The 128,651-nt window shown below is 52.3% G+C and overlaps 6 protein-coding genes across 13 annotated transcripts; 3 read left to right on the top strand and 3 right to left on the bottom strand.

Annotated features, from left to right (window-relative positions):
* Positions 1 to 19,141: 19,141 nt before the first annotated feature.
* Positions 19,142 to 35,733, top strand: CCDC27 (coiled-coil domain containing 27). The gene is made up of 13 exons (XM_055583789.1): positions 19,142 to 19,358; positions 19,903 to 20,035; positions 21,189 to 21,299; positions 21,827 to 21,984; positions 27,086 to 27,238; positions 27,921 to 28,013; positions 28,284 to 28,439; positions 28,512 to 28,713; positions 28,929 to 29,059; positions 30,969 to 31,046; positions 31,280 to 31,492; positions 33,076 to 33,180; positions 34,735 to 35,733. Exons 1-13 carry the CDS (start codon positions 19,164 to 19,166, stop codon positions 34,876 to 34,878), a joined length of 1,872 nt encoding a protein of 623 aa, XP_055439764.1. The 5' UTR covers positions 19,142 to 19,163; the 3' UTR covers positions 34,879 to 35,733.
* Positions 35,734 to 36,058: 325 nt separating this feature from the next.
* Positions 36,059 to 39,857, top strand: SMIM1 (small integral membrane protein 1 (Vel blood group)). Its single transcript, XM_055582468.1, has 4 exons — positions 36,059 to 36,138; positions 36,433 to 36,557; positions 38,565 to 38,691; positions 38,947 to 39,857. Exons 3-4 carry the CDS (start codon positions 38,579 to 38,581, stop codon positions 39,071 to 39,073), a joined length of 240 nt encoding a protein of 79 aa, XP_055438443.1. The 5' UTR covers positions 36,059 to 36,138; positions 36,433 to 36,557; positions 38,565 to 38,578; the 3' UTR covers positions 39,074 to 39,857.
* A 1,666-nt stretch (positions 39,858 to 41,523) lies between these two features.
* On the bottom strand, positions 41,524 to 52,789 carry LRRC47 (leucine rich repeat containing 47). Its single transcript, XM_055582466.1, has 7 exons — positions 52,076 to 52,789; positions 45,756 to 46,208; positions 44,943 to 45,059; positions 44,269 to 44,384; positions 43,852 to 43,954; positions 43,524 to 43,613; positions 41,524 to 43,373 (listed from the first exon to the last, which is right to left on the bottom strand). Exons 1-7 carry the CDS (start codon positions 52,772 to 52,774, stop codon positions 43,125 to 43,127), a joined length of 1,827 nt encoding a protein of 608 aa, XP_055438441.1. The 5' UTR covers positions 52,775 to 52,789; the 3' UTR covers positions 41,524 to 43,124.
* A 5,167-nt stretch (positions 52,790 to 57,956) lies between these two features.
* Positions 57,957 to 98,325, bottom strand: CEP104 (centrosomal protein 104). Of its 8 annotated transcripts, none has more exons than XM_055582456.1 (23): positions 98,095 to 98,325; positions 94,194 to 94,319; positions 82,849 to 83,022; positions 82,318 to 82,456; positions 81,151 to 81,213; positions 80,790 to 80,866; positions 77,989 to 78,157; positions 77,444 to 77,599; positions 76,389 to 76,616; positions 75,091 to 75,288; positions 74,254 to 74,421; positions 73,459 to 73,632; positions 71,682 to 71,858; positions 69,898 to 70,104; positions 69,349 to 69,456; positions 66,479 to 66,515; positions 66,200 to 66,266; positions 65,048 to 65,156; positions 63,552 to 63,690; positions 63,327 to 63,394; positions 61,177 to 61,267; positions 60,460 to 60,527; positions 57,957 to 60,327 (listed from the first exon to the last, which is right to left on the bottom strand). In XM_055582456.1, exons 2-23 carry the CDS (start codon positions 94,304 to 94,306, stop codon positions 60,247 to 60,249), a joined length of 2,811 nt encoding a protein of 936 aa, XP_055438431.1. In that variant the 5' UTR covers positions 94,307 to 94,319; positions 98,095 to 98,325; the 3' UTR covers positions 57,957 to 60,246. The 8 variants fall into 8 exon arrangements, with proteins under 8 accessions (XP_055438431.1, XP_055438436.1, XP_055438434.1 ...); XM_055582461.1 differs by having other exon boundaries at positions 75,091 to 75,237; XM_055582459.1 differs by having other exon boundaries at positions 76,389 to 76,586.
* A 128-nt stretch (positions 98,326 to 98,453) lies between these two features.
* On the top strand, positions 98,454 to 112,990 carry DFFB (DNA fragmentation factor subunit beta). The gene is made up of 7 exons (XM_055582465.1): positions 98,454 to 98,702; positions 100,574 to 100,700; positions 103,540 to 103,728; positions 104,500 to 104,579; positions 105,739 to 105,909; positions 107,200 to 107,300; positions 111,741 to 112,990. Exons 1-7 carry the CDS (start codon positions 98,580 to 98,582, stop codon positions 111,973 to 111,975), a joined length of 1,026 nt encoding a protein of 341 aa, XP_055438440.1. The 5' UTR covers positions 98,454 to 98,579; the 3' UTR covers positions 111,976 to 112,990.
* Positions 112,991 to 115,221: 2,231 nt separating this feature from the next.
* On the bottom strand, positions 115,222 to 121,205 carry C5H1orf174 (chromosome 5 C1orf174 homolog). The gene is made up of 4 exons (XM_055583611.1): positions 121,056 to 121,205; positions 117,481 to 117,591; positions 116,251 to 116,724; positions 115,222 to 115,828 (listed from the first exon to the last, which is right to left on the bottom strand). The coding sequence occupies exons 1-4, from the start codon at positions 121,068 to 121,070 to the stop codon at positions 115,715 to 115,717; spliced, it is 714 nt and encodes a 237-aa protein (XP_055439586.1). The 5' UTR covers positions 121,071 to 121,205; the 3' UTR covers positions 115,222 to 115,714.
* Positions 121,206 to 128,651: the final 7,446 nt, after the last annotated feature.

Raw genomic sequence — 128,651 nt, 5'->3', positions numbered from 1 at the left:
CCATGATGCAGATTAAGCTCTGTGTGTAATGACCAAAAGACCACGGGGATCTTTGATACAACAACCCATGTAAATAAAGGATAAGCACCTTCAGGAAGACAATTTTTTTAAACATCATTAGGACCAAAGAGTGAATCTCAATCATCAAAGCGTGAGAAACTTTTAAACAGAAGAGTTTAAAAGTACTTTAAAACAAAGTACAATAGGGACTTCCCTAGTGGTTCAGAGGCTAATATTCCATGCTCCCAATGCAGAGGGCATGGGTTCGAGTCCTGGTCAGGGAACTAAGATCTGGCATGCCGCACACAACTAAGACCTGGTGCAACCAAATAAATAAACAAAAGCTTTTTTTTCCCTAAAGTAAAGTATTTATTGAGCACCTACTGCATACAAGGTGCTGCCCTAGTACTGCCCCTCCTGCGTGCACTCTGAACAGAGCACGGCTGGATCAGAAGAGATCTTCCCTTTGACCCATCAGAATGAAATACTTTATGTTTCACAGTTACAACTGGTTGGGGGGTGGAGAGGAGATAGGGAGTCACCTCCAGTCTCTGGTCACAGATCCCTGTGTGGAGCTGGCTGATGTTCAAAGTGACCAGAGACCCACCAGGGAATTTCATGGTGATCACCGCAGTGTCTGTGCTGTTTATTTGCCTGTGACGGGTCTCAGTTGTGGCACATGGGATCTTCGTGACATCATGTGGGACCTTTCATTGCATCACATAGACTCTCTAGTTGTGGCCTGTGGGCTCAGTAGTTGTGGTGCCTGGGCTTAGCTGACCAGTTACACATGGGATCCGAGTTCCCCAACTAGGGGTGGGATTGAACCTGCATCCTCTGCATTGCAAGGTGGATTCTTAACCACTGAACCACCAGGGAAGACCTATCTACATCTTTTAAGGAGGTCATATCTATTAATGGATAGAAGAACATTTTAGATGTTATAGGAGTTAATCTGGGCGAAGTATAGATCTTCTGATATCCAAAGGGCAAGTAAGTTTTCTACACAGGGTACAGCTTTACAGCAAACAGGAAACTGAGAGAAAAGGGGGGTTATGGCTGGTGAACCAGTCAATCTAAAAGTGTCTCCTAAGCACAGATGTGTGGCCGCCCCAGGCTCAGTGCGGACAGTGCTGCATGAAGACTGAGTCACCATCCTGCCCTGGGGAGGGAGCCGCCTGGCCCAGAACAGCACAAAGTCCCCACCACATGCAGTAAATATGCAAACAACTGAAGATCGAATGCCACACCTGAAGATCCTGCGTGAAGATCACTGCAGCTCAGTGCAGCCAAATAAATTGTTGTTCAGTCGCTCAGTCTTGTCCGACTCTTTGCGACTCCATTGACTGCAGCACCCCAGGCTTCCCGGTCCATCACCAACTCCCGGAGCTTGCTCAAACTCACGTCCATTGAGTTGGTGATACCATACAACCATCTCGTCCTCTGTCGTCCCCTTCTCCTCCTGCCTTCAATCTTTCCCAGCATCAGGGTCTTTTCTAATGAGTTGGCTTTTTGCATCAGGTGGCCAAAGGATTGGAGCTTCAGCTCCAGCATCAGTCCCTTCCAATGAATATTCAGGGTTGATTTCCTTTGGATAGACTGGTTTGATTTCCTTGCAGTTCAAGGGACTCTCAAGAGTCTTCTTCGACACCACAGTTCGAAAACATCAATTCTTCAGCGCTCAGCTTTCTTTATTGTCCAACTCTCACATCCATACATGACTATTGGAAAAACCATTTGACCACATGGACCTTTGTCGTCAAAGTAATGTCTCTGCTTTTTAATACACTGTCTGGGTTTGTCATAGCTTTTCTTCCAAGGAATGTCTTTTAATTGAGGAGCCAAATAAATAAATAAGCAAATACTTTTTTAAAAGACCAAGAATGATTGGGAGCCTGGAAGTGATGCTTTTGTCAACTACAAATTGGTACTTGCCATCTGCCTCTGCAGAGATTGAATCCTGCGCTGCTGCAGCTGCTGACCTTCAACATGCCCTGAAGACAGTTCAGGGTGGAGGGTTGGGCACTCCATGATCCAGGGAACCTGGTGGAAAGGTCTTTAGATGGTTAGATATTTTCAGGAACTGATTTCATGATCAATCTTTGCATCTCTTCATATCTAAAAAAAGAACTAAACCCCTTCATGGTGACATCTACCCCTCATGACTAGCAGAAAACCTTTTGTAAAGTAAGTACTGATTGCACTGAAATCCCTCCCAAAATCTTATTTATTTACCTTCCCCCACTACCTCTTTGGAACAGTCTCTCAGGGCTACCTGAGGTGTGGTGTCCCAGGCTGCAGTCATCATTTTGCCCCAAATAAAACTGATCTCTCAACTCTCACATTGTGGATCTTTTTAGTCAACAGCTGAAAACTCATGTTCCTGGTTTCATGGCAGATTTATTCACAAGAACCAAAATATGGAAGCAACCCAAGTGTCCATCTATGGATGACCACTGGGATAAAAAAATGTGGTCTATTTATACAATGGAATATTATCCAGCCCTAAAAAGGAAGGGAAGTCTGATCACAACTCGAACATTAGCAGACCCTCTCTATTTAAAGAGCTCTCTGGAAAGCAAATAACTACTTTTGCATGGCTGGGAAATGTCTTAGCAGGGTTAATCCCTGCCAGGCCTAAAACTCAGGGATCTGTTTACAGAAAGAAAGGAATATTGTATAAGCAGCTGCCCCATTGGTGATCAGCTCCTATTTCTAGATTCTGAATTAAAGATACATTCATGGGTCACACTTGAGTAAAATAAAGGTGAAGACAAAATATCTCAGGCCAGGAGCTAATCTCCAAGGGAACAGATGTCTCATTTTCACCTCACTATCCCTGGCACCGGAACAAGCCTGCTGTTTTCTACTGGTTGGCCTTAAGTATTTACTGACTTAAAGTTTGAAAACAAGCTGGAATGTCCTTAGCTTTTTACTGCATTTTTCACCAGAAATTCTCTTAAGACAAAAATGATCATTCATGCATTCGACCAAATACTGCTACGTGCCAGGCATGTTTCAGGTGGCCCGAGGCCAGGGAATCTGGACTGGAGAGCACTCTGCACTTAATATTACTGATGGGGGAAGTCGTTATGGGTTGAATTTTGTCTCCTAAAAAATTCACGTGTTGAGGTCCTAACCCCCAGGACCTGTTAATGTGACCTTATTAGGTAACAGGGTCATTGCAGACAGTAAATGTTTGGGTTAAAGTGAAGTCACCCTGGAGTCAGGCCCTTAGTCCAATAGGACTGGTGTCCTTATAAACAGGGGACATGCGGACACAGGCACATCACACGGGGAGGTGTCATGTCAAGATGAAGCGGAAGGCAGGGTGATGCTTCTCACAAGCTGTCAACGACACCCTGGCACTTGCCATCAGCCTCTGCAAGGACTGAGCCATGTGCTGCTGCAGCTGCTGACCTTCAACACGCCCTGAAGGGATTTCAGGGTGGAGAGCAGGAATGAGGCCCTCTGGGCTCTGGGAAAAACTGGCAGAACAGGTCTTCGGATAGTTAGGTATTTTGTGAGTCCTATCCTCAGAACTAGCAAAGCACTACATCCCTTTGTGGTGACATCAGCTCCTTGTGACTCGCAGAAAACTTTTTTGCAAAGATAAGTGCTTGATAACATGAACTCCCCCTTCACCAAAACCGCATATATATTGACCTTCCCCTCCTTCAACCTCTTTGGAGCAGTTTCTCAGAGCTCTCTGAGGTGCCGGCTCTTAGGCTGTAGTCCTCATCTCACCCCAAATATAACTTCACTCACAGCTCTCACATTGTGCAATTTTTTCTAAATCGACAAAGCCAAGGAGTCCCAGGGGACTGAAGGCTCAGTGAGAGGCCTGGAGGCACCTCCTCCACAGCCTGAGAAGGAACCAGCCCTGCCGACATCTTGGTCTTGGACTCCTGGCTTTCAGAACTGGAGAAGTGACTCTGCCACGTGAGGCCAGCACCTGGGAGACCAGGGCAGTAGTAGCTGCCACTGGGGGTTCTGGCTCTGTTAGGGGAAACACTGACTGGAACCGGCCACCCTGGCCAGGCACCATGTAGTAGTAACCATCTACCTGAGTTATGTTAAGATAGGAGGTCCTGGTAAGGAACACAGAACTAACAGGCCACCACCAACTGGAAGAGTTCAGGAAAGGTTAAAAGGAGACACCATGTGTCCGACCACCTCCCAGAATTCTCCTCACCGGCACCCATTTTGGCTGAGCAATGCAGGCAGGACTCTGAATCAGAGTGATTGGCCAAAGAAAGACAACCTAGAAACTAATCCCATCATCATAAAAACTGGAGACTGTGAGCCCCGTGGCAGAGCAGTTCTCCTGTGTTCCCTTACCCTACTGCTCTCCACCCAGGTGCCCCTTCCCAATAAAGTCTCGTGCTTTGTCAGCTTGTGTGCCTCTTAGACAATTCATTTCCAAGTGTTAGGCAAGAGCCCGCTCTCAGTCCCTTAAAGGGGTCTCCCTTCCTGCAACAGCTCCAGCCCAGATCTCTGACACTGTCCTAATGGTCATTCCCCATCACGAAGAGCACAGGCCCCAAGGATCTGGCTTCTACTGCTCTTGAATAAGCCACCCTGGCTTCCACTCCTGATGCCAAGCAGGGCCCTGTGTGGCTCCCAGGCCTTTCTGTCCCCCATTTCTTGTAGGCAAGACTCCAGCCTCCATGACCTTCCCTGACTTTCAAAGGGCAGATTCAAACTGTTAGGAACAGCTAGGAAATCACCTGAGGCAAGATGAAAGGGACCAGAGGAGCTCATCAAGATTAGGAGACTCTCAATTCAGTTCTGACTCTATGACTTCCTAGACTGTACAGTCCATTGAATTCTCCAGGCCAGAATACTGGAGTGGGTAGCCTTTCCCTTCTTCAGGGGATTTTCCCAACCCAGGGATCAAATCCAGGTCTCCTGCATTGCAGTTGGATTCTTTACCAGCTGAGCCCCAGTTCAGTTCATTTCAGTCGCTCAGTTGTGTCGCACTTTTTTCGATCTCATGGACTGCAGCATGCCAGGCTTCCCGGTCCATCAACAACTCCTGGAGCTTCCTCAAACTCATGTCCATTGAGTCAGTGATGCCATCCAAACATCTTATCCTGTCTTCCCCTTCTCTTCCTGACTTCAATCTTTCCCAGCATCAGGGTCTTTTCCAGTGAGTCAGTTCTTCGCATCAGGTAGCCAAATCATTGGAGTTTCAGCTTCAGCAACAGTCCTTTCAATGAATATTCAGGACTGATTTCCTTTAGGATTGACTGGTTTGATCTCCTTGCAGTCCAAGGGACTCTCACAACACCACAATTCAAACCTTGTGGTGTGCTCAACCTTCTTTATAGTCCAACTTTCACATCCATACATGACTACTGGGAAAACCATTGCTTTGACTAGACAGACTTTTGTCAGCAAAGTACGGTCTCTGCTTTTTAATATGCTGTGTAGATTTGTCATAGCTTTTCTTCCAAGGAACAAGCATCTTTTAATTTCATGGTTGCAGTCACCATCTGCAGTGATTTTGGAGCCCAAGAAAATAAAGTCTGTCACGGTTTCCATCATTTCCCCATCTATTTGCCATGAAGTGATGGGACCGGATGTTATGATCTTAGCTTTTTGAATGTTGAGTTTTAAGCCAATTTTTTCAATCTCCTCTTTAACTTTCATCAAGAGGCTCTTTAGTTCCTCTTCATTTTCTGCCATAAGGGTGGTGTCATCTGCACTTCTGAGGTTATTGATATTTCTCCCAGCAATCTTGATTCCAGCTTGTGCTTCATCCAGTCTGGCATTTTGCATGATGTACTCTTCTTATAAGTTAAATAAGCAGGGTGATAAGATATAGCCTTGACGTACTCCTTTCCCAATTTGGTACCAGTCTGTTGTTCCATGTTCAGTTGTAACTGTTGTTTCTTGATCTGCATACAGACTTCTCAGGAGGCAGGTCAGGTGGTCTAGTATTCCCATCTCTTGAAGAATTTTCCACAATTTGTTGTGATCCACATAGTCAAAGGCTTTGGCATAGTCAATAAAGCAAAAGTAGATGTTTTTCTGGAACTCTTTTACTAACCACATGCTATTTATGAGAGATACACTTTAAATATAAGATACAAATAGATTGAAAATGAATGGATGGGGGTGGGAATGCCATGAAATAGAAGCATAAGAAGGTAAGAGTGACTATCAGATATCAGATAAAATAGACTTTAAGGCCAAAAAGATAAAAGAGAGAGATCTTTCACTAAGATAAATAGTTGATTCATGAGAAAGAGACGACCATCTTAAATGCATATGTGTCCAGTAATAGATCTCCTAAACACATAAAGCAAAACTTACAGAACTGAGGGGGAATAGTTCTGCACCACAGTTGGGAGATTTTGATAATCTTTTCTCAGCAGATGAGAGGGGTAAAAATCAGCAAGCCAAAGAGGATCTGAGGAGCTCCTTGGTGTTAGGACTCAGCACTTCCACTGTTGTAGCCCACATTCGGCCCATGGTTAGAGAAATAAGATCTCACAAGCTGCACAGTGCAGCCAAAAAAATAAAAATAAAAAAGAGAGAGAGAGAAAGATGATCTGAATAAGACCATGGGTTTCCTTTACCAAATTGCTCTACATAAAACACTACACCCAACAGCAACAAAGGAAGCAGGGTGGAACTGGAGGTTGCCCCTACCCCAGAGCTGAACCACTCAACAGACAGACTTAAGACACTAGTACTAGAGAGATACCGAAGCAGAAGAAGAAGAAGTTAGGAAAGAATTTAATAGATCCCAAAGAAAGCATTAGCTCAGCGGGTGAAGAATCTGCCTGCACTGCTACCAAAAAGTCTACAAACAATAAACACTGGAGAGTATGTGGAGAAAAGGGAGCCCTCTTACACTGTTGGTAGAAATGCAAACTAGTACAGCCACTATGGCGAACAGTGTGGAGAGTCCTTAAAAAACTGGAAATAGAACTTCTATAAAACTCAGCAATCCCACTGCTGGGCATACACACAAAGAAAACCAGAATTGAAAAAGACACGTGTACCCCTATGTTCATCACAGCACTGTTTACAAAAGCTAGGACATGGAAGCAACCTAGATGTCCATCGGCAGACAAATGGATTAGAAAGTTGTGGTACATATACACAATGGAATATTACTTATATATTAAAAAGAATGCATTTGAATCAGTTCTAATGAGGTGGATGAAACTGGACCCTATTAAACAGAGGGAAGTAAGTCAGAAAGAAAAACACCAATACAGTATATTAACACATATATATGAAATTTAGAAAGACAGTAACGATGACCCTATACGCGAGACAGAAAAGAGACACAGATATAAAGACTTTTGGACTCTGTGGGAGAAGGCAAGGGTGGGATGATTTGACAACAGCATTGAAACATGTATATTACCATATGTATAATAGATGACCAGTCCAAGTTCAATGCATGAAACAGGGCACTCAAAGTCGGTTCACTGGGACAACCCAGAGGGGTGGGATGGGAAGGGAGGTGGGAGGGGGATTTGGGATGGGGGACACATGTACACCCGTGGCTAATCCATGTCAATATATGGCAAAAACCACTTGCAGTTGTTAGGGGAAGCACACTGATTGAAACCGCCCACCCTGGCCAGGCACCATAGTAACCATTTGCATGAGTTGTTTTATGACAGGAGATCCTGATAAGGAATATGGAACTAATAAGCCACCACCAACCAGAAGAGTTCGGGAAATGTCGAAAGGAGACACCGCGTGTCCGTCCACTTCCCAGAATCCCTCTCTCTAGCATCCATCTTAGCTGAGCGATGAGTGCGCCACCAGTTTGAAAGACTCTGAATTAGAATGATTGGCCAAAGACCACCCAGAAACGAATCCCATCACAATAAAACCTGAGACTGCAAGCCACGCGGCAGAGCAGTTCTCCTGGGTTCCCTTACCCTACTGTGCTCCACCCAGGTGCCCTTTCCAATAAAATCTCTTGCTTTGTCAGCACATGTGTCTCCTCAGACAATTCATTTCTGAGTGTTAGACAAGAGCCCAGTTTCGGGCCCTGGAAGGGGTCCACCTTCCTGCAACAAATGGCGACTCTGGCAGGACTCTTCTTCACTGAGACTGACAACCTGACCACTCCGGGTACTCAGGGGCCAGCTTGCCTGGCAATGGACCAGACCCAGTGGCCGCAACTGGGACCCTTTTGTCCCTGGTCTCCTCCTGACGCAGACAACTGGCCAGAGTGCCCCGACCGGTAAGGAACAAGAGATTTTATTGATCTCTCTCCCCTTCCCTCTCTCTTTCCTCTCCTTAACCCTTCCTATCCTTCCCCATTTTTCTAGTCCCCTGGTCCTGGATGCAGGAATCTGGTCAAAGGGCCCTCAGCCTGAGCTGAGGATTGGAGACTGATCACCTCTTCTTGGCAGAGAACTCGAATTCTGGTTCTGGTCTGGTCTGATTTCTGGTAGGGCTGAGTTCCAGTCCTCCCTTCGCTGGAGGTCCAGGGTAAAGTCCCGTAATGCCTGGGTATCTGTGGGTGGCAGGAGACATTTGTAAGGCCACCACTTTTGCCCCCCTCTTCCGCCTCCTCCCCCTTCTTCTTTCAACCTGGCTTCCTTTCCTCCCTTTGAAATCTTTGAAGCTGTTTGTACTTGGATCTGAAGTTCTGTGTCTCTATAGGAGGTTTTCTGAGAGACTGTATTCTTGTATTTAAGAGAGTGTCTGATGAGGACTGCCAGGTTTATATGTGTGTGCTTTAACTCTGTGTTCTGTGTTGTGATTTTCTGATGGCCATTTTGCTTTGTCTGGCCACCATTTGGTTTAGACCTGCCACCATTTTGTTAGAACTTGATTTTCTTTCCATATGCCTTGAGACCAGGACTCTCAGGAACACTTATCTAGACCATCTCTAACTCCTGATACTGAGGGAAAAGTGGAAAAAGACTTTAAAATTTTTATTTATTTCAACTGTTTTTTTTATAAACTAGTAAATTCTATATTGTAATATCTAATTCATGACTAAACTTAGAAAATGAAGCTAGATCTTACACTGTGTCTGACTAAATATGTCTTGGTATGTCTTTGTCTCTGGGTAATATTTTTGAGGTTAATTTGTAAATAAGCTCTATTTATTTGGCTTAAAAAAAGGTAAGTGCTTACAAATCAAACAATTCTAAATTAAACAATAAATTCCAGGTTCATTGAACTGGGAAATATTCAGATTAAATACCTGATATTAATGTTTGTTTGTTGATCTACCTAATATAGACATGTCTTAGAGTAATTAACATTAAGTAGAATATTTTCATTGTACCTAGGTTTAATATAAGTTAAATATTATATGTGTTACAAGTTTATCAATAAGGAAATTACCTTGAGTGAAGAAACGTCTAAAAAATGTAAATGAGATATGAACTTTTATATAAACTCTATTAAGAATAATTATTCTTTAGAAATATCTGTCTAAAATAGTCTCTCCAGATTGGCGTAACTTAAATTTCTAAGGGTTGTGCCAAGTGTGCTAAGTGTGGGAAGTCTATTGAATAGTTAGGTCATTTCCAAATAAAATAAGATTTTGAAACATTTACTACTAAACACTAATTTCCTTTTACAGAGAAACTAAAGAGATTTGGGACTATAAATGAATACTGTTTGGTGCCATCCTAAAATGTTCTAAGAAAGCAAGGGTTTTAGAAATTATCACTGGTATTTATGCTCACCAATCTATAAAATGCTAATATAAAAGTAAGTTCTTGATTGCTAAAGGAAAGTAGGAAGTGTGTTTTCAGTAAAAAAAAAAAAAAAGGTATGAAAAATTACTAAAAAGAGTTATGCATGATCAGGATTTTCTAAAATTGGATTACAATTAGTCAGATAAATGGATTTTGTTAGAAATGACACAGCCATAAGAAAACTGGGGTCCAAGATGGCGGAGCTGACTTTCACTAGACCTTGAGCCTTGGTATTTAGGCCTATTGTGACATATCAGCAAGCTAAATGATGCACCCATCAACACTGATGAAATCTGACCAAATGTTCTAAACTCTTTTAATTGATCTTTTCGATAAAACTTCCTAAATAGAATTCTTTTGAACTTCTTTTGACCTCTAGCTAACTTTGGAGTACTTCAGAGGGCCCCTGAAACATCCCAAAGAGAGATATTAAACTGTGTTTATTTGGTTGGTTAAATTACACGAACAAGATTATCAAATGAGTAATAAATCTGCTCATGTTATAATGTATGGTAAAATTACTAATACAGATATCCTAGAAATTATATGAAGTTCTTAACATTCTGATATGTCCTGGTATTCTAATGGAAAACCTGATGACTTCACAAAAGTTAACAAAAGGACTGAATGAACCAGCGAATATGCTTATAACTTTTATGGTTTCTATCTGAAAAATTACTGGTTTGAATCTTAGGTTTTCATGGAGTAGGGAAAACCTTCCTCTCAAACTAATTATGACAATACTTTGGTAAAATTAAACATTATAAACAAAACAATTATATTTTCTATCTGACTCCTCCAAAAATTGGAAATTCTTAGGTTTCCAGTAAGTTTATCAAATGAGTTAGGAAGTTTATCTCATGGGTACAAAAATCTCAAGAAATTTTTGAGACCTTAAAAAAGGGAAGAATTCACCTAGATTTGTTAGGCAAAATCTGTGATAAGCCTTTGGTGTGAGTTTCCCAGCCCTGTTTTATTTTAAAAGTTCAGTCTGAGACTCTATAAATGTTTCAGCAAAATAAAAAGTCTATAATCAATTATGGTTATATAAATCATCAGACCCAAATTAGTGAGAACAGACCTATTTTGCAAACAAACTATCCTTAATTTGGTTATATTTGATAAAAATGAGGTTAACTTTAGGGAGAAAAAGATATTTTTCAAAAAATGTTAAATCCCAGTTTGTTAATGGAGGTCTGCATCTAGCAAGACTCATCTCTTAGATACTTCTTTGCAGTTATGTGATATTAATGTAAAATTTAATTGAATTCTTAAAGAACACCCTAAGTTTGTTTCTGAAGCTTATCTCAGTAATCTATCTTTGGATGAAGATCAGATGCCTCATGACCTGCAACCAGGACTGGAAAAAGACATAATTTAAGGGACTGTCTCCAACCTGGATGGAAGGACTTTTTAATCAGGTACTCTTAACTAGCTCATGCACAATGAAACTGAAGGGAAATTAACTCTTAGATTAATTCCCACTTCCAAAGACCCCTACACAGCTCTATAGAGAAGACAGCTGACCTGATCTCACCTTAAAATGATGCTCAAGCAGGAGAAACTACACTACACAGGGTGAGACGACAACGACATCAGAGGTAGACAGCTTGCCCAAGATGCTGGACCTGATTCGTATGATCATTTATGTTTTCTTGACTTCTTAGACCTTTGCATATAAATCAAAGGCCTTTTCTATCATAGGCCTGATTCTATGCTAGTTTTAGAAATCAATTCAATTGTTGGGTTTGTGGCCGATTACCTATGTCTAGTTCTGGGTTACCTTGGTAAATTTCTCTACTACAAGACTCTAACTGGTTGGCCCTGAGAAATTTTACTTAAAAAAAAAATTATAGTCATATTCAGGTCACTGTGATATTACTAGATGGGATCCCCTCACTAGGCCAATTAATAATGCCTGCTCTGACTCTGGCCATAAATTTGAGCTTTTTTCTATTACTCAAGCTCAATCAGAGAAACAAGAAAAGTTTCAGCAAAGGAGGAAAAAATCTCCCACAATTATGGGATGGATTTATATAGATAACACCAGGCTATGATAATTTAGGTTTAAAGTCTCCTCTGTGTTGGAAACAATTAAATCATACTAAGGACAATTAGTCTAGTAACACTAGAAAACTGGGCTATGTGCCTTATAGATGGTGCCAATATATAATTTCCCTGGAAGATAAAGATTCTACAGAACAGACTAAGTCAGATGACCTGAGATATACGGCTACATCTAATGGAAGCTCTTCACTTAAGTCTTACTTGTGACTTTAATAATACTGCTGGCTATGTTATTTGTATTTCACCTGTTTTACAAAATTGCTGTTTCTTACACTGTCAAATGTGTGTCTGAGGCCTCTAATAGAAAAATGCTATGCTATGCTATGCTATGCTAAGTCACTTCAGTCGTGTCCGACTCTGTGTGACCCCATAGACAGCACCCTACCAGGCTCCCCCGTCCCTGGGATTCTCCAGGCAAGAACACTGGAATGGGTTGCCATTTCCTTCTCCACTACATGAAAGTGAAAAGTGAAAGTGAAGTCGCTCAGTCATGTCTGACTCTCATCGACCCCATGGACTGCAGCCTACCAGGCTCCTCTGTCCATGGGATTTTCCGGGCAAGAGTACTGGAGTGGGGTGCCATTGCCTTATGAGACAGATGATGGTAACAGTGTAACTCTAGATATGAGAAGAAGCAACAAGAGGGAATATTTTCCTGGACCAAGAGGCTAGTAAGACAGGTGGTCCAGAGAATTTTGGATACTGTTTTACAGCCTAGTCCAGTAACAGCACATTGAGTGGCCTGTCAACAAAATCTTTGCCAAACCTGAGAATGGACATTCTCAGCACCATGGGATAAAATAGTCATGAAATGCCCCCCTCAAAATCATGGTCAAGTTTATGAGCAAAAAGGGGCTCTGCCAACTGAAGACTGACACTTGCCATCTACATCTACAAAGATTAAATCGTGGCTGCTGCAACTGCTGGCTTTCAACGCCCCTGAAAGGAGTTCAGGGTGAAAACCAGGAATGAGGCACTCTGTGCTCTGGGAAAAACTGGCAGAACAGGCTTTCAGATAGTTAAATCTTTTCAGGAGAAGATTTTATGAATCCCAATTCTTGCATCTTCTTATACCTAGAGAAACACTGACGTCATTAATGGTGAAATCTGCTTTGGCTATTAAGGAAAAGTTTACAATTAAAAGTCAAAATAGAGTAGCTATGATTCAGATATCCTGAGAAATAACTAGGTGATGCTATGGGTGTACTTTCAGATTAGACTTTGTATTGATAAACACTTGAGTTTTCTGAGTCATGTCAGGCTCGGATGCCACCATTCTCAAAACAATGTCTGCTGGAAGCTAGTAACTGCAACCTTCAGTTCAGTTCAGTTCAGTCGCTCAGTCATGTCCGACTCTTTGCAACCCCATGAATCACAGCACACCAGGCCTCCCTGTCCATCACCAACTCCTGGAGTTCACTCAGACCGACGTCCATCGAGTCAGTGATGCCATCCAGCCATCTCATCCTCTGTCGTCCCCTTCTCCTCCTGCCCCCAATCCCTCCCAGCATCAGAGTCTTTTCCAATGAGTCAACTTTTCGCATAAGGTAGCCAAAGTACTGGAGTTTCAGCTTTAGCGTCATTCCTTCCAAAGAAATCCCAGGACAGATCCCCTTCAGAATGGATTGGTTGGATCTCCTTGCAGTCCAAGGGACTCTCAAGAGTCTTCTCCAACACCACAGTTCAAAATCATCTATTCTTCGGCGCTCAGCCTTCTTCACAGTCCAACTCTCACATCCATACATGACCACAGGAAAAACCATAGCCTTGACTAGACAGACCTTTGTTGGCAAAGTAATGTCTCTGCTTTTGAATATGCTATCTAGGTTGGTCATAACTTTCTTTCCAAGGAGCAAGCGTCTTTTAATTTCATGGCTGCAGTCACCATCTGCAGTGATTTTGGAGCCCAGAAAAATAAAGTCTGACACTGTTTCCACTGTTTCCCCATCTATTTCCCATGAAATGATGGGACCGGATGCCATGATCTTTGTTTTCTGAATGTTGAGTTTTAAACTAACTTTTTCACTCTCCTCTTTCACCTTCATCAAGAGGCTTTTTAGTTCCTCTTCACTTTCTGCCATAAGGGTGGTGTCATCGGCATATCTGAGGTTATGGATATTTCTCCCGGCAATCTTGATTCCAGCTTGTGTTTCTTCCAGTCCAGCATTTCTCATGATGTACTCTGCATATAAGTTAAAGAAGCAGGGTGACAATATACAGCCTTGACGTACTCCTTTTCCTATTTGGAACCAGTCTGTTGTTCCATGTCCAGTTCTAACTGTTGCTTTCTGACCTGCATACAGATTTCTCAAGAGGCTGGTCAGGTGGTCTGGTATTCCCATCTCTTTCAGAATTTTCCACAGTTTATTGTGATCCACACAGTCAAAGGCTTTGGCATAGTCAATAAAGCAGAAATAGATATTTTTCTGGAACTCTCTTGCTTTTTCCATGATCCAGCGGATGTTGGCAATTTGATCTCTGGTTCCTCTGCCTTTCCTAAAACCAGCTTGAATATATGGAAGTTCACAGTTCACGTATTGCTGAAGCCTGGCTTGGAGAATTTTGAGCATTACTTTACTAGCGTGTGAGATGAGTGCAATTGTGCCGTAGTTTGAACATTCTTTGGCATTGCCTTTCTTTGGGATTGGAATGAAAACTGACCTTTTCCAGTCCTGTGGCCACTGCTGAGTTTTCCACATTTGCTGGCATATTGAGTGCAGCACTTTCACAGCATCATCTTTCAGGATTTGGAATAGCTCAACTGGAATTCCATCACCTCCACTAGCTTTGTTCGTAGTGATGCTTTCTAAGGCCTACTTGACTTACATTCCAGGATGTCTGACTCTAGGTGAGTGAGCACACCATCGTGATTATCTGGGTCATGAAGATCTTTTTTGTACAGTTCTTCTGTGTATTCTTGCCATCTCTTCTTAATATCTTCTGCTTCTGTTAGGTCCATACCATTTCTGTCCTTTATCGAGACCATCTTTACATGAAATGTACCCTTGGTATCTCTAATTTTCTTGAAGAGATCTCTAGTCTTTGCCATTCTGTTGTTTTCCTCTATTTCTTTGCATTGATCGCTGAGGAAGGCTTTCTTATCTCTTCTTGCTATTCTTTGGAACTCTGCATTCAGATGCTTATATCTTTCCTTTTCTCCTTTGCTTTTCACTTCTCTTCTTTTCACAGCTACTTGTAAGGCCTCCCCAGACAGCCATTTTACTTTTTTGCATTTCTTTTCCATGGGGATGGTCTTGATCCCTGTCTCCTGTACAATGTCACGAACCTCAGTCCATAGTTCATCAGGCACTCTATCTATCAGATCTAGGCCCTTAAATCTATTTCTCACTTCCACTGTATAATCATAAGGGATTTGATTTAGGTCATACCTGGATGGTCTAGTGGTTTTCCCTACTTTCTTCAATTTAAGTCTGAATTTGGCAATAAGGAGTTCATGATCTGAGCCACAGTCAGCTCCCAGTCTTGTTTTTGCTGACTGTATAGAGCTTCTCCATCTTTGGCTGCAAAGAATATAATCAATCTGATTTCGGTGTTGACCATCTGGTGATGTCCATGTGTAGAGTCTTCTCTTGCGTTGTTGGAAGAGGGTGTTTGCTATGACCAGTGCATTTTCTTGGCAAAACTCTATTAGTCTTTGCCCTGCTTCATTCCGTATTCCAAGGCCAAATTTGCCTGTTACTCCAGGTGTTTCTTGACTTCCTACTTTTGCATTCCAGTCCCCTATAATGAAAAGGACATCTTTTTTGGGTGTTAGTTCTAAAAGGTCTTGTAGGTCTTCATAGAACCGTTCAACTTCAGCTTCTTCAGCGTTACTGGTTGGGGCATAGACTTGGATTACTGTGATATTGAATGGTTTGCCTTGGAAACGAACAGAGATCATTCTGTCATTTTTGAGATTGCATCCAAGTACTGCATTTCGGACTCTTTTGTTGACCATGATGGCTACTCCATTTCTTCTGAGGGATTCCTGCCCGCAGTAGTAGATATAATGATCATCTGAGTTAAATTCACGCAACCTTACTTTTTATAAAACTAGGCAACTGACTACCTGGCTAAAAGTCTCCCTGAAGTGCCAGGTCCAGACTGGGTTTCAGGCCTATTCTTCTAAAAAGAAATGAGATTTATTTTGTCTACTAAATTCCAGTTATCAGTCCTCCAACTACTTCTAATTGGGTCTGTTACAGCCAAATGGCAGACCAAGGGATTGAGATTTTAATCATACAAGACTCAGATCTAGAACTTGGAACTCAGACATACTTCCAATTCAGTGTTTATACTCCAAGCTGAGGCAGTCCTATGCTCCATTTTGACAAGAAGTTATCACAGTCATAGCTGCCTAGTTCCCTAAATTAAAACTGAGTAGAACTCTGTGGGACTCTGGAGTAGAGATCTGTTCTGTGTTCTCCATTTCTTGTCTGTAGGATATAGGCTTCATTCAGCCTCCTTGACCTTCCCTGAGTTCCAAAGGGTGGATTCAAACAATTGCTAATCAGGGAAGGGAGGGGATACAGAAACAGGAGAAACAATCAAAGGTTGGTACAGCCTCCAGACAGAGTCCTGGTTCTTACTCAAAGAAATATGCATAACAATGTCTTTGAGCCCCCACCCAGCTGGAGGGTGGTAACTTCAGACTGAACACAAGATTCCTGGAGCACAGCTCTGTTGCCTCACCACCAACCAATCAAAAAGGGTCACAAACCCTGTAACCCTCACCCCAAATGTTGCCTTTTGTTTCTGGGGACTAGAGATGACCATCCTGTTAGGTCTCCTGTTTGGCCCCTGCCTGTTTCATCTCTGAGAGGGGCCAACAGTTTCAAACTAAATTGCTGTTATTACAAGGGTGAATGCTGGTTCCAAGCAAAAAATACCTTGACTTAGATCTGGTAGAGAGAGACTTCTGCTCTGCTAGGCAGGCCTATGCCCATGCATAGCAGGAAGAAGTTACAGAAGGAAGAGACCTCTGCCCCAGTTCCCAAGAAGTATCTTGAGTACAAAGTCTCTCAGGGGAAAATTGTTAGGGGAAGCACACTGATTGAAACTGCCCACCCTGGCCAGGCACCATAGTAACCATTTGCATGAGTTGTTTTATGACAGGAGATCCTGATAAGGAATATGGAACTAATAAGCCACCATCAACCGGAAGAGTTCAGGAAAGGTTGAAAGGAGACACCGCGTGTCCGTCCACTTCCCAGAATCCCTCTCGCTAGCATCCATCTTGGCTGAGTGATGTGTGCGCCACCAGGAAAGACAGAATTAGAATGATTGGCCAAAGACTACCCAGAAACTAATCCCATCACAATAAAACCTGAGACTGTGAGCCACTCGGCAGAGCAGTTCTCCTGGGTTCCCTTACCTTACTGCTCTCCACCTGGGTGCCCTTTCCCAATAAAATCTCTTGCTTTGTCAGCACGTGTCTCCTCGGACAATTCATTTCTGAGTGTTAGACAAGAGCCCAGTTTCAGGCTCTGGAAGGGGTCCGCCTTTTACAATATTACAACACAATATTGTAAAATAATTGGCCTCCAATTAAAATAAATTAAGTTTTAAAAAAAGGAAAAAGAGAGGTAAAAAATCTGGCAAAAACAAATAAAGTCTGGATTTTAGATTAAAAAAAAAAATAGAATCTGCTTGCAATGCAAGAGACACTGGAGACCTGGGTTCAATCCCTGAGTCAGGAAGATCTCTTGGAGAAAGAAATAGCAACCCACCCCAGGATTCTTGAGAAAATCCCATGTACAGAGGAGTCTGGCGGGCTACAGTCCATGAGGTCACAAAGAGTCGGACAGGACTGAGCACACACACACATAAAGAAAGCATTAACATAACCATCTGGGAATGACCGATATTTGATTTTCTTACATTTGTTTCATGATTCAGGATTACCCTTGTACTGTCTGTATCTCTAGTGACATGGGACAGGCACCAAAGCCTTTGCAGTGTTGCCCCTCATGCTCTCATTGACACATTTGTTTCCATAGGTGCCTCCAGGATGGCACACGGGCCCCTGATGGTTCTCAGAGCCTCTGATTCCAAGAGGGACCCTCTCCTTTCAGACTCAAGATAACAGTCAGGAGTGGGAACCAAGATGGCAGATTCAACCATCTGTGAAATGCAGAACCCAGAGCTTCATGTCTAGACATGTCCCTCGCGTGGACTGGAGAAAGAGCAGCAACACGTGGCACTGAAACAGGCAGGAGACTTCAACTCAAAACAGTGTTCTAGTTTCCTTCGAAACTCTGAGCTGGGCCAGACCAGTGGATGGTGTGGGAGTGAAGACCATGCTGAGCTGTAGGACACATGGGGTGACCTAGAGGGGACTGGGCTCTGGGACGACACCTTGGTTCCCTTGAAAGAGAGTGAGGCTGCTTAAAAACAGCTCTGCCTGCTGCTCCCTGAAGGATGGGCTGAAAAAATGTAGCCTCAAACTATTGGTGATTTTTAATCTTAATTTTTAAAAAAACTGTAATTTGAGCCTGCTGCTGCTGAGTCACTTCAGTCATGTCCGACTCTGTGAGACCCCATAGATGGCAGCCCACCAGGCTCCCCCGTCCCTGGGATTCTCCAGGCAAGAACACTGGAGTGGGTTGCCATTTCCTTCTCCAATGCATGAAAGTGAAAAGTGAAAGTGAAGTCTCTTAGTCATGTCCAACTCTTCATGACCTCATGGACTGCAGCCTACCAGGCTCCTCCGTCCATGGGATTTTCCAGGCAAGAGTACTGGAGTGGGGTGCCATTGCCTTCTCTGTAGTTTGAGCCTACATTCTTTCAATCCATCCTTCAGGGAGTTGGAATATGCCAGCCCCTGCTGGCAGCAGGCAGAGGTGTGGGTTTGATCCCAGGTCTGGGAACTAAGGTCCTACATGCCAAGCAGTATGGCCAATATATGTATGTATGTATGTGTATATATATATATATATATATATATATGAAATAATATGTCTAAAGTATGGATTTTAACCGAAAAAGTTAAATTTTCACATCAGAGCCACTGATGCAGTGTCAGATTTTTAAATAAGGGCAAATACTAAGGATGGTGAAAAAAGGGAAACAGGAGAATGGGTGGCTAGTGTGTCAGGGCATTTTCCTGTGCTTGAAACATCCTGATATTATAGTGGAAGCAGCCTCTTCTTCCCCTTCCCAGTAGAAAATTAAGACAGATGACAGGCCCCGTCTCTATGGAGACATCTGTGATGCCATACACTGCTCCCAGGACCCCTTAGGACATGGAGCTTGAGAAGCTGGGCTTCTGCCCACCTGTGCTTGGACCTGCATGTCCACGCTTGGGGCTGTGACCCCCTCAGCACCCAGCTCCAGACCCAAATCCCACAGGATTGATCTGAGTCATCCTTCAGGTGACCAACCTTGGTCCTTCGCTCCATGCTCACGATGTTACCCATCAGAGCCAGCGGGCCCAAGAAGAAAAGTCTCGTGCCCAACTTGATAGAAAAGGGCCTGATTGTCCTCCGGAAGGTGGCCAGCCGGGACGAACAGCCCCCGGAATGGAAACTCCGCCAACAAAAGCGCTCCCTCAGCAAGTCGGCTCAGGCCATCTGCCGCTACTACAAGACGCTGGTACGGGGTCTCGGGAGCAGGGATGGCCCTGCCACACATGGTTATCTGAAGATGACATGCTTCTCCGCTGGATCAAAGGCCTTGAGGGTGGAGGGCCGATGGGGCATCCTGAATCAGCTTGGGTGGTGGGTTGTGATGGGGAGATTCTTGGGGTGGATGGGGCCTGGGAGAGAAGATGATGTGTTTGCCTTGAGCCTTCCTTAGGGGCCTTTTTAAGAAGGAGGGAAAGGGGGAAGAGAAAATAAGGAAGAGAAAGTGCAGGCAGCAAGTTTCATGCGGGTACTTCATGTGGTGGGGGGCGGGGTGAGACTGGGGAGCCAGCCCACTCCCCAGGGGCCCGCTAAGTGGACAGCAGCTCTAGGCTCAGCTGACTGCAACTTCCAAAGCAGGGCTCCCACGGCCCTCATGAGCGGCCAGCTTTCGGGGAGGAGACAGCCTGCGTGGTTGGCACACAGAGCCAGGCTCTGGAGCTCCACTGGTGGAAGGGGTGGAGGGCTTCCTGGGTCCCTCCTTTCCTGCTGGTCTCATTCTCCCCACTCCCCAGAGAGACTTCAACCAGAACGCCAGCCCCCAGGACAGCAGTTTCATGTCCGAAATGGAGGAGCTTCGGCGCAAGTTCCTCACACGTCCTGGCTGCCCCCAGTTCAGCACCAGGTCGACGTCCATGACCCACTATGGTGAGTGCGTCTGATGGGGCCCTGTGTGCACACCCAGCCCCACTCCAGCTAACCCACCTGCTGGAGTCCAGGACAGCCTGCGGGTGTGGCCAGAGGAGGGGGCGTGTGCGGCGGCCCCAGCTGCTGCTTCTGAAACTGGCTTTCGGCTAAGGCTGGGGTTGGGCCTCAGGGAAGGGAAGGAGAGAAGGTCCTTCTTCCTTCCACTGGGCACATTTGTATCATTGGTCTCCCAGCCCACTTACCTTCTCTGGCTGTCAATCACCAAGATTCAGTAGGGTTGGGACACGGGAGGAGAAGGTGAAGACTCTGGAAGCTTCAGTGATGAGGTCCATAGGTCCAAAGGTGGGTCATTAGGCACTGAGCACTGTAAGGAGCCTCAGCAGCCTCTTGTCTAACCCCACAGTGCTCTGATTCAGTCAAGAGGCTCTGAGAGGGCAACTAAGGTGCTCAGCCGTCACCCGGTAGTGCTGATCAGGCCAGGCGCCATCCCATCCCAGATTCCCGCTCCGGGGCCTGGGCTGCTTTTGTTCTCTGACAGACAACATTATCTTCATGGTGGTGACATTAAGGCTGAGTGCCTGCAGCCAGCAGCTGGGGTCCTTTCTATGGATCTCAGGTGGCAGTCAGGCAAAAGTGGGGTCTCACCCTACTTGTCAGGCTCTAAGCCTTCCTTTCTCAATGCCAGGGCCTCGGAGAGCAGCCAGCACTCCAAGACCAGGAGGGTGGGGGTGTCTAAGGAGGGTGGGGGGAACACAGAGCATCCTGGGTGCAAGGCTGAGCCCACATACTGCTCCTAGTGCACTCGCCATCATCTGATTCGTGCCAGCTTAGAGGACGTGGGTCTGACCCTTGGGGGGAAGGGCATTCTGCAAGATTTTGAGGAGACAGTTTTACAGGAGGAACAGGCGCCGTCCCCTGGGGAAGAGGCGCACTGATTTACAGAGACTAAGTTGCACCTGACCCGTTCTGGGGGGACATGCCAGGCGGGCAGGGGGCAGAACCACATTTCCATTCGGTCTCGTAGTCCAGTCCTGTGCTTCCACTGAGAAAAGGCACCTTGAACCCCACCCACTGTTTCTAAGGAAATACAAGTCCCCACCCAGAGGTCTTGGGGAGACTTGGCCTCAACTGTTCTCCATTTGCCATCCTGCAGGTTCAGCCACAACCCTCTCTCTGCCTGAAGACACAGGCATTGGCTCTGAGACCTGGAAGGAGGCTGAGAACCCACTCTCCAGCCAGCAAGGCTTGGATGTGAAGGTGGACGGTGAGGGCAGGCCGTGCGGGGCACTGGGGGTGTGCATGGCCCATGGGGTTCTCTCCTTGGCACCCCAGCCCAGAGGGCCCCTGTTCCCTCCATTCCTATGGTGCCCCATGGAATTGACTTCCCAGGACCACCTGCCTGGCTTGGTGTTCCTCACATGGGCCCTGGGACGTGTCTATCCTTGAGTACAGGGACACCCAGGTGCCATTCCTACAGATACATACTTCTGTTTATCCAGAGATGAACTCCACCCCCAGAAGTATGCTTCACTTCAGAAGTGCCCCCTGTGCACAGGCAGCATCTTGCCCTGACTCCAGCTCTGGGACCCTGAAGGGGGCTCGGATGCTGCTTATTCAGGCTGGGCTGGGGGTGGTGGGGACGAGTGTGGGAGAACGGGGAGCTGGAGAGGAGCCCAGCTGGACAGGGAAGGGCTCCTGGGGGAGTCTCAAAAGAGGGATGTTACAGAAGATCCAGGGCTGCTCAGCATGGGAAGGGTCTGACCACCCCCCCACCACCTCCCCTCTTGACAGGCTGCCTCCTTCCCCTTAGCAAGAGTGCCTGTGAGTTCAACTACCTGCGGAAGAAGAGCGAGTCCCAGGTGCTGAGCCCGACCCCCAGCAGTCCTGACCTGGGACAGAGCTACCCAAGGAAGCGGGTACCCTGGTACATCTCCGTCATCCATGAGAAGGTATGGCCAGGCATGGAGCCTGGGCACAGATCCTGGTCCTCCTGTCCCGGCTGTGCGTCCTGCTGGAGGTGATGTTCTAGTCTCTGGTCCCAGATGCAGTCTGAACTGACCTTCTGACCTGTCTCGTGGCTTCTACAGGGCAGGTTCCTATCTGTCTTCTTCCCCATGGAGAGCAGTTTAGGCTGGCCTGGATGTTGCCCCCTCCTACACAGCTTCGCCCCATGTGTCAAGACCCTCAGCATCCATAGGCTTTTAACCCAGTCATTCCACTTGGGAGACGGTATTCCTTAACACAGTAATAACAATCAGCTTGATGGGCAAAGATCTGCCTATGGGTTGATTCATCATGCTATCATCTTTCTCATCCTTGTTTGTGAGAGAGGCTGGCCTGTAATTTACCAGCCTTGTCATCCCCTTGTTTGCTTTTGGGGTCAGAGTCTTCTGGCCAAGTAACAACAACGAAAGTTGAGAAGTGTTCCTTCTTTCTCGATTCTCTGGAAGAATTCACCTAATGTTGTTGTTTCTTTATTAAATTCTGAAGATTTCATTATCGAAGTCATCTGTGCCTGGTGATTCCTTACAGGGTTTGTGTTTTTTTTTTTTTTTTTTTAATTAATTCCTTTTAAAAATATTCAGATTTCCTTTTCCTGTTCCAGTTTTGGAAAGCTACATTTTTCTAAGACAGTGTCCAAGCCATGTCAGTTTTCAAATCTAGGAGCCTCACTCTGTGCACAAGACTCCCTTAGTATCCTTCCCGTGTCTGGAGAAGATTCTGAAGAAGATTGTCTGTTTTTTTGTTTCTGACATCGCTAATCTCTGTCTTCTCTCTTTTTCCCTCCACCAGTCTTATCAACGTAAAAAGTCTCTTAGAGCCAGTTTCAGGTTTCTACAAAAAAATTTTTTTTTAAGCTCATGAAGCACTAACAACAGCTGTGGAAATAAGTCACATAAGATGCTGGGTGGTTTGTCATGAGCACACAGTGGGGACTCGTGAGCCCTCATAATATGGGTCCATGAGTATTCATTTTATCTTTATTCCCGAAACTGTACCTTTAATTTTATGATAGATTTCACAATTTGTTTTTAAAAATTTTTTAGATTTTACAATTTAAAAAGCATTGATACCATCAACAATCCCACCTTTGGAAAATAGCCTGAGGATATAATTAGAGTTACACAAACATACTATTCATGGGGTTCTCAAGGCAAGAATACTGACGTGGTTTGCCATTCCCTTCTCCAACAAACTGGAAAATTCTTCAAGAGATGGGAATACCAGACCACCTTACCTGCCTCTTGAGAATCTGTATGCAGCTCAGGAAGCAACAATTAGAACTGGACATGGAACGGACTGGTTCCAAATAGGGAAAGGAGTATGTCAAGGCTTTATATTGTCACCCTGCTTATTTAACTTATATGCAGAGTACATCACGAGAAACGCTGGACTGGAAGAAGCACAAGCTGGAATCAAGGTTGCCAGGAAAAATATCAATAATGTCAGATATGCAGATGACATCACCCTTATGGCAGAAAGCAGAGAACTGAAGAGCCTCTTGATGAAAGTGAAAGAGGAGAGTGAAAAAGTTGGCTTAAAGCTCAACATTCAGAAAACCAAGATCATGGCATCTGGTCCTATCATTTTCATGGCAAATAAATGGGGAAACAATGAAAACACTGAGAGACTTTATTTTTGGGGGCTCCAAAATCACTGCAGGTGGTGACTGAAGCCATGGAATTAAAAGACACTTGCTCCTTGGAAGAAAAGTTATGACCAACCTAGACAGCTTACTAAAAATCAGAGGCATTACTTTGCCAATAAATGTCCATCTAGTCAAAGCTATGGTTTTTCCAGTGATCATGTATGGATGTGAGAGTTGGACTATAAAGAAAGCTGAGTGCTGAAGAATTGATGCTTTTGAACTGTGGTGTTGGAGAAGACTCTTGAGAGTCCCTTGGACTGCAAGGAGATCCAACCAGTCCATCCTAAAAGAAATCAGTCCTGAATATTCATTGGAAGGACTGATGCTGAAGCTGCAATACTTTGGCCACCTGATACAAAGAACTGACTCATTTGAAAAGGCCCTAATGCTGGGATAGATTGAAGACAGGAGGGGAAGGGGATGACAGAGGATGAGATGGTTGGATGGCATCACCGACTCAATGGATGTGAGTTTGAGTAAACTCCGGGAGTTGGTGATGGACAGGGAGGCCTGGCGTGCTGTAGTCTATGGGATTGTGAAGAGTCAGGTGTGACTGAGTAAGTGAACTGAACCGAACACAGACATACGTAAAAGAATGCTATTTGCAGGCCTGTCAGGGAAGGGAATTCCAGGGGAAGGACTGCAGGCTGGGCTGTCTCCAGGGGCTCACACTGTGTCCTCAGGGTCTTCTTTCTTTCACCTCTGTCTTCCTCGGCCCTGTCGTAGGCAGCATCACTTGCAGCAGCAAGTATGTGCTGTTGCTAAGTTAGCATCCCCACTGGAAACCAGCAATGCCTTCCAGGACTTCCTTTTGTTCTGGACACATTTGTTGTTATTTTTCAGTCACTAAATCATGTCCGACTCTTTGTGATCCTGTGGACTGCAGCACACCAGTCTCCTCTGTCCTTCACTATTTCCCAGAGTTTTCTCAAGTTCATGTCCATTGAGTTTGTGATGCTATCTAACCATCTCATTCTTTGTCACCCCCTTCTCCTGCTGCCCTCAATGATTCCCAGCATCAGGGTCTTTTCTAATGAGTTAGCTCTTTACATTAGGTGGCCAAAGTATTGGGGTTTCAGCATCAATCCTTCCAATGAATATTCAGGGTCAATTTAGGATTGACTGGTTTGACCTCCATGCTGCCCAAGAGAAGACTCTCAAGAGTCTTCTCCAGTATCACATTTCGAAAATATCAATTCTTTGGTGCTCAGCCTTCTTTATGGTCCAGCTCTCACATCCATACATGACTATTGGAAAAATCATAGCTTTGACTATACAGACCTTTGTTGGCAAAGTGATGTCTTTGCTTTCTTAATACGCTGTCTAGGTTTCTCATAGCTTTGCTTCTAAGGACCAATTGTCTTTAAATTTCTTGGCTGCAGTCACTGTCTGCAGTGATTTGGGAGCCCAAGAAAATAAAATCTGTCACCCCTTCCACTTTTACCCCTTCTGTTTGTAAAGTGATGGGACCAGATGCCGTGATCTTAGCTTTTTAAATGTTAAGTTTTAAGCCAGCTTGGTTCCCCAACCAGGGATTGAACCGATGTCCTCTGCATTGCAAGGCAGATTCTTAACCACTGGACCACCAGGGCAGTCCCTCTATGACTATTTTAACTTAATAGTGTAAACAATTCCCATATACCCTCCAGATTCTCCAAATGTTAAAATGTTGCCGATTTGCTCCATCCTCCTCTCCTCCCTTCTTTCTCTGTTTCCCTATGTCATTCATTCATTAAAAAAATTTTTTTTAATTTATTTGGCTGCACCTGGTCTTAGTTGTGGCACAGGGGATCTAGCTTCCTAACCAGGGATGGAACCTGGGCCCCCTGTATTGGGAGCATGGAGTCTTAGCCACTGGACCACCAGGGAAGTCCCTATATCATGCATTCTTGCCCTGATTTTTAAAAATTCCCTTATTAGGAGAAGGCAATGGCACCCCACTCCAATACTCTTGCCTGGAAAATCCCATGAATGGAGGAGCCTGGTGGGCTGCAGTCCATGGGGTCGCTAAGAGTCAGACACGACTGGGCGACTTCACTTTCACTTTTCACTTTCATGCACCTGAGAAGGAAATGGCAACCCACTCCAGTGTTCTTGCCTGGAGAATCCCAGGGACGGGGGAGCCTGGTGGGCTGCCGTCTATAGGGTTGCACAGAGTCGGACACGACTGAAGTGACTTAGCAACATAACTGTATATAAAATAGATAACTAATAAGGACCTACTGTGAAGTACAGGGAACTCTACTCAATACTCTATAATGACCTACATGAGAAAAGAACCTGAAAAGAGTGGATATTATATGTGCATGTATAATGATTCACTTTGCTATATACCTGAAACCAACACAACATTGTAAAGTAATTATATTCCAAATAAAAATTTAAAAATATGTAAAAAAAATAAAAATAAAAATAAAAATTCCCTTATTACTATGTACTTCAAGTGAAGTTTTCAGTTCTTTTTTCTGAATGCTTGAGAAGGATACTTAGATCATTGATATTCCATTGCTTCCCCTAATTGTTGCATTCGAAGCTTATAAATTTGCCCTTAATCACAGTTTTTGCTTCACCACATGTCATGCCACGTCCAAGTATTTGTTATTATTCTGTCTAAAATATCTCATAATTTCCTGTGAGCTTCTTCTTTGACTCATGGGCTCCATGGGAGCCTATCTCTTAATTCTTAGACATCTGGACGACCTCCTAGTTATCTTTTCTTCAGACTCCATCTGGGACCATCTCCCTCTTGCTTGAAGAATCCCCTTTGTATTTCTGTCAGTCGTTCAGCTCTGATTATGACAAATTCTCTCAGTGACTGTCCAAAACCACCTTTATTTGGTCTTCAAGCTGGAATGATTGAGGGTTTTGAGATTCTGAGAGGCAGTAGACCCAGCCCCGAAAAGCTTGGAAGTCTTTGGCAGGTAGTGCTGGTTAGTAGGTGTGGCTCAGATGGTAAAGCATCTGCCTACAATCTGGGAGACCTAGGTTCAAACCCTGGATCAGGAAGATCTCCTTGAGAAGGAAATGGTAACACACTCCAGTATACTTGCCTGGAAAATCCCATGGACGGAGGAGCCTGGTAGGCTGCAGTCCATGGGGTCGCAAAGGGTCGGACATGACTGAGTGACTTCATTTTCAATCACACCTGGGCGCTGACTGGGACCAGGGCCTGGAGGGGAGGCTGCCAGGATATCCTGGGCAAGGGTGGCCCTTAAGCAGGAGGGGGCTGCAGGTAAGAAGCCGCTCACCTTGGGCTAGGGTCACGGGGTCCTCCTGGCCCCGGAGCTGCTGCTCTGGGTGGGAGGGCAAGGGAGGGTGCGGCAGGGGTGTTTGAGTGGCTAAGTGGCCCCCCGGGCTGCCCTGTTTCTCCTCAGGACCAGTGCCTGTTGGCGCTAGGGGAGGAAGTCCAATGCCTCTCGGAGCTGGAAGCACAGGTTCAGAAGAGAGAGGAAGAGATCCTGGCTCTCCAGGAGGAGAGGGAGGCCCTGAGGAAGCAGCTGAAATGCCTCCTGAAGAGCAAGAGCCAGGAGGCCGCGCCCAGCCATGTCTTGCGGGTGAGCAGCGGCAGGCGCTCCTCGGACTAGCCTGGCCTGGTCTGGCTCTGGGACGGGGCCTTGCCTGTAACGTAAGGATGGCATGCTGTCCCCCTCGACCACAGGTGTGGGGTGGGCACTGGAGGAGGCAGGGTGGGGTGGGGATCTGGGGGCCATCGCCTGGTCTGAGACCTGGTTTCTTTCTCATCTGAGGATACAGCCTGCGTTTACGCTGGGTGCACATATGAAGTGGGGGTGGGGGGCTTCAGACCCCTGCTGGATCATCTGGACACCTCCAGAAAAAGCTACCCGGACACTGATGGTGGGGTCTGGTGGGCAGGGAGGCAGCAGGAGTCTGGAGAGCCTGGGAGCATGGTCCTGTGTCTCCCCCATTCCCCAGCCTCCCAGGGGCTGTCAGCAAGTGGGCAGTGAGGGGCAGTGACCTGCGGGCATGTTTGAGGTTGGCCCCCCCCCCAGACTCTTCCCAAACAGTGTGCTTGTTACTGCTGGGCCTCTCACCAGGGGTACCCCCAGGGCCGTCACCTACACAGCACGGCCGCCTGCCCATCGACAGGGCAACCCCGGGGGGGGGGGGGAGGGGAACGGTGGGCCCTCTTCTGAGGGGACAGGTCTCAGTGACATGGGCCCTGGGGGAGTTGAAGGCCCAGGTTGAAACCCTGAGGCTGCCGTGGGCATTTCATAGGAGCGGCCGTTGGAGTCCGTGCTAAAGCTGCAGGGGAGACAGAGCACCCTCAGAACCTTCCAAGACGAGGAGGACGTGGAGCCCTGGCGGCAGGTGTGGGCTGGCTGGGGCCCGGTCCCCCAGGCTGCCCCGGAGAGGCACAGGCCACAGTGTCCCACGTGCTGTCCTAACCTGGTGGCCCTCACCCAGGCTGAGCCCTCAGCCACAGCAGGGGAGGGGTGGTGGGGCTGCTTCTGGAGATGTAACCCGAGGGGAGCTGGCCAATAGCCCCACAGCACCGTCCTCCCAATGCCCCCATGAAGGTTCGAGCCTCCCTCCCGGGGGTGCCCGTAGCCCTGTCTAGCATCCCCTCCCTTCCCCCAGCTGCAGGAAGAGTGCGACAGAGGCAAGGAGCTGGAAGGAGGTGACTACGAGGAGGAAGAGTACCTGGAAGGGCAGGCCAAGAGGGCAGAGGACAAGGGGTCGAGGGCTAGAGCCAGCAGGAGGGAAACTCTGCAGGAGAACAGAAGCGAGGAGGAGGCGGTGGCCATGGTAACTGTGCAGGAAGACGAGGACGAGGACAGGGATGCGTACGGGGCTGGGGAGGTGGAGGAAGAGGAGGACGAAGAGGTGATGGAGCTGGATGAGGAGAAGGAGCTGCAGGAGGAGGAGGCCGCGGCCAGGAGGCGGGCCGGCTTCGTGGACGACACCTTTGAGGAGGAGCTGATAGCCCAGCTGGAGGAGTATGAGCAGCTGATCCAGGAGTTCCAGTTCCAGCTTGAGATCACCAGGACCAGATACTCCCTGGCAACAGGTGGAATGCCAGAGGAGGCCAAGGCGGGACCCGCAGCGAGGATGCCCAGGACTGCCCACTTTGCCCTGGGTCCCTCTTGGCTGGGACCATGGTGGGGCAGCACTAGACCCCTGGGATGGGAGCAGGCAGCCAGCCCTCAGCTTGGAGCTCCGCGGAGCCCTAGGGATGGTGCAGTGACTGGCCCCCTCCTCCCTGTTTTCTCTCATCTCATGCAGGAGCCATCAAGTCTTTACAGCGACAGGTGGAATTCCAAGAGTCGCAATTGCTGAAAATCAACACGGAGAATGAGATGCTGCAGAAGGAGCTGCGGGAGCGGAAAAAACAGCTGCAGGCCATGTCTGACAAGGTGGCGGTATCCTCTGCTATGCTGGGACACGTGCCATCCATCCCCGCCCCCACCCCCTGACAGAGACACTGGACTCAGGAGCTGATAGTCACTCAGTTATGTCTGACTCTTTATGACCCCATGGACTGTAGCCCGCCAGCCTTCTCTGTCCATAGAATTCTTCTCCAGGCCAAAGTACTAGAGTGGGTTGCCATTCCCTTCATCCAGGGAATCTTCCTGACCCAGGGATGAAATTTGGGTCTCCTGCATTGCAGGCAGATTCTTTACCATCTGAACCACCAGGGAAGCTGCCATAGCTAGACCTTATTAAGGGTTTGTTCTCATTTGTCCTGGGCACTCAGTAGCCGGCTAGAAACTTATATCATTCAGTTCTGAAATTGTTCTCTGTTTACATGGATTTTAGTCCCTGTCTCTGTTTTCTCCAAACTCTCCTGGCAACCCCATCAATCAGCCAGCAGACCTCTTCTTTGGATCTCTTTCTCTTTCCTGTCTGTTCCTTTCACCATCTTGTCTTTTTGTTCTACTTTTAGATTTCCCTAACTTTATCATCAGCCCTCTTCCTGAGGTTTTTTAAAAATAATTTTATTTGATTATTTAATTTTCGGCTGCACTGGGTCTTCATTGCTGCACAGGCTTTCTCTAGTTGCAGCAAGCAGGAGCTACTCGCTAATTGCAGTGAGCAGGCTTCTCATTGCGGTGGCTTCTCTTGTTGTGGAGCACGGGCTCTAGGGCACATGAGATTCGGTAGTTGCAGCTCCCAAGCTCCAGAGCACAGGTTCAATAGTTGTGGCGCACAGGTTTAATTATTCCCCAGCATGTGGGATCTTCCTAGAGCAGGGATCGAACCCATCTCTCCGGCATGTAGGCAGATTCTTTGCCACTGAGCCAGCAGGGAAACCCTCCTCTTGAGTTTTAACTTTGTTTCATTTAGTTTCTAAGACGTTGCTTTTGCTCTCTGAATGTTCCTTCCCCACTCCCTTTTATTTAGAAGCACACTCATGTTTTATTTCTTAATGGCGGTATGTCTCTGACCTCCTTAACAGCTGAAGTGAGAGTTATGGGAGATACTTAAGGGATTTGACTGCTTGTGCTGTTTCTATTTCCTATAAGCTCCTTTTGTAAGTCTGTTTTCAGTTTCTGTTACTCCTTCGAGAATTTTGCTCAAAGGTCAGACGTGCCTGGAGTCTCTCAAACTGTGGGTGACCATTTTGTGTTTCATGGCAGAGAACTGTGCTTGGGTACATCAATGGAAAGTTAGTTCAATGATCCTGTCGTTGGCTCCTTCCCCTTGGCTTGCTCAGATTCTCCTGGAATCTGGGAAACTGGAAGAATTCCTTGCCCAAGTGTAATGGTCCAGCTGCTGGTGTTTCAGGACAAAGTGGGGCAGAGGCTGCAGTCTCCACGTTCAGCCCCACATCCTGCATCTGTCACCAGGGGTCTCCACTGCGTGGCCTGGCATCTCCCAGGCCAGAGATCCTCTTCTCCCCCGCTCCCCCTGCCAACCCCGGGGCCTCCAGTCTCCTGACAGATGGAAAAGGGGGAAGGTGCCCGGCATCTCCTGGTCAGCGCTGAGTCTGAGGCTCCTGATTTCTGATATGATGTTCCTCCTTGTGTCAGCCTCCACGTCCAGAAAAGCCCAGCACCATCCCCCACTTCTGAGATTTTCAGGGACCTGTGGACTGGGCTTGTTTGCAGCTCTCCCCGCTGCTGGTTTTGGAGTCTGGTTCCTTGGGTCTGCCTCCCGGCTTCCAAAGTGTGTTTGATACCTTCATCACAAATTCCCCCTTCCCCCGTCATCAGAAATTTTGATGCTTCCCTTCATCTTACTGAGGTTCATGGAGGAAGGTTCAAGGAGGCAGCCATCTATCTCCTCCCACCAGCCCCTGAGCGAACCCCCATTGCCTTGCAGTTCTCTAACCTCCGGGAAGACAAGAAGTACCAGGAAACGATGGGCCTCATTGAGAAAGACAACCTCCTCCTCAGACAGGTGCCCGTGGGGTGGCTGGGGGGCAGCCACAGGTCCTGATGGCGGCAAGGAGAGTCAGCTGAGTGGGGATCCCTCATTTCAGATAGTACCCTGTTTAGTAAATCCGGGGCCCTGGACACCCACTGGGGAACTGGCCACAGCCGGAGCCAGGCTGGCTGGAGGAACTCAGGGAGAGGTGGCTGCCTCTGGGAAGGAGGGGTGGGCAAGTGGACCTACTGCTCCCCACCCCCCAGCAAGTGTCGGAGCTGGAGAGTGAATTGTCCAAGCGGGAACAGACCATCTCGGAGCTAGAGGCCAAGGTCAACCAGCTCCAGGCCCAGGTGAATCAGAGCCAGAACCACCTGCAGAGGCGGAAGCAGCTCCAGGAGGAGATGCAGAAAAAGAATGAGATGATTCAGCAGGCGGAGCAGCAGGCCCACGAGGCCCTGGAATACACCCAGGCCAGGGTACGCCCGGCTCCCCATCCCAGCCCTGGAGAGTGCTCAGGCCTGAGTACACTCGACTCCTGCCTCCTGAAAGCCTGGGGCCCTTGCCCACCACTGCCGTCCCTGGGAACGGCCACCCTGGGGACCGTGCACCAAGTGCTCTGGGCTCCCCTCTTCCTGTGTCCAGAAACATTGGTGGATGAGGGGGCGAGGGTGTGGTGTGGCCATCTTGGTCAGCTGTATTGGCCGGAAAGAGCTGAGTGCAGGGGCTTTGTTTATGGAGGAGCCCCTTGAGTTGTGCTGTGAAAGAGACCCAGGGATGTGGTGGCCAGCCAGGGAGGGTCTGAGGTGGGAGAGAAGTAGTAGTAATGATGCCGTCTATTTATAACTTAGAGAGCATTTGCTGTGGGTCAGGTGCTGTTCTCAATGGCACCCCACTCCAGTACTCTTGCCTGGAAAATCCCATGGACAGAGGAGCCTGGTGGGCTGCAGTCCATGGGGTCGCAAAGAGTTGGACACGACTGAGCAACTTCCCTTTCACTCTTCACTTTCATGCATTGGAGAAGGAAATGGCAACCCACTCCAGTGTTCTTGCCTGGAGAATCCCAGGGACAGGGGAGCCTGGTGAGCTGCTGTCTATAGGGTTGCACAGAATCGGACACGACTGAAGTGACTTAGCAGCAGGTGCTGTTCTCAGCATTTATTAAAGTCATTCGACCCTGTTAACAAAGCCATGATGTGGGTACCGCTGGTGTCCTGGCACCTGCAGCACAGAGAACGAACAGCCCATCTGAGTTTCCAGAGCTGCGTGGAGGCGGTGCTGGGGTGTGAGGTCCTGGGTCCTCACTCTGAGCCCCTGATAGATGTGAGCAAAGGCATAGGAGGAAACCATCAGTCAAGAGCTGACTTGCTTTAGAATCTAAAACTAGCAAAGGTAGAGGCCCTGAGCGCAAAGGCTTTTGAAATGACATTTTCCCCACTGGCCAACCAAGAGTGCCCACTGTAACCAGCTGTGTTCTCCCTCCCGCTGGGGCCCGTCTCCTGCTGTGCACGAGGCTGCCAATGGCTGCCAAAGACTAGACAGGCTCAGTGGTTCAAGCTGCTTAACTCCTGGCTAATGCCTGGTTAGTGTAGATGTCCACAGTATGGAGCGCTTCTAGGTCACTTAGAGAAGGAGGATGGGCTGGGAGTATAATGCCCATCGCAGGGCTGGCCAAGTCTGCAGGTTGTCTGCTGTGGGTCAGCGGGAGACTGTGGCTAAATTGACTCTGGGGGATGGAGGACAGCCTGGGGGGGTCATTCAGAGTTTTGTTTTGACCATGTGCAGGTTTTGCTTTTTCAATTAAGAAACAAGCAAACAAATGTGGTGTGGTAGAGAGACTTTGGGTTTTGGTGTTAGGCCTCCTGGGTCTGGATTTTGATCAGGTCCCTTCCAGCTAGCTCACAGGAGACCACGCTGACCACTCACACGCTATTTCCAGCTCCTGAAGCAGGAGAGCTGAAGACAGGTCCACCTCCCCTGGAGCCTCAGAGAGGCAGCGGGTGTGGAGAACACTGTCTCTCCACTCAAGGTGAGCTTGGCTGTTTCTCCTCTGTGCTCACAGCTCGAAAGACTGAGAAACAAGATCATCCAGGCCACCTTCAACACCATAGGGATCAAGTCCTTGGCCACTGAGATCTCTGACAATGACATTCTGGAAGGCTTGCAGGTATAAATGGTGCTCAGAGGCCTCCTTGTCCCCGGGGCCCCATCTCTAGGCCAGAGCTCCTGCCTCTGCAGCTGGGAGCAGAGGGGAGAAGCCTGGATGGGAGGTTAGGAGCCCCCATTCTTGTCCTGGTGGTGTCATGCTTTCACCGTGACCCCAGCATGGTCCTTTCTCTCTGCTCAGGCAGAGGGGACTAGATTTCCCTAAGGGGTTAGGGAACAACATCCTGGAGCTGCTGCCAGTGTTCAGCAACCATCAGCAGCTGCCGAAAACCCACCTGGTATGGTAGGGAGGGAGCCAAACAGCTGGGTCCTGGTTCTCCTGCAGCAGGAGCCCAGCCCTAGGCTCTGCCCAGCCCAGCTCCCCCAGGGATGCTTCTTTGCATCTCAGCATGGCCTCAGCTGGAATCGTTGCTGAACTCAGAGCCTGACATGGGTCCCCTCCCTGGCCTCAGCCCACACCAGCTCCCCACCAACAAGCAGAGGTTTCAGAGGGGCAGGGAGGTTTAGGATAAATAATGTGGCTTTGGGGCTGGCAGGAGTGTCACTACCCCGGGACCTTGGCTTCGCAGCTGTAGGCTGGTCACTTGACTTGCTGAGCCCTAGAGCACCCCCTCTGTACTGGGGAGAGGGTGCCTGCCTTCCAAGCTTCCTCCAACAGCATGGCCCTTGACCCCAGCAGCTACCTGTGACCTGCCACTGGCCCATTTGTCTCCGGGGCCTGGTTCCTTTCTTCTGTGAGGCTGGGTGGGCCCCTGGTTAATAGAACTCTTGTAGGGTGGCCAGTCCTCAGGGCAGAGGGGGACCCCTGCATGGAGACCTGGGGAGAGGTCTCTGACTACTAGTGTTTGGGGCAAGGGAAGAAGGAGGTGCAGGGTGAGGGGTGGGAAGGAGAGAGAGGAAGGGGAGGGATGGGGATAGGGAGGAGGAGAGAGGTTTTGAGAGGGAGGGAGGGACAGGGGATGATGGGGGTGGTAGGAAGAGAGTGAGGGAGAGGATACAAGGAAGGCAGGGAGGGAGGGGGATAGGAGGAGTCATCACCACCCACCAGTAGTCAGGGAAGAACCCCTTCCCTTGCCAACATCTGCCCTTCCCCACCCTGCACAAACCAGCAAAAGGCCAGAGAGAAGGAAGGAGGCTAAGGAGGAGGCAGGGCAGTCTTCCTGCACAGAAGGTAGAAGAGACTTTGCCCTGAGGGTCAGACTTGACAGCCTCTGATGTCTCTGGGAGTCTGGGAGTCGGCTCCTGGCAATTCCCAGAGGACGAAGAAGTAGATCTGGCCCAGGCTCCAGGAGTGAGCTGGCCTGGATGGTGGGCATCTCTACCCATCTCTGAGTTCTCTGCTTCACCCTGTTGGCTGGATCAGCCCTGATGGGAGTGGTTTCAGCACAGAAATTGGCAAATGCTACAAACCAGAGCTTTTTTATCCCTCCTGGAAAGGTTGTAAATATTCACCAGCACAGACAGCACTGCAGCAGCAGGCCCTTCTCGGGGAGAACAGGGTGGTGTCCCAGGACCCGGCAAGGCCTGTGCGGACACTGCCGGGTGTCTTTTATAGAGGATCATCTCAGACAGAATGGAATACTACAACCAGCTGAAACAGAAGGGAGTCAAGGTGCCCCCCCTGCAGCAGATGGAGATCTTATCCTCACCCAGCAAGTCCAAGAAGACAAGCTCCAAGGAGGCCCAGCTCAGACCCTAGGTGCAGCCAGCACAGCAGAGGCCAGGGCCCAGCCTGGGTGTACCCTGGGTGCCCCTTTCCCCTCCGTCACCCCTCCCTCACCTGTGGCCCCACCCTGGCCTTCTGATTCAGAATTACACTTGCTGCTGGCCGTGGTCTCACCTTCTCCTTCACTAGGACACAGAGGGGAGCTTGGGTTACATGAACGCCCCTTCCCACTCCACAGCTCACTGGGTGTCCCCACAGCAGCTTGCACCCATGGCTCCTTCCTGGGGACACCCCACACTGAATATGGTGCCCTCTGGTGGTCCCAGGTGTAGGAGGCCTGAACTGGGCTCCTGTCCACCGCATTTGGTTCACACCCCGACAGGGGTCCTTTTCTGAGGCCAGCTGCACACACCTGCACGGCTCTCCCGCTGGGGTGCCCCACCGGGGCACTGCTCTGCTGTTGCGACCCTGCGGAAGGAGGAGGGTCGGCCTGCGCACTTTTCTGACCGTCCGTCGCTCTGGTGAAGACAGCTCTGCAGAGCACAGGCTCGCCTGTCTGTGCTGTACACAGAGGTCTGTGCCCCGCACACACACACGTGCTCAGTGGACTGGGTCCTCTGCCTCTTCTCTTTGCTTTCCACCCCTACCTGTCCACTCATCCTTTCGTTACTGCAGCGCCCGCCCGCTGAGGGCGTCAGGGGCATGGCCGCCGGGCCCAGGCCTCTAGCCTCTCCGAGAGAGCAGAAGGCCCCCGAAGACCGGCGCCTAACTGCACACGCCCCGGGAGCTTTCTCGAATCGCCTAGTGCCTCGGTTCTAGCTCGGCAGGCGCACCCGGGTCCCGCTTTTGCGCTCGAGCCGGGCTCCCGGCGGGGAAACTGCGACAGTGGGGAGAGGGTCCGGAGATCCCGGCCGCGTCTGGGCACCGCGGAGCGGCGCGGTCTGTGGTCCCTGCGGCCCCTGAGGAACTCGACTCCTGGAAGGCCTGGGGCTCTGGCTTGCTCCGCCCCAGCCACGCCCCCGGGATGCGCCCCGCTCCTCCACCCGGCCCACCCCTGCGTTAGGAGTCCTGCGGCCACCCACCCACCCACGGCCCCAGGTACCTCCCCGTTTAGGCCCCACCCAACGAACCAACGCCCCGCCCCTTGTCCAGATCCCACCATCCACCGCCTCGCCTCCGGCCCCGCCCCCGCTCAGGCCCCACCACCCACCCGACCACGCCCCCTCTAAGCCCCGCCCGACTCCGGCCCGGGACACGTCTGCGGCGCGGAGCGGCTGGGGGCTGTCGAGCCAGGTGAGACGCGGGGTCGGAGTGCAGCTTCCTCGAGTAGCCAGTGGGAGGAGGTGGTGGGCTTGGTTTCTACAGCCCCCCGCCCACGGGGCCGCGGTCTCCCTGACCTGCGAGCGCCAGGCCCGGATAAGTGGAGTTGCTGGGGTGGGGGCGGGGTTGAATGGTCCCTCGGCCCACAGACCCCCGAGGCCAACTGCCGGGCCAGCTCCTGCTGGCCGCTTGGGACGCCCCAGAGCCCCTTTCCCTTGCCTACTCTTGCTCCTCTTCACTTTTTCCTTTATTTTCTCTTTCTTTAAGGTTGGAGAATTCTGAGACTCCCCAGACCCCAAACTGCGAGCTGGGAGGTGAGATTCACTGGCCGAGCTCTGACCATCTTCCTGGATCACAGAGGCTTCAATCCCTGACGTCAGGACTCTCCCCTTGTAAGTTGTGGGCTCCTTGGAAGTGCATTGGGGTGAGGAGGTCTTAATGTATGTACAGTCCCTGTGTGCCCAGAACTCTGTCCCCACACACTCCCAAGAGGCAGTTGTACCCCTGGGAGTGAGGCTTCCAGGGTTCAGCAGGTGTCCCTGCCAGGCAGCACAGCCCCAGGGTCCTGTGACACTGTGGTCATCACGTGTGGGTTGGTCAGGCTGCTACAGATGAGTGAGCGAAGCCTTCAGACCTTGGCTCCAGCACATCAGCAGCTTCTGGTGGCTTTGTCCATCCAGATTGACTTGAGGGCCACAGTCCACATCAGTCAGGAACCCGTTCTATCACAAACACCAGGACCCCACTATGCCAGGCTGGAGCAGATTGGGCTGGCCATCCTCACACCAAGAAACCCACGGGTGGGCAGTGGGTGTGCATTTGAAGACTCAGCACCACCGGGTAGTGTTGTAGGATATCCAGACTGCAAAGTGGCTGCTCAGCTCCGGCCATCACATCAAGGAAGAGAGAAGGAGGTGCCTATTCTCGTTCACAAAAGCAAAAGCCTCCTGCTCCTGCTGCTGTCCAGCACCTTGCTCATATGTAGGTGTCATGGGAAGTTTAGTTAAGTTCAGTTACTTAGTCGTATCCAACTCTTTGCAACCCCGTGGACTGCAGCACGCCAGGCTTCCCTGTTCATTACCAACTTCTGGAGCTTGCTCAAACTGATGTCGGTGATGCCATACAAAGCAGCAATCAAAACTTGTCTTAGCCCATGAGCATCGCTTGGGGCTGGGACACTGCAGCCTGGAATAAGACAGGGGCTCTGGCCACAGGAGGGAGGGGTGGACATTAGGTAGCTCACAGAGCCGGCTCAAAGCCCCTTTGCTGGCCACACCGTGGGAAAGCAGAACCCACAGTCAACAAATGTTTGGCCTCCCTGGGGCCTGAGACCTGGCCTGCATGGCTGCCCCCAGAGCACAGGCTCCCACGGGAAGGATAGGCTTTGTGGCTTTGAGACAAGCTCCCTTCCTTCATCCTCTGAGTCTGGGATTTGGGAAAGGGCAACCCGGAGGAGGTTGAAGGTGGTTCAGAACCACCTGGTTTCATGAATTTCTGGGTTGGCTTCTTGCTAAGTGGCTCACTGTGCCTTTAAGCCTCTGTGTCCCAGATTACCTGGAAGACAGGTCAGGTTTTTGCAGCAAACTCTCAGGCCTCTAAAAGTGAGGGGCCTCTCAAGTCCCTTGACCACCAGCAGGGCATAGCAGTAGGTGAGGGAGGGGTTGCAACTGGGACAGGCCAGAATTCACAGCTACTACCACTGCTGCCAAGCCCTACCAGCTGCCCCCAGGCCTGCTGCTCTGCAGGCGCCAGCCCTTTGCCTCCCAGCCTCCAGGGAAGGCTCTGGGGCCTTATCTGGCAGGAATGGGAGGTCAGGCTGTTATCAGGCTTGGTGACCTGACCCCAGCCAAGGGCCCTCCAGGGTGGCAGCAGCTGTGTCTGCCTGACCCCCAGGGCGGAGCAAGCTGGTGGAAACACAGCCTCTCACATTCCTGAGGGCAGGGTTTGGCAGACTTTCAGACTCTATTGGAATTCCCTCTTTGCCTCCTCCCACGTCACCCTGGGCAAGTGGCCTAACCACTCTGCACCCCTAAAGCCAGATGAAAGGATGTGGGAAGAAATTCCCAGGTGGCACGGTGGTAAAGAATCCACCTGCCAATGCAGGAGCTGCAGGAGATGTGTGTTTGATCCCTGGGTGGGGAAGATCCCCTGGAGGAGGAAATGGCAGCCCAGTATTTTTGCCTGGAAAATCCCATGGACAGAGGAGTCTGTTCATGGGGTCGTCAAGAGTTGGACATGACTGAATGAGGACACAAAGGAGCCAGCCCACCTTGGTGCCTCTCTGCCCTGGCCCCACCGCCAGGCAGACCCTCACCCTAAAAGCAATGGCACATGAAACCTGACTGCTGGCCCCCTGGGGGTAAAACAGGCCTCAGTCCACCCTCTGTCTCTCCCACCAGAACCCTGTGCCCCCATGATGGAGCCCCAGGAGAGTAGCATCAGGTACAGCAGGTGGGAGAACAGCCACCCGGATGAAGTCCATGTGGCCAGTGGGCCCAGCACAGAGGAGGCCTCAGGCTGGCAGAGGTGAGGGGCCAGGAAGGAGGGGCCCCGCTTCGCCCTGTGCAGACCCCTCCTGTCCTTCCTGGCAGCCACCACATCCGCAGACCTGGGCCCCACACTTTCCCTGACTTGTTCCTTCACTTGCTCCCTCCTGTCTTCCAAGTTCAGAGTGCCCAGGCTGCCCTGCTACCCGGGGCCTTCTCCTCCTCCTCCCCCAGCCCCCATCCCCACTCCAGTCAGGGCTGCCTGGGGCTCACGTGCCTGCGGTTCTCACCCTAGGGTCTCTCAGAAGCTGTGCTCGGGCAAGCTGGGCATCGCCATGAAGGTGCTGGGGGGCGTGGCCCTCTTCTGGGTCGTGTTCATCCTGGGCTACGTCACTGGCTACTACGTGCACAAGTGCAAGTAAACGCTGCCCAGACACGCCCCCAGGAGCAAGGCTGGAGGGACACCCTGTGTGCGAGAACCCTTCCATGTGCATGGACCCACCTGCCTACACAGACCATGGTGTACCCAGAGTCCTGTATAACAGCCCTGCTGTCTGTACACAGCCCCTCCCCCCCGTGTATACACAGCCCCTCACCGTGTATACAGGCATTCCTTGCACCAATGCACAGATTCCAGGGACTCGCATGGACACCAGTGTGCACAGCTGTCACAGGCACCCACACACATACAGCCAAACAGGGCCACAGGTACATGGGAGCACACACACGCATGCCTGGCACATACCCACCCAGGGACCCATGTGACTGGAAGGCCAGTCCCAACCTGACTGCAGGACACACCCAGGCTAGGCCTGCAGCCCAGGGCCCCCAAACCTCCCTTCTCTCCCTACTGGGGTCCTCCCTGGGTGGGCTTCTGGTGGGGCTGTGTCCTGCCTTGCAGGCTCCTCCCCTTTCTAGCCCTTCTGACTCCCGCTGTGGAAGGATGCCTCTAAGGGCAGGGGTATGTATGTCTCTCCATCCACCCTCTCCAGGGGCTGAGTCTTTTCCTGGGCAGAGGGGGGAGGGGGCCTTGGCCCTTGTCCAAGACCCACTGCTGTGTCGTCTCTCCAGGAACGTGGGTGTGTTCCCTGGGGCTGTCCACCCTGCTGGGTGGGCTCTGCAGGAGCCTGGCCCTTCTGCCTGCACCCTGTGGGAGGCCCAGACCCTGCACTCAGAGGTGGTCATTAAATGTCTGTTGAACAAAAACATGGATGATGGTGTCTCCTGTGGGCCTCCCCAGTGAGGCGTGACTGATGTGGAACTGGCTGGAGGGCATCTGGACAGCGGCTGGGAGGCCTCTCGCTGAGCTCTGGCCTTGGGATGCACCCAGTCCTGGCCAGGCCCTCTAGCGGGAGGTGAGAACATGGGGCAGGGCTGAGTTTCCATATGTGGCCAGGCCTACTCTGTGTTTCCTGACCACGGATAGCGTCTCCCTGCCTTCGGGCCCTCCTGTTCCGGGCACCCTTATGAGAAACACCGTCTTATAGGACAGTGTCCTCACCCTAGAGTTGAGGGCAGGAGATGAGGACAGTCAGGACCCTCGTGGGCTCAGCAGACCTGGGTATTGGAGGCTGAGCTGCCAGGGAGGGCGGAGACCCCATGGGACTGGCTGCGGGCCTGGGTCAGGTGAGCATGAGGTGGGGCTGCACCACCCAGGTGACCCTTTGGCTTTGAGTTCCCTGCTGGGCTGGGGTTCCCCCAGCAGTGATGCTTCAGCAAGGCCTGCTGTGGGGGGTAGGAAAGCAGGGTAAGGGGCTGTGGTGGAGGGTCTGTTCAGCACCCTGGCCTCTGGGGCCCCAGCATCCATCTCCAGAAAGACCCCCCCCCACCCCCACCCCCAACTCGGGGAGTGGGCACCAGCTGACTCACACCTGTCTGGCCTCTCTCTGATGCCCCAGTTGGGAGTCTCCTCCGGCCATCTCAGGACTAGCACTGGGGCGGGTACTGTGGGGAGGTGGGCAGGGTCCACCAGCCTGGCAGATTTAGGCTGGGTGACCTCCCTGGGCTCTAACTGGTCAGCAGTCCAGTCCAGGGGTACAGGAGCTGGGCCTCCCCAAGGCCTGGTGTAGCCTTGGACAGGAGCGGGGCGACGGTGCAGGACAGAAGGGAGGAGTCACCCTGGCTGTCCCCTGCCCCCTACTCCCTCCTCTACCATAGAAGCAAGTCTGTTGATGCACAGGAGTGTCTTGCCCGGGGCAAGGCAGGGAGGTGGGTAGGGGCTGCCAGCAGGCAGCTGTACACAGTACTGGGGTCTGGCCTGGATCTCACCAGCCCTACCCCATGTGCCCCCATGACCCAGCGGGTCTCAGAATGGAGAGCTGGGGGCACCAGCTCACACCCTGATGGATGCTCTGTATCCTTGGCCCCTGGGCTCTGCTGGCACTGGGTGCCTGGCTCATGGTGGGGGTTGCAGGCAGGGGCACACAGGGCACACCCCCCCCCCCATACACATACACACGAGCCACCTGAGACCCTTCCCCCAACCCCACCCCTCCGCCCAGGGCCCCAGCTGGACCCCGTAGCCAGGGTGGAGGCCGTGTCCCGGCAGCCCTGGGGGAGTAGGGAGAAGAGGGGAAGGGCTTGGCCCCTCCCTCAGCAGGTTAGGATTGGGGTGGTCTGCTGGGGTCCCAGCAACTTGAGTCCTTCGTGTTTGTCCCTGGGTGGGGGTCTTCTGGGCACTGCCATAGGAGCTGGTTCCCAGGACTGGGGTGGGGTTCAGGGCAGCAGCCTCTCTGGGTCAGGCCCCTGTGACAGGAGGTAACTGTGTCTTGCTTTGTGGTCAGGGGGCCCCTGGTCCTCAGTTCTCCCACCGACACTCCCACACCCTCCTCCAGAAACCCTGGGAAGGATTCACCAGGAAGGAGCCCACATGTTCTTATCGAACGTTTATTAGAGGGCTGGACTGACAAAAACATCAATTTTCCTGCTGTACATTAAATATGTTTCCAAACTTCACACGCAATCAAGCTGCCCCAGAAAAGAGCAGAGGGCTGGCAGCCTCCCCACCATCAGGGAGGCCCAGATCTGGTGACACGTGGCCGCTGAAGCCAGCCGGGAGCCAAGGGAGCAGCTTGGCTGTGGCCCTGGCCTAGAGCTCCCTGCAGGGCTTTGCTGTGATGTCCGCGCCCATCCAAGCCACGGCATCAGCAGCCTTGACAGCCAGAGGGTCACAGAGTGACAACGTGGAGGCACGAGGCGGACGTCCGGTAGGTTTGGGGAACACTGTCACAGGCGCCCTCTTCTGCCTGGCTAAGTGTGGCCGCCCCAGGGCCAACGACCGGCAGCCATGCTGGTCGTGATTGCAGAGCTGGGCCGGGTGTCAAGGTGCCACATCGTTCCAGGTGGGCTGGCCGGGCCCTGGGAAACCCACGTGGCTGTGCGGCAGGCCGTGTGCGCGGGGTGTGGGCCTCTCTGCTGCTGACGGCTGCACCCTGGGTCTGGTGGGGCTCTCGCTAATGTCTCCCCAAACTGTCCTTCTGATAAAATACACTAACTGTCCTTCGCAGGTCAAACAGCAGAGAAGTCACGGTGTCACTCCACGATGGGGAAGCTGGCGGGTCCCACTGTCTCGTCCTGGCTGTTCCTGGAGAAGTGAAGTCTGAGAACTGCCGGCCTGGAGCTGGCATCACCTGGAAGGCCGGAAGCTGCTGAGCCTCTCCGGGCACGTGCCCCATGGTTCCAGGTGTCCGACTCCTCACGTGTCCCCCAGGCACCACCAGCTCGTCCTGGTTCGAGCTGAGCGTGGCTGACCGCCCTGTCCACGCCGGGAGTCCTGTTTTGTGGTGGGAGACCTGCACACTGTCCTCCAGTCTCGGGCGTGACACCTGGTGGTGCTGGTTTACAAAAGGGTGACCCCCACCCCGCCCCAGGTCTGGCCAGTGCAGTGGGAGGGCCCGGCTGTCACCCACCGGCAGGCTCTGCAGCCCACCCCCAAAGCATCCAGCAGCACTAGTAAGAAAGATGATTTGACCAATTCTAAGGTCACATTAAAAAAAGTTTTTATAAAAAGATGATGGTTTACGGCACCTGGAGACCCTGGCGTCGCCCCTCATCTCTAAGCTGCAGTGCCGGCGCCAGAGGACTTAAAACGACCCCGAATCACAGAAAAGTAACTGCAGCTCGGCCACACACACGGTTCAGCTTCTCAACCTAGAGCTGAATATTCACACCAATTATGCTGTCCTTTGCCCCCCGAATACAGTGATTAGCTATGTGTCTATGTGATTGCAGAACCCTGGGAGCAGTTAATTCCAACATTTGAGTGACTTCATAAAGAGCACTGGCAGTCACTTCGGCTGTGAAGGTGGACACTGTGGCCTCCCCCCATGGCAGGCCGGGTGGAGAACTGAACAGAGGGTGCATATATCCTAAAAACACCGAGGTGAAGAATTGTTTAATACCACCCCACGGAAGCCCCGAGGAGCTGGTGCGGTGGATGGCACAACCCGGGAGCCTTGGGTGGCAGCCTGGCCGTCAGCGCAGCACGGTCACATGGGCAGCGGCGAAGTCCAAGTCCGTCTTGGATGGGTACACCACCTTCAGGTGCCCCTCCTCGTCCACCACCCGGACCTGCTCCACCACCAGCGGGGTGCTCCCTGTCGCTCTGGCACCTGGAGTCGCCTTGGGGTCCGAGCCGTGTCCACAGACGGCGTCAGACTCGGGGTCCGAGAGGGAACCTTCCTCTCTGTTTTCCAGAGTGTACTTGTTGATTTCTGCCATTTTCTGCAAATGAAAAATATCTTCTTAATCCAGAGAGAAAAGCCAACCCAGGGAAGTCACGGTAAAGGGCCGTGGCTGGGCCATCAGTCCTGCGGGGCCAGTGACTTGGTGGGTGGCATGCGCGCGGGGGGGGGGGGGGCAGGGCTGGCTCACCAGGATGAGTGCGTCCATGATATCTTTGCAAATCTGCAGGCTGGCGGCGCTCGTCACTTCCAGAAACAGATCACTTGTGGTTTTCTTAATCTTAAAAAGAAAATGGGAAGATTTCAGGAAAGAACCAAGTTATCACAAGCAGACGCCATCAGCTCTGATGTCTCCTCTGCAGAAAACCCCTTGTGGCACATGGACCCAGACGTGGCCCCTCCGAGGGGCACAGCGCACACGGTGAGTCGTGGGCGGCCCAGGACGCCAGCAGCGACGTAGGTGAACGAGACACGTGACATGGCCCCAGAAACACTCAGATGCTGACAGCAGCCCCCACCTTGGTCTTCTCGCTGTTCGTGATTGGTGGGAAGGAGATCACGTCACCGTCTGCATCCACGAGGCAGGGGTAGTGCTCCTTCCCGTCCAGCAAGTGCAGGTACCTGGTGGGAGAACACACAGGTGGGAGCACACACAGTCTCAGGCTCGGCAGTAAACGCAGGCTGGAGGGGCGCTCTCTGTCAGGGCAAGGGCACGTTCCCTGGGCCTCCAAGGGGCCCAATCCCAGCTGGTGGGCCCAGCTGCCCCCTGCCTTGGCCTCTGTCCCAGGCACTTAGTGGATGTGCCAATGGCCACCCTTCCCCAGACAACACGCTTGCCAGGCACTAATTCTCTGAAGCCAGGAGATGCAGTGCTAACAGTGTGAGCGCCCCGAGGACTCTGAATCCCCGGGAGGAGTGAGAGTCCCCTTGCCAACCTGTGCAGGCCCGACACGTTCTGCCGCTTCTTCTGCTTCCTGTGCTCCTCGGCCTCCAGCTGCAGCTGTCGCACCAGGTCCTTGGCCTTGACCTCTCGGCGCCCCAGGGGGATGATCTACAAGGGGGAGAACTTCACACTGGCCTGGTGCTGTGTGTCCCAGTGAGAGGGCCAGCTGGCTGAGGAGAGCCACGTCACATGCGGACATGGGCCTTCAGAGGTCACCCCAGGGGCTGAACCTGAAACCCCTTAAGCACAACTGCGTCCCCACGCTTGTGGCTCTGAGGCGGCCATGGGAGGAGACGGGGCCGGCACCCATCCCTGGGGAACCCTCCTCTGCCGGGGCCCGCAGTGCCTCGTGTAGGAACAGAGACTAGGAGCAGGACCTTGACAGGACAATGCACACTGCAGTCAGCCCCAGATCAGGGGGTTTGCAACTGGGATGTAAATAGCAGTTTTTGGTTAAGTTAATGAGCAGGTGAAGGAATCACTTTCAAATCACACCTCCTTTGATGAGTTTACTTTTGAAAGTAACTGTCGACACAGCCTGCCTTATCCTCTTGCAGCAGAGCATGGTCACATTCTAACCAGGATGCTCTGACAATCGTCCACACGTATACTTTTCTAAAGCCACAGACGGAACACTGGGACTGCACACCGGGCTGTGAGCCTCACCTTGAAGTCCTGTGGGGGGCGGGCAGCGTAGAGCAGGGGCCCCCGGACAGCTCCGAGGTCGTGGGTTGCGATGGTGGCCACCGTCCTCTTCTCACAGAGGTCCTCGTGCAGCTTCGTCTGCAGCAGGGGATCCAGGGCGGCGGCGCTAAGCATGTGAGGCCCATCACCCTGGCCTCCAGAGCAGCCCCACCTGCTGCCTCCTTTCTCTGCCTCCCCAGCCACCTGTTTCTCTTGTGGAGCCTTCCTTAGAGAACTGTTATCTGCTTATTAGCAGGATTTTCTCTTTCCCCAACTCTTACTACAAGATGCTCAACACTTCCAAGGATCCATCCTGAGCTCAATTTGAGTGAATAAGCACAAGTGTGACTTCACAAGGAAAACAAGCCCAGATCTCAGGTCCTGGCTCGGCTCCCTCCCTGAACGCATGGCCTTCCACAGGTGGCCTCAGCCACGCAACCATGCTTGGGGTTTCCCACGGGCAAGGCTGTGCTGTTTATTTTAAAACCTGGGCAGATGTCACATAAAGACAACAAATTCCTCTTGTCTAGGTAAAGCTTCACAGAAACTCAACAACTCACCCAAGAACATGCTGGCGAGAGCCAACAATCCTAATCGTATCTCATGTGAGACCAAGTGCGTCACTTCCTGCACAAGTGCACTAGTGACACTTCAGAGACTCAGGATGGAGGCCCCTCCCCACCTGCCCAGGCCAGGTCAGGGGGGAAACCCAGGCGCTCTGCAGGAGTGACGCCCAAGGTCGCCAGGCCCACAGCCCATCCTCCCCGCCCCACGCACACAGCCGTGGGCACCCACCTGGCAGGACAGGAACCGCTTCAGTGCGTTCCCGGGCCGCAGATCCATGCCCCGCACGACAGCGCCCACAAAGAACGGCCGCACATCCCTGACCTCGGGGCTTGCCCGGACGGTCAGCACGGCGGGGTTCTCTGACACGTGCAGGACCCGGAGCAGCAGTCGGCTGGCCTCGTCCACTACCGCGTCTGCGCCCTCGCCACTCTCCCTCTTCTTCCGCTCCCGCCTCTTCCGCCGGCCCTCCTCCTTGTCAGGGCCCTCGGCCTTGCCCCGGCACCTGCCGCGGCCCCCAGCACGCAGGTACTCCAGGATGGACCTGGTCTGGCAGCCGCTGACCATCTTCTCCAGGCGTTTGTCTCGCAGCCTGTTTCCTCGGAAGTTGATGTCCTTGAGCTTTGGGCAGTCAGCCAGCTCCGCCGGGATCTCACTCAGCTGGTTGTTGGACAGGTCCAGTGTCTGCGAGGGAGACCGGACACATCAGATCCCCAGCTCTGGTCTGTTGCTGGGCCATGAGAGGCCCCCAAGGCCCACCCTCATTGACCGTCTGCCCTGTATCAGCAACACAATACACGCCATGCTTGCCCCCGCCCCGGTGCCCAGTATGGACACATGGACTGTCCACTGAGGGGAGATGTGGCTGGCCTGCCAGTCACCTCTCTAAAATGCTGCGTGACCACTGTGTGCTCATGGTTGCCAACTACAGCAAAATTTCAGGTTGATGGTCAGGCTGAGGAAAAAAAGATGGCAAGGAAGGAGGGCAATGTTTGGTTAAGAACAAGCAGGAACTTCACGTGAAAAACAAATTTCCCACAAAATAGTGATAGTGTTTTTATCGTTTTCAATATTTATTTGGTGGCCTTAGTTGCCCCATGGCATGTGTGATCTTAATTTCCAGACCAAGGATCAAACCCACATCCCCTGCACTGCAAGGCAGATTCTTAACCACAGCCCACCAGGGAAGCCCCAAGATGTTTGTAAGAAATGAGCAGAAGAGAAAGAACAGAGCACGAGTAACAGCGTCACGCTCCACACTGAGATGCAGCGTTTCCAGCACACAGGGTATCCTCCTGTACCCTGCATGTGTGATGGTGAGTTTGCGTCAATGCTGAGAGGACTCTGGGCCCTTTGCTGTGATGTGGGAGGAGGGAGTGGGGGGCCACTGCTGTCTGTGCATCAGGAAGCCCGTAAGAAGGGACAGGAAGATGAGGGAAGCAGTCCTGAGTGCCGCTGACCCCCTGGGGTAAGAGATGGTGGGTGGACGGCAGGGTCCTGTGCCCTGGGGGTGAGGGCGGGGGCGGGGGCGGGGGAGGTGGGGAACAATTCAGCTGGTGGTAAAGAGGACAGCCCCTCGCAGGAGACTGGCCACACCACTGTCTCAGGGGCCATCCAGCCCTGCAAGTAAATGGCTTCTTGTGGGGAGCTCTGGTGAGACCTTGCACAGCTTTGCTTACACCTGACCTGGGCTTAGGGACTTGACAGGGTGGCCTGGGGAGAAGCCTGCTGGCCTGGTTTAGTTGGAGCGAGCACAGGGGTCTGGTCTTTGAAAAGTAAGACAGTGATGGGTGGCAGGGGCCTCCTGAGGACTGAGGATCAGGGAGTGCTTGGGTGAGACCACTGCAGAGCCCCAGCGACAAACCAGTGGGCAGGCTCCTCTGGACACTCAGGAAGCAGCATTCACACCAGCATGGCCTGCGAGGAGTCCTGGTCCTGACCGGGACACAATGGTCCCAAAAGACACACAGCCGGTGGCAGGGTTGTCACCAGCTGGGAAGGTGGGCAGGGGCTCTGAGGATGCTGTCTACTGTGATTACACAGAAGGCAACCCCAAGTTACAAAGGGACCCTTCTTTATCACTCCTGTCTGGGGCCCTCTGGCTCGGCAGTCAGGCTGCAGCGAAGCTGGGACAGCAGTGTGGAGGCGCACGGCAGGTGGGAGTGCGACAGAAGAGCCTCCACCTGGCAGGACCAGAGGCCTGGGGAGAAGGGAGCAACTGCCAAGCAGGCTCTGATCCTGCATTCAACTTGGAAACAGAAAGAAAAGGTGAGCCCAATGCAGTCTCCAAGTGTCACCAGGGACTGAATACTCAGTGGTCTCCAGGCTGCAGGTTAACTCAGCAGTCAGTGCTGCCTCTCTTGGCCTGTCCGTCCCTGTGGGCAAGACTGGACAGGTGGGCAGATGGGCTGAAACGTGGCCCTTCCAGGCCACCCTGTGACACCTTGCCCCCCCCCCACCCAATAGGACATGGTGGTGCCCCTGTCCTGCAGTTGGGCAGTGCTGAGCCCACGTGTCCTGTATCAGAAGACGCCTGCTCTGGAGGACTGGCCAGGGCCACCTAGACTGATGTCTGCATGTGCACACCCAGCCAGGCTGGGGCCAGATGAGCTGGGTCCCGTGCCCGCAGGGAGGCTGTGAGCAGGAACCAAGGGCTGCTGTGCCACAGTCAGGTTTGACCTGCACATCCAGCCCTGGGGTCTCCTGCACCATCCGGACGGGCTTTGGCCGAACAGCCTGGACTCCACTGGCACCTCTGTGAAGGCACAGCCGCTGGCGGTGGAGTGCGTCTGCCTCCGTGGTGCGAAGACCCTGAGGCAGCAGCGGGGGGGGGGCGCCAGCAAGGAATCGGGACAGGAGGGATCCCCAGCTCTAACAGAGCCGTGCCAGGCCAGCAGCCTGGTGAAGTGGTCTCCACAGGGCAGGTGCGGTGGTACCGGGGCGGGGTCATACAGGGCAACAATCACTGACACTGACTACTTCTGAGCAGCAAGTGGTGGCAGCTCAGGACCTGCCCTGAGGCCCTGGGCAGAAGAGGGGGCTGGGCGGCTGCTGGGTCTCTGGGGGTCATGTCCAGCAGAAACAGGGAGACCACTAACAAGCAAAAACTGACCCCAGCAGCACCATGTGCCACGCCCAGCCCCACCTAAACCGCAGATTTGATGTGGAGTCCACAGGTTTCCCCAGTGGACCAGGAGTGCTGGGCAGGGGAGGGGAGCGGAGATGGGGGGGCAGTGTTGGGTCTCCAGGAGATGGGAGAAACCCGGACGTAACATCCACACAGGGAGTTCAATTGCACAGGAGGGCGGGAGATAAGAAATGCAGCATCACCAAGGGGAGAATTAAGTGCACTTGGAGGCACCTCCTTCAGGGCACCTTCCCGGGACACCCACCCATTCCCTCCCTCCTGTAGGTGACACGGCCAGTCTCCACCCTAGACTACAACTTGACCACTGCTGGGCCACACTGCAGGGGAAGGACCCTAACTTCCTTGCTGAGACCACAGACACATATCCCTGGGGGTGTGGAAGAACCCCTCTGCTCCAGCTGAGGGGACCAGGACCCACCATCTCCAGCAGCAACTAATAAAATAAAAAGATGGAAAGATACTTCTTTGTGGAAGCTGATTCTGGGAGGAGTCCCGTATGTGAGTGACACTGGGCCTGGCACTGGCAGGACTGGGACAAACCCCAGACACTGTGCTCCTTCAGCTGACAAACGTGCTGTCCCAGGACAGCTGCGGGCATGTCTGTCCTGCCCATCCCTCCAGCGGTCCCCAACGGGAGCGCCACGGGTGTGGGGAGCAGTCACTGACAGGGCAGAGAGCTGTGTGGGGGCCCATCTCTGGCTCGTCACAGTCCAGCGGCTGAGTCCATGGGTAATGGAATCCGGTGGGGAGAAGCCTGGCTGGGGGCCCTGAGGCTGGGCCAAGGAGGAAGCTGGGCTCTCCAGGTAGCATGGGCCAGGAGGGGGAGGACAGCTCTGTGCAGCCTCCTTGCAACCGTGGCTGCAGTGGAGACGAGGGTCCGGCCTTCACGACTCTCAGGTGAGCGGACACCAAGGCACTCACAGGGGCCCTCTGTGGACTGGGGTTGAGTGGGACAAGAGGGGCTGTGTGCTGTCACTCTGGCGGCCCCTCCAGGTGTCCACATCCATGTGCTACGTCTCCCATGACTCTCGACTGAGCTCTGCTTACAGAATCAGCAGGATGCAGTGGACTCAGTGGGCTGTGGGGTCCATGTCTGCTTCCCGAGAAGGCCCGGCTCTGGAGCCCTGAGGTACCACGTGAGAGCAGACCATCTGGCTGGGGCGGAAGACGTCCCGAGATGACACAGAGAGAGGAGTCAGCCATGTCAGCTGAGCCCAGCCTGAGCCCGCAGCAGCTGACTGCGGCCACACGAGCCATCAACAGCGGAGGCGCTGATCCAGCTGGGCTGGCCCAGAGTGGATGACGGGGATCAAAGAAAACTGCTGTTGTTGTGTTAAGCCACAACCTTGGCACGGCTATACAGCCACAGAGGACACGCACCAGCCCTGTCACCATGCTTTCTTCATGACACCACGGTCACCCTCACAGTTCTCACGGGGGAGGGGATGGGCAGGAGCCCAGGGCGCTGCTACAAGACGCTGAACTGAACCCCCACTTTCCCGCTCTGAGCTCAGCTGTCCCCCCACAGCGCAGGAAGGACAGAGAAAACTGGTGTCCTTGCAGCTCCAGCAGGTGGCGGGACTCTGCTTCACCCAGTTCAAGCAGCCGTTCCCCCAGGGAGGCATCACTTTAGAAAAGGCTCCCAAAGGACATCCAAGTCCAAGCAGATTCCCAGCAGCTCTGACATGATGCTCTCCAAGAAACGGCCTCTTCATGTAACAGAGATGGATGGCAGTTTAGAAATGGGAACAAGGTGGGCCAGGAAACTGGGGGCTGAAGTGAGACATTCTCTCTGACCTGAGTGAGGGCATTCTGGGCACAACAAAGACGACTTTACGGGGCAGGTATGCAGAGGTACGCAGAACATTAAAGAAACAAACCCAAACTTTCACCTTCTGTAAAATCAAGAGTAGGAGACGGGTGACGGAACAGAAAGGGCTTACACCACGTGTCACACCAGCCTCTTAGGGAAGCTACAGCCCTGGGAACCAGTGTCTGGGAGTCGTTTCAGGAGCCTCCGGAGCGGCTTCCTGGAAACACCAGCAAGTGCGTGTTACTCTGTTCTTGCGACCACACACACGCGCACACACACACACACTTCTATCCTGACACAATGATGTTGTTGTTCTTTGCAATGCCATGGACCGAAGCACGCCAGGCTCCTCTGTCCTCCACGATCTCATGTCCATCGAGTTGGTGATGCCATCCAACTATCTCATCCTCTGTCACCCCCTTCTCCTGCCCTCAATTCTGCCCCGCATCAGGATCTTTTCCAATGAGTATGACTCTTCACATCAGGTGGCCAAAGTATTGGAGCTTCAGCATCAGTCCTTCCAGTGAATAGTCAGGGTTGATTTCCTTTAGGATTAACTGGTTTGATCTCCTTGGTGTCCCAGGGACTCTCAAGAGTCGTTTCCAGCACCACAATTTGAAAGCATCAGTTCTTTGGCTTTCTTTATGATCCAACTCTCACATCCCTACATGACTACTGGGAAAACCACAGATTTGACTATACCAACCTTTGTCGGCAAACGATGTCTCTGCTTTTTAATCCTGACACAGACATTTGTAAAATGATTTGGCAACATCTTAAGAGCAATTCCCGCTGCAAAAAGGTCAGTTGCTAAACTGAATACACTGATTGTTTAAAAAAAGTCTGAACAAAAGGGATGGAAAACGAGTGAAAGAAACAGAGGCCTGCCTCTTTAAGGACAAGAGCCTCTAGACTGGACTTAGGCCCTGGTGCCGGCAACCTCTGCCCTTCTGTCTCTTCCTCAATAGATTTACTAGGCCTTAGTTATGAGCCCTGCATTGTTTGACCTGGGGTCCCCAGATAAATAAAACAAGCAAGCAGTCCCTACACAGAACAGTCTAGAGAATGCTGCAAGCTATTCGTTGTGTACTCTGGGCAATCCTTCCCGCCTCCTGTAAGAGAGGAATAAACCATCTTTGCCTTGAAAAGTCGCTGCTGGGGTCAAGTGAACTATCCTGTGAGATCACACGAGGGGCCTTATGCAAATTCCAGTCATTTCACAGTTTCCTGCCCTGTCTGGGAGGTCCCGCGTACAGAACTCATTGTCCTTTCGCAAATATTTGGAGATACAAACATTTAGCAATGAGTCCCTGCTGCTGACCTGCTTCCGACCTGAGCGGGAAGCCCACCCAGTTGGCAATCAAGAAACACAATCAAAGTGTTAAGCGTTAAAGCCCAGTTGTGAGCAGAATGTGATGCGAGCCGCTAGACCACCCGAGGATGGAGGTCAGGCGAATGGGAAGGGACCTGGGGGTGGACGGGCTTCCCAGCGGTGCCGACGCTGCGGTGGCCCTTTCCGGCCGAGGAGGAATGGCTCAACACCGGGAGAAGATGGCCCACCGCGGCTACCAGAGGGCCCGCCCCGCTCACCTTGAGCGACGCCAGGTGGGCGATGTCAGGGCTGAGCTCCCGGAGGCAGTTGTCAGCCGCCGCCAGTTCGCTGAGCAGCGGCAGCGCGCCGGGGAGGAAAAGCGCGGCGGGGAAGGCGTCCAGGCGGTTGCCGGTGAGGTTGAGGGTCTGCAAGCGCGGCGCGCACCGCGCCAGGTCGGCCGGCAGCTCGCGCAGCCGGTTGCCGCTAAGGTTGAGGCTCTGCAGCTGCGGGAGGCCCGGCGGCTCGGCGGGGCCTAGGCCCTGGCCCGGTGGCAGCGCCTCCAGCGCGTTGCCCGACAGGTCGAGCACACGCAGCGCGGGCAGCGGGCCAAGCTCTGGACTCAGGCCGGGCCCCAGCGCGTTGCGCCGCAGCACGAGGCTGTGCAGCTGCGGGAGGCCTTGCGCCAGGCCTGGGCCTGGCTCGCGCAGGCTCCCGCAGCCGCTCACCTCCAGGTAATGCAGCAGCGGTAGGGTGAAGAGCCGCGGAGGCAGCCGCCCGCCCGCCGCGCGCACCCGTTCCTCCAGTCCGGGCCCCGTCAGCAGCAGCTCCCGCCGCCGCTCCCGCTCCGCTAGGTCCAGCTCGGGCCAGGCCTCCGACACCGCAGCCGCAGCCGCCATCGCGCCTCCGCTCCCGCAGCCCCTGCCGGTGCGCTTCCGGGGCACGCGGTGCAACTTCCTGTCTGGGCCGGAAGGCGCCATCGAGAGAGGCGCGGACGCTAGAGCGCCGCCCCGAGCGTCTTAAAGGGCGTTAAGACCTTCAGCGCCTTGGACCCGGTTCTCGCTGTGGGCGTGGGACCTTGAAGCACGGGCCGCCGGTCGAGCCCTCCCACCCACGAGGCTGTCGGGAAGCAGCGGGAACGACCGAGTCCATAAGAAAGACCGGAGAGCGAATCTGCGGACGCGTCGGCCTCACGGCCCGGGGGAGATGCTCGGCAACGTCGTGACTCCCCGGGCTAAAAGCCGTATACAGGGCGAAGGGGGAGGAGATGCGTGGCTTTTGGGGGAGAGGAACGGGCCTTAGAAGACAAACGGGCGGGAGGACCGTGTGACACCGGCTATGTTGTTCCTCCTAGTCCCTCGGGGGTCTCGGACGACTGAGTTCCTTTGGGAGGCTGTTTAGGCAAGAAGGGAAGTTCAGACAAGCCTCTTCCTGCATTGACTGATTTTCAGGGGCACACAGCTCAGAATAGCCAATGTACCGAGGTACACGTTTCCGGGTGGCATAGACCTTTACCCTTCAAACTCAACCAAGTTCATCTCGGTAGTTTCCCATCTGTTGGCTCCCTCTCCCTGCCCTGTGGCCATAATCACCCCCGTGCGTGCGTACTGAGTCGTGTCTGATCCTGCGACTCCATGGACTGTAGCCGCCCAGGCTCCTCTGTCCATGGGATTCTCCAGGCAAGAACAGTGCAGTGAGTTGCCATTTCCTCTTCCAGGGGATCTTCCCGACCCAAGGATCGAACCTGCGTCTCCAACTTCTCCTGCATTGGCAGGTGGGTTCTTTACCACTGCGCCACCCGGGAAGCCCTATAAAGCCCCAGCAGTCCTGTAATCAGAGTTGAGATGACTTTCCCTTGTCGCAAGCGTCGAATAAGTGTTCTTTTCAGTTTTAAACAAGCACCTTGTGCACTTTTTTTTCTTTATAGGTTAGTGGTTTGTGTATTGGAGTCACCAGGAAATTAGAAATGAATGAGGCCCCAGCCCCCTTGTCCGGAGATGCTGGCCTAGCAGTCTGGGCTGCAGCTCGGGTGTGGGGATTTACACGCTCCACAGGCATTTCTGTTGGGCAGACAAGTTTGTGAGGCTACATGGGAGCAGACAGTTTGCCTGTGTTAGGACCCACGGGCCGGAAGTGTTTGGAGGAGGGGGTGAGAGGAATAGTGCTGAGGTCAACTGTACTATTCTCTGTTCTTGTTTTTGTTAACCCCTCACCCCAGCAGAATTGCCAGTTTTATTTTGTTTTGAAATTTCTGAACATTGTATTGAAGGGTGATGGACTTCCAGAAAAGTGTGCACACAGCGTAAGTGGATTTAGTCCAGGCACAACACATCCGTGTAGCCATCATGAAGCTCAAGAAAACAATGATCACCAGTCTCTACAACGCCCCCCTGTACCCTGACACTGTAGTTTTGCTGCTTTTTTCGCGCTTCCTGTATATGGTGCAGGGCCAGGCCTAGGTATGCGGGAGTCATCTGTGTGTGGGTGGCACTTGGGCATTGTCTGCTTTCTGGTGTTTCAGTACATTTGAATGAGTGTGTGTGTGTGTGTGTGTGTGTGCCGCTCAGTTGTGTCTGACTCTGAACCCCATGGACTGTAACCCGCCAGCCTCCTCTGTCCAAGGGGATTTTCCAGGCTAGAATACTGGAGTGGGTTGTCATTTCCTCCTCCAGGGGATCTTCAGGACACAGGGATTGGCATCTCCTTCACTGGCAGGCACATTCTTTACCATGGCGCCACCTGGGAAGTCTGTTGTGAATATACCATGTTTATTTCCAGCAGAGCCTTTGTGCTGCGCTGATTTCACCCTTGTCACTCTGTGACCCCACACAGGAAAGACACGTTTTTCTTGGTCACTATTGTGACCAGTTCCATCTGTGAAGGACAGGCAGTGACTGTCCCAAGGTCAGGAGAGGTGAGGGGAGGCCCCTAAGATCTTGTCCACCCTTGCACTTCCCTCCACGTGCACTGTAGCCACACCCAGAAGAGCTTTCGGTTTCCTCAGTGATTTCTTGGAAGATTGTACACACATACTTAGTATCAGTGGCTTTCAGTTCCTGGGACCTGCATGTCCTCTAGCCTGCTTCGTTTCCTGGAGTAGGTTTCTGGGTGGCTGTGCGACAGCTTGTGCTAACACATGCCGTCTTGATAGGCAATGTGGGTAGTAACAGTTGTGTAGAAGCTGACACTGGACACCACCACCCACCACCACCAGGAGAGAGGATAGTGCATTGTGAGACAAGCTGAAAGCAGAAGGCCATGTGGACATGCGCTGAGCTGCACACGGAGGCACGAGTGACAGATCGCAGGGCGGTTCCATGTGCACAGCGTGTGAACATGCGCTGAGCTATACATGGCTTCACGAGTGACAGATCACGGGGCGGTTCCATGTGCACAGCATGTGAACATGCGCCGAGCTGCACACAGTGGCGCGAGTGACAGATCGCAGGGCGGTTCCATGTGCACAGCTTAAACGCACAAGACTCAGGCTTCCATCATGAAGGGATCCACGCCTCTGTGGTGAGTCCATGAAGACAGCAGAGGTGGATCCTGGGTATGGTGCGAGCAGACCCCAGTGCTATGGCTGCACCTTCCCCAGCCTGGCCCAGGTGCTGGGTCGGCCTGTGGGGGCAGCCAGTCCAGCAGACCCCTCTCCATCCCCTTCCCTGCCTGAGTCCTGGTTCCATCACTGTCCATACCCTGGTCCCCGCCCATGTCCCTGCCCTGGTTGAGGCTGGGGGCTGGAGGCCCTGGGTGCCGGCCTCACTTGCCCTCCTGCCTCTGGCCCAGCCTTAGGATTCCCGAATTTGGTGAACAGCACTCCCAAGCGTTGTCTCCTTACCCTCCAGGGGAAGGAAGATCTCAATTCAGAACCCTCACAGTGGTGCCAACAGTCACCCCACAGTGTCAGACGGGATGCCGCTCCCCTGCATTTCCAGGACTGGTCTCCGGACACCAAGAGGCACTAATAGTGAAGGCACGGCCAGATGACGGGTGCGGAGGTGGCTGTGGGCCACTCCTGGGGAGCCCTCAACCTTCAGGATAAGGGCCGTGAAAGGGGGCCATGGGGATGAGCCAGACCCAAGCTGCCTGCTCGCAAGACCACCCCTTTCAGAATCTGACTCCGCTCTCCACTTGCACCTGTGGGATGCCTCTTGATGGGGAGGGGCCTGCACACTGCCCCTGCACGTGAGCGTTCACGCTTGGGTGGGGGTGGGGTGGGGGCTGTGGTGTCCCTCCTGAAGCTGGGGGGGTGGGGGGCTTGCTCCCCGCCCCGGGAAGCATCCCCAGGTACCTTGGGCCAGAAGAAAGCCTGGAGCGATTTCAAGGCCATTCGGGCAGGTGGATGGCCCCACGCCTTCCGTCTCCCCCATCCCTGCCGTGGGCTCAGCACCTTCCCCACCTGAGCTGAAGGAGTGGAGGCTGCCTGGGTGGATCTGCTATGTGCAAGGGGGTAGGTAGGGGCCTTGTTAGCACCTTCCTCTCAGCTCCATTCCAGGTGGGGACCGAGGCAGAGACAAGCAAATCTGGACTCCACTACCTGGAACCTGTGCCCACACCCCCGTTCCAGGGTGCACAGAGGTGCAGGGTTTGGGCACTGAGCCAGTCTCCCTGGCTACAGTGGAGGTGAGAACAGCTGCCCCACAGGTCTTCAGAGCGTTCCGGAACACCCACGTGGGGGCACAGGACCTCTCAATGCAGCAGCTCAGGGGGTTGCTGCCTTAAGCCCTGACCCCAGATCCAGGAGGCGCAACCCCACCCAGGGCTTCCCTGCCCCCAGTGGTGGAGGGCTGGGTGCAGGCCCCAGGGCTCCCGGGACTCCCAGGACTCGGGGCGCACGTTGTTTCGCAGGCTTTTGTTTTTAGTGCTGATCTAGTTTTTTTTAATTTATTTGTTTTCGGCTGTGCTGCGTCGTTGTTGGTGTGCAAGCTCTTCTCTAGTTGCAGTGTGTAGGCTTCTCATTGCAGTGGCTTCTCTTGTCGGGAAGAATGGGCTTTAGGGCGCGAGGGCTCCGAATGTTGCTGCATAAGGTCTCAATAGTTGCGGCTCCTGGGCTCTGGAGCACAGGCTCAATTGTGGCGCAGGGGCTTAGTTGCTCTGCAGTATGTGGGCTTTTCCCTGATCAGGGATCAAACCTGTGTCTCCCATATGGCGGGCGGATTCTCTACCACTGAGCCACCAAGGGAAACCCCTGATCTAGTTTTTAAGAGCAGATGAGCAATGGCACAGATGAACACCTAACTGAGAGCAGGTGGAACCATACTCTCCCAGAGTTCACACCAGCTTCCCCCTCCTTCCCGTGCACAGGCTCGTTCACACACTCTGCCTATGCAGGTAAGAGAACCGATTTTTACTGCTTAAACTGTAATGCCCCTAAATTTCAAGTTTATGTATATGTGCAACCATGTCCAACTCTTTGTGACCCTATGAACTGTAGCCCGCCAGGCTCCTCTGTCCACAGGGATTCTCCAGGCAAGAATACTGGAGTGGGTTGCCATGCCCTCCTCCAGGGGATATTCCTGACCCAGAAATTGAACCTAAGTCTCCTGCAATGCAGGTGGATTTTTTACCTGCTGAGCCGCTTGTGGAAGGCCTCCCCTTCTACATATAAGGGGAAGCCCTTATGTGTGTGTGTGTGTGTGTGTGTGTATGTGCGCGCCTGTGTGCGTGTGTATATATATGGAAAAAACTGTAACTTCAAAATGGAAACAGTCTTAAAATCAAAACTAGTAAAAGCTTAAAACCAGTCTACAGCAGAGAAAATACCGTTTTACTTACTTGAAAAGCAAAATAACCTTGTTGGCTGGTAAAAATCCCCTTTCAAAAGGAATAAAAAAACACAGGTAGAGATTAAGAGGTATGAACCTCTGATGGGAGCACAACTGGGGTGTATATAAAATGTTCTCTTTATCCCACAGGATAAAATTGGTCACTATTTCTAACTTATGTGCAGCTTAAACTCTTTTAGCTTCTTTACCAGTAAACCCACAAATAACTTATTTTAGGAACTAGACTCCCTCCTGGCAACTTAGTGCCCCCTGCCCCTTGCCCAGCAAACCTCAGTGACTCAGTGGCATCTCAGGGCTGCATCACGCCTGCATGTTTACAGAAGATGTAACTTAACCATAAGCTTTTCAAGTATAGTCTTCAAAGGGACAGAACATTTAGTAATCTTTTTATTATATTCACATGCTCAGGGTGAATTCAACCCTGAGCCCTGAAACAACAACAAAAATATATTACTTAGATGTTTTATAATTTTGCTGAAATAAAGACAAATAGAAAACTATGTCAAAACATTAAAAAGTTGCAAATTTTCATTAAAAGTATTTACATTTGTATTCTAATGCCAAATTTATAGATAATTCTTTTAAATTAGAATACTCTGAAATATGAAAATAATAAATATTGTTAAATAGCCACAACATATTCATGAATGAAATTTCAGTTATTAATTACTGTGCCAAGTTTAGATATTTATGAATGGCCAAGGCAGCTTACAGTTCCTTTTTACTTTTTTATCCTTTATTCTTGGTTCCTTAATAGCATATAACTCTGTAAACCTTTTAAATGGCCACTGATCACTGCCAGGAATCATTTGAACATAAACACATGATTCTTCTGTAATCAGCAAGATCGACCTGTTTTAAATGCAATTAATTTTGTCAATCACTAAAAATTAAGTATTTTTATAAACATCTTCTTTACATTACAATATACAGAAAACATTATATGTATGTTTCTTAAAAGTTTTGATTGGCGAGAAAAGGATAATTTCTTGGTTAACTTTTCTTGTTCTATTTAAAGGAGTATTTTATGTATACTTCAGCAATGGGTTAGAAGGTCGTGGCAACACCTTTTTGAATCAGGAAGAATCATTTTATAATTACCTTGGCATCCGTACTCTGCTCTATCGAGTAAAGTTTTACATTATTTCTCCCTCCATACTTTAAAATTTTTTAATAGCGTATATTTTTGAAGGTAATTCTCTTTGTCAGTCTTACTCTGGCTCAGGATTTTGAGTCAACCACATGAGAAAGTTATCAGTTCACTACAGACTGACTAGTACAGGTTCACTGTCACTAACTTGGAGTACCTTGCTCAAATAGCTAATAGTTTTTTTTTTTTTTTTTTTTAAATATTATTACGTATTTTGTTAGTTTTCATGGTTTGGAATTAAAATTTCTTACAATAACTGTGCAGTACAAATTTCATCAATTCCGTGAGTTTCTAGTGGGCATCCTGGAAGCCTACCTGTCACACACTCAGGAGGAAGGTGTACCCCTGGGCACACGGCCGGGCAGGAAGGGCAGGGCTACCTTCTTTGGGTCTCTAGTGGGCTGGGCACCTGGGGACCACAGGCCTGGACATGAAGATGGCCTTTCCAAGCACGTTTTGGACAAACTCTGGCTTTTCCCTACAGCTACCTGGCTCTGGAGCCAGGCAAGCCACTTCCACAGGCTGCAGGGGTTGGGTTGGTTGGGGGCTGGTGAGGAGAGGTTTGGTTTCATCATTTTGCTTGGCTTTTATTAAAGTACGGTATAACGTGTTGGAGAAAAGAATATACAGTTCCAGTTTCCTCAGATCCCAGTGGGTCAGTGTGATGGGCTGGGCAGAGGCTCCTCTGAAAGTTACACAGGGTGGGGGTCACTCCATCTGCCCCAGGGGCTTAAGGAAAGGCCTTTCTGACTGACACCTGCTCACACGAGTGCAGGAGCATCAGGGAATGTCTCATATATCTTCAGGGCTTCATGCATGTAAAGAACTTGAAGCCCCCTGAGGAAGGGCCTGCTGTGCAGCCATCAGTATTAACCTCCGATCCTCTTGGGCTGGGGGCCAGCATGGGGGTGGTGGTGTCAAGTGGGCTGCGCTCAGAGCACCTGCAGGTGAGAACTGAGGGGGCTGGGCAGCAACCTTACTTCACCTTGACCTTACTTGATGCTGCTGTGGACGTGCAGGCTCTGCAGGCTGATGGCTCCCTGACCTTGAGGGGAGGAGTCACAGCCAGGGAGGAGGAGCACCGGGTGGACTCGCAGGCACCAGCCCACCTTGTCCCATCCTGGCCCCGTGAGCCCTGCGAACCGTCCCCCAGGCTGAGAGAGACCCATGTGCAAGAGGTTTAGAGGGAGTGAGGACTTCATGGAAATCACTCCCAGCGTCTGTGGAGAGGTTGCTCTGCATGCGCCTGCCTGGTGCTGCTCTTTCTGCAGAACCATCTCCCTCTGTGACCCCGGGCCGGGAGGGCAGAGACCCGATAGCGGAGCCATGGGAGACAGGGCCGCACTCGGGACGGGCACGGCCAGGAGCTTGGGGCAGCAGGGGCGAAGCGGGGGTCAGCACGTCTAGGGATGCTCCGAGGAGACACAGCCATGTCATGGGAGCTGTGCGGCCCCTCTGGAGGTGGGCGCTGCATCCTGTCACCGCTTTGTGTACGTCCTGCTGGAGCCTTTACTCAGGCCCCTCTTCGGGGTGGGGATCTTGCTTCCCACCTTGGATCCTGAGGTCCCTGCCCTGGTGGCGGCTGGGCCTTTACCTGCAGTGGATATGCAGACACACAGAGCGCGGGGACACGTGTGAGCCAGGGTGCAGAGCCCAGTGACGGTGTGAGTGGCAGGTGTCACAGACACTGGGAGGAGCGGAGTACGAGGGGCCTGGACGCACCTACCAGGGGGTCAGCACCGTGCATGGCGGTCACCCAGCCCGCAGGTGGCAGGGCCACCCACGAGGACACACCTGTGATGGCAGAAGAGGAGGAAGAGCCAGAGGAGCCTGGCGCACACTTGGAAGGATCAAGCCATACACCTCGTTTTCAACTTCAAAGCCTCGGCTCCCAGATGAGAAACCAGAAGCTACGTGGCCAGGGCCCCACTTCCAGGCTGAGGCGGCTCCCCAGCATAGTAGTCCTCACTCATGGTCTGGGGCGTGGGAGGCACCTCGCATCAGTGGTACAGCCAGCCCATCTGCACTGAGCATGGCTCCTCAGGTTCTCATTGATCACGTGCCCCGAAAATAAAAGTCCAGTATCCAATACTCTTTCAGGTCAAGAATAACTTTCTGATGAAAAATACTAACTTTTCTGTAAGGCATTCTAAATCTGACATAAAGTAGCCAAAACTGATTTAGGAATCAGGTCGTGGCGCCATCTGTGGTCTGCTACTGCAGTTCCTGTTTCTGGACACTGGTGTGGGTGGTCTGGAGGGACACCAAGACTTGAGTGTGCCTGTGAACACCCGCAGTTTGGGTTGTCAACTCCCTGAGCACCACCACAGAGTCTGGGGGAAGCAGGGTCACAAGAGGGCCTTTAGCCAGAGCCTGTGCTGCAACATGACGACCCTGCCTGCCAGGGACCCAGGGGCGGGGCCAAGACCGCGCGGGCACTTACCCGGTGGCAGCACGGGCGTCCTGTGAAGCACATGCGTCCGGCGCAGGTTCATGGTGCAGCCGGCGGGGCCCATGAGGTGAGCCTTCCACGCCTGAAGTGAGAGGCACGCAGTGTGGCAACCAGGCCACCAGAGGGGCCACCAAGATGACCAAACCAGAGGCAGTTACTACACATGGCAGTCTCAGGGGGTTCCTGAGCTCTGGGTGTGTCCTGCCCTGAGCCCCTGAGCACGATGATCCCAGAGCACCCGTGACTTGTGAGCTTCTAAGATACTGGCCCGCACGTCACATGCCTCCTGACTCTTGCACGGCTGAGCACCACGTGCTGAGGCCGCTGTCACACATGTGCGATGATGCAGGGGGGAGGAGCTGAAGGAGGCCCTGCCACAAGGAAGCAGGGACCTCGGTCCTACAACCAGTAAGAAAAGGGTGCTGCCAGCGCCTGGAATGGGCCAGGAAACTCCTCCCCCAGTCGGGCCCACAGATGATAGTGTGGCCTGGCCGACACTGTAAGTGCAGCGCTTTGAGACCTCGAGCAGAGGACCCAGCCAGGCCGTGCCTGGACTTCTGACCCGCAGAAACTGTGACAGAATAACGGGTGTTCAAGCTTCTTGGCGGGTGGAGACTGGTTAAGAAAATATAGAGGAAACAGAGGGAAAAGGAGCATAGCTGCCGCTGCCTCACCACGTGGCCTGGGGCAGGTGCCGTCCCCTCCAGGCCGGGGTTGGAGTGGTGGCGGGGGCAAGAGGGGCGGAGGTCACTGCAGATGCCAGCACTGCTCAGAGCAGGGGGCCGGCTGGTCTCCACAAGGAGGGGGCTGGTCGCCTAAGAGTGGCAGCGCAAGGTGGCGACAACTAAGCCCAGAGCCACCTCACCTCTAGCTGAACAGGCACAGACGAAAAGTGCACACATTTGAGAGCTGCCTACATGTAAGGAAAAAATTAAGATAAGCCATTAAAAAACCCTTGTTCTGTAAGAGGAGGGATAGGGAGCAGGGGTAGGCTGGCAGCTTCTGCCTGGTCTTCTCTGAATTGGCCTCATTTTACAGATTTCAGAACCATCTAAGTACCTTATATAATTGCAGAGCTTGATTTTGAAAACTGCCAGGACCTGAACATAAACTGAGACAATGAGGCTGAATTGTTACCAGCCGGGGTACAGCAAGTGGAGTGACTCCAGTGCCCTGAGGCAGATGCTGGAGCCCACGTCTCCAGGGGGAAGAGAGGGACAAGAGGAGCTGGGGTGGCCAGCAGCGTCACCCTGCCCACGACGACTGGGGACCCTGGGGCCAAGAAGTGCCCACTGTGTGACGGTTGGATGGGCATCTCTGGGGGCTTTGGGAACTAATTCTCGGGAGGATGCAAAGAGACTCTGTCCTGAGATCCATGGGGTTAAAGCAACCCCTGCAGCTCAGACTCTGAATCAGCAATGTCAGTGTGAACTTTCATAGATTTATCTCGACGTTTTCCTGGCTCTGTCTGCAGAGAGGCTCAGAACGGTACTGGCCCGCAAGCACAGAACACCCGAGGGGGTCACGGAAGGTCATTTCCAGTGAAGGGAACCAGGAAGGGAAGGCTTGGTCGGAGCCAGGAGGCTCTGCGTCGCCAGGGCCCACTCATACTGCCAGGCGCTCATCTGCAGAGGCCCCACTGGCCAGAGGCTGGCTCATCCACACACCGCGAAGCACTGTGATGCCCACACAGCTGAACATATCCCATAGCCTAAAGCCGTGGGTTCACAATGATGCTAAGATCCAGACAAACAAATAAGCTACCGCCAGAAGATGCTGGGCACACAGCTAGTTATTCTGAAAACTAGCTGACAATGGAAAGGGAAGGACTAAGCCTTCAACTACCTCCCACACACAGCCAGACCCATGGCCAGGAGGGCAGAACCGCCTCCCTGAGAGCTCAGATGTTCTGGGGTGGGGGGCGCGGCATAGAAACCTGGAGACAGAGCTCCAGAACCACCTCTTCCCGACACCCTGTCTCTGCGCTGTAGCAGCCTCGATACCAACACTTGAGGTGCCTGGTTGCCACCCCCACTTCAGCCCCTCCCCCAGTCCCAGTCCCACACCAGCCCTTCCCCACACCAGTCCCCTCCCCCACACCAGTCCCTCGCCATGTCAGCCCCCTCCCCATCACCCCTCACCTCTTCTCCGGGGCTGAAGTTCTCATGGCACAGAGGACACCGGCTTGCCAACTTCTCTGATTTGGCGGCTGAATGAATTTGAATGAGACAAGGATTTCTGGTTACTCCTGTGGGTCGTCGATAGGGCACCAGTGGCACTGGCAGACGTGGGACCTGACCCCCAGCCCTGCAGCTGGGCCCCCGGGGATGACACAGTTTGGGGTCTTGAGGTCCGAGGGCACTCACGGTTACAGTCTCTGGTTTTGACGTGTCTGGGCAGCTCCTCCTTTGAAACAGCCTCGCTGCAGCGGTAACACCTCCCAAAGCCGTCCTTCTGGTCACACTCGGTCAGCAGGTGCTCCGTCAGGCTGGAAATCTCCACCACCTGCAGAAAGAGGACACGCCACGTGGCTAAGCGCAAGGTGGTGTGCTGTCCCGGCCCCTGCAAAAACGCTGCTTCCTGAGGCAGAGGCCTGCCTGTTACCTCTGTGGTCATTTAGGATACTTTGCTGAAGACCCCTTCCCTGCCCCTGTGCTTGTCACGTGACACCAGGAGCATCTAGAGGCCATGGCTGGGGCGGGGAGGGGATGTGAGGGTTCACCCCACAACCCTAACCCTAACCTGAACCTGAAGAGCTCAAGGGCTCTACGTGAGGCCTGGGGTTCCATCCTGGCTCCCGGCCGTTTCTAAGAATATGCTGGAAACACAGGAAGAAATCCTTTCGCCACTGGGACACCTTTGCCAGGAGCAGCTGATATGCACCTGAGAGCTTCACCCCACAGACTGGCGTACTGCTCAGGAGAGAGGGGCTCTCAGAGTGGGATCTGTCTTCCGCGCTCCCCTCTGCAAGCTGGAAAGCCTTGAGGACAGATAGGGGAGGGGTTCTCTCCTGCTTCTCCTCCTCTGTCTGAGCAGGGCCGGCTCCATCACAGGAGATGAACGATGGGGGTGGGGGAAGCCTGCCTGAACAGGATGTGAAAAGTGTTAGCCCTGAAAGGGACCAACAGGGAGGACAACATTAAAACAAAAAGCTCCTGCGTGTCAACAAAAACGCTGGACACAGCGGGCACCGCACATCCAAGTATGTCAGGGATGACTACACATCAGTGATGATGAGACAGCCAATTCAAGAGCCGGCGAGACACCGGAAATGCTTTGCAAAGAGGGGAGCAGCAGGCCAACAAGGGACGCGGCTCCCCCTCAGTTTCATCAGGAAAGCGAAATGGGGCACACGGTGGGTGGCACGGCTCTGCAGGGAGGGCTCACTGGACGTGGGCCCACTCCGTGACCCCATGAGGGCCCACGAGGTATGCACCCAGAAAGGTGCATCCACACGCACAGAAGATGTACACAAGAGAGGCTGCAGCAACACTCTTCCTCAGTCTCAACCCCACCACACGCAGGAGAAAGGATGGATAAACTACATTCAGACAATGGAATGCCATAAACAAACCCCAAATGCAGCACAGGATTCCACTTCTATAAAACTCAACAAGTAAGAAGCAGGAATGAGGACAGTGAGGAGTGGAGGGGTCTGTGGGGTATGTGTCCTGGTGGTGATTACTCTGAGGTATCTACTTTGTGCTAATTCAGGAGCTGAAACACCTACGGCTTGTATACACTTACACATGCGTTACACTTTAAAAACTAAGAAAAATCAATCCCAACTAAACAGAGTGATTTACATTCAATGATTTTCCCCACAGCTTTCCTCTGAAAACACTAAGGCTCTGTGCCTGACCTGTCTGCAGTGTTCGCATCTCGTCAGCATGAGGCAGTGCTTCCAGTAATGGAGGTCCAGGCCTTCTTCTGTGAAGGACTCGCTCCTCTCCCCACAAAAAATACACAAACTGAAACGAGACAGAAAGGTCAGAAGTGAGGCCCAGGTTTACGTTGGCCATCCCCACTCCCCAGGCTCGCAGGAGCTTCGTGACCTCCAGACCGCAGCCAGTAGCCATGGTCACGGTCCCGAGTAGGCTGCAGCTGGACCTGGAGGCAGGGCCACACCTCACCAGAGGGTCCTCAGGGAGGGCCGGATGGCTCCCTATTACAGATGTAAAAAAAGGCTTCACCATGTGGGCGTCTGAGATAAACTAGCTTAGGATCCCTCTGAATTCTGTCAGTGTCATCAAGTAGAAAGGATATTTTAAGTCACAAAAAAGAGTAGACTCTGTGTGTGTGTGTGTGTGTGTGTGCGTGCGCGCGTGCGCGTGCGCACACGCACGCACTCTGTAGCGTTTGACTCTGCAACCCCATGGACTGTAGCCTGCCAGGCTCCTCGATTCTCCAGGCAAGAATACTTGAGTGGCTTACCACTTCCTATTCCAGGGGATCTTCCTGACCCCGGGGATGAACCTGAGTCTCCTGCATTGCAGGCAAGCTCTTCATCACTGTACCACCAGGGAAGCCCTGAGTAGACCCAGACCTTTCTCTTAAATTCCTTGTAGATTTGTCTCGGCCACTGGACAGGAAAAAGCATTTTGCTCCTGTAAAATGAGCCTGACTATATTCAACACCCTGTGATAAACCATAATAGAACAGAATTTGAAAAACGATGTGCATACATGTATAACTGAGTCACTGTGCTATACAACACAATTCATACATTGTAATCAATGGTACTTCCATAAAACATCAAAAAAATTTTTTGAGTCTGTGACAGGCTTTTTGACAAATAGGCTGCTCACTTCTGTCGGGGAAGAGAGGGAAGGTTATCCTGACTCAGAGCTGATGCTGCCTGGTTTGGAGGCCTTTTCTGAGCTTCTGAAGTCACTGAAAAGAGCTGATCAGTTCGCGGAACCCTAATGAGCCGGGAGAATATTGAAAACTCACAGTGTTTTCATGGTTGGTCCCTCTAATCACCCCACAGTGGGTTAGAGGTGGCTCTACTCACTTGTCTAAATAGTGGTTATCTGGAATTTCTGGAGCGTTTGGTGGGGCCACTTTCCTTTCTTGAGTGTCTAAAGAAATTAGAAAGTGATTTAAGTAACTTTTTGTAGAAAACTACTTTCAAAGTTTTAGTAACCAGCCGGATATGAAATACAGTTTAAAAGTACAAGTTAGTAACAGGCAATGCTTTACACTTGGCTCTGCAGCGTCTGGGATGAAGATGTTTGCTGAATATACAGAGATGGTTTCAATGCAGAGTTTTCATGATGTACATTCTACGTACCCTGGTTCTTGGCCTTCATAGCTTCACTCTTTTTTTCCTAAAACACAAAGACAGAAGGCTCAGGTCAGGCGGCTGCAGTGCCTATGAGAGTCTATCCAGGATTTAGTGTGATCCTCAAGTGTGATCTCAGAGTCTGAGGCAGAATTTCCATCCGCAAACAACACATTTGTCTGAAAGAGTCGCCCACACTTGACCTTACACCATCTCCTTTGTCCTGCTCCCCTACGGGCCCTCCCTCGGGGCTCCTGCCCTGTCTCCATGGAAACCAGTCTTTGTCAAGGCCACTTAACTCTCCTCTGGGTCACCTGCTCACCACTGGTGTCCCCCGTGGGACATTCTGTGGGCTCCCAGTGGCACGTGGCTCCCCAGCCCACTCCTTTAGGCCCTTCTTAGTTGGGCTCCCAGGGTGCCCCCGACTCCTCTGGGACTCAGTCCACCCCGTCTGTCTGTACAGATCCTGAGGGTGCCCTTGTCCAGTTCCAGGCTGGACACCCACCTCTGTGCTCATGACCTGGATGTCTGTCCTGTCAGCTGGCCTCTCTGCTGCTCAGAACGTACTCAGGTCTCTGATGTCACGTGAACGTGACTTACCCAGACCAAACTCCTGCTCCCGCCCCCCGCCCTGTCCCCCCCCATGCCCGTGCCCTCGCAGCCTCTGGCGTGGAGCCCAGCACAGTCAGGAAACTCGGACACGTCACGCCTCCCTCCTCTCCCCATGTGGCCTGGCCCCAGCCCATCAGCCAGCCTGCAGGCTCTGCTTTCACACACCTGGATGCCTGCCCTTGTCACCACCTCAAGCACAGGGGCCAGAGGGACCCATCATGCCCTAGTAAGGGATTCACTTCTGCTCAAAAGTCCTGGTGGCTTCTGCGTCAGCCTCCAGGAGCTCCTCCCACTCTAGGCTTTCCTCTCGCACTGGCCAGTCTGCTCGACCTGAGCTGCTAGACCCGCCAGCCTGGGCTGCCCTGGCCCAGGGGAAGGGTGTCTCACGAGGGCTTGCAGTTTCGCTGGATAACAGGGATGAGCTGGTCCGCTATCCATGGCCTTAAGTGCACTGTTATAGACACTGTCTATTGTGATAGTAGAAAATCACAGTTTACATGACAGTAAGGAACTTCTCTCAAACTTCATTTCTGAACTCAAAAACCACATAAAAACACTATTTTGGGCTAGGGACAGACTTAATAGATTGATATTGAACTTGCAAATGGGGTTCACATGATTTATACACGTATCTAGAAATGGTAAACCTATAGATGGGTTCTAGGTAATGGTGGGTTAGTACATTTTGCAGGGAGAGAAATTATGCCAAAAGTGAAATTTTAGTTTTAAATTTTACCTTAATCTATGCTTTGAACAGATTAGAAAACTGATTAGTAATTTATATCTTTTCCCTAAAGCTCATGAGCAATCAGGCAATTTAAAAATATTCTGCCATTCTCAAAAGTTTTGGAGACAGCTGGTGGTGGTGGTGGTTACACAATGAGGTGAATATGCTTAAAGGCACAGAACTGTAACCTTAAAAATGGTAAATTTTATATATATTTTACAATAATAAAAACGAAAAAAAAGTGTCCTTCTCCTGTGAGACGCCATTAGCAGTCATCTCAGGACAAGGACAGGGGCCCATGCAGTGTGGTCCTGGGGCACCTCTGGAGCCCAGGAAGGGTGGGTGCACTGCGAGTGCTCAGCAAACACTGAAGGACACAGAGGAGCCAGTGAAGGTGCTCCGGGGGAGGCGGGGGATGGGCACCCTCGTGCCGTGACCACAGGGACACAGCCTGTGACCTCAGCAAGCCCCCACAGGCACTGTGACAGGGGCCACGGTGGCAAGATGGAAGGGGCGGAGCTCGGCCACCTCCAGCTCCTGACCTCGTGTGAGCACTTAGCTCTCTGCACGGTTTCTTCATCTGTATCATCGTGCTGGGAAAAAGCAGCAGCAGCCTGGCCTGCTCCAGGAGGCCTCAGGGGCTGCTGACTGTCCAGGAAGGTCCCTCATGGGCATGGGCCTCCTCCCTGTTCCCGCCAGGCGGCCGTGTTCCTGCTCTTTTCATGGATTCTGATGCACCAGCGTCACTGTCGCCCTCCGTCACAGGCACTTCGACACGCATTCTGCCATGCTTCCTTTCCTTTTCACCATTCTTAGCCGCTTATTATCCTTTTTTACAAAGTGGCGGTCAGAGCACTTCCCAGGAGACCCGCTGTGGACACAACTGGGGAGTCCTCAGCTGTGTAACCAGCTCAGATGCCCATGCCCTTGCTCTCTTACTGTCACCTGAAGGACGTAACCATGAAAGCCAGGGTGATGACACGCGTGTGTATGTGCTGCCGAAGCGAGCGCATGATGACATGCGTGTAAATCACAGAGGCAGGCCCTTCAGAAGGGACACGCTTCTATGGGACCAAATGCCGTCTGATTCCTTGTGCATGGGGACTAGGGCTTCCTGATGGGAACGTCTGCCTGAAACCTTCTGCTTCCTGCATAAGGAAGGCAGACATTCGAGTCAAGCTTATTTTCCTCCTTAGCCTCTGAAGGAGGTGAGGACCTGTGGGTGGGGGATCTGTCCTCGCCTGTCCCTACCCCCACCCCCTCCCCCAAGCTCCTGCAGGCCCAAGTGTCCTGTCTGCTCTAAACACAGCCAGGCCAGCAGTGCGCTTCACCCCCGACAGGAATGAAGAGCAGATGATTCAGCAGGGGATTCCTTTTATTTCCCCCTGAACTCACTGAAGAAACAGCAAAGAATAAAGATGTCTGTTTATAGAATCCCACGAAAAGCAGACCAAGCTCTCTGTTCATCTATGTAAGGAAATAACTGCTCACAGGATTTCAACTGAAAGCAGGAGGGGGAGAGACAGAGACTCCTGCTGACCTGGACTTCGGCCTGCATCTCCTTTAGGGCCGCCAACTGCCCTTGCAGAGCTCTGATTTCTTCTTTCTTTCGTTTTTCCGCTTCTTCAGCAGTGGCTCTTTTCTGTGCCTGGTATGGAAAGATTTTCCATTAGAAGCAATTTTTAGGGTAGCCTTCGGAACTGAGTGATAAGCTATAGCACATATGTCTCTTATACATTACAATCCTCGCTAAGACATTTGAATAATATACCTATGATTAAGAGAAAGATCCACCAGGTTCAGCTAATAAATGTTTACTGTTTTTACTGTTTTATTTTTAATTAAATATAAAATGCTTTACTTTATACTGGAGCCTAGCTGGTGAACATGTGCTAAATGTCTCCTATGGATAAACCTGAGGATGTCCTCACATGAGGCCACCATCACCCCTGTTCACAGACACAGTGGAGGAACCAGGACCAGTGTCTCCCGTGTCCATGCAGCTCCTTGAAACATGCGTCAGTTTACTCTGGCACCAGATTACTTCTTAAACATGGGATCAAATCATAACTTTGGGAAGTTAACTCACCCTCATCTCGGCATCTGTGGGTCTGCCATCTATTTTGGCAAACCCCTCAAAGATCGTTTTGTAGAGGACGTTCCTGCGGGTGGTGTTGTCGTCGGGCGGGAGGTACTCTAGGACGAGAGCCCGGTGCTGCGCGTACAGGTCCAGGATCATCCCCACGGCCGCCTCACGCACCTCTCGCACCCTGTGCTCCAGGGCCTGCACTGAAAACTGAGAAGAGGGCCGGGACGCGCTCTTGTGACTCAAGTTGTAAAACAGCCACGTTTAGTTTTTCTGGCGTAGAAGAAGTAGAGTGTTAAGTCGCTCAGTCACGTACGACTCTTTGCGACCCTATGGACTGTAGCCCACCAGGTTCCTCTGTGCATGGGATTCTCCAGGCAAGAATAGTGGAGTGAGTAGCCATGTAGCCATTTCCTTCTCCAGGGGATCTTCCCAACCCAGGGATTGGACCCAGGTCTCCCACATTGCAGACAGATTCTTTACCATCTGAGCCACCAAGAAAGCCCAAACATAGAGGCGATATAAACACTTTAAAAATAAAGACGACACTGCTCACAGAATTCCAGCTACTAAGATGCAGAGTTTCCCTCCCTTATTTTATACTGGAACTTGTGTATGCAATTATCGTTTTGCTCTTTCCTACTTCACGTAATAAATGGCAGTTTTAAAGTTATATCCTCCTGTAAACTAAGCATTACAAGGCGTGTCTGTTTCAGCTGTTTCTAAGAAACAGGACCACTGCACAAGCCCCCTTGGTAGTCTCTCCAGCTCCCTGCCCCTTCCACCTGCCCCTCTCCCTCCCGAGGCATCAGTCCCTGAAGCTGGAGGACATGCAACCCCCAGACATTCTCATTAGCTGCACAGCCTATGTGCCATGTGTGTGTACACAGGCTTTTGTTTGACATCATAAATGAGCTTCCCAGGTAGCTCAGTGGTAAAGAATCTATCTGCCAACACATGACACAAGAGATGCAGCTTTGATCTCTGGGTTGGGAAGATCCTTTGGAGGAGGAAATGGTAACTTGCTCCTATATTCTTACCTGGAGAGTCCCCATGGACAGAGGAGCCCAGTGGGCTATAGTCCACAGGGTCACAAAGAGTGGGACATGACTGAGCACACATGTACATAAATGGCTCACTGTGCTTATCATTCTGACACTTTATTTCTTATTCAATGTTTCTTTTTCAGGATCTGTGTGTGACCTTGAAGTAGATAAAGGATCTGATCCATCCATCCTAAGTGCTTTAGGATCACACGAACCTATCACAACATACCAACGTTCCCATATATAATGGCCTTTCAGGCATCGGTCTCTCACTGGCTGGGCTTCTTCACTTCCTGTCTCCACCGGCACAGCCAGGTTTTACCCTGAACCTTGTCATCCTCAAACCCCATAAGAACCTTGAGATGTTCTGACCGCAAGGAACCCGCCACCCCCTACCTGGGATGGTGACCTCCCACCTCCCCAGCCCACTCATCTGTGCTCCCTCCCATCTGTCACCTCCCACGAGGTCCTCCTGCCCTGGGGGGTGGGTCCATCACTGAGTCACCCCGGCATTCCTGCCCACTCTTAAATCTGGGGTCCCCTTCCTGTTCTGTGTTCACCAGGCGAAGCAGAAGGTGCTGCAGGCTCCAGCACCCACATGTGTCAGAGGAAGCAGGGACGTTCTGAAATCATGCCTCTCCACCCCACCCCCCACTGATCTGCAGCTAGCACTCCCCAGACACCCACGTGCTGCAGCCACCAGCTTGGGCCTGGCTGTGGCGGCCACCCCAAGGCGCTCACCCGCATCACACTGTCCACGGTGAAGCCCGCACCCTCTGTGCCCAGGTCCCGCAGCAGTCGCGCTAGCAGTGCCATCTGGCTCATGGCCAGGTGAGTTGAGGAGCTGGCTTTCAGTGGCTGGACCAGGTACGATGGGATGACCTGGAGAGACTTCACTTCCTTAAACAAGGCTATCTCCTAGAGAGACCAACAGCATCTGCTAAGTTTTACTGGAAAATGAGAGGGGCAACTGATTGCTAGTCGCAAAGTAAACACTGAGGGAAAAAATGGGAAATAAAAAATGACAGTGACAGATGACAGTAAAGTCATTTGTCTGTAAGCGCCTATTTCTTTTTAAGATATGATAACAATTAAGAACAAAACCCTGAATCATCAGAAATAAGAACCATGATCACTTAGAGATGAATTCAAGCTTTACAGAAAGTGTGATTAAAACCTTAGTTTTTCTTCTCAGGATCTCACAACCTTAAGAAAAAGATTTTCTAATTTCTAAAATTCTAAAAGAAATTAAGTCTTGCTGTAAGAACCTCCATTTCAGTATTTTTAAACTTTAGCCAAGAGTGTAACAGGCACATACTCAGATGGACTGATCCCTGATGGGTTGAGATGAAAGAGGGTAAGTGCCTCCACACGCTCTACTGTCTCCACACAAGTATTTCTATAATTAAGATATTCATCACTTAACTAGCCAGATGCAAGGAAAGAAAAAATGATAAAATATTAAAGGAAAAGACTGAAGAAATGATAAAATAGTGATGAAACATGAGCTGTAACAGACAGAAGTCTGTTTTTAGCAGGTCTGTGGCCACACCACCCAAACACCTTCTCATTCTGGCAGCACCGTTGGCTCTGCCTCTGGGCCCATGAGTGGCTGGAAACCAATGGGAAGGAGGAGGGAGGGGAGCCCCCAAGAGCAGCAGGGACATTGACCTCCCTGGGAGACACAGATGCCGCGCACAAGAGGACGCACATGGCAACATGGTGTAGGCCGTTGGAAGCTGGTGCAGTATGGGAACGCCCGCACACAGAGGACGCTCAGCACCACTGCCGTCCCGGAGGTGAACGTGGCATGGAAACAATTAGGGGCACGTTCAATACATCCTTTGAAAGAGTTCCCCCAAATAACGCCACTCACTCATTTTCCCTGAACGTTTTAGTTCGTTAAATAAAACAAGATGGGTGGTTCTTCCTGGCGGAGAAACTATGGAAGTTTTGGCTTCCTTCCCTAGAAAGCCGGCCTGCTCATGGCACTGGGTTCACGTTTGGAGGAGCTCACAGACACCCTGTACCTTAACCCGAGGTCTCCTGGCCCAGATGGATTCCTGACAAGAGAGCAAAGCACACTCCTGTGCTGCCTGGCTCAGCGTGGGCCCCAGACTCCCAGCTGCTCACGTCCGCCTTGGCTACCCCAGTGCCCAGGCGAGAGGAGGCATGTTGGTGGAAAGAATAAAGACACTTCATCAAGACTGTGACCTGTTTAGTATTATTTTTAACTCCACTTTTTTATTCTGGTCTGGCTCTCCATATATTTTTATTTATTAAAATTAAAAGCCTATGCTAAATAAGAGAAACAAAGAAAAACGGTACACTGTAGCCATGTTTAAGGCAGCATTTCACTGGGTCAGAGGAGAAGGAAGTTATGATGGTGAATCACACGGCATAACCTATGACTGGCTCGAACAGATGGGGCCTTGTAAGGTACTATACTAAGAAAGCCAAGTATCTCCGGTTATGTGTTTATTATTGATGGCTTCAAACATCCTGGGGAAATCTGTACCTGAATAAAATTAGAAGCCATAAGCCGGAGGCGAGCAGAAGAGTCTCCAGTTCTCGTGAGCAAGACAGGAATCGTCCTCTCCACACAGTGAGCCGTTTCAAGCCTGCCCAGTTTGTGTTTAGGAATATACTGTGTAATTATCATTTTCAGCAGCTTCAAAGATGCCTGAAAGACCTACGAAAAAAGTGATAAACATGGATAAGCCACTCAACTCAATTCCACTAAAAAGAAACATGAAATTTACTTTCAGTAATCAACAGGAATGTTACGCTGAAAACTACACGCTGTCTGAAGGACTGAAAATGGCCACTGCCAACTGCTGTGCACACAGTTCCCTGCACACGGAGGGCACGGGCTCATCTGTGTGTGATGAGGTCTCCGACACCGCCCCTTGAGACCGAGGGTCTGACGTTTCTGCTGAACTGCATAAGGTACTGTGTGAGTGCAGACGATGGTGTAACTGGGGATATTCATTCTTACGGCCCTTTCAGAGTTAGGAAAGTTCACCGGTAACTCCAAGCTCCTCAGGTGTCGGGAAGATCAAACGTGAACCTAGCGTGAACAGTACGGCGGCCAGGCCTCTGCGCACACAGGGCCAGAGGGCACGGCCCATGGGAACAGAGCCCAGGCTCCTCGGTGACCGGGTTTCTTACTCAAGGTCTTCATCCCTAGTGACCTTGTGCTTGGTGATGACAGTGAGGGGACCAGGCTGCTTCCCGGGCCACCCTGACCTCCAGGGGATGGCCCGGCAGCTCTCGGCAGACATGGGGGCCCCTGTGGGGTGGCGGGACTCACTGGGGTCACGATGTCACGGATGGCTCTCCTGACGAGGAAGACGGCGGCCCTCAGCGTGCTCTTCAGGTCCTCTTTCGGGGTCCCCACGGGCGTGTCCGTCAGCTGCTTATGCAGGGTGAGGAGCGCGTCTTCCCGGTGCGACCACGTCTTGGAGTAGGCTCCGGCCACCTGGGAGGGCGGGGGCGGCCTTCAGGGTGGGCGGTCGGCCCAGTCCCCACCCCAGCACCCCTGGCTTTGGTTTGTGTCAACAAGACACAGCTTTTCTAAACACAGGACCTCCACCCTCTGGGTACATGGGTTTGGAGAAATACTGCTCCTAGCACGGAAAGTTTTAAGTCTGTGTCCATTAAAACACGGACAGTATTAAAAGCTCCAACAGGAGAACTTTTCGAGGCTAATGACGCTCTGATATTTTCTTTGCTCTGCTGTCCTCGACCCTGGAGCCAGCAGTGCTCCGGGCGGGAGCTGGGTCTGGGCCCCAGACCTGTGAGCACCACAAGGAAAGGCCCTGGTTGGGATGTCCCTGGTGGTCCAGTGGTTAAAAGTCCACCTCTCAGTGCAGAGGATGCAGGTTCAATCTCTGGCTGGGGAGCTAGGATCCTCCATGCTGTAGTGCATGGGCAAATAATTAAAACAGAAAAATAAATAGAAAGAAAGGCCAGGCTCAAAGGGACGCCATCAGGAGACCTGAAATCCTAGCTGATGCTCGTGCTCTCCCACGTGATGACTGATCATCAGGACGTTCCCACTGGACAGTGAGGACAAGGGTGGGACCGGCAGAGGACCAGGAGCCCTGTGGAGCCGCCCACCCCACCTGCCGTTGGCCTCTTTCCTTACCAGGGCCTCTCCTAGCACGTCCACAGCAGAGCTGGCTTCCCGCAAGGCCTTCTCCGTCAGGGGCTCTGGCTCGCCTGCAGTGTCCGCCCTGCGAGCCTCGTCGCTGAGCACATCTCTCCTCTCTGCCTCGGAGACCGCCGCCCCGAGCTGCTTGCGGGTCACGGGGAGAGGCCGTTCATCGTAGGGCAGGGAATCGGGCTGTGGGAGGACAGGGCGGCTACAGGGCCTGGCGTGGGGTCCCCCCTCGCCTGCTGATCCCCATCTACACCCATAGGCTGACTACCTGGGACATGTCTGGTCTGAACGATGGTATTTTGCTGAAGTATCAGTCTCATCAGGTTAGAATAATTTATGAATTGGATGTAACTGAAAAAATCAGACAGGAGTTTCTATTCCCTTCTAAGCTTGTTACAGACCTAATCAACAAGCTATCTAGATTCTGCCACAATTACTGCTCACCACTAGAGATTTCAACAGCCAAAAGACCACTAGAGTAAAACTTATTACATTCTTCTGGAAAGACCTCTGGTATTTTCTCAGTTCGCTAGTTTACTTGTAACTATCAAGCCTCCTCTGAACGCATCCCTTGTCCAGCAGCTCTGCACTAACGCAGGTGGCGGAAGCCCTGGGTCCTTCTGTCACTCCTTCCAGCGCCTGCAAACCTGTGGCCCTCAGCAGAGGCCTCCTGTGGCCTGTCCTCAGTGACACACATGAGCACTGAGGCTGCCAGGTGATGAGGCCGGTCTAACCAGGGTAAACCTGGGGCCTGGGGATGGGCTCAGGGTGGGACAGATGCTGCCCACCCTCCCCCACCTCCCCAATGGCAAGATGTCCAGACTGGAAGCTGAGGCCCCTGGGACAGGTCCAGCCCACTGAGAGGGCATCCGGAACCAAGAAAGCGGACCCGCAAGATAGGAGTCAAACCTACCCTGAAACCCATGTGGACTCTTAGACTCCCAGTTATAAACACCAGTAGCCCATTGGAAACAGGCTTTCTGCCATCTGCCACACAGGCAGCTCTAACAGGGACGGCCTCGTACATGACTTGTCCTGAGGTCCCGTCAGGGTGGGAACCTCACTCATTCCCAGAAACACCCTCTCCCACACTGCAACACGTCTTTGCAAAGAGAGCAGCAGAGGCTCAGAGGAGGCAGTCTCAGTCACTGGCGGTGTTCCTGAATGCAGGGCGGGGAAGGAGGCCCCCTGCTTTTGTTCTCTGATACACTCGTTCCCCAGGAAAGCCCCCACAAGACACAGGGCCTCCATGTCTGCCCACGGCGGGAACCTGAGTTACCTACGTGGGTCTTGGGAGGGGGGTCAGTGGCGGGAGGTGGCCGGTCCACTGTGGGACGCTGAGGAGACACGTCCAGGCAGTGTGATGAAGGCTTCTCCTGAAGAAAAGGGTCCGCAAGCCGGTTTTCTGTCACCCTTTCCTCTGGCTGTGGCAGGGAGCGCATGGGCGGCTGGTGGTGGGGGCTGCTGGGACAGGCCAGGGGCTGCAGGGGCAGGTCGAGAGGCCTTCTCATCTGGGGGAAAACGGGCCGTTCAGCTCCCAGTGTCCCCGCCGCACAGACCCCACCTCGTTCCCCAGGGGAGCACTGGCTTGGGAAGACACAGGTGGAAGCTGCACTAATAAGGCCACGTCACGGCCCCTGACTGCCTGATGTTACTGTGTGGACCACTCAGGGGACGCTGTACCAAAACAGGGTGGCTGCTCACAGAGTGGGCGCTGCAGCGTGGAGGCTGCAGGTGGGCGGAAGCACCTGGGCTGGACCCACACGGCCGGTGCTGGTCCCTGTGTGTCTGCAGAGCAGGCTACTTCATGTCATTCTAACAAGTGCGGTGGACTCAGCTGTGGTCGTGTGCTGGGCTGGCGGAAAGTGCTTTAGGCAGACGACCACATCTCAGGTTCCTTGTTCTCACCGCCATGGAAACAATGGGGAAACTGAGTCCCAGGGAGGATGAGGAATGAGTTTGAGACCACAGAGTGGGGCGGGTAGAGTGGGGCCAGGAGCCAGCAGTGACAGCTAGAGCCTGCACTCCCCATGCTATCCCCTGAGCACCAGGCCTGTCTCCTGGCCTGGAACATGGGTCTGGACATGGGACCCTCCCCTATTGGCCCGAGCTGTCAGGGGCCCCTGTCCCTGTGCTTCCCAGGACCACATGGGTGGGGCTGCCACCAGGAGACACAGCCATCTGCTGGGAGGCTTCCCCGCTGACCTGCCGCATGTCCACCATTGGAGTCCTCCCGCAGGAGCCTGTGAAGGCTGAGCCCCTGACGCCCACCCGTGTGGATTCGGAGAATAGCTCTCCCGGCCCCCCAACTCCGGGTCCTGCTGCAGGCCCCACCCACCAGCTCGGCGTCCACCAGCTCGTGCAGCTGCAGCTGCTCATACACGCGGCTGCGGAATCGCTCCATCTGCTGCTTCTTCTCCTTGGCCAGGTCGTAGTCTTCCTTCTCCACGGCACAACGCTTCTCCACCTCGTACCTGCCCAGGCGCTCCCCTACCTGGAGCACACAGCGTCAGCTCTCGTTTCACAGACTTGCGCCCAGTGCAGAGACCGTTTCAAAGTTAACGGTTCGAGGACGGTGTGGGCGACCAGCCTCATGTCCGGGAGACGGGGGAATGACACAGGGAGTGGAGGGGACTGGCCACGGTCGCCTGCAAGCTCACAGCGGTTTAAGCATCTCAGCTTCCTGCTGCCTTAGATGGCATGCGGCCCTGAGGAGGGCTCTGCAGGACTACATGCTCGTGGTCTCTCTCACTGGCTTACACCCCTGAATCCACGCTAACCCTGTGGCCTTCTGAGGCCTGGCCCTTCTCTGGGCAGGCGCCAGGGTAATCAGACACAAAGCCTATCGCGGGTGGCAGAGGAGCTGTTTCCCAGAGGCAGTACCTTCTGCAAGTCAGCAATGGCTTGTTTCAGCTTCTTGGCGTAGTCATAGCGCTCCTTCTGCACGGCCTCACGCTTCCGTTCGTCTAACCGGCGGATGATCTGTGCCACTTCTGGGTCCTGGTACATGTCAAAGGCTAAGTCGTCTAGTGGAGAGATATAATCAGACTTCCTACAGGAAAGAATAGAGTATTTTAGAGCTAGTTTTAATCTACGTGATACTGCAGGGGAGGTGCTCTCCACACACTCAGGGCTAAAGATGGGAGATGCCTGCCCCTATGGCATTTCCTGCCAACAAACCTCATTCACTCACTCTCTCATCTATCACCCACTCATTCATTCTCATTCACTCACTCGTTCACATTTGCTCATGCACTTACTCACTCACTCCCTCATCCACTCGTTCATTCTCATTCACTCACTCAGTCACTCACTCATTTACTCAGCTCTTTCCCCACTCATTCACTCTCTCACTCATGCACTCATTCATATTCACTCCTTTCATTCACTCATTCACATTCACTCTCATTCATTCACTCACTCACTCATTCAACAGATATCTCAAATGCAGACTGTGCCCAGCTCTGCTCTGGGTGCTGGGACATGACAGTGCACGAGAATCAGCTCCTGAATCATTTGGAGCCTTGGGAAACCAACATCAGAGCCGGCCACGACTAGGCCCTGGCCCTGCAGAGGCTGACGTGGGGGCTCAGGCTGAGCCCAGGCTTCCATTTCATGCCGCAGTAACAGCGACAAGCGTTCCAGATGCTACCACTGGGCTTGGACTTCAGGGTGTCCAACGGTACACCACCATCCAGTTCTGCAGATCAGAAAGATCCTTCCTGGAATAAATGACCCAAATGTGATCTAAATGACTGGTTTCTCATGAACTCTGACCTCCATTCCTTCCTCCTAGTTCTATAACAGGACAGCAGCTCCTGGGCCTGATGTCTAGAACCATGACACCGATCTAACTCAACAGAAGAGTTGGGGATGTGGTTCAGAACCTCCCCATCTGCGGAATCAGACGTCAACACTTCCTGTTAACTTTGGCTCGGGGGTCCTTATACGCTGGGAAACTTATTAAAGATATTATCTATCATAAGTTTAGCTGATTAATGATAAATTCAACAGGACAGGACCACGTCCCCTTTCAAAATCATCCTACTTCTGCATGCCTTGACTCAGGTACTGGTGGGCACAGCAGCAGGCACGGTGGCCGTGGCACCTCTGTTAACCTCAGTGAGGACTGACCAGCAGAATGTCTCCATGTGCCCAAGGTCACAGTGACTATTTTTACCTAAATACACACCATATTCTCAAATCTAACTTGCTCTGCCCTGAAGTTCCAGAGATGAAACCAACACTTCATTCCACCATAGAACCCTACAAAGGTTGAGATGATGTTGGAACACCCGTCAGCAGTGCCCACCACCCACAATGCCCCAGCGGTGCCTGTGGACTCAGCCTCAGGTGCGGCCCGTGACCTGTCAAGACCTCACTTCACCTTCAGGAAAACCCTGGGTGGGGGTGCAGCAGGACAGGAAGCTGCAGTCTGCTGTCCCCCGTGGCTAACTTGAAGAAGAACTGCTTTAAACAGAAGTCACCGTTCCCCAGAGGGCTTTTATCAGAGATACTGAGCCATCAGTGAGCTTGGTCATCTCTGCTCACGAGGGCAGAGCCACAGGTGGTGCCACCATGATGCTGAAGGAAGCGGGGACGGCACCTGCTGTCAGTGCCCGCCTCCCCCAGGTGCTCCTCATGCCAACCTGACAAGGGGAGGCATCCACGTGGCTTGTGTAGGTGGGATGGCTCACCCTGCACTGTGCCTTCTTACACACTGAACTGTAAGCGTGGCCTCCACTCCAAGGCACCACGCACACCACCACCTGAGGCGACCCCTGGTCCGCCTCTCACTCGGGCTGCGGGGACCATGAAACCCAGGCCTGTAGGGGCTGGGGAGCTCTGTGGGGACGGGTTCACTGTCTGCCGGGAGCATGACTGGTATCGCCATGGCTCTGAGAGACAGGCTGGAGAATCGACCCCACATCTGATGCAAACAGAAGAGCCGGCTGTTCTGACCACGTGCCCGTGAGCATGGAGTGACACACACCACAGGTCACGGGCAAACACCATCTACTAACATCGAGGCATCTTATCTTTTCTAAGCATTTTATCCTTTCACTCTTGGGGAGCTGCTGTCAGAAATGGGGCCCTGGGTGTCATTTTGAATTCCTCTTTCCTTAGGCTGGGTGCTGTTAGGCAGGGTGCTGAGGACTTGGTCCCAGAGAGGTGCTGGGACACAGGGAGGAAAGAGCTGTACCCTCAGCTCTGCCCTCCAAGCCTGACCTGCTAAAGAGGCAGCAGGATGGCTAAGTCTGCACAACTGTGTGCATGCAGAGCGTGAAGAGGCGCTCGGGAGAACCTGGAGACGGGCAGGTCTCACTCCCGTAAGGACTGAAGCTCTGAGCAGAGGGAGGATGAAGCTCAGTAACTGACAATCTTGGTCAATTGTTCCATCTATGAATTTACCTGCGCCACTAAAACATCAAAGGATGGCTGATGGCTCTTTTGTTTGGTGATACTGAACCACACAGGAAATGAAGTCCTCTCTGAAGGGTGCTGAATGAAATGTGCTTAAACAGAAGGGTGACCTTAATCTGCAGTGTATTTACAACAATCCCATCAATGGCTTATTCAGCTCCAGACTGCACTTTGGGTCCCCCGAGTCCAGGGTCCTTTAGAGCTGGCTTCCAGGGAGGAAGTCCCAGAAGTTTATGGCCTGGGGCGGGCGGGGGTCTTACCCAGAGCAAGTTCCTTCAAGAGCTGGGTCCTCGGCATTGTGCCCCAGGTAGTGATCAATCAGCTTCTCTCTGGAGGTCTGTGGGGGAAGTTCCGCTTAGTATCTCAGAGGAAAAGGAACAACATAAAACAAAGAGATGATATGATATGAAGGGGCTTCGGTGATCCCGTTTGCTGGAGGGACAACTAAACTTCTCGAGCAAAGGAAAGTTTAAAACTACAGCTGCTGAAAAATCACCTGCGAGCTGGTCACCAGACACTTCTGTGAAAATTTATAGGATGACACTTTGGTGACAAAAATGAATGACCCCTCCTTGTTAGAAATAAATGTCTCTCTTTAGGAATGAAACTTCCCAGACTTACAATATTGCTTTCATCGCCAAAGTCTGCAGGGTCTCCAATGATATTTACTGCAACCAAAGCAACCTAAGAGAGAATTCACCAACAGAAATTAAGTATAAATGTTAGACAGGACTTAACCCCTTTATAACACTCTGATTCATCCTGTCATCAAATGGGATGATGTACATCTAAATGCACTAATTGCAAAATCTCATGCTAATATAGAATTATTAATGATTTTCAAATTACATAATATTCTAATGTTGAACCAAGTAGCTATTTTAATGTTTGAAGGATGTTAAAACAGTAACAAAGTTTTAATGCAGCCTTATATTGAAACATCCACCTGAGTTAAGAATGGGATCATATCTCCCTGATGGTGGTAAGTTAGACAATGAATGAAAATCGACATTAACGCAGCTCAGTTTGTCCGAGGCAGTGATTCTCCCATGACATGCCCCTGCCCTCGAGAATCACTGAGGCTGAGCTAAAACCCAAGGAACTCCTGGTGAACAAGGAGAGGAAATGGAGGAAAGAGACGGTTCAGAACTCTGCTGTCATGCATGGACAAGGCACCTGACTTTGTCTCAGACCCTCCTCCAGCTCACCTGCTCAGCATAAACTCTGACTGGCTGGAACACTTGCATGCCTCTGGAAGGGGCAAGGAGTGTTATAAATATTTGCTTCAATTAAAAAGACTGCTCTGATGCCTCTGATTTCCACTGTGTTAATCATGCCAAAGCAACAGAAAGGGAACCAGAGAGATTCTGGACTGCATGCCACATGAAGTCACCTTCCCAATTTCCATCAGGGGATTTACCTTACAAAAGTCTACCTAGAACAGTGTTGTCCAATAGAAATATGATGCCACATAGATAATTTTAAGTTTTCTAGTTGGCAGAGTAAAACAAAGTTTAAAAGAAACAGATAAAATTGATTGTAACAATATATTTAAACTTAATACATCCAAAATGTCTCATCTTGTTACTGAGTCTGGGTGACACACACAGCCCATGCCCGTGGACCAGTCACGCCCCCAGCATACACGGCCACATGTGACTGGTGGCCCTGAATCGGAGGAACAGCTCCAGAGAGCCTAGCGCTGCCCCACAGACAGCACCCTGAAGGAAGAGTCCAGGTTCTTCTATGAGGGGAGACACCACTGAGGGGCAGGCCCATGCGTCTCACCTGGTTATACACATTGTACTTGTTGACGTGGTTTTGGTGAAAGATGAGCTTCAGAAACTGCCCCACTGCGTCCACATACACCGACTTCAGTTCCCGGGCTTTGCAGCCTGTCTTCTCATTGTCACAGAGAGACACGTAGCTGGAAGAAAGAACACACCTGTGGAACCACGTCGGTGCAGAAACGCGCTGCCCTCGGCTCCCAGTGAACTCCACAGGTTCCAAGGAAAGTTAGGCTTGGAATGAAAGAAAAAAAAACAAACCCTGGGCAAAGTCCAGAAGTCAAACTCTAAACAGTGTTCTCCAGACAAGTTCTGCATCTGAAAAGCAGCCTGAACACGACCGATCAGCGGGAACGCCGCTCAGTGAACATGCTTGGCACGCGGCAGGTGTGCACAAGCTGTGAGATCCGGACCCGCACGTGAGGGCGTGAGCAAGCACCACGGCAAGGGGGATGCCGCAGTGTTTACCCACCTTGAGGCAGAATTGTTCAGGCTAGACATCCCCACCATACACGCTAAATTCCACCCTTACCCAAGCCTCCGGAACCGCTCTGCTTGATACGGGGTGAAGTACTCGGGCAGGCTCTCACTGATGTAGAACTCAACTTTGCTGGGGATCATGTACTGATGTGCGAGCAGCTGCAGCTTCCTTATTTGACAACGCTCCACCATCTGAAGAACAATTTCTTGTGGGAACTGGCAAAACCTGAAAGCAAGCACAGTCCTGTTTTCCTGCAGGATCACCATGGAGGGTTTCAGGCGGTCCCCAGCCACACGTCCAGGTAATGGGGCAGCTCTGTGGGTTCTGACGCTGCAGGGGCCCCGGTCCTGGCCCCCTCAAAGCCTTCCAGTCACAGCTGGAACTCAGAGTGGGGTCTGCCAGGCCCCCAGAGCGAATCAAACTTGGAGCGGCTAGTTTGTGGTTTGAAATGAAACCCAAAGTTTATCATGAGATAAACACACGAGATAAACAAGAGGCTGTCCAAGTGAGCCAGAGGATTTCCCGCTGGAACCCACACACTTGAGGAAACCCCTCGCTTTATAGAGTCCTGAGTGGAGTGAGCAATGAGCAATATGTCCTGAGTGCCTCTCACACTTGTTTCAGCAGCCTGGAGGAGAAGCCTACGGTTGACCCCACTGGAGCGTCAGTTTTGCTCAGAAGGCACACAGCCGTCAGAAACCTCAATGCGCAGTCCACGGTCATGACCAGGGAGACAACACAAGGCTTTGACAGTGGGTGGGGCGTGTGCTGAGCAGGCCAGGCTGGGTGTGCCCGGCAGCAGGTGTCCAGGGGCTACTGGAGCTGGGGAAGTCCTGAGGATGGGGCAGTAGGCAGGGCCCCTCCAGCACACGTCACGATGCCTGAGAGCGCAGCGGTGACCTGGCGGCTGGCCCGCGTGGCCCTCTCCTGCCTCTCCTCCCAGCTGCCTCACTACACCCCTCCAGACAGCTACACACACACGTCAGACAGCCCAGGGAGCCTCCTGTGACCCATCCCTGCTCTCCCAGCCCCATCTCATTTCTTAGCTTCCCCCTCAGCCAACATCACAGGTCACCACTGACCTCCACAAGGCCGAGTACGACATGCACCTGCCAGTCCTGACCTGGCCCTTCCTGCCCTGTTTATGCCCTGGGTAGGGTTCCAGGCTCCTTTCCCTATGCAGACTCACCATGCGTGGGGCATACCCCCAACCCCATGGCTTTGAAAACCTCCCCTCGGGGAGGAACCCCAAGCACACACCACCCTGAGCCTGAACTTGCACACCTCACAGGTGACCTGACACTGCACACAGGCATCCGAGAGGCGTGAGACACCACACAGACGAACACGCTCCCCGCCCAGCCGGCCAGCCTCCTGCCCATCCTGACAGAAGGAGCGCACAGGGAGGAATGCTAGGCTGAGCAGACGGGGCTCTGGGCACTTCTGTGTTTGACTGAGAAAGTGGGGCCAGTGACGACAGACAGAACACTCTTATTCTGGGGGTGAGATCCCTGGGGTTTCCTAATACTGAGTTTTCAAAATTGCCACTGTTGTTAAAAGAGACACATGTGGGGCAGGTCAGCCAGGAAATGGGGAACCTAGCAACTCCAGCTTCGAATACCCTTTGGCCAAGGCTGCTGTAGACATTTACGATGTTTACTGTTTCTCAATGCAGGGCACAGACACTGTAATTGGTGGTGAGACCATTCTAGACATAGGGATGCAGTGATCTGTGTGAAAAAAATTATTTATTATTAAAAAAAACAACTACAAAATTGTTTAAGGAAAACTAAGACTACTGACAAAATTTTGAAGTTGTGTATTTTAAAACCCTTCCAAAAAAAAAAAGCTATGGGAATTCCCTGGTGGTACAGTGGTTAGGACTCGATGTTTTTACTGCTGTGGCCAGAGTCTGATGCCTGTCCATGCCTATTGGGAAATGAAGATCCTGTAAGCCATGCAGTGCAACCAAAAAAAAAAAAAAAAAAAGGCTATGATTTAGCTATTCAAAGGTAGCTTATTGAGAGTTTATAGATGAATCAACACTACCCCTCAAACTCATTAAAAGAAAGGACAATACATTGTAAAAGCAATGAAGGGAAACCCCATGCAAAATGGAGCCAGAGAAGACCTGAGCAGACCTTTCTCCAGAGAGGACATACAACAGATGACCAACAGGTGCATGGAAAGATGCTCCGCATCACTGATCATTAGAGCAACGCAAATCAAACCTACAATGAGACATCACCTCACATCAGCCACAATGATTATCATCAAAAAAATCCATGAATAAATGCTGGGGAAGGATAATGTCATTTGCAGGACATGGATGGACCTAGAGAGAGTCATACTGAGTGAAGTAAGTCAGACAAAGAGGGAGAAATATCATATGACATTCCTTATATGTGGACTCTAAAAAGAAATGATACAAATGAACTTACTTACAAAATAGAAAGAGACTCACAGACTTAGAGAATGAACTACCGTTGCCGGGGAGGTGCGGGAGAAGGGACAGTTAGGGAGTGTGGGATGGACCTGTGCACATCGCTATATTTAAAGGAAATAATCAACAAGGACCTACTGTATGGCAGAGGGAACTCTGCTCAATGTTATGCGGCAGCCTGGAAGGGAGAGGAGTTTGGGGAGAATGGATACATGTATATGTATGGCTGAGGCCCTTCCTGTTCACCTGAAATTATCACAACATTGTTAAACAGCTATACCTCAACACAAAATAAAAAGTTCTAAAAAATTTTTAAATTTACATACAAAAAATAAAATGGAGCTGGGTCCCTGAGGGGAGCCTTAGGCATGCCCTCCCTTCACCCCAGCCACAGAGACGCTGTCATCAGCCCGAACCTCCTCTCTCCTCCAGCGGACTGGGGTTCAGAGCAGCCCCTGCCAATTGCCCCTCTTCCCTATAAAGTGAGGTTCTTCTCTCTCCTTTGCCCCGATTCACCCATACTCTCCCCAGCGTGCCTGTCCCAAAAGCAATTTCTCTGCCATTCTGCAATCAGCTCATTCTGTGGGTAAAACAACTGACTGCTTTATTTAAGGCTTACGTCACACGGTGTTCAGAAGTGGGGTCTGCACCTCCCAGAATATTGGAAATAAAAGCAAAAATAAATAAATTGGACCTAATTAAACTTAAACGCTTTTGCACAACAAAGGAAACTATAAGCAAGGTGAAAAGACAGCCTTCAGAATGGGAGAAAATAATAGCAACCAAAGCAACGGACAAAGAATTAGTCTCAAAAATATACAAGCAACTCCTGCAGCTCAATTCCAGAAAAATAAACGACCCAATCAAACAATGGGCCAAAGAACTAAACAGACATTTCTCCAAAGAAGACATACAGATGGATAACAAACACATGAAAAGATGCTCAACATCACTCATTATCAGAGAAATGCAAATCAAAACCACAATGAGGTACCATCTCAACCAGTCAGAATGGCTGTGATCCAAAAGTCTACAAACAATAAATGCTGGAGAGGGTGTGGAGAAAAGGGAACCCTCTTACACTGTTGGTGGGAATGAAAACTAGTACAGCCACTATGGAGAACAGTGTGGAGATTTCTTAAAGAACTGAAAATAGAACTGCCATACGGCCCAGCAATCCCACTGCTGGGCATACACACCGAGGAAACCAGAATTTAAAGAGACACGTGTACCCCAATGTTCATCACACCACTGTTTATAATAGCCAGGGCATGGAAGCAACCTAGATGTCCATCAGCAGATGAATGGATAAGAAAGCTGTGGTACATATACACAATGGAGTATTACTCAGCCATTAAAAAGAATACATTTGAATCAGTTCTAATGAGGTGGATGAAACTGGAGCCTATTATACAGAGTGAAGTAAACCAGAAAGAAAAACACCAAGACAGTATACTAATGCATATATATGGAATTTAGTAAGATGGTAACGATAACCCTGTATGCGAGACAGCAAAAGAGACACAGATGTATAGAACAGTCTTTTGGACTCTGTGGTGGGGGAATGATTTGGGAGAATGGCATTGAAACATGTATAATATCATATGTGAAACGAATCTCCAGTCCAGGTTCGATGCATGAGACAGGGTGCTCGGGGCTAGTGCACTGGGATGACCCAGAGGGATGGGATGGGGAGGGAAGTAGGAGGGGGGGTTCAGGATGGGGAACACATGTACACTTGTGGTGGACTCATGTCAATGTATGGCAAAACTACTACAATATTGTAAAGTAATTAGCCTCCAGTTAAAATAAATTTATATCAAAAAAAAAAAAAAAAAAAAAAGAAGTGGGGTCTGGCAGAGATGAACCGTGGAACTGCAGGGGCCCCTGCCCTTGCCCCATGCTCCCCTCCTTCAAGTCCTCCTCCTTCCAGGACAGCCAGCAAGGATCCTCTCAGGTCGAGCTGCTCCTTTTGGCTAGGCTCTTGGCTTTACCCGGGACCTGCCTATTTTCTTTTTGGGATGGCTTTGTCCTTCTGGGGGGTTGTTGTTGTTTAGTCGCTAAGTGTGCCCGATTCTTTTTGACCCCACAGACTCCCACCAGGCTCCCCTTTGGCTGGTACTCCCCAACTTGTCCTCCATGCTGGAAGTGTGCTGGAATTTTGGTAAAATTCCATTGAAATCAGACTATTTAGGGATTTTTCTTTTGCTCTTGAAAAAAGCTGAGAAATGGGACCCTGGTCACCTAAGTACTTTAGGGACAGCCTTCCTTTCAGGGATCCTGGTTGGTTTTATGTTTAAAAACTATGGTCCTTCCTCAGGCACATTTTTAACTAAATGGACTGACTTCACTCCCACGTAATTCAGAATATCAACAGCCATTTTGGGGAACTTTCAACTGCCCCAATCCTATTTCTCTCAGAACCAAATGAAAAAGCCTTATTAGGATGCTTATTTTAATTGATATCTTGGAGCTTCCAAACACATTCCGGACTCAAAAATTGCCTCTTTACAAAATATCACTCCTAGGCTAGTGGGGGCAAACAAACAATGGAAAGAAGACAAGCTGACTTCTGAGGCCCCTACCCCCACCCTGTGCTACTTTCCCTCCCCTTCTGTTCACTGTCTGCTCCTCTGAACCCCTCAACCCCCACCTGAACTTCCCTTTTTCTCCAAACCCCTCCCCATTTCCCCCTTCCCTGAACTTAAATCCTGCCCCTTGAAAGCTAAGCCTTTTAGGGGTCCAGATGCTAAATCCCTAGGTTCTTAATGGTCCCTGGACTAAAGCTGAACTTTGAGCTACAGTCAGAGATTCTCCCAAAGGAACTGAGGACACCCATGCATTTGCTGAGGAGTCCAGCACACTTCTGAACTTAGCAACCTAGCTTCTCAGGTTTGTGTCCATCAGGCCTGACATTGCATGAAACTTGCCTGATGGGAAAATCCTGAAAAGGATATGGAGAAACAGACTCTGACTGACAGCAGGAAACCCAAGAACTTGCTAGAAATTTTCACAGAACAGTTTCCAAAGGTTTTCTTAATCTTGATGATTGGGACAAAATTCAGGCTTGCATGCAGAAACTTATAAAGCCTGCTCACGACCACTATAGTTGACTTGAGAATGTCGGGTCTTCTTTTGGACATTCAATCCATTTGGGTTGCCTCCAACTCTGTGTTCATGAATGGGCTGAATGGGAATTCTCTTTCAGTTAAAAGGACCAGGATGGAATGGAAAACCATGTCCACTCCAGGTCTGGTTACTTTGGTAGATCAGCTTGTTTGAGCCCTGGATGAGTCAACCAAAAGGAAAGCCACTAACATCCTTAATCTTCAACAAATAGAGCCCCCGTCACACCTCCAAACAAAAACAAAACCCCTGGTCTCTGCTATTACTGCAAAAAGCCAGGACATTGGGGAAAAAAAAAAAAAAAAAGACCTTTAGGGCTTAAGCACTGCAGGTGCCTTCCACACTCCAAACAACCTTTCCATGTCCTCTTAACCCAAGCACCAGGCCCTGAGGAACCACAGGTATTCTTCCCACACCTTCTAATTGGCTTGGAAAAACCACCCTCCGGACTGGGAAGGAATCGGTGTCCTCACTGACACCAGAGCCACACTCTCGGTGCTCAGCCCACTGCTCTCAGGCAGCTCCTGCCTCAGAGTGCTGAACAGCTGAAAAAGCAGGGGATCTCTAACAAACCCCAGAAGGTCCCCATCTTGGAACCTGATCCCTTTCGTTCAGGCTGTTTGAGAGACACATACTCTTTTCTCCTACAGTTCTTTCACCTCTATTCGAGCAGGGGCAGAGATTTCTTAGGAAAGTGCCATCCTGGAATTTCCTTCTCCTGAAGGGGGAAACAGGTCTAGAATTTGAAATGTTGGCCATCAAAATAGCCAACCAGGTGAAATGAAAGACCTCCACTATCTTTTACTTGCTTGGTCTTAGATGTATTAGAGCTGATTTCAAGGACACTAATCACTGGTTACCACTGGATTGGCTACTGCTCTCCTTATATGAAAAATCTTCAACTAAAATTCACAGAATCCAGTGTTCTCCTATTAATATTTAAATATATCCCTCAAAACTTCTCCCCAGAATTAATCAATACCTTATAATTAAACAGAGGTCCTTAGAGGCATCAAGTCCATAGCAGAAGATTTCAAAGCCAGGGCCACATGCTCGCTCGTACCAGTCCCTGCAGCATTGTTTCGCCCATGAGAAATGCAATGGCTGAGCATGGAGGTCTGTCCAGGATCTCTGGAATCCATAATGTTGTTACCCCTGGCACCCTGTGGTCCTTAAATCCATCTAAGACCAGCATCCGTTCCTACCAGGAGCAGAATCACCCTGTGACTGCTCTGTGGGCTGCTTCCTGAGGATGAGTCTTAACCACTGGGCCACCAGGAAAGGCCCTGAAAGTCCCTCTTACTTCTCCAACCTTAAAGGCTCATCTGGACAATAAAGTTTTCTGTAGGCTCTACTTTGTTAAAACATATGGATGGTTTGCTTCTGTGCTCTCCTCTAAAACTTCACAGAAAGACAGCATTCACTTGTTAAACTTTTTAAAGGGACACAAGGTCTCTAAGGAAAAACTGCCATTTGCTTAAACTTAGGTTCAGTATTTAGGGCACCTGATCTTAGAATGAGGCCACATTTAGATTCCTGTAGGCTTCATGGTATTTTCAACTTCCCTAAACCTGAAACTCAGTCCAATTACAAGGTGTTTTGGGTAGCTAGCTGCTGTCAAAACTGAATTCCAAATTTCTCTCTTAAGGCCCAGCCCTTATATGTTTTCTAAAAACCAACAAACTTGGTCCTTTTATTTGGAGAGATCAGGATGATACTGCCTTTGGAGCCTTAAAGAGAAGTTTAATAAGGGCCCTGCCCTTGGACATCCCAGTTATCAGTTTCCTTTCTTCCTCTCTGACATGAGGAAGGGGGAAACACCCTTGGAGTACTCGCCCCAAAACACAGGGACCATCATCGACCCATCGGGTATCACGGCTGACAGCTGGACCCTGTGCCATGGGGACAGCCCCCTTGTCTCAGAGCCACTCTGGGCACCAAAAACTAATCCCCGGGTTCCTCTAACCATCTCTGTAGCCTGTGCAGTTGAAGCTCTCTCGAATCCTCACCATGCTGGCTCGCCAGCCATCTTACTTCCTGGGAAACCCTCTGCTGCTCCTGAATAACTCACTCTTGCTGTAATAACCTCACCCCTGCTACTCCTCTCCCACTTCACCGACAAAACTCCTTCAGACGGCTCACACCAACACATCCCTTTGACTCTGCAGTAACTCACAGGAGACTCCGCTGGCCAATGCAGATTTCCCATGGTTTACTAAGGTTCTTATTCACAGGATGAAAAGGCAGACACTATGTGGGGCTGCTGCCGCAGCGCCTCTCAAAACTGTCAAGGCAGCACCGATACCCTTGTCTGCTTCAGCCCAACAGGAGGAAGCGCACCCTCTCACTGGCGCTCGTGGTACAGCCATGGGCAAAACCACTGGCATTTATACTCAGAGCCTGTATGCCTGTGCAGTTGCCTATGACTTTGGGATGATATGGAAACAGCAAGGTTGACTTACCTCCGATAGGAATAAAGTTTAAAATGGCTCTTATGTCTGAGATTTATTAGATGTCATACTCATGCCACCTGCCCTGGCTGCTGTCAAGGTCCCTGGGCATTCCTGACTTGACTCCCTGGAAGTGAAAGGAAACGACCTTGCTGGCGTTTCTGCCAAAACACTGCTCTCAAAGGAACCTCTGGCTAAACCTCTATCGTGGTCCAAAGGGACAGCCCCATGTGCCCCAGAGGACAATTTGGGAACACTGACTAGAAATGCCCAACAACTGGCCCCAGAAAAGGAAAAACAATATTGGGAACTGAATAACTGTTGGCTTGATAAAAAGAGAACTCCTGGTTTGGGCTAAACCACAATCTGGTCCTAGCAGAAGCCCCAGATTCCCCATCACTGCCCACTGTACATGCATGATGCCACTGTCTACTGGAAGAACGACAGAGCTCATGAGGCAGTATTGGAGGGACAATACTACTGAGGCTGTGAAAAGCGCCCCCCTTACTTGTTCATCTGTCTGAAGCTTAATCCAGGAAAGCCTGTCTGCACTGCATTAAACTGCTCACGGGCCATGTGAGGCCTGGCAAAGGGATTTTATTCAGCTGTTCCCATCTCAGGGACATAAACATGTTTAGTTATGAGCTGCACATTTTCTCACTGGACTGAAACTTTCCCCTGTAGACAGGCTACTGCTTCTTCTGTGGCTGAGATCCTGTTAGAAAAGACCATCTATACCTGGGGAACCCCTTGAACTTCAGTAGCTGAACACTTGGACAGGTGGGTCTGTGCTGTCTGGTCAGTTTTTTACTGTCTTACCATCCTCAATCCACAGGGCTAATCTAATGCATTAACGACATTATTAAGACCCAATTGGCAACATTTGTAGAGATCTTCCAAATTCCCTGGCCAAAAGCATCGCTGTTGGTCCCTATAAACTCCTAGATCTACTCCTTTGGGAACTCAAACACTCACCCATTGAGATGGTCAGAGGATGCCCAGGACAGCCAGTCCTGCCTCTTCTGACCTACAGCTGATAAACAGAGACGTGCTTCAATACTGCAAGGGCCTTACTGCTTCCACTGACAGTAATCATGCTTTAATAGCATAACCTTCTCACAGCGGGCTCCCAGGAGACGAATGCTATGAGCATCACACCTTGCAACCTAGAGGTTTCACCTACTGGAAAAGACACCTCTAGAAGGACTCACTTCAGCCTCACTCGAAAGGCCCCATCAGGTACTGCTAATCAACCCTTGTGCTGCTAAGCTCCTGGATTCATGTCACACCTAGAGAGAGCACCAAGCCCTGAGTGGATGGCCCTGCACACCAACAAGTGGTGATGTGAAAGCACCGATTTCCAGGAATGGAAGCAGACAACATCTGACGAGTGGATGACCAAGACTGACCAGGCCCATATGCCCTTTTCTCACCATTGCTGCTTACTTTATTTCCCCCTCTCTTCCTTGGACAGACACCACTTTTGTACACATTTTCCAATCTCCTGTGAAAGAGGGGTGCCTCTCTGATTGCTGGATTTGTCACCAGAAACCTTGACCTGTCCACGACAGCAGCGACCCCTTACTCACCCTGTAAGTGACTTCTCTGGAATCCCAATGCCACTCTGTACCTAACTGTTCTGTAGGGCCCTTTTATAAGGTGAGAATACGAAATCCATGTGCCCTGTTCTGTGGCTTAATTCAAGTTCTCTTGGATATACATGCAGATGACACTGGAGTAGCCGACGCGAGTCAGACCGTGTGTAAGCTGGCTGTCATACCCCTGTATTTAGGAAGACTCTCAGTATGTGATAACGTCGTATTTGAGGCTTGGCTGAATGACGCTAATGACTCCTTGATATGGACAAACGAGCCCACAAATGCCGCTCCTGAGGAGGGGGTCCTACATCTCCTCCTGGCTACTTTCACATGTGGAAGTCCTGGTAATGGCCCCATGCTTGGACACCTCGTCGTCTCCACAGCTGGAGTGTAGAAAAACAGCGTGCTTTTGCTATATTCACTGTTCTACTTTCTCTTCATAACAAAATAGAAACCCCCCATGGATCCACCCCATTAAACCTCCTTAGCTGCCTTACATGGAGCTTCTCGGAGGCACAGTATATGACCCTGGGTTTGCCTCTGTAGGGAGGGTCCTTCTCCTCCCATCAAAGTAGGTGCCAACGAACATGATTAGAAACCTCTTCCCACCATTAGAAGAGCTGGCCGATTCCACAGCCAAAGGAGTAGCTGCCCAATGGTGATCACTTAACTTACTGGCTAAAGAGTGCATGGCCCCCAGTTACCTATTTGCTGAGTAAGGAGGTGTTGGAATGACAGCAAATACTGCCTATTGCACATGGATAAATGTTCCAGGAGAGGTAGAAACACAATTACAGAAAATCAGGGAGCAAGAGCACTGGTTGCAAAAATGTTCACCTGATATCCCACGGTCCTTTCATTTGTTCAGCTGGCTACGTTCAGGCCCATGGTCGGGGGTCAGAACCATTATACAATTTGGAACTGTCATGTTACTTTAAATTTTGTTTCGCATGATCATTTCTCAAAAACTCCGAAAGGAAAATGCGTCCGAATTTTAAATGGGATTTGCATTCAACTTTTCAGCAATATACCTCCTGAGTAAATGTAAGTCATGAGTACATGCCTGAGTGTAAATGTCATACAGATTCACACGCTCGTGACTTAGGAGCAACAGTCAGCCTTCTACTGGCACCTGGAACACCAGGCTCGAGGAGCGCGGGCCCGGGAGGTGAGTGGCCTCAGGCGGCCGACGCTGACAACACCCGGGAAGCCCGATCAAGCCCGGGAAGCCCGATCAAGCCCCGGGGCAGCCCAATAACCAACTCTGCCCCACTTCTGGGGAAGAAAGAAGGCTTCTTGGGAAAACGTTTCTGAAAAACACTCACTAGTGTTACATCACTCAAGTTAACGAGCATTTTTAAAGGTGTACAAATAAACATTCCAGACGAATCTGAAAGAGACTTTCTGGGTTGAGGTCCTGTATTGCATGACAGTGGTGAGATGCAAAATCCTTACCACCCAGCACAGAGAACGCAGACTGGCCCTCAATCAGGGAACTGGGTGCGGGAGGGGGGCGGGGGGTGCAGGCAGTTCTCCTTCTACTTTTCCGTATGTGCACACTTAAGTGAATGTGGGTTAAAGTTATAGAGGAAAACTTTCAACAAATTTTCATTAAAAACAGAAAGAAAAGAGTCCCGCATGTAACTAGATGGGTGAGGCGGCGGCACAACCCTACCCCTGCATGGTCCTGCATCTGAGTTGTAACAACATTAGCACTTAGACCGAGAGAGCCCACGTGCCCCTGACGACCCACCCTCCACGGCCCCTCATCCTGCCCACCTAGGTGACCTCCACCCGCTGACGGTCGGTGCGTGGATCATCAGTTCCCGGGCACTGAAGCCGTCTTCGTGTCCAGATGAGCTGACGACGACAAATCCAATCTTGTGGGGCATTCTGCGAGCCGGGCTGTGTGCGAGAGCAGGAGAGACGGCTTCAAAACTGAGGGACTCAGGGGCACACAGTGACACTGTCACTTACATGTTAGTTCTCGCCTCGCTGACACACAAGTAATTCACAGCCCAGTCAGACTGCCCCATTGCTTTGAAACAGTCTAGTTTCTATTATGTAATTTCTAAGGCACCTCTGATACTACTTAACAGTATCATTCACGTTACGGTGACTTTTCCCAAATACACTAACATGTCCAAAGAGCCTGAGCAGCATCGTGGGCTGCACTGTGTCCCCAAAGCACTCTGAAGTCCTCACTCCCAGGACCACCGACAGGACGTCTAGGAACAGCATGCAAGTTAAGAGGAGGTCATATGGGAGTAGGGAGGGCCCTGCTCCAACACGACTGTGTCCTTATCAGTAAAGAGACAGGGACACACACAGACAGGAGGAGCCAAGTGACAAGGGCCAAGCAGCTGCAGCAACACACCTACAAGCCAAGGCCATCAAGACCCCCTGGACACCTAAGCTGGGAGGGCCAGGATGGGTTCTGCAGAGGGGGTGTGGCCCTGCTGGACACCAAAGCTGGGAGGGGCCAGGAGGGGCCAGCAGAGGGGGCATGGCCCTGCACAGGTGCACCACAACCACCTGGACACAGAGCTGGGAGGGCCCAGAAGGGGTCTGCAGAGGGGCGGTGGCCCTGCACATGCATCAGGACCACCAGGACACCAGAGCTGGGAGGGGCCAGGAGGATCTGCAGAGGGGGCGTGGCCCTGCACATGCACCAGGACCCCCTGGACACCAGAGCTGGGAGGGCCCAGGAGGATCTGCACGGGGGGGTGTGGCCCTGCACACGTGCATTTTGATTTTGGACTTCTAGCCTCCGTATTTCTGTGGCTTTAATTCATCCGGTTTGTGTTACTCTGTTATGGCAAAAACAAGGTCTTTTGCTAAGATATGAATACAAAGTTTTTCAAATTAGTTAGGAAACTAATAAACCAGTGTGTTAAACAGCTATACAAAGATAAGGGGGAAAGGGGCAGTTTAATCAACAGCATAATCATTGCTACATGAAAATGCTGACCAGCAGAGGCAGAGCAGAACCACAGACAGACCCTTCCGTGCACAACCGTGCTCCTGGGGCCAGGCTGCATGGCCAACGGTGGGGAGATGGGTAAGTATTGCCTGGATGATTTTTTCTCTCAGGAGAAAAAAAATCACACCTGGCTTGGCTCACAGCTACCTACCATCATGTTGAGCGTGGCTGTAATGACGTCCAGCTCTGCCCACTCCTTTGAAAACAGCACCTCAATCCCAATTTCCCTCCATGATTCCGCCCTCCCTACACCCTGCACCCCTCAGCCCCTGCCTGTGGGGCATGTTTCCCAGCTTGGTCAGTTCAAGACTTCCACGTCCTCCTCAGAAACTGACTCAGGGATGGAGCCATGAGAACGGGACCAAGCTGCTCAGTCCCAGGACTCTGCTGCGGGGGCTGAGCTGCAGCACAGCATCAGGGGTAGGGAGTAAGGGTTGGGAGGAGGGTGGGGAGGAAGGCAGCTGCTAGAGTAGCGGGGAGCTCTGGGCAGGGGGTGGGGCTGACATGGGGAAGCAGTGTTGAGACAGCAGGGACCCCCACCTTGTGAGCATCAGGACTTAAAGCCCAAAGGACTCACAGACTCCCACTGACTCCCCAGTTACTAAGGCCGTCGATGCTCTGCAGTTGGCCGATTTGGCTGAAGGGTCAGTATGCAACCAAGAGCCCTCAAAAACACAGAGGATAAAGCCTTCTCCAGAAGGTTCTCTGGGGTGGGACACACTATTAACTGAGATTTTCAGGAGGCGGTAACTCACGAGCACACCCCACGTAAGACATGCTTGTTTTAACGTGCTCAGGATGGATCTGGATCCTCCTCTGACTGTTATTGAGACCCTGAAAAGGACTATGTTGACAAATTAATTGCTGGCCGGCATTTGCTAAGGTTTCTTGGACTATATGAACAAACGCATTAAAAACAGAAAGAGAAACCACTATTAAAGATCCTAGTCATTTGGTATACAAAGCTCACTGAAGGATGTCACAGGATAGTAGAGGAACACCAAACCAACTCGGAAACTGATGAAATGCAGGCACAGAAAACGGACGAGTGTGTGACTTAATCCACAGCAACTGCAGAGCGTGGCCTGTGTTTCAGCTCCCACGCCAGACAGGCACCAGTCTGACCCAGCCTGCAGCTCCTCCCACGCGCTAGGGTTCAGGCTCACAGCCAGGGCTGATTTTCCCCTCGGTCTCCATACCTCCCCCAGCCCATCTACTTTTAACCCCCACCCCTCCGTGCCAAGTGTCACTGGCCCCACCTTTGGAGGGATGACTGAATACATCCCCTCTTAGGGATCCACTGTCTTCTCTAGAAGACAGTAGCCAGGCCTCTCGACCTGGAGCACTGCCCCGCCTGAGGGACCCTGCTCCAGCCATTCTAACCAATCTGCCATTCTAACCCTCTCTTCATGTGGTAGATTCTAAAGTCCAGCCAAACTTATTGAAGCTCAGGGTGAGAGCCCTGTGCTGGGGATTCCCCACATCCTTTCAGCACCTTTAAAGGTGCTGTTACTGTCTATCCCACCTTGAACAAAAGAGGTTATCTATTCAATATTCTCACCTGAGTGTGACCATGTACCCTGAAATTCTGCAAATCTGAAATGCTATTTATTCATCTTGCTATGTGCGTACAGACCGACTTCCTCACACCGTGTGTCTGCATGCAGATACACCTGTTTACACCCTCATGACAGTTCTGACAGTCCTGATGTAGAGACGATGAATCTGAGGCACAGAGAGGCCTGGCCCAGGGTCATCAGCTATGAGGCCATGCAGGCAGGGTTTGTCCTAAGGCTGCTCAAGTTCCAGAGTCTCTGATCCTGACCAATACCCTCGGTCATGGCGCTAAGACTCAGAAATGGGGCCCTTTAAATCGGAATAAAGGATGTGTCCACTATACAACGCGGCTTCAATAAATCCCAAACACAGCCCTGGCATCTAGGAGCCAGGTAGAAGTGCCGAGGAACGGCAGAGGCAACGTTATTACCTCGGTTTGGGTATTTGAGAAGGATTCTTTTTCGGCCACCTCCTTCCACCCTGTACCCTGGAATCTTTTCTGCACAATCCTTCAAGTCTTCTGTAAGAGACCTGGGATGTCACTGAGGACTCTAGTATCAGGCACTACAAAATTCACCATTAACATTTTGGGGAGAACCGGAACTCTGTCGGGCCCCCGCTGGCCGGGTGCACAGAGGTCCTCTCCCCACAACGAGCGCCGGCTCCATCTTCGGTTCGGCATCCCTGCGGAGTCAGCTTTTGACTCTGCATCAGGGAAATTGGATAGCTACATTACACTGAAACAATTCAGCAACTTCCAAATGTCTTGCTACAAGGCTTAGGAGACGAAACTTGTACTCACTTTTTTCTTATGAAAATGTAAGTAGTACACAGTTAAACGGTTTATGGTAAATGGTATACAGTAAAATGGCTTTTGGTGCAGCAACCTCAAGGTTCGCCAAGTGCCCCAGAGAGTCCTCGGAGCAGACGAGGTTCAAGAGCCGACTCCTTCCCACCTCGCCCGCACGGAGTCGGGGTCGCCGGGCTCGCGCAGCCGCCCAACGCAAGGACCGAGCGCAGGCGCCACGGGCCGCCCGGGCGGTGACGCAGCGCGCGGGCCGCACCCACGGAGGCCCGTGTGGACCCAGCCCCGCCGCTCCAAACCCCGCACGTCGGTCCCGCCCCGGCCCGCTCGGGTACCTGTCAGGACACTCGCAAGACCCAGGATCTCCGCCGGCCCTCGGCAGCGCCGCACCCTCTGCGGACCTCAGGCAACGCCTCCGCCGCCGCCCCGGGCCGGCCTGCACCCCCGAGCCGCAGTAGCGGTGGCAGCCCAGGAGCAGCCGCGGCGGCCAGCGCCCATCGCCCGGGCCGCGGCCGCCGCTCTCATGACAACCAGGCCGGCCCGCCCGGGCCTCCGCGCGTGCGCGACCCCGCCCCCGTCGCGCTGCGCCTGCGCACAAGGTGGGGGTGCGCCGCCGCTTTCTTGGCCTTCTGGGTAATGAAGTTTCCGGCGGCGACGCCTGCGCACAAGGTGGGGGCGCGCCGCCGCTTTCCTGGCCTTTTGGGTAATGTAGTTTCCGAGGGCGGCGCACGGCCTTGATTCGCCCAGTGGAGACCACCTGGAGTGGACACCACTGCGATCCGCCGAGCAGGTGCCGCCCGCGGGGCCAGAGTTTCTGAGGATGTCGGCGGTGCTCCGGAAGCCCAAGACGTTCAAGCTGCGGTCCCTGCATAGCGAGAAGAAGTTTGGGGTGGCGGGCAGGAGCTGCGAGGAAGTGCTGCGGAAGGGGTGCCAACGCTTGCAGGTGCCACGTGGGGCCGCGGGGTGGGAGCCTCCACTTGCAGGATGGGACTGTGCTGACCCATCGTCCTGCGGCGTCGGGACTGGCCGAGCTCAGGCTGCCCCAAGCCACACAGTAGGCCCCCGAGTCCTGACAGTGGGAGGGGACGCTGTCCACCATCTCTGGGCAGAGAGCCTGAGCCTGACCACTGCCGATGGCCACGTGCCCACCCTGGGCTCTGTCCGGGCTCCTTTACATGGGCTTTGGTGGCGTTCAGGTGCCCTGCCCTGAACTAGGTGCTCACACCCCATTTCACAAATGAGGAAATTGATGCACAGAGGGACTGAGTAATCTGCTGTAGCCACCAAGGAAAGGCCGGTGTTTAACCCCAACCCAGTACTGCTGCTGCTGCTGCTGCTAAGTCGTTTCAGTCGTGTCTGACTCTGTGCGACCCCATAGACGGCAGCCCACCAGGCTCCCCCGTCCCTGGGATTCTCCAGGCAAGAATTCTGGAGTGGGTTGCCATTTCCTCCTCCAGTGCATGAAAGTGAAAGTGAAGTCGCTCAGTCGTGTCCGACTTGTAGCGACCCCATGGACTGCAGCCCACCAGGCTCCTCCGTCCATGGAATTTTCCAGGCAAGAGTACTGGAGTGGGGTGCCATTGCCTTCTCCACAACCCAGTACTAGGTCCACCCAAAGCCTCTTAGCCGAGCCTCTGATGGTGTGGGCACTGCGGGGAGGGGTGTGTGTATGATAGGGGGTGGGCTGTGATTGGGGTTCTTCCAGGCTTCTGGGTCCTGGTGCCCGGTCTCAGCAGACGGCCTGAGTGAGTGAAGCCTCTGCCCCTGCACTCAGGAGCCCACCCGCTTGGGAGACATCTGGGGAGAATAAGAGGCACTGCTTTTGTACTTCCAAACCAGGGATGTGGGAGACGTCTGGGCTGCAGAGATCCTCATTTCCTGTGCTGCGGAGAAGTCCCCAGTGTGCCTTGTCTGGCTCCTGGGCCAGGTCAGAGAAGGGGAACTTTGGAGAGAACTGGGATGGCTCTCCTCCCTTCTGACAGCCAGGCTTGGGATAGCTCTGGCCTGAGGCCCAGGGACCCCGTTCTGGTGCCCATTGGCTCATGGCTCACATGCTCTCTGCCTTGGTTTCCCTGGTGTAAGATGAAGGGTCAGGCTCCGAGGCCTCTCATGGTCCTTAGGTACTACTGTTCTAGGGATTTCAGCCATCCTTCCTACCCTCGTTGTCTTAACTTCCTCCGCTGGGCCTAGACCAGTGCTGGGTGAGTGCGTACTTGCATGGCACGGGGGGAGGGAGGGAATTGGGTGTAAAAACTTATGAAATGGATCCATGTGGCATGGCAAAGGAGTAAACCTCAGCAGGTTCACAGTCCCGTGAGCTGGTCACACTTCTGTAGGCAGAGGCAGTGAGTCCTGTTCAGTAAGCTTCTCCTTAATTAATCAGTGCCAGGGAGAGACTTGAGCCGTAGGTATTGCGTGCTGACACCTGTCAGGCCTTGTGCCTCATTGATGGGGATGTATTTACAGGCTTAGTGCAGTCAAGCGTCATTTTTGGAAACGGGCTTGAATTTTAAAGTGCCTTAGGGGAGCTCTGTTTGAAAGGGTCTGAGTGGTGAATCCTGCAAAGTGGTCACCAGTGTATATTCATCTCTGTGACTTTCCAAGTCTTAGAATGACCTACAGTAGGGGCCCTTGATGGACGTTCTCCATACGTGCAGACTGCATCTCTGGCAGGATTCTTTACAACATGGTTCCTTCTTGTTCTCTGTGAGGGCTGCAGATGGGAAGACTTCAGTTGGCCACCCCAAGATTGGGCCCCCCTGAGACCCAGGAAGTGAGCATCCCACCCCGATCTCACCTCCTTCTTCTCCCCAGCTCCCCATCCCTGGTTCCCGCCTGTGTCTCTATGAAGATGGCACGGAATTGACTGGAGATTACTTCCGGAGTGCCCCCGACAACTCAGAGCTTGTGCTTCTCACTGCCGGCCAGACCTGGCAGGGCTGTAAGTGTTGGGGATCTTGGAGACTGATGGGGAAGTGGGTGTGGTTGTGGAGGTGCAGAGGCTCTGCTAGGGGATGCCAGCCTTGGGAGGGAGGGTCCCCGTGCTCTGGACCCTAAAGGAAGAAGCCCCTGGAGGCAGAGCTTGCTCAGATGGCTGAGTTGTCCATCCTCTTGGCCAGGAGCCCACCTGTCCAGTTGGTTGTTGTATGTGTCTCTTTAGGAAATTCCTTTAGTTTTATTTATGTTCATTTGAGGTGTCCTAGTATTGGAGAAGGAAATGACAACCCACTCCAGTGTTCTTGCCTGGAGAATCCCAGGGACAGGGGAGCCTGGTGGGCTGCCATCTACAGGGTCGCACAGAATCAGACACGGCTGAAGTGACTTAGCAGCAGCAGCAATAACTCCTAAGGGCAGAGAGTGGGCTTTGGGGTTCGGAGGCTACCCAGTTTTATAGGAGAAGCAGAGCCAGAGAGCAAGGTTGTCCTGTTTACTGGGCTTTGTTGACCAAAATAGTCAATAAACAGTTGATAATAAGAATAGAAAAGTTTTATTTGAGCCAAACTGAAAAATGTAGCCCAGAAGACAGTCTCTAAGATCACTCCAAGTATCTGCTCTGGAGAAGCAGGGTTTTCAGCACAGTTTTGTGTCTTCAGTACAAAGACTGTTAAACAAGTCAGGATGCATTCTCTTAAGGGTTCAGAAACAGCAGATCAGCATGTGCACAGAGCATCAGCATGGCCTTGGCACTGGCAGAATCTTGACCATCGAAGAAGTAACCATCATTGGCGTCCCAGGAACAGGGGCATTTAAACTTTATTTACTTATTTTGCTGCATTGCACAGCTTGTGGGATCTTAGTTTCCCAACCAGGGATTGAACCACGGTCCTTGGCAGTGAGAGTTCAGAGTCCTAACCACGGGATCTTTAGGGAATTCCCCAATCTTTACTTTTAACATGGACTTGCTTTACTTCTGGTCAGTGCATCCTTTTCTTTAATAATTAAGGCAGATGCACACCATATGTACGATCTACCACAGACAGGCTGTTCTAGTCAGCATCAAATTCAAGTTGACTTATGTAGAAGTCTGAACGACCCCCTGTGTCTCAGTCAGTAAACATTTCCTTAATCTGTTTTCTAAGGGACGGGCAGGTGACTGACTCTACGCTCAGTGTCTGATCTCTGTCGGGTTTGTGGACACCCATCCATCCTCAGGTTCCTGTTAGCGCTGCCTTATTGGAGCCAGTGCCCTTGGAGGTGGGTCTTTAGTGGAGTCTTTGCTGGGTGACAAGTGCTACCATGGAGCCGTAAGCCACTGGCCAGGCATGTGCATGTCCCCCAGGAGGGTTGTCTGGCCCCTGTAGAAAGGGGCTTCCGATTCAGGTGCTGTGGGAAGGCAGTGGAGCTCCGAGGACTGAGATTGTCCTGCCCTCTCTGCTGAAAGGGTGGGGAGAGAGAGAGGCCCGACAGGAATGTGGATGTGGCCTCGGCCCTCGGTTGGGACTCTGCTGTAGCAGTGAGGGTGACATGTGTGGTGTGGCGAGCATCCTTCCTCTGTCGGGCCTTATCCTTCTAGAGAATTAAATCTGAACAATGTTACCAGGAAAAGGAAGGAGCCCCACGCTGCTTTCCAGAGCTGCGGTTCTGGCTTATTTCCGCAGCAAGGACAGGAGCAGGCGCCTGTGGCCTCACCAGGCCTTGTTGCTGTTTCTGCTTTAGCCACTCCGGCAGGCGTGTGGTGGTGTCTGGATTCACATGTTCCTCCCAGCTGATGGTGTTGGCCATCTTCTCCTGGGTAGATTTACCATCTGTAAACCTTCTTGTGAAGCATCTTTTGTCCGCTGTGTAGTTAGATATTTTTCCTGCTTGAGTCTTGCGAGTTCCTCTGGTCCATTCTGGATGTGAGTCTTTGTCAGATGTGTGGTTGGCAGATAGTTTCTCTGCAGCTCGTGTTTTTGTTTTCTTAACCAGGTCTTAAACATGGAGTAGACATTTTTACTTTTGATGAAGTCCTACTTGTCCCTTTTTATCTTTCTTTGTTCTTATTTTAATCGCTAAGGCATGTCCAGCTCTATATAGCCCACCAGGCTCCTCTGTCCATGGACTTTTCCAGGCAAGAATACTGGAGTGTGTTGCCATTTCCTTCTTCAGGGAATCTTCCCAACCCAGGGATTGAACCTGCATCTGCTGTATTGCAGGTTGATTTTTTATCACTGAGCCATCAGGGAAGCCCCTTTATGTTTCTGTACATATACTTTTGTGGTTCAGTCTGAGACTTTTTCGACAAGCTCTAGGTCTTGAAGATTTTCTCTGTCTTTCTGCACCAGTTGCTATGATCACGTGGCTTTTCTTGCTTAGCCTGTGGAGGGTGGATCACACTGATATTTGAACTCGGAGCAGCCCCAGGTCCCTGAAATGACCCAAGCCGCTGTGGGGCCTGTTCCTCGTGTGGGTCTGGACTTCTGCTTATAGGATGAAGAAGCCCCTAGTGTCTCACGCTTACCTGGAGGGCTGGCTGCTTTCGGGTGCGTGTGGAAAGGTGGGGAGTCAGCTGAATAGTGAAGGGATGAGCTGGAGCCTGAGGCCTCGAATGAGGGCCCAAGACCAGGTGGTTTCACTTGGAGGAGGGAAGGCCGAGGCGGAAGGGCAGCAACTCCCTTTGGTGTGTTTCATTTCCTGTGTCCTCCCCTTCTGTCCTTCCCACTGCCACTTTAAGTGTGGGGTGCCAGGCCCCAGGCCTGGAGCACTGGGCTGGTGGCTGTTGGGGCAGGGGCAGGAGGCGATTTCCCAGAGGCCATGCTCCAAGGCCTGGTGGCCTCTCTGTTTGTCCCCTTCGGTGGCAGTCGTGAGTGACATCAGCCGCTTCCTGAGCGTGTTCCAGGAGCCGCATGCGGGTGTCATCCAGGCCGCCCGGCAGCTGCTCTCGGACGAGCGGGCCCCACTGCGGCAGAAGCTGCTGGCCGACCTGCTGGGCACCGTCAGTGAGAACATCGCGGCTGAGACCAGGGCCGAGGACCCGCCGTGGTTTGAAGGTACCTCATGGATTCTGGCCTGGAGGGAGCGGGTGTGGAGGGCTTCCCTGGGACTGACTCTCTGAGACCTGGGGTCTCTGTCAGTTCCCAGATCCAGGGGTTTCCCAAGCACAGGGCCAGGGTCCAGGCAGCCCTGGGGTTGGCGGTTTTATTTTTCAATCGTGATGAAGTAAAGTTCACCATCTTCACCATTTTTGGGCACTTAGTTCTTCGTTGGTATTGAATATATTCCCAGTGTTGTGCAGCAGCCCTGCCACCTGTTCTCAGAGGTTTTCATTCCAAACTGAGGCTCTGTCTCCAATGGGCATCATTCCCCATCTCTCCTCTGCCCCTGGTCCCCCATCTTCCTGTCCCTGGAATATGACTCCTCAGGGACCTCGTATGAATGAGCTCATGCATCTTCCTTCTTCACTCAGCATAACCTCCTCGTGGTTCATCGTGTGGAGACAGGTGTCAGGATTCCCTTCCTCTTTAAGGCTGAATGATATTTCATCTCATGGGTGGATCATATCTTCTTTATCCAGTCACCTGGTCCTATCTCACCTTTTGGACTGGTCTTCTGAGCCAGGTGGAGCAGCCCCCTTGGGAAAGCGGCTCCCCGGTGGCATTTGAGGTGCTCTGTGCTGGTGGACCAGAGATGACTTCCTTTGCAGAAGGAGCAGGTTCCCATCAGAACGTTTCTAGATAGAGCCGAGTCAAGAGCCCTCCTGTCCGCCCCTCCCAGGAGATCACAGCCCCAGGCTCCAGGCGTCTTGTCTCTCCTTCCGGCAGGCTTGGAGTCCCGGTTTAGGAGCAAGTCTGGCTATCTGAGATACAGCTGCGAGAGCCGGATCCGGAGCTACCTGAGAGAAGTAGGTCCTGGTGTGCTGGGCAGGTTTAGGAAGCCGGTTCTGCCTCTGGGACTTGGCTCCCAGGACCTGCGTGGATGTCAGAGGAGTGAGGGCTGGCGCGGGTGTGGGTGCAGGTGAACATGAGCCAGCAATGAGTTAGTTGCTTGCCCCGGGAGCCCCTTGCCATTGCTCCTATACCTCGTGGTCGGATGTCAGCCAGGAGGTGTCATGTTCCATTCTTTGCAGGCCACCTGCTACCCCTACACCTTGACCTTGCTCCTGGCTGTGTGTCCTGGACTAGAGTTTATCATTCGTGGTGCAGAACTGCCCACACGTGCTCTGTGGAGAGCACAAAGGAAACCTCAGGGCTGGGGTATCTGAGGCCCTGGGGCCTGACCCAGCTCCCCCTCGTCCCTGCTTCCATCCCTGCTGACCGTAGCCACCCTCAGGCTCCTTCTGCTGGTGAAGTGCTCTTCCCACGCTGGCTGATGGGTGATCCAGGGCATCATCCGCAGGCCCCTCTGGGTGCTAGCCCCATTCTGTGATGAGCCGTCTGCTTCCTGCTGTCATTCCCACTGGGCCAGGTGGTCCCCTTGCTTCTGCCCGGTGCTCAGTGTGGGCCCATCGGTGCGAGTCCTCACCTGCACTCCAGTGGGTAGTGATGTGGTGGTCGCTTCTCACCTGCACTCTTTTTCTCCGGTTTCTTGCCACAAAGCACCGGGTAGCACTCGGGAGACGGAGCAGCCAGTGTGCCTGGAGCTTGAGCTTATCTGATTGTGACCAAAGCTCCGTCTCATGGGCCCAGAGGAACTTTCCAGAGTCAGACAGTTATGGTGGGTGTGAGCTCTGACCCCCAACCTCAGGGCCCTGCTGGGACTCCAGGGGGCAGGATCCAGAACCCCCAACCTCAGGGCCTTGCTGGAACTTCAGGGGGCAGAGTTCAGGGCCCCCCCAACCTCAGGGCCCTGCTGGGACCCCGGGGGCAGGATCCAGAACCCCCAACCTCAGGGCCTTGCTGGGACTTCAGGAGGCAGAGTTCAGATGCCCCCAATCTCAGGGCCCTGCTGGGACCCCAGGGGGCAGGGTCTCTGAGGGCCATGGCATTCAGTGGACTGGGAACCAGGCAGCAGTGGGTTTTAGGGTGTGTGGCCAGTGGTCAGGGATGCCCCTGCCTCTCCAGGTGACCTCTGGCGCCTCCCTGGTGGGCGCAAAGTCTCGTGAGGAGTACCTGCGGCTCGTGGGCTCCATGCAGCAGAAGCTCCAGGCTGCCCAGTACAACAGCAGCTACTTCGACCGAGGGGCAAAGGCTGGCCGCCGGCTCTGCACCCCCGAGGGCTGGTTCTCCTGCCAGGTGAGCCACGAGTGTCTCCTGGGCCACCCTGGCCGAGGCCTGGTGAGCTGGGGCAGCCCTCAGGTGCCAGCTTGCACAGGGTGAGGGAATGGTCAGCCCCACTGGTGGTTCCCAGACTTCAGTGGCGTTGGAACCCCTGGAGGGCTTGTGAGGATGGCTGGGTCCCTCCCAGGGTTTTTGTTCAGCAGCTCCACAGGGCCTGAGAACCTGCCTTCCTGATGAATTTCTGCGATGCCTGTGCAGGGATGGGTCAGGACACGACTGCTTGTGAGCAGAGACCTTGTCCTGGCCTCAGAGGAGGGAAGTGTTTGTTTGGGTGGTGGCTGATGCGTGGTCTGCCCTGTGGGAAAGCCCGGATGAGAGAGCCCGCCGGGATTCAGGGTCGTGGCCGGACGTGACATCTCGGCACTCGTAGAGCTTGGTGCCCTGGAGGGGCAGTGTCGGCTGGCAGCAGTGTTCTGGGCCGTGGGGACAGCGCAGGGGCACTGCTTGCTGCGTGCAGCTGTTCGCAGGCCAGCTGTGGGTGGAAGTGAGCTGCATGCAGCACTTCCAGTGAAAGCCCCTCCCTGCCACTGGCAGGGGGCCAGTCTCCCCCCCATAGCCCCCCGTGCCTCTGTCGCCCCTCAGGCAGCCCCTTCCAAGGGTGATGTCCCAAGCACCCAGACACTGCTCCTTCCCACCTGGCTTCACGTCACTCTCACCTGACCACTCCCTTCTGGGCAGTGTGACCTGAGCCCGGCAGTATGTGTGGCAGAGGACACATATACTTCCACCCCAGCACCTCCACCCCAGCACCTCCACCCCAGCCTGGGCAGGCTCTGGGTTGAAGGCCTGTGAGCGAGTTGGGTGGTGGGTTTCTTGCAGAGAGGCTGTGGGGGCCCTCAGGGTGCCGGCGGGGTCTCTGGATGGGGTGCAGCTGGGGCTTCAGGGGGAGGTGACACTTTAGTGTGTCTGCGTGGCCCAGCCTGTGCAGGTAACAGGGAAATGCTGGGATGCCGTGGAGGAGGCAGAAACGGAGCAGCCGTGTGATGGAGCAGTGTGGGGAGGGCTGGGGGCACAGGAGGTACATGGTAGGGAGCCTGGCATTCCTGGCGGCTGACGGGTTAACTGGTCCCCTCTGCAGATGCAGTGCATTACTGGGGTCACCAGGGAGTGGGGTGCCTTGCCAGGACAGAGTGTCTGCCTCCTGAGCACAGACCACGTACAGGGCCTGACCCCCGACTGGGGCGCCCCCGACTTGGGGGAGCGGCTCTTTGGCCTCAGGGCCGTCACCTCTTCTCTTCCATCCAGGGTCCTTTTGACGTGGATGACTGTACCTCCAGACACTCCATCAACCCCTACAGTAACCGGGAGAGCCGTGTCCTCTTCAGCACCTGGAACCTGGACCACATGTGAGTGCGCGGTGTGGGGGGTGTGGGCACAGACTGCAGCGCGCCTGCTGGCCTGGGCCTGCCTGGCCTCCAGGGCTGATGGCCGCCTGGTGTTCCACACACTCAGCTCGTGGATCACAGACCCACGGATGTCCATTGTCACCTGTGTGGTGGTGTCACTCAGTGTGGTGGCTCAGGTCCCCATCCATACCAGTGCAACCCTCCGTGCCCCCTCGGTCACCCCCAGATCCCACCAGTGGGCCAAGCTGGTGGTCGGCAGCCGAGGGCCCGGTCAGTTTGGCACCAGTGGGATCCCTGCCTGTCCCAGGGCGGGGGATGGGGGGACTGGGCGGTGATGTGCAGGGCGTTTCCCGCTTTAGCCAGTGTGAGTGTGTCTTGGGTGGCAGGATCGCTTTTATGTGTATGTCAGCTCATTCAAAAAAAGAAATGGAAAGTTTTACTATTTTAACCGAGACGCTTTTCTTGTTGACTCTTGAACAACATGGGGTTTGAACCACGCGGGTCCACTTACACACAAGGTTTTTCAGTAGGAAATGCTACAGTTCTCCATCCGCATTGGCTGAATCCACGGATACGAAGGAGGCACAGATACGGAGGAACCTGCAGGCAGAGCCCCCTCATAAAGACATCCTCGGGTTCTCGCCTGCGTGGGGCACTGGCTCCTAGTGTCCCCGTCTGCCCCCACGAGTCTTGGGTTGCTCTGCAGGGTGGAGAATCCTCAGGCCCCGGCCCTGTCCCCCTTGGTGTCGGACCTTCTGCATGCTCCCCGCCTGCTGGGTGGGGAGCAGCTTCTCTGGCTGCAGGTCGTTTGCCTGGTTACTAGGAAGGTGGGCAGTCCGTGAGTTTGTCGGCCATTCGTGTTCTGTGAAGTGGCTGTTGCCGCCTCTGCTCGTTTTCTGTCTGGCTTTGGTCTCCTAATTAATTTGTGGGAATTCTTTCTACATCCTGGACACTCATTCTTTGAGGGTATGTTTTTACGTTTTGGGCTTGTACACTGGAGCCAGGGTCACGTCTCCTGAAACACGTTGGTTACATTTCCGCTCTTTATCTAAATGTATGTACATCCACATAGATACACATTGCTGCTGCTGCTGCTGCTAAGTCGCTTCAGTCGTGTCCTACTCTGTGCGATCCCATAGACGGCAGCCCACCAGGCTCCCCCGTCCCTGGGATTCTCCAGGCAAGAACACTGGAGTGGGTTGCCATTTCCTTCTCCAATGCATGAAAGTGAAAAGTGAAAGTGAAGTCGCTCAGTCGTGTCCAACTCTTAGCGACCCCATGGACTGCAGCCTACCAGGCTCCTCCATCCATGGGATTTTCCAGGCAAGAGTACTGGAGTGGGGTGCCATTGCCTTCTCCGTAGATACACATACTGGCTTTTAATTTAAAATGTGGTTTTGACCAGGAGGCAGCCAGGGTCTGAAAACATTGGCTTCTTTTCCTGAGATATGGCCACAGGCCCACCCCAACTGGTGGGGCTGAAGCCACGAGCCATGTGTTTAAATAGTGAAACGCAGAGGAGTAACTGACTCTCAGTGCAGCATATGTCGTCCGCCCTCCTGGACGGTGTCACCGCAGCCCAGGCCGGGTTCCTTGTCCCAGCTGGTGGCCTTTTCAGGGCTCTGGGATGGGGCTGCAGTGGCTGGCTTCCAGAGTCTGCCCTCCTTCCCCACCCTCAGGCCCCCTCACACCACGAGGGTGCATGCACCAGGTTGCAGCCTGTCCTGGGAGTGATGGCTGGGTGGCGGGGCAGGGGTCCAGGTGGGCTTCAGGTGGGCAGGGCTTCTGGGCCCAGAGGCCCGCTCCCGAAGCAGGAGCCCCGGGAGCATGGGGCTGGTCCCCCAAGGGCACCCCCCCAGGGCCCTGTGTTGTGACAGGTCTTCCTTCTGAAACCAGAACTTCCCTCCCTCCCTTCAGAGCTGTCCTCGGCCTCTTCTTTAACTTCATTCATTTGGCTTTTATTTTTCATTTGTTCTTTCTATTTTGGAGGTGTTTTTCTTGCTTATCAGTTACTTTGCATCTCTCTTGTCCTCTAACATACACATTTCAGGTCGGAGTCCACTTTAGCCACTTCCTGTGAGTTGGGTAACTGTATTGTTATTTGGGTCTAAGGACTCTTGTCATTTCCGTCGCAATTTTATGGCTGCTCTGTGAACTGTTTGGTGTTAGTGTTAGATGCTCAGTTGTATCTGACTCTTTGCAACCCTGTGGACTGTGTGTAGCCCACCAGGCTCCACTAGCCCACCAGGCTCCTCTGTCCTCTGTCTGTGGGATTCTCCAGGCAAGAATACTGGAGTGGGTAGCTGTTTTCCTCCTCTAGGGGATCTTCCTGACCCAGGGATTGAACCCGCGTCTCCTGCATTGCAGGCGGATTCTTTGCCGTCTGAGCCAGGTGTAGAGGTAAGCGTGTGTCTTCAGTTGCTGCCAGATTCCTGGCTGCCTCTACTGGCGCCTGTTCACTGCCGCAGTCACTCATGACTCCTCCAAGCCTGCATGGTGGCGGTGTGAGTGTTTATGGACTCAGATCCACGTGGCCTCAGATGTGCGTGGCTGGATTTAACCTGATCTGCTGCTCCCGGCCCATCCTGTCAACCTTGACATGTCCTTTGGTCTGAGGGCTGTCCCACTGGCCATGTTATTGCTTTTATTCCCACAGGCTTGAGACGGTCCCATCTGAGCTGACAGCTGCCATCCTTTACCCGTGTGGTGAGGCTCAGTCAGAGGCTGTCGGATAACTGCGTGTTGATTCCTTGCTGGCGGCTTCCATACCACCTGCAGCCGTATGTGGTTGGATGTGTGGAAGTTGGATGTGTGTCTGTGTGAGAGGTGGGCTGAGGGGCCTGGTTTTCCACATGACTGGAGGTTCACAGGGTGCTGATGGCGCCCTGGGCACAGCAATTGCGGGTGTTCTTACCTCGAGCCTCCTTCCCACCCCCACGTTGCATCTACTTGGCCACCTGCTCCAGCAGACAGGGAGCCGGGGAGGCCTGGTGCAGGCTCACACATGGGTACGTCCTCTTTGAATGCCATCATCATCACTCAAGGAAGCCCAACCCAACCTGCAGGGAGGATGAAAGACCCTGTGGGAAGAAGGGCCAGCCCCCAGCCAGCCCACCAGCAGAGCACAGCCCTGAGAGTGGGCCAGGCCGACCCACAGACCATTGAGGGGGTTGGTAATTCACACAGAGGCTTTTCCTTCCTCTTCCGGAAGACCCGGACCCTTGGCAGCTTCTCTCTTCCTCCTCTAATGGTAGGGCGGGGGTCTCAGCCCCACCCCTCCTGGCTTTCGGGGCCTCTGGGACCCCACCAGGACTGGAACCCTGGTGGTCTGTGGAGTGCAGCACAGTCCTGTGGTCCAGCCATGGTTTCTGTGTCTGCAGAGGGAGCCACCTTCCTTCTTTTATTCCCAGATACTTACTCCTTGGTGCTCAGCATTTCTTTGGCATGGGGACAGGGCCCTCTGTGCCAGTTTAGTGGCCCCTAGCCCCCAGCTTTGCTGTTTCTGGTCCCATCTCATCAGTGTACAAGCTTCTCCACTGGGTGCCGTGAGGTCTTTTGAACTGTTGTTTATACGTGAAATCGGGTCACATAAAGCGATGTCATGGTTGTTTTAAATGGACACACGTGTCTGCAGATAAGATTATAGGATGAGGTCTGGAAAGGCAGATGTCAGACCCTTAACGGGGATTGTCTCTGGGAAGTGAGATTAAAGGCTGTAGTTGGAGGTGACTGTAGCTTTGTTTGTAAGGTTCTATTTAAAAAATGTTCATATATCATCCTGTAATTTTTTAGTGAATTTGCACATAGATAAAGTATGAGCCAAGGAAGTAGAATGTTGTTGTTCGTGTGATGGGACTATGCTTGACTCTCATTTTTCCCAGTATACTTCTCAGTATTTTAACTACATACCATGTACTTTTTACAACGTGAGATGGCTGGGTGGCTGGCCTGGTGGGCAGGGGCCATGTACGGCGATGGTGCCCCTGTCAGTCTGGGAAGGGGTGTCTCCAGTGCATTGGTGGCTGCTGGGTGAGCCCTTTCCCAGCGCCCACCCCTCTCCGGCTGGGATGGTCTGAGGGCGGCTCCTCTGAAGAGTTTCACCCTCTCTGGTTTCTCCTGGAAGCAGCCAAATCTTGATGGCTCAGCCGAGTAGACACCTTGTCCACCCATCTCTGTGGTTTAGCAGAAGATGCTGCTGCTGCTAAGTCGCTTCAGTCATGTCCAATTCTGTGCAACCCCATAGATGGCAGCCCACCAGGCTCCGCCGTCCCTGGGATTCTCCAGGCAAGAACACTGGAGTGGGTTGCCATTTCCTTCTCCAATGCGTCAAAGTGAAAAGTGAAAGTGAAGTCGCTCAGTAGATGAGGCGCTAACTAAACGGGGGCAGGTGGCGGGAGCATTGTGACGACAGAAGATGATGTCCCTAACCTTGCTTTACAGAATAGAAAAGAAGCGTGCGGTCGTGCCCGCGCTGGCCGCGGCCGTCCACGACGCGGAAGGGAGAGAGGTGGACTGGGAGTACTTCTACCGCCTGCTCTTCACCTTGGAGAACCTCAAGTTAGTCCACATTGCCTGCCACAAGAAGACCACCCACAAACTCCACTGCGACCCCAGCAGGGTCTACTGCACCCCAGCAGCACCGCGGAGGAAGCGGCCTGCCCACCAGCGCCCGTGACGCAGCCCCGGGAGCACGTGCATCCTTCCAACAGGTGCTACTTCACGCAGCGTGGGGGACCTTTAGCCCCCTGAAGAGGGGTTGAACCCATGCTCCCTGCATCGGAAGTGCAGAGTCCACCCTGGACCACCAGTGATGTCTCAGGTGCTTGGTTTTTTTGGCCACTCCAATATTCTTGGAAAAAACTTGAAAACATCGTCCTACAGACTCTGGTTTGAGCACATTTCTGAAGCTGTTTTCTGACCTCCGTGAGCTCAGCTGCCAAAGGACAAGTCTTGGGGTTCCCAGGATGCCCGGGGTCAGGAGTGGAGGCCCTGAGGCTTCACCCGTGTGAGTGCAGTGTCCCCCATCAGGTAGATTCCCCCCTTGCGTGGCCACTTGGGTGGGCTTCAGGGAACTTCAGCTCCATGGGCCTCCACTCCCCAGGCAATGCAGCGCCCCCTCCTCAGGCCTCTGCTGAATGGTTGAGAGTTGTGACTCTTTTTGAGTAAAATACAAGGATATTCACTGCTGTTCTGTTTCCAACAGCAAACAGTGGGAAACCCTCCAAATGTCCAGAGAGCTGATTGTGGCATGATGCTGAACCATAGGAAATTGCTGTTTTTATGGGTCAGAAATGGTCAGATTAATTTCATGATTCAACCCTACACATCTACCTCATACAAAACACTGTAGCAGTTTCAGGCGTTTTGTGAGATGTGGGAAGCTGGCTGTTAAGCGTACAGGCGAGGAAGGTGGCTTGGCCGTGTCCAGTGTGACGAGTGTGTATCACAAGCATGTGCTGGTCATGCAGAGACTGTCACAAAGGGACACAAAGCATGTGAACAGCAGGAATCCTGGGGGGTGGAATGGAGTGTGATTGAATCACAAAGGACCAATTTTCTAAACCATGCATTTTATGATACTTGAAGATTTTAAAATGATCATTTCATAATTTTTAAAAATTTACTTTTTGAAGTCACATTTTATAATACTTAAATTTTTATACTTATTGTATAATCACAAAAGCAATAAAGATTTTTAAAAAATAAACATATCAAAAAAGTTTGCCCTCATTGAGAATGACGAAAATGAGAAAAATAAGGGGTCAATGACTTAAAACACTGACCCAAATCTATGTCACCGAAACATACACACACTTAATTTTTTTTATTATTATTTTTAAAGAACTTTAAAAACGTATTTATTTGGCTGCCCCGGGTCTTAGTTGCGGCATGTGTGATCTAGTTCCCTGACCAGGGCTGGAACCTGGGCCCCCTGCATTGGGAACTCGAGAGTCTCAATGGGCCACCTGGGAAGTCCTTCCACACTCTTTACAAAGTGCCAGTCCTCTGTGGGATTTGAGAAGTGCTCTGTCAACTCATGGTGTCGACCTGGTCTGATGGGAAGTGGGGACGTGGGAGGGGCCGAATGCCCCTGAGCGCGGCGGTCTTATCTGTGCAGTGGAGTCCCTACCACACCCAGGGGCCCTGGTCCCGCCAGCTCCACTGACTGCCCCCTGCAACTCCCCAACACCCTGCGCTGCGGGGGTGCACCCATTCCAGCCTCTTCCTGACGTTTCTGGAAAGCAGCTCCACAGAGCTTCCTCAGGACCCGCCTCCTTATTCTACCCACCCCAGACACCCTGGGCAGGATGCACCCTCAGATTACTCACAATTAGAGCAATTTAACATGCCCTGTAATGTGCTTTTTGAAACTTTAATTCATCCCGGGCCTGATCCGTGTTCCTCCTGTTTTGCTTGTCACCCTGGGCTGGCCTGTTGGGGTGTCTTCTCTGTGCTGTCTGGACGTGTGAGTACAGAACAGGATCCCCAGGTGTGTTGCACTGGCCCCAGCCCCTCTTTACAGGGACACCTGGAGTCTTCTTCTGGTGACAAAGACTGGCCACAGACACAGACTTGCCACCTGCCACCTCCAACACCCAGCAGAGTCCACAGGGCATTCCCTGTGCTCAGCGTGACCCTCCAGTCGCCATAAGAGACCACAGCTGTGACTTAGGGGTGACAGCTGGTGCTGGGGGGTGGGCGGCACGACCTACCGTACCATCTATCGTGGGTTAGCGATAGAAAGGCTCAGAACGTGTAAGAAGCTGCCCGGGGCTGACAGGGCAGCCTGGGGGGCTGGGGAGGACCCTCTCCATGTTCCCTGAGGCCCGCGAGCTGCCAGACCTTGGGCTTCCAAGACTAAAGGTGACATCTTGCATTTTGGTGGGAACACGAGGAGGCACAGTTCCTGCAGGGGTGACGCTTGTCCTGGGAGCCGGCGTGGGTGAAACATAAAGCCCTGAAACCGGAAGCCGGCTGCTTGGCCCAGGCACCCGGCGCTGCGGTCACAGCAGTCATTCTTGCAGAATCTCTGTAAACTACTCTCCCTGGCTGCTTCCAAAGTGCCTCACAAGCAGCATCGTCCCTTCATTAAAGCAGCGTGTCGTCAGTAAACCACAGAACGATTCAGAGCAGGGGCCGTCACGGCTGCCGATGGCACAGTGGTCACGTGGAGGCAGAGTGACTGCAGCGACAGGCACCTTGGGGCGGCACTGGGGACTGTCGGGGACAGCGTGGGGCCTCGCTGGGCGCTTTAACGCCATTCTGCTCCCAAACGTGGCTCACAGGACGTCTGAGGGGGATGGGGTCTAGCGGCCATCATGACTGAGCCACAAGTGTCTACCAGCCCAGAAACAGCGAGACTGCTACTCGCTCATGAAAACCTAGCTCGGCCTCTGGGACTGCAGGCCGCTCCCCTCCTGTGCCAGTCACCCAGGACAGGCTTCCTCCTGGACGCCCTCCTTGTCCCTGGCCTTGGTGTCCTCTGCCAGCAGCCGGTGACAGGAGGTGGTGGCAGACAAGCAGGCCCCCGTCCCTCTCCAGAGCCCACTGGGAGGGATGTGACCCAGGTGCCCCGCGACACGAGGACCCTGGCGGTTTACCTCAGCTGGGCAGTGGTGCCTGGCAACCCCGCACCACAAAGAGCATGGCCTCGCCAGACAGCGACCCCCCACTACACGGGCGAGGGACGCACCCAACACCTGCCACCTCAGAGACCCCACGGCCTCACCAGAGGGGCTGTGTCCTCTCCAGTCCACAGCCCTGTGCTCTCAGCTTGGGGGGCTGTACCCAGGGCGCCCCCTCAACCCACCCCCGGCCTCCAGCTGCTGAATGGACCCGAGGGCCAAGCCAGCCTTGAGCAGAGAAGACAGGACAGAATGAGCTTTCTCACTGAAGGAATACAGCTCAAGGGACAGAAAACTTCCTTAAAAACATTTTCAAAATATATTTTATTTCTTTTCCATATGGATTTTGCTAAATGTCCAAGGTAAACATAAACTTTGTGTATGGAAATAAGGAGAGTTCTTTAAGAACCAGCATTGAATCAGTCATAAGAATGATCAAATTTTGATTATGGAAAATAAACCTGCATGTTATCAAAAGTAGAGAGCTTGAGTGAAGAGTTTTCTTGACAGAGATGTCTCTCATTTATGAGAGAAGTTGGCTCAACCCACTACCACGTGTACAGATGAGAGAAAACACATCACCGTGGAAACAGCAGCTTTATACCTGAGGACGTTCAGCCCCCGTGCACCAGCCTCCCGTAGGGACTGCCCACCTGTGTGGGTCAGTGCTGAGTGCTGATTATAAGCACGTCCTCTTGGAGACGTGTTTTGAATAAACCCCGTAATCTGAAAAATTATCACTGTCAATGGTACTAGACGTGCAGAGAATCAGCGTGTGCCTCTCACCCTCTACGTTTCCGCACCATCGGCGTCATCCTCGTCGTCGTCTTTGGCTCTGAAATGCATTTTCCTAAATTCGCGTCTGCTCATGGAAGGGCAGGATGAAGACACTGGCGGGAGGTCCTTGGAGGGAAGAAAACACCTGGCATAAGCCCCCTGGCTCCAGCCCCCAGTGTGGGCTCAACTCCCCTCTGCATGATGGAAGGAAGGAGAGGCACCGGGTTAAAGGCAGGAGCCAGCCCGCCAAGTGTGGGCAGCTGCCCAGAGAACCACAGGCCACGGCCACGACTTCCCATGGCACAGGAGGGCCCAGACGCACACAGGGCCAGGCCTGCCCACACCTGCGCTCACCAGGGCATCAGTTCTCGGACTTAGGGGGGTGGGGCCCCAAATTGGCACCTGTTTTGCTCTCTCCTCCCCAGTGACAGTTCTTACTGTGTGTGATCCACACCGAGCAGTGTGCACACGTGAGGACCGAGGTCAGGACCGAGCATGCGGTCTGCTGGGGATGCCCGTCCTGAGGAAGGGAGAAGCACTGGCCTTACCTGCATGAGCTCCACATTTCCAAAGAAGCGGCTCACAGGCATTGGCTGGTTGCTGTCGTCGTCCAGAAGGGCGCTGCCGTCCATGAGCAGTGGGGCCGCGGGGCCCTGCTCCAGGTCCAGTGCTGCCCCGTCCCTAGCGGGGCAGCCACCGTTGGACTCTCCTCCCACAGGGGCCCCATGTCTCGGTGGGAGTGGCTCGTCCTCAGTCTCTGCCGGGCTGGCATCGCTCTCGGTTCCACAGCGCCCTGGGAGGGGACCAGCTGTCCCCTGGGGAGTGGAGCCGCCAGCTTCCTTTCCCAGAAGTGAGGCCCCATCCTCGGCCGACGCCAAAGGTTCGTGTGTACATGGGGTCTCGGAGGGCGTGGCAGCGCTGTCACTCCGGTGTTTCTGGAGTTCTGACTTCACAAGATGACCTTTGTCATACTTGAACTTCTTGGACGTCCGCCTGTCGGTGGCTTTGTGTGATGAGGGAGTCTGTCAGGAAAAAACATGCAAGGGGACACCAGACATGTTTTGGGGTACGAAGCAGATGGCATATAATTAACACGCCTCAACCCTGGAGGCTGGCTGTCCTGCTCCTGGCTGACAGCGTCCCTGCTGGAACCACAGCTCGAGGACAGGGTCCTTTCACGGTTTCCAGTGAAGGGGCACCGTCCAGATGGATGGCTGGGAGAGAGTCCAGACACGCCCAGTGCTGTCCCCTGAAGGGTGTTGTGACAAGTGAAACGACAACCCAAGAACCAGTTTCCGTTTGTCTCTGCTGGGACGTGGGCTCCCAGGAGACAGAGCTCTGTGTGCCCGGCGCAGGAACGGGACTTGACTCAGCGCAGCTTTAAGGAGCAGTGCCCTGGGAGATATGGGCCGGTGCGGCTGTGAGACCCAGTCCAGCCAGACCCCAGGCTGTGGCTCAGGGAGCAGCTCCAGGAGCTGGGGCTGCCTGGCTGCCAGGCCTGCAAGACCCTGGACGGCAGACACAGGCCCCCTCCCTCCTCAACTGCCCACAGTCGGGAGCAGCACAGCCCGTGCCCACGTCGCTCAGGCTGCCTGGCAGAGGCTGCTGAGCCCACTGCCCTCAGAGGGCAGCACAAGCCCTGAGGTGGATCCTCCCACGGTCCCAGCACCGTGACCTTCATGCTGGTCTGTTGGCCTCGCCCCAGGCTTTCTAATGCAACATGTCTCGTAGAAAGGTGGACACTCCATCCAGTCCTGTATCTGAGGGGTGAGGCTCACCTGACATGCTGTCTGGGCAGACGTGGTGACGTGGGTATCCTGGGCTGAGGCTGATGCAGCTGAGCAGCTCCGGGCTCGGAGGCGCGCTGAGGACCGCACTCCACCTGCCAGCTGAGCCAGACCAGAGGCCAGTCAGAGACTCGGAGATGGCCCCTCCCGCCCCCATGTTTTTACTGACTGTGCAAAGACAGCAGCCTGTGTCCCTGCTCAGAAAGTTCTCGAACTTTTACAGGGTGTCCCGAGTTCTTGGTAAAAAGCAAAAAAAGCAAAAGACAACCCTCCATGCCCCCTCCTTGAAATCTCAGGGGAGGGGTCCCAATCCCATTGGTTTGAAGGTGCTCCAGCTGCTGGTGGACAGACCTCGATGCTGACAAACCACCCCACCACCACCTCGCTAAGAAGGCAAATTAAGTCTTCTAGTAATAAGGAAAGGATTAATTGAAACAATAAAGCTTACAATCATTTCTTTTTTTTTAATCAGTATTACCACTGTTATTCCTTTTTTTAATTTAAATTTATTTATTTTAATTGGAGGTTAATTACTTTACAATCATTTTACTTAAGAGTAATTTTAGGTTTTCAGAAAAGCAGCGAAGATGACAAGGGAGTTCCCACCCAGGGCATCCCTCAGCTTCCCTGGAGCCAACAACCCGCACGTCTGTCAAAATGAAGATGAGACCGGGCTTTATGCGAGTCTCACCCGCTTCCTCACTAACTGCTTTCTCTGTTCCAGAATGGGGACACTTAGACACTTAGCACACAACACACGAAAGCTCAGGTGAGAACTTGTAAGTGAAAGAGGTGGGTGACAGGGAGGAGGGAGTCGTGGAGGGCAAGCTAGACAGCCCCCAGTCACCGTAATCGAGACCTGGAGACACCGACCGGCTGGATGGGGGGCAATACGTGCCAAAGTGGAGAAGAGAGATCAGAAATCACACAAGCTCCTTGAAAAACCTTTAACAGCAGCTTCTCACCCATCCCTGCCCCGCCCCACCCCCACCCCCACCCACAGAGCCTTAGACATAAGAGATACAGGTTGGATCCCTGGGTTGGGAAGATCCCCTGGAGGAAGGCATGGCAACTCACTCCAGTATCCTTGCCTGGAGAATCCCACTAGGAGATTGTAAATGGAAAAAATATGGAAAAGACGCCCGTTAAGTTAGCAATTACTTGAGAAAGCAGGCTTGCTTAGCAACAAAACCATGAGACAGAAGTATAAGACATGCCCCCAGACAATAAAACAGTGGTGACGTGAGCCCCATGTCCTGCCCAGTGAGCTCAGTAAAGTAACGATCCCTAGGATGTGCTCTCTGCATACACAAAACAATAATTTGTGGACCTTGCTTGACCATATAGGGACAAGAAAACTCCCCTGCTCAGCCTGGAGGAGGAGCTGATGATGGAAGCATGATGTCTACTCAAGAAAGACAAAGTTCTTCTCTCCCTGTCCACTTTTCCTTTGATTATGAAACTAAAGCCTAAGTTCTCGGGGTACAACACCCCCTCTTCCACCCACTCGTAAACCGCACAAGCATCCATTCTAATAATCACTTCTTATCCATCACTTTGCTCTTGCTGAATTCTTTTCTGCACTGAGACATAAAGGACAGTGGCACTGGAGCTCTTTGGAGCCCCAGACATGACACCAATAGGTCTCACAGTTAAGAGTCCAACTCCAAATGTATTGATCCCGGGTCACATTGGCTTTCTCAAGGTGGGGCGTGAGGGAAATGGACTGGCCCTCGTGACAGCTGCCACCCAAGTGTCGATGCTCAGGTTCTGCTCGTGCTGAACAGCCTTAAAAGGAGCAGCACTCCCACTTCAAACTCGGGAGAGGACCCTGCTTGGGTCACACACTCATTGGAGCCCCTCTCCCTGCTCTGCCACCAGAGTTACCACATGAAAGCCCTGGTGGCTTGTCAGGGGGATGAGCCAAGACCCTGCTGGGTTCTGGGGCGTGTGCTGTGTAGGCCCTCCAGTAGCAGCAAGGTGCGTCTAGGTGCTTTCTACATAGTCCTTAAAATACTAGGGTGCAACCGCTCCTCAGAGGGCTTGTTACCACTCAGGGCAGGGGTGGCGGACACAGTACCCAGAGTTGCTATAGTGTCTAAAATGTCCAGTTTTCAACAGAAAATTAGGAAGCATGCAAAGAAACAGGAATGCAGACCCAAAGACTAGAATAATTGCAAGTAAAAGAAACTGCCTGTGACAGTGATCAGATGCGGGATTTATCAGAGAAGAACTTCAAACTAGCCATTTTAAACATGTTCAAGAACTAAGAGAAACCATAATTAAAGATTTAATGACATCATACCAAATAAGAGATTATCAATAAATAAAAACAGACATTATAAAAAAAACAAATGGGAACTCAGGAGTTGAAAATTACAATAGCTGAAATTAAAAATTCACTGGTGGGTTTTGAGTGGGCAGTGCTCAAGAATAAATATGGACCAGAAGAATAAGAGAACTTGAAGACAGATTGCTAGATTACACAAACCGAAAAACAAAAAGAAATAAGGATGAAATAGAATGAAGAGAGCCTCAGAGACCACTAAATGAACCATCATACATGTAATGGGAGTACCAGGAAGAAAGGAGTACAAAAAATATTGGAAAAAATAAGGGCTGAAAACTTCCCAAATTTATTGAAGAACAATGTACAAACCCAGCAATCTCAAATAACTGAATTTCAAGTAGGATAACTGCAAAGAGATCTATAGTCAGATGCAACCCTACAAATGCTGCAACTCAAGGACTATGGAAGATGCAAACAGCAAGAGCTCACTCAGTCGTGTCCGACTCTTTCCAGGCTCCTCTGTCCATGGGATTCTCCAGGCAATAATACTGGACTGTGTTGCCATTTCCTCCTCCAGGGGAATCTTACCCACTTAGGGATGGAACCGGCGCCTCCTGCATTGTAGGAGAATTCTTGGGAATCCCCAAGTGGCGGAGCTAAACAATCCATCACAAGTCAGGAAGTCAGACTGGGAAAGTGCCATCCACCTGGGGTCTTCAGGAGACCCACTTTGGAGTCAAAGGTACAAACAATAAAAAGGAGAACAGACCAGGAGAGCCCAGGTGCGGCTCCCATCCCCAAGAGGCCCACCTCCACAGGCAGGGCGTATCCAGTCCCGGGCCCTAGACCGGCCGACGGCTGTACCAGGAGCTACCGCCCCTCAATTCTCTCCACCCTCCGGGGTGGACCCCTCGTCGTGTGCCCCAACTTGGGCTGACAGACTCCGGGCCGGGCAGCGTCAGAGTATCGGGGGTTCAGACTAGCTCTGGAGAGGGAACCCCCCATTCCAGAACTTGGTCTGGGAACATCCTTCTCAGAGCCCTCCAGCCGGAGGGGGTGTAGGGTACGTGCGCCTGTGTGTCTGGTGTGTGCTTCTGTGTGTGGGGGGGGGGGGGGGAGGGGGCTAAGGGCGTGGCCTAAGAGAACCCCCCTCCCGGGGGGCGTGGCCTGGGAGACCCCTTCCGGGGGTCGAGACACAGGCGGAGACCCCTCCCCCCTCCTTCCGAGGCGTCCTATGGCTCAGCCTCAGCTCCCACGCGGCCTCCGCCCCCCTCACCTTCCGGCTCCTCATGAGTGTGAGCGGCGCGCTGCCGCTCCCAGCCCCGCAGCCAAGGCTCCGCGCCCAGCCTAATCCTTTCCACCGGAGAAGAGATCCGGCGGCCCTTGGCTCGCGCCGCGGCGTGTGACGCCACCAGAAGACTGGCCAATCACAGCTCGGCGTCCCCAGGTATGTGACCCAACAGAGTCGGCGTTTTACGTATGGGCGGGGAGACGGCCATGTTTGTGAAGGGCTCCTCCCTTGCGGTTTCTCCAGCCGCCATGTTTAAGTGGGGCGGCGGCCATGATTATAAGGGGCGCCTCCCTCCTAGTTTCTGCGGTCTCCATGTTTAAGTGGGGCGATGGCGACCAGGTTGAGGGACCCTGGCTGCTGTCCCTGGCCACGAGCGTGGAGGTGGGCGGGAAGGTCCTGCGCGGTGGTCTCTTCCACGCGAGTCGGGCAGCTGAATTTCCCCGGTGCCGGCCCTGTCTTCTGGGCTCCGGGCGCGATGCTACAGTCCCTGGAAGTGGGCCCGCGAGGCCGTCCCCGGCCGTGTTCGCACTGCCCGCCGCCGGGGGCGGGGCGGGCCGGGCCCGGGGCTGCACGGCGAGCCCGATCGCGGGGGCTGGGAAGGCGGCGGCCTCTCCCGCCGCGAGCTCCGGGGCGGCCACCCTCGGCTGGAGCTCCCGGGTGGAGCCCCCCGCGCTAGGCCGCACCACCTAGCGGCGGCCGACGGGCGGGAACCTGCCTTCTGGGTCCCGGGTCTCGGGCGCGGGCGTCGGCGCCACGGGGCCGGGTCCACGGACGAGGCTGAAGTCTGCCGGGTTTTCGGGCCTCCAGAGCCGGGAGACACCAGCCTCTGTGCCCGCGGGAGGGTCCTTCCGGGAACCGCCCACCTTCTCAACAGGGACGCAGAATAAACGACTGTGCTGTGTACTTTTGTTATTATTATTCTAACAGGTGAGAACATTTACATCAGGCAGTTTTATCAGAAACATTCGATTTTGCACTTAAAAGTGTAAAGGTTGAAGTGTGTACCGCTCGAGGGACCCTCACTCATGTGGTTCCCTGGCTCTGCCAAAGGTTTCATGCTCACTCATGTGGTTCCCTGGCTCTGCCAAAGGTTTCATGCTCTGCTCTGACGGAATGACCCCCGAAGCCTGGAAAAACAGTCGATGCCCGTTTTTAGTACATAAAAAGCAGGGTCCCTCAGGATCCTCCAAAAAGCCCTGTAGACTGTCTCGTCTTAGAAATCTGACTTTTGTTAATTAGGGGGAGCCCCTTCCCATAGACTGCACTTGGGGCTTTGCTTTCGGCAGTGCATCAAGTCCTAGGGTACACACTGCACACACCTGCCTGGCCTGTCCATCTTCCTTCCCAGTCCCCTGCTTCTCACTGAGTTGTTCCCCATGGTGCACAGGGAAGGGAAAAAAGACTAATGCAGACTGGCAGGAAATCCATTTGAAGAGGAAGCTAACATAATCACTGTCAGCTGCTAAGAAAGAAGCAAAGTGATACAGTGTTAAATACCTAACCTGTCCCATTTTCAGGCTTCCCAGATGTCACAGTGGTAAAAATTCCCCCTGCCAATGCAGGAGACACAAGAGATGGAGGTTTGATCCCTGGGTGGGGAAGATCCCTTGGAGAGGGAAATGGCAACCCACTTCAGTATTCTTGCCTGGGAAATCCCATGGAGTTGCAAAGAGTCAGACAGGACTGAGCATGAACGTCCCATTTTCACTGGAGTGGGTTTCATAAAAAGCTAGGTTCTATGGTTTTACTTCGGGCTCCTTAAGGGCTCTGAGTTCTCATTAACCTGGGGTTGATGGTCACAAGCCAGCGTTTGGCTCCAGGTGGTTATGGTTAATGCCAGTTGAGATGAGCTGGACCACATCCTCTCAGTGTCACCCTGGTTTAACCTCCCTAAGGTGCTCTTGGGCTCTTGTTGCTGACACATTCAGCTCTTCCCTCACCGCACTCCTGCCCCTAGTCTACGTGAGTGGTACTTCCAGCCGCCCAGCCGCTCAGGCCTGACCCCGAGGCCCTTACTGCCTGAGTCCCTCAGTGAACGTTCCCGGTCTCCCTTCTCCTCTTGCCTTGGCAGCCAGAATGGTCGTTGATCCACGGTGACCTGCCCCTCTGCTAATGCTCTTCAGCTCTTCCTCACCGCTTCTAGAGTGAAGACCAACAGTCCTAATTGACCTGCATGGCCCAGCACAGTGCCTGGCTCAGCGGCTACTCAATGAGTGTTGGTTGAATAAGTGCACAGGAGGCGCTGTGAGGTTGCCCACCGCTGCTCCCCGTCTGGATCCATCTAGCCCTGCTGTATGCCCCCTCCCGCTCTGCTGTGCACCCCACTCCCCTGTGTGCCCCCGCCCTGCATGCTCTGTTCTTTCCACCTGGAAAAGTTTCTCCCCAGCCCCCACCCATTGTGTTCAGCAAATTCATTCCTTAAAGCTCAACTCAGATTCAGTTTCTTGGTTGGGGGACATTACTAAATGTTCCCCCTCAAACCCCCAAATTAAGTCTGCCAATTGGGTTTTTTTTTTTTTTTTTTTTTGGTCATGCCGTGGGGGCATGTGGGATCTTAGTTCCTCCACCAGGGATTGAACCTGTGCCTTTCACTTTGGGAGCTCGGTGATTTAACCACTGGAAGTCAGTCTGCCAATTGTTTTTTAGCATCATGCACTCTTGCTCCAGGACACGGTGCCAGCTGGCTCTGCCCTCTCTCTTGGAGCACCACATGGCGCACACCTGCACTTGCTCACTCTTTGTGTCTGCTGCGCTTCTCTCGTGGCCGGCACCAAGCTGGGCCTGGGGTGGCAGTGGTGGTGAGCTCATACGGAGCCTGCCTTTTAGTGTTGTGGCCCTGCAGGGGATTGGGCACTGGTGGAATAATCACACAAGGAGCCATCAGTCTGTGTTGGAGCAAGAGGCCACAGGGAGAAGCCACACAGGGGCAGCAGCTGGGATGTCAGACCCACGCGGGGTCAGGTAAGACTCCTTGGAGAGTGGGAGTGGATCAGGAGTTAGCTCTTCCTCCAGGACCCAAGCCCCTCTCAGGTTCCCCAGGAGGAATCACGCAGGAGCCCACGCCTGGGCAGAGGGTCACCCTTCCTGAGGCTCTGTCCTGGTGGAGGAGCCGTGCTTGGACTCTCTGCTCTCCCCACCTCCCCAGCTGCCATTTCAGGATGTGATCCATCCTGGAAGGCACACAGAGAACACGGAACCAAAATCATGCCTTGGAGCATCCTTCTGGGTTCCTCGGCGCCCTTGGTGTCTCTTTTTCTTGCTTAACGGCTGTACCCCCTGCCCTTTCAGGGTTAGGGGCCCTGAGAGGGGTGTCTTATGATGGCAGGATGCTGGTCCTCATTGGTGGTTGGTCCCCCAGGTGGATCACAAGCTCCCTGAAGGCAGGGACTGTGTCCTACTCACAACGATGTCCTAGGACCCTGGCCCGTGGCTGGGACATGCTGGCAGGGACTCGGGAAGCACTGGACAAAAGATGGATGGTGGTGATGACGCATCAGAAGAAGCTGAGGATGGAAGATTCCAAGGAAACTTTGTCTTCTCAATGAAGACACGGTCTCACTGCTGAAACACCTGTGTGTCCATAGCTCAGTATCTGCATTTTATGAACACCACAGGGCAGGTGAGAAATCAGAAGAGAATTTTCCACTGATTAGCAGTCTGTCGGTTCATTAACTGAGGCCACCCCTAATCTGGAGTGTGTCTAGTTACTCCCAGCAGATACTGGCCTATATGATGAGGGGTTGTCTCTGATACCCTGACCCTTTATATTTAAAAGAAAGACGGAAAAAAAAAAAAAGCAAGCTCTCAGTAGGTTGTGGAGCAGCAAGAACTCTCATTTGTTCCTGGAGGGATTGAAGCACAGTGCAGCCGCTGGAAAACAGCTGGGCAGGTTCCAACAAACCCAGACAGAGTCTTAGCATCCATCCCAGCAACCATGCTCCTTGGTAGTTACCCAGAGGAGCTGAAAGCCTGTGTCCACACTCAGTCTGCACACGATGTTTATGTCACTTTTATTCACAATCGCTAAAACCTGGAAGCAACCAAGATGTCCTTCTGGAGGTGAATGGATAATAAACTACAGTGCGTCCAGACAATGGAGTATTATTTAGTGTTTAAAAAGAAATGCGCTCCCAAGCCTTGAAAAGACAAGGAGGACCCTTTAAATGCATTTTACCAAGTGAAAGAAGCCAATCTGAAAAGGCTGCATACTGTGTGGTTCCAACAATATAACAATTCTGGAAAAGGCAAAACTATGGAGACAGTAAAAAGATGAGTGGTTGCCAGGGGCTTGGGGAGGGGACAGATGAGTAGGCAGAGCATAGAGTATTTTTAGGGCTCTGAAAATACTCTGTACAATATCATCACGATGGCTGCGTGTCATTTTGAAAAAAAAGTGAAAAATGTTAGTTGCTCAGTGGTGTCTGACTCTTTGTGACCCCATGGACTTTGTAGCCTGCAGGCTCCGCTGTCCATGGAGTTCTCCAGGCTAGAATACTGAGTGGATAACCATTTCCTTCTCCAGGGGATCTTTTTGACTCAGGGATTGAATCCACATTTCCTGCTTTGCAGGCGGATTCTTTACCATCTGAGCCACCAGGGAAGCCCGTATCATTATGAAAGTGGAAGTCGTTCAGTCATATCTGACTCTATGACCCCATGAACTCTGTAGCCCATCAGGCTCCTCTGTTCATGGAATTCTCCAGGCCAGAATACTGGAGTGGCTTGCCGTTCCCTTCTCCAGAGGATCTTCCCAACCCAGGGATTGAACCCAGGTCTCCCGCATTGCAGGCAGATTTTTTTTACCATCTGAGACACCAGGAAGCCCAAGAATACTGGAGTGGGGAACCTGTCTCTTCTCCAGGGGATCTTTCTGACCCAGGGATTGAATCCTCATCTCCTACATTGCAGGCTGATTCTTTACCAGCTGAGCCACCAGGGAACCCCGTTATCATTATAAACTTGCCCAAATCCATAGAATGTACAGCACCGAGAGTGAGGCTTAATGTAAACTGTAGACTTTGGGTGATAATGACATGTCAGCCTAGGTTCATGTATTGTAAAAAATGCGTCCCTCAGGTGGGGATGCTGATGGTGGGAGGTACGTGGAAAATCTGTGCATTCCCCTCAATTTTTCTGTGAGCCTAAAAATTCTCTTTTAAAAGCCTACGAAGGAAAAAAAAAGTGATAAATTTCAGCAGTGATTAGAAAAAAGAAAAAGCTCACAGCCTGATTTTTAATGTTTTGATTGACTTGAAAGACAGTTTCCTTAGTAGCTCACCTCTCCTGCCTGACTCAGTTGAACAATCAGAGCGCTACAGCTGTGCAGCCGTCTAATTCCTTGAACGAGTCAATTACACGCAAATTTGCCAAGGTCCTACCAGGCACCAGGCATCTTCAGGACATGAAGATTGACAAGGAGGTGCAGGCTCAGAGTCCTTCAGGGCTGACAAGAGGTGCACATACCTCCTGTGAGCAGAGAAAGTGCCAACAAGTTCCAAAGGGCCACTAGTGTTGTGCAGAAAACAGTCTCTGTAGAGGGAGGATGGTCAGGGAAGGCTTTCTGGAGGAGGTGATGCTTGATGCAAAGAGCTGACTCACTGGAAAAGACCCTGATGCTGGGAAAGACTGAGGGTAGGAGGGGAAGGGGACAACAGAGGATGAGATAGTTGGATGGTACCACTGACTCAATGGACATGAGTTTGAGCAAACTCCTGGAGATGGTGAAGGACAGGGAAGCCTGGCATGCTGCATTCAACAGGGTTGCAAAGAGTCAGACATGACCGAACGACTGAACAACAATCTGTGGGTGTGGGAGCCCAGGGATGCCCTATACAAGGTCTTGCTGGTAGTAAATATCAGTGCAGCTTCCATCAGCTGCTTTGCAGGCTAATCAAACAGTCTGTGACATTAAAGCCTTTGAGAATAAGAGGTCATTTTCTGCTTCAAATCCCCTACAAACTACTGGGAAGAGGGGTCAATGGTGGGTCTATTACACAAGTTCACATTTCAGCAAATTCAGGATCCACGGAGAGACCTGTGTGAGGGCGCCCTCCCCCAGCTCACGGCTGTCCCCCACTTCTCTTTGCCTCCCTGACAGGAAACTTGGAGGCATCCTTATTCAGAATTTCTTGATCTTGTTTTTCCTTGTTCACTTGGCTTTCCATGCTGGGCTTCTGTCTTTTATCTTCAATTAATCATGTGTGTGTTCTAAAAAAAATCTAACTGTGCTTCTGTTTTTACTGCTAGCAACTCTGAATCGTCTTAGGAAGTAGTCAGGATGTAAATGTATATGAGGCAAAATCCTCCTGATGCCTCCAGTTGCATCGACATCAAATGGCTAGAAATTCACCAGGATCAGCCAGGGCTGGTCCCCGGAGGCCTTCCGATCGCACTGTAACTGCCATCAGTACCATTCGTTTCATTCATCCAACATTTACAGAGCTCTGTGTGTGTACTGCGCTTCAGCGCTGTAAGAAATACTATGTCCACATCACACAGCTCGGCTGACAGCTGTAAGGGGTGGGGGTGGGGCTCCTGTGAAGCTAGGGGGCTTGGGATCTCGGGGAACCGCAGACGTTTACTGCAAGCCAGGGCAGAGGTACCACCAAGCTGCTGCTTTGAGAACTGCTGTGATCCCCATTTGCCTTGACAACACATGGAGCACACACCCCGAGGGTATTAATGGAACCATAATCCAAGTGGAACATTTAGGACTGTGTCCTGGCCTGGAAGTTCTGGTTGGCTGTGTTGGGACAAAGCTGTTCGCTGGGCATGGGCATCACAGTGATCATGTCCTTTGAGTAAAAACCCAGGGATTTGCAGAGCCTGGAAAAGGCTAAATTTCCAGTAAGACAGAGAAAGTGCTGTTTTATGAGGACCTTTGGGCCAGCAGGAAGAAAGACACAAAGGAGAAAAGGTCTATTCTGAGAGCTCCAGGCCCTCGGGCCAGGTTGGGGATAGTGGACCTTAGCTCATGGTCACATTTAACGGGGATGCTCAGGTCAGGAGGGAAAGTGTGAATTCGTCTCTCGCTGCAGATTTACTCCTGGCTTTCGCTCCCAGGTGTCTTCCATCGCCCTCTCAGCTCGTTTGGCTAAACAAACATCAGTGACACGTTAGGGATAGCTGCCAAAGGTGTGAATTTGCATTGTTAGCTCAGTGCTTTCTCCCTCCTCGCTGTGTGGTTGTGTGTGGGCTGAGCGTGGGGTTAATACGCTTGTAAGGTGCTGAGTTCTGGGCATTGCCTGCATCCCGGCCCGAGCATCATGGGGCCCTGCCTTTCCGACGTGATATGGGGAAAGCCACCAGGAGAGGCTGGTGGTGACTGCGGTTCTCACTGACATCACATTCTGGTTGGACATGGAATCAGTTAGCACCGGGAACAGTTGACCTCAAGTCTAGGTCTCAAGGGGCTAAATTTCATTGGAGTCCAGGTCCACCAAGTTCCACCTGGGCTGCAGAGAGGTTTCAAGGTGCCGCCCCCGCCCCTGCTTCAGGAAAGGCGATAAAGGCCCTCTGAGGGGCAGCAGGGCGATGGGAGTGCCTGCCTGGGGTCGTGGGGGGACCCAGGACTGCAGTTTG

This window comes from Bubalus kerabau, chromosome 5 (genome assembly GCF_029407905.1).
Source record: "Bubalus kerabau isolate K-KA32 ecotype Philippines breed swamp buffalo chromosome 5, PCC_UOA_SB_1v2, whole genome shotgun sequence".
Lineage (NCBI taxonomy): Eukaryota > Metazoa > Chordata > Mammalia > Artiodactyla > Bovidae > Bubalus > Bubalus kerabau.
This window is presented reverse-complemented; position numbering and strand designations above follow the sequence as displayed.

Excerpts from the sequence above, each read along its gene's own strand:
- CCDC27 (XM_055583789.1), top strand. The coding sequence starts at position 19,164 with ATGCTCACGATGTTACCCATCAGAGCCAGCGGGCCCAAGAAGAAAAGT. Across the intron at positions 27,239-27,920 it reads CGCCCAGCCATGTCTTGCGG|GAGCGGCCGTTGGAGTCCGT; the intron begins GTGAGCAGCGGC and ends GGCATTTCATAG. Across the intron at positions 33,181-34,734 it reads ACATTCTGGAAGGCTTGCAG|AGGATCATCTCAGACAGAAT; the intron begins GTATAAATGGTG and ends TGTCTTTTATAG.
- SMIM1 (XM_055582468.1), top strand. The coding sequence starts at position 38,579 with ATGATGGAGCCCCAGGAGAGTAGCATCAGGTACAGCAGGTGGGAGAAC. Across the intron at positions 38,692-38,946 it reads GAGGCCTCAGGCTGGCAGAG|GGTCTCTCAGAAGCTGTGCT; the intron begins GTGAGGGGCCAG and ends TTCTCACCCTAG.
- LRRC47 (XM_055582466.1), bottom strand. The coding sequence starts at position 52,774 with ATGGCGCCTTCCGGCCCAGACAGGAAGTTGCACCGCGTGCCCCGGAAG. Across the intron at positions 45,060-45,755 it reads AGCGGTTCCTGTCCTGCCAG|ACGAAGCTGCACGAGGACCT; the intron begins GTGGGTGCCCAC and ends CCCCTGCTGCAG. Across the intron at positions 43,614-43,851 it reads CGAACAGCGAGAAGACCAAG|ATTAAGAAAACCACAAGTGA; the intron begins GTGGGGGCTGCT and ends TTTCTTTTTAAG.
- CEP104 (XM_055582456.1), bottom strand. The coding sequence starts at position 94,306 with ATGCCCCACAAGATTGGATTTGTCGTCGTCAGCTCATCTGGACACGAA. Across the intron at positions 78,158-80,789 it reads CTTGAAGGAACTTGCTCTGG|GAAGTCTGATTATATCTCTC; the intron begins GTAAGACCCCCG and ends TCTTTCCTGTAG. Across the intron at positions 77,600-77,988 it reads CCATTGCTGACTTGCAGAAG|GTAGGGGAGCGCCTGGGCAG; the intron begins GTACTGCCTCTG and ends TGTGTGCTCCAG.
- DFFB (XM_055582465.1), top strand. The coding sequence starts at position 98,580 with ATGTCGGCGGTGCTCCGGAAGCCCAAGACGTTCAAGCTGCGGTCCCTG. Across the intron at positions 103,729-104,499 it reads GGACCCGCCGTGGTTTGAAG|GCTTGGAGTCCCGGTTTAGG; the intron begins GTACCTCATGGA and ends TCCTTCCGGCAG. Across the intron at positions 107,301-111,740 it reads ACCTGGAACCTGGACCACAT|AATAGAAAAGAAGCGTGCGG; the intron begins GTGAGTGCGCGG and ends CTTGCTTTACAG.
- C5H1orf174 (XM_055583611.1), bottom strand. Across the intron at positions 116,725-117,480 it reads CTGCCCAGACAGCATGTCAG|ACTCCCTCATCACACAAAGC; the intron begins GTGAGCCTCACC and ends TTTTCCTGACAG. Across the intron at positions 115,829-116,250 it reads GAAATGTGGAGCTCATGCAG|GACCTCCCGCCAGTGTCTTC; the intron begins GTAAGGCCAGTG and ends CTTCCCTCCAAG.